The sequence below is a fragment of the Esox lucius genome, chromosome 7, assembly GCF_011004845.1.
Source record: "Esox lucius isolate fEsoLuc1 chromosome 7, fEsoLuc1.pri, whole genome shotgun sequence".
NCBI lineage: Eukaryota > Metazoa > Chordata > Actinopteri > Esociformes > Esocidae > Esox > Esox lucius.
The window spans coordinates 48,011,639-48,126,635 of NC_047575.1; the positions used below are offsets into that span (position 1 = coordinate 48,011,639).

Genomic DNA, 114,997 nt, shown 5'->3' on the forward strand with positions numbered 1-114,997 from the left:
GAAGGAGCCGTGTTCCAGGGAGGCATCCTTCCCGAGTCAATAATGCATGTGACCAGCTTGGCTCACTGCAGAGATTGACATGCCAACAGGCTGGGCTTCCCCGTGCAGGAAGCAGCTTTGGGGATACGAGATGCATCTGGGACTATCTCAGTGTGTGTGTGTGTGTGTGTGTGTGTGTGTGTTTGTGTGTGTGTGTGGGTGGGTGGGTATATGTGTGGATGGGTGTGTGTGGATGGGTGTGTGTGGACGGGTGTGTGTGTTGTGTGTTAATGAGCAAAGGTTTGGGTGTGTGAGTGTGTGAGTCACACTGTGTGTGTGGTAATAGTTTTTGCGTTAAGGGGACATTGCCTTTATCAAAAAGAGCTCCCCTGAGCCCCAATCACCAAAATCCCCCTATTTTACCTCAGGAGATCTAAAAATACACCTCAAATGCGCTGGAGACAGAAGGACTCAGCAAGCCACTTACTTATTGAAGCACTGTTGGAGGCACTGAAATGTAGGGAGATCAGTTTAGCGGTAACTTTTCACAGAAGCTTTTACGCTTCCTTGGCGTGTGTTTATGGTTACATATCCATTACATAAACCCACAGAATATGGAGTACAGATTATGACACAAGTCAGTGGGGAGACTAAGCAGCAATGGATTTCTATTTTGAAATGGGTGCGTGATATAGGCCTACTTCTTCAAAACATTTGTGGCCTGATGTCTGAGAGTTTGCCTGGAAAAACGTGCAGGTCCGTTAGACCAGGCGATATACATTGATTTTATTTTTTTTTATCCCCTGCTGCTTTTGTACGTTTGCCCCCTGACAAAGAAATGATCAGTCTATAATTTTAATGATAGGTTTATTTGACAGAATAACAACAAAAAAATCCAGAAAAACTCACGTCAAAAATGTTATAAATAGATTTGCATTTTAATGAGTGATATAAGTATTTCATCCCCTCTCAATCAAAAAGATTTCTGGCTCCCAGGTGTCTTTTATACAAGTAACGAGCTGAGATTAGGAACACACTCTTAAAACGATTGCTCCTAATCTCAGCTTGTTACCAGTATAAAAGACACCTGTCCACAGAAGCAATCTATCAATCAGATTCCAAACTCCCTACTATGGCCAAGACCAAAGAGCCATCCAAGGATGTCAGGGACAAGACTGAAGACCTACACAAGGCTGAAATGGACTACAATACCATCGCCAAGCTGCTCAAGAAAGCACATGTACAGTTTGCCAATGAACATCTGAATGATTCAGAGGAGAACTTGGTGAAAGTGTTGTGGTCAGATGAGACCAAAATCGAGCACTTTGGCGGAAGAGGTGGAAACATTATGCTTTGGGGGTGTTTTTCTCCTAATGGGACAGGACAACTTAATCGCATCAAAGGGACGATGGACGAGGCCATGTACTGTCAAACCTTCCCTCAGCCAGGGCATTGAAAATGGGTTGTGGATGGGTATTCCAGCATGACAATGACCCAAAACACCACGGCCAAGGCAACAAAGGAGTGGCTCATGAAGAAGCACATTAAGGTCCTGGAGTGGCCTAGCCAGTCTCCAGACCTTAATCACATAGAAAATCTCTGGAGGGAAAACCTTAATGACTTGGAGAAGTTCTGCAAAGAGGAGTTGGACAAATCCCTCCTGAAATGTGTGCAAACCAGGTGGCCAACTACAAGAAACGTCTGACCTCTGTGATTACCAACAAGGGTTTTTCCACCAAGTACTAAGTCATGTTTTGCAGAAGGCTCGAAAACGTATTTCACTCATTAAAATGCAAATCAATTTATAAAATGTTTTACCTGTATTTTTCTGGATTTTGTTGTTGTTATTCTGTCTCTCACTGTTCAAATAAACCTACCATTAAAATTCTAGACTGATAATTACTTTCCCTCACTGTAGATGACAATTTTGCACAGTATCAAATGGTTTCAGATTTGGTGTCACATTGATATCATTGTCTCAACCCCTTTTCAACCACTTTTCTAAAGCCCTCGTACCTAAACAGACTGACAGCAGGTCTGAAACAGCATTGGATCTCTGCATGTTTCAGTCAGGTGGGCTGTCTGAATTTACCTGCATGGGTTGTAAGCCAATGACGGCAGCGACCTGTGGAGTGGAACTTATCGCACCCCTTGCTATAAGCTGCAGAAATGTCATCAAAGGTTATGAGGACCACGGGGGCCTCTGGGGTTTCTGTCCCATTCCGTTCAGGAGGAACACTGGTGATTGACTGCCTGCCCATGGAATCATATAACACTGGTGATTGACTGCCTGCCCATGGAATCACATAACACTGGTGATTGACTGCCCGCCCATGGAATCATATAACACTGGTGATTGACTGCCCGCCCATGGAATCATATAACACTGGTGATTGACTGCCTGCCCATGGAATCATATAACACATGTGATTGACAACCTGCCCATGGAATCACATAACACTGGTCATTGACTGCCTGCCCATGGAATCATATAACACTGGTGACTGACTGCCCGCCCATGGAATCATATAACACATGTGATTGACTGCCCGCCCATGGAATCACATAACACTGGTCATTGACTGCCTGCCCATGGAATCACATAGCACTGGTGATTAACTGCCCGCCAATGGACTCACATAACACTGGTCATTGACTGCCTGCCCATGGAATCACATAACACTGGTGATTGACTGCCCGCCCATGGAATCCCATAGCACTGGTGATTAACTGCCCGCCAATGGAATCACATAACACAGGTGATTGAACGCCCGCCAATGGAATCAATATTAATTTGTTAATGACAGACGTTCAATCAACTGAAAAGCAGACGTTGCTGATATACCACAGAATGTCTCTTTATTCTACTCTGTTAGTGAGACAAGCACCCTTTTAACCTCTTCATCCCTGACCTGTTGGTCAAACGTGGTTAGAGAAAACTCCTGGCCAGGGTGGAGGGTCAGGTCATGGCTGTGGTGCCTCTTGGCATCTCTGCTTATATTTCATTATCCCCAATCAGAGGCAGCTGCTCCCAATTGCCTCTGATTCAGGATCCTTTTAAAGTTGCTTTGGTTCTGCATTCATTTGTTGGTCACTGTTTGTTGTTAGTGTTGTGTTTTGCTTCTCTTCAGTTCCCGTTCATACGCTCCTTTTGTTGTTTTCCTCGTTGTGTTGGCAAGAAGGACATTGAAAGGATGTTCCCTAACTCTGCGCCTCGTGTCCTGCCTACCCAACACCGAGACATGGGGGAACGGGTCTTGTGTTCCCTAGAGAAGTGCCTCCTTCCCAAAGGACCACAGCTGAGTAAATAAATGATTGAGCTGACTCCCTGTTGCGCTACAAATTCCTTCAAGCACTGTATTTTCTTTTAATGGTTTTTCACAGTGCAGATCACTTGTGTTGAATTTTACTGTAGAGGCTGACTGTGTGTACGGGATGCTTCTTTAAATTGGACATGACAAACAATTGAAAATCACGCATTCATCCTTAAATGTCCAAAGAGAAAGAAAAGACCACTATTTGACCAAAAATGTACAGAAAGGAAAACATAGTGTATTTATAGGAGTGGAGACCCAGGTAGCGTAACCTCAGTTAGCTTTTAGCTAGGCCAGAGGAGGTGGGCCATATTCCAATATACCACAGTGAAGGGAAGAACTTCGGCAGGATGCATCTCACCTGAGGTACCTTATTGCTGTCATCAAGTGGATCCCAACATAATTTGTCATAAAAATGTGCACACAGTAAGTTTTATTACAGACACTCTAATCCACAGCAACTTACAGTAGTTTGTGGATATATTTTCAGACTTCTTTTGTCCATGCTCACCGTGGGAATCAAACCCACAACCCTGGTATTATAAGTACCATCCTCTCACTGACTGAGCTATGTGGAGAACCCCAGCATTCAACTAATCAACACTTAGGGCTCGAACCACCCAGCTTCTCAGCATGCATAAAACACCTCAACAAGCCTGTGGGTGGCAATGTGGAAGCCCCGCCCATTGGAAGATCTGTCCTTTTCAGGCATCTGTTTTCTCAATGGAATACATTGGCTTCAAACTCAATAGAATACATTGACTTCAACCTCAATAGAATACATTGACTTCAAACTCAATAGAATACATTAGCTTTAAACTCGATAGAATACATTGCTTTCCTCTGCACTCTAAACTATAGGCAACTGATCTACAATGAACCTTGCAACATGAATGACCACCACAATTTACCAAGGCCACATAGCAGTGGGAGTTTTCTTAACACCCTAGTGAAGCCAACATAATTTCTAAAGGACCTCCTCGTATAAAAATACCAAACAATTGTCAACATTTGTTTTGAGCTATATTGAAAAAAAAATCTTTAAAGAATATGAAAATGTTACAATATTTGAGAAGCAGTGGGGATTTCTTTAAGACTGCAAGGGAAGCTCTGCGTCCCCTATAATGTCAACAAAAATAATATGGTCAAATATGTACTATTGTGTAAAGATTTTATTGACAAAAAATGCGTTAAAACGCGTTAATCGGTCTTCCGCGGTGATTGGAGGATCTGACGATCTGTCAAACTGCATCTGCTTTTGACTGACAGCGGTCTGTACTATAAGAAGTCACTGAAGCTATTTCGCGCTCAGTCCCATCGCGGATTTCTTAAGTGTTTTTGAAAGACAAACTGCTGTAATATTTCTTGATATTTGTTTGGCGAAATTGCTAGCCGATTTGCATCATACATTTCACACAATTATAGGCTACACCACAATCCTTGTTTCAGTTTTACCAAGTAAATTTTATTTTATTTTAGATAGTTCATTCATTCATATACAGTAGTAGGCTAGGCTAGCGTCGTACGTGGATGAAACTGCGCACAATGGCAGACAGTGATTCGACCTGATTTTAGCGAAGCCATTCATTCATTCATCTTCTTCCGCTTATCCGGGGCCGGGTCGCGGGGGCAGCAGTCTAAGCAGAGATGCCCAGACTTCCCTCTCCCTAGACACTTCCTCTAGCTCTTCCGGGGGGACACCAAGGCGTTCCCAGGCCAGCCGGGAGACATAGTCCCTCCAGCGTGTCCTAGGTCTTCCCCGGAGTCTCCTCCCGGTGGGACGGGACCGGAACACCTTCCCGGGAAGGCGTCCAGGAGGCATCCGGAACAGATGCCCAAGCCACCTCAGCTGACCCCTCTCGATGTGGAGGAGCAGCGGCTCTACTCTGAGCTCCTCCCGGGTGACCGAGCTTCTCACCCTATCTCTAAGGGATCGCCCAGCCACCCTGCGGAGAAAGCTCATTTCGGCCGCCTGTATCCGGGATCTTGTCCTTTCGGTCATGACCCAAAGCTCATGACCTCAGGTGAGAGTAGGAACGTAGATTGACTGGTAAATCGAGTGCTTTGCCTTGCGGCTCAGCTCTTTCTTCACCACGACAGACCGATACATCGACCGCATTACTGCAGTCGCTGCACTTTAATAAACCATTAATAAACAGAGTCAAATTATATTTGTAAAAAAATATATATATATTGTTCTGTTACAAAATTAAATGTTATTGTCTGGGGTGCAAAAGACCCCGAGTGTCACTACAAATGAAGACCATCAGAGGGTTATAATGTAGATCGAAATGAGCTTCCCCTCTTTGAAAGACCAGCAACCGCCACTGTTGAGGAGATATTTGCTACCTAATTTTAATTATGGTTATATTTTTAACCTGAAGGCAAGATAAAAATATCTGATGAGACATATATTTTTTGCAGTGTAGCCTAGTTGCTTGTGAAATGTGGACTAACAATTTTCGGTTGTAAAACCATAAAACCAGACAAAGCCTGCCAACTGTCTTCTTTTATTGAATGTGTTCGAGTAAAGCAATACATGATATGTAGAATTGCAGCTTGTGAAATTTGGACTAAGAATTTCAGGTTGTACTTGAAACAGTAAACCAGGTTAAGCCTGATAATCACCTTCCTTACTGAACATGTTTGGTTCAAACAATATATAATTTATTTGAAATAAAAAAATTAGTAGTATATTTCAGTGTACTAGGAAGTATACTTCATTTTTGCCCAAACAGGTGAAAGATCAAACATAAAGGGGTGGGACATGTTGCCCTAAACATACTAACTAACATGTTACTTTTTACTCAAAAAACATCAATATTTATTTCTCTAAACAAGCGGATGAATTATCTGAAGGCATCCCTACATCTACAGTTAGGTCCAGAAATAATTGGACACTGACCCAAGTTTTGTTATTTTGGCTGTTTACCAAAATATATTCCAGTTACAGTTAAATAATGAATATGGGCTTTTAAAGTGCAGTCTCTCAGCCTTAATGTGAGGGTATTCACATCCAAATTGGAGGAAGGGTTTAGGAATTACAGCTCTTTAATATGTAGACCCCTCTTTTTCAAGGAACTAAAAGTAATTGGACAATTGACCCAAAAGCTGTTTCCATGGACAGGTGTGGGCTATTCCTTCGTTATGTCTCCATCAGTGATTCCAGGTGTGGCATTCACATTTGGAAGCTGTTGCTGTGAACCCAATCAAAGGCCGCTCTCAATGCAAGTGGAACAGGCCATCCTTAAGCTGCAAAATAAATCCATCAGGGAGGTTGCGGTTGGTGGGTGTCCCTTTGGTTGATGCCTGGCAATGTGGGTGGATTGATTTCCTGCCTGTTGGGCCCTGTCCGGGGCCTCCCCCGGGTAGGGCCACAGTGTCACCGGACCCCCCCCCCGTCTCAGTTCCAAGGTGTTACGCTGCTATATTATTGTGCTGGGGGACATGAGGGATGTACTACTAACTTTTCTCAGTTTACTCCAGTTTTACATTTTAGAAGGAGATGAGGTCCTGGTCCACACCTGCGGATTACCTGGTTTGGGGGGCCCGTTGCTGTCCCTGTCCTTGTCCACCTGGTCATACTTCTGACCTAGTCTAAATTCAAATAGACTCTGGATTTAGCCCAGAGAAATGTATTTATTATTCCATTTGGACTCTTAATATCTCACCCGGCACAGCCAGAAGAGGACTGGTCACCCCTCTGAGCCGGGGTCCTCTCTAGGTTTCTTCCTAAAATTCGACCTTAGGGAGTTTTTCCTAGCCACTGAAATTCAACACTACTGTTGTTTGCTCCTTGGGGTTTAAGGCCGGGTGTCTCTGTAAAGCACTTTGTGACAACTGCTGTTGTAAAAAGGGCTTTATAAATAAATTTGATTTGATTTGAGATCGCAGGAACATTAGGAGTGGCCAAATCAACAGTTTGATACATTCAGAGAAAAAAAGAACACACTGGTGAGCTCTGCAACACAAATAGAACTGGACGTTTATGGAAGACAACTGGGGTGCATGATTGTAGGATCCTTTCCATGGTAAAGAAAAAACGCTTCACAACATTCAGCCAAGTGAAGAACACTCTCCAGGCGGTAGGCATATCATTATCCGAGACAACTCCGCCCTCTATTTCAGATTCAGCACATGCCCCTCGGAAGGTCTGTGCACGGTACTGATACTACACCATCTGTAAAACACGGTGGAGGCAGTGTGATGGCATGGGCATGCCTGGCTTTCAATGGCACTGGGTCACTAGTGTTTATTGATGATTTGACAGAAGACAGAAGCAGCCGGATGAATTCTGAAGTGTATAGGGATATACTGTCTGCTCAGGTTCAGACAAATTCAGCTAAGTTGATTGGACAGCGCTTCACTTTACAGATGGACAATGACCCAAAACATACTGTGAAAGCAACCCAGGATTTTCTTTGAGACAAAGAAGTGGAATATTCTGCAAGGGCCGATTCAATCACCTGAAATCAACCTGATCGAGCATGTATTTCACTTGCTGAAGACAATATTGAAGGCAGAAAGACCCATGAACAAACAGCAACTGAAGACAGCTGTAGTAAATGCCTGACAGAGCATCACAAAGGAGGAAAACCAGCCTTTGGTGATGTCCATGCGTTCTAGACTTCAAGCAGTCATTGCCTGCAAAGGATTCTCGACCAAGTATTAAAAATGAACATTTTATTTATGACTGTGTTAATTTGTCCAATTACATTTGAGCCCCTGAAATAAGTGGACTGTGTATATAAATGGTTGCAATTCCTACATTTTTCATATAATATTTTTGTTCAACCACTTGAATTAAAGCTGAATGTCTGCACTTCAGTAGCATCTTGGTTGTTTCATTTCAAATCCATTGTGGTGGCGTACAGAGCCAGAATTATGAAAATAGTGTCTGCGTCCAAATAGTTCCCAACCTAATTGTATAAATAGAAAACATATTTAACTAACTTAATTCAATAATTTTCTAAATAACAGAAAAATAGATTAACTCAAGATGAATTACATGAAAATGTCAAAGAAACAAAGGATCATTTCAGTTTCTACAGTCTAGTGGCACCCAGAGAAAATATTTCAAAAAACAACAGCTCCTAATTTTTCTTAAATCAGCATCTCTACATGTATGACAGCCATTCCATTCCAGTGTCTGTTAAATTCCAACACAGCACACCTCATTTTACTTAACGAGGTACTGATTAGGTGATTACCTGAACCAAATTTAATTTAATGAGGGAAAGTATAAAAACCACTGCTGTGGTCATCACTATCCTCTTGCAATAGGACCAGCTGGATGGCAAAAACAGTGCAAGTAGTACCTCAAAGGTAATTTGAATTAAAAAAAATAACTATTCAGCATAACAAAAGAGTTGAAAAGAAAAGCTTTGTCCTTTGTGAAGGACGCATGAATCTAGCCAAGTACAAGGTTATCCTGGAAGAACACCTGCTTCCTTCTGCTCTGACAATGTTCCCCAACTCTGAGAATAGTTTTTTCCAGCAGGAAAATGCTCCATGCCACACAGCCAGGTCGATCAAGGTGAGGATGGAGGACCACCAGATCAAGACCCTGTCATGGCCAGCCCAATCTCCAGACCTAAACCCCATTGAAAACCTCTGGAATTTGATTTAAGAGGAAGATGGATGGTCACAAGCCATCAAACAAAGCCGAGCTACTTGAATATTTGTGCCAGGAGTGGCATAAAGTCATCCAACAGCAATGTGACAGACTGGTGGAGAGCATGCCAAGACACTAGAAAGCTGTGATTAAAATTCAGGGTTATTCAACCAAATATTGAAACATTAGAATTTTGTTGTTGAAAAATGAATATTCATTTGTTTTCTTTGCATTATTTTAGGTCTGCATATTTTTTTTGTTATTTTGACCAGCTGTTATATTCTACAAATAAATACTCTAAATGCCAATTTTTTTATTTGGGATTAATGTTGTCAGTAGTTTATAGAATAAAACTGTTCATTTTACCCAAACACAAACTTATGAATAGTAAAACCAGAGATAATTTTGCAGTGGTCTATTAATTTTTCCCAGAGCACAATCATCACAAAACTCCTACATGACAGATTGGCAAAACTACAAGTATCCTGAGCTATCTGTCAGTGGATCACTGATATCCTGACCCCAGGACTCAACACAACACCCATCGGCACTGGTGAACCGCAAGGATGCGTGCTCTTACCCCTCCTCAGCTGACTCTACACCAGGATTCCCCAAACCTAAAACTGATCCCACGCCCCCCCCAACCACTCCCCGGTAAGATTGGAGGGTGCAGGGCCACCTTAACCTGGCTCTACAAAAACAGTTAGAGGGCAAGAAAATGAAACTCAATGTAATACTCAGACCAAATCAAAGGTCCACTTCTGAAGGGTGTCACATTGTTACAAACCAGAACTGCAGAGTCAGGGAAGATAAGATCGTATCATTCAAACTGGTGCTGACAGACAGATTCTGTGCATATGGCAAAGGCTGTGAATGTTGAAATGTATTTCACTGTGTCCTGGACCCAGGTGGAACAAAGTCGACCGCCCTTTGAACTGCACCATGGTAGACCAGTGGGTGGGCATATCATTTCACATGGTAGGACAGTGGATGGGCACATCATTTCACATGGTAGGACAGTGGATGGGCACATCATTTCACATGGTAGACCAGTGGGTGGGCACATCATTTCACATGGTAGGACAGTGGATGGGCACATCATTTCACATGGTAGACCAGTGGGTGGGCACATCATTTCACGTGGTAGACCAGTGGGTGGGCATATCATTTCACATGGTAGGACAGTGGATGGGCACATCATTTCACATGGTAGACCAGTGGGTGGGCACATCATTTCACGTGGTAGACCAGTGGGTGGGCACATCATTTCACATAGTAGATCATTGTTTACACATTTGGACACCTGGGTATCTTAGTCAAATTCTGACCACATGCAACTTGATAAAGTGCAAAGAGCCCGTACCCCCTTACCTTTTTGGTCACATGACAGTTTAAATTCATCAGGTGCCCCAAAACAGGTGCATGTTATTCAAAAAGAATAAGAGTCAGTTTGGAGTGTCTAGCCTTCCATAAAGATATGAAACTTGGACTGGTTTGGTCTAGACAAGTGGTTCCCAAACCTCACTGGGGCCCCCCCCAGCCATTCCATCTATTAGATGTATCCCAGAACTAGCTCAACTAATTCAACAGGTAAGGGTTTGTTAATTAGTTAATAAGTTGATTCAGGTGTGGGCCCCAGGAGAAGTTTGGGAGAAGCTTCCAAATGACTTGCAATCTGCATAGGCTGCACGGGTGCTGGCTCACAGAAAGATATCACAAATGAGACTGTTCCTGGCTTTACCCCCTCCTAATAAATGTGTTTCATTCAGAAACAAAACATGTTTATACAATGAATAACAATAAGCAGGAAAAAGACTTTGACACGAACAGGAAATGAACTCATTAATAACAGAAACATGTTTTGCCCGAATCCAGAGTGAATGGATACAATTTTAGAATTTTTTATTCTACCGCCCCACCCAACCACCCACCAAATAAGTCATACGCGAGTCAGTAATTTTCATTATGTATTACATGATTCTACAGAGACAACACTATGACAACATTATGATCTCGTTGGCAACATTATTGTGTAGGCGGTGACCTCATATCCCGATGAATGGATCCTCTCTGTCATTGGCCATTGGCTAGCGACATAACAACCTCCATTGCCCTGCTGGGTTGCCTCTGTGCTGCTGCGTCTCTGGATGGGTAACCAGATGCTGCTGAAACGGGTGTTGGAGGGCCAGCAGGGGATCGTTTCCCTGGCATCCAAAACTTAAATCCTAATTCCCCCGAGGCAGTGAAGGGTGTCATATCACAGGTGGATGATTAAATGGATGTCCTGAATCAGTGCTCACGGAAAAGTCCATGGCACTTATTGTAAGAATGGGAGTCCTGGCTTCATTTTCCATTCTGGCCCTTTACCCTCGTATCATCAACAATGTAAGTAAACCTAGATAGGAGTGTTAAGTACTTAAATGTAAAAAAAAAAAAAGGTTCTGGATTTGAGGATCTTCTCTCAATAGATATCAGACAGATCATCTCTGTCATTGGATATGAGGCAGACAGTTTCACTCTGTCATAGGGGGACACCCAATCTCATACTATTATACACACAATGAGCGTATTTCCACTTCTGTCCCACACTACACACCCAGGGTTTTCATTTTGTTATCTCATTATGGGCTCTGACCTGAAGGCTCGATTTCTGAATGAAAGGTATTGAGCGGGCTCCTGTTTTTCTTGGACACTGGCGCCATCTAGGCGTTGACTAAAGGACGCGTTGCTCTACGCAGTTCAGGAAGGGCAAACAGACTTTGTCTTGCATTATTAATGTAGCAGCCTTAATGAGGCCGCTACCCACCCCTCCAAATGGGATGTCCCTATTTGGAGCAGTGAGTAGTGTGCACAGTTGGGGAACCAAAGGTCACAGGTTCAAAACACTGCCTGCCAAATGCCACATTGTTGTCAGAAGTGGGATTGGCTCAAATGGCCATTGGAGTGACATGTCTCTGTGAAGAACATGGTATAGTGAAGCGTGAGGACATGCTCTCCTCTTTGGTGGGGGTAGAAACACTCTCTTGTGGGAGTACTATAGTGCCCTTTGTGAAGTCACTACCCACCCCTCCAAATGTGCACATATAGTTAACACGGCTGGGGAGCTGAAAGTCGCAGGTTTGAAACACAGCCTGCCAGACACTAAATTACTTTTTAGACCAACCAGAACTGTTTATGGATAGGCCACAGTTCAATTTCACAATGTAGGAGCTAACACCCAAAACAAATATAGATTTTTAGGTAATATTCTACTGATTCTGCAGTAATAATTTTAAGAATTTTTCAAAAAACAAATGTCACAAATGAAATGTTAATTACTGTTTCAGAACGTTTGCATGTTTTTTTTGCTGTTTTGCAGTTTAACTACTAAATGACCACGTCATCACGTGACATACATCAAGAGTTTGTCATGTGACTATCTTCCGCATGCAGCAGCCAAAGCAGTTTTTTGGAGTGCTGCAATGGAGCTACCAGGAAGGCTAGTAAATCTTTTTTTATTCCTGTCTACTTTATGGAATGTCGGTTGTTTGCAGGACAGTGGTATGCTCTTTCCTCAAGAGTCGTCGTCGCGAGAAATTAAAGAGTTGAACGGTCTTTGGAACTTCCGAGCAGACATGTCGCCTAGCAGGAACGTGGGCTTCGAACAGGAGTGGTACAAAAGTCGCCTTGCAGAGGTAAATGGACTATGTTAAAAAAACACAAATACCGATGTAGAGTATGAATCAGCCCATATTCTTCCGTTTGTGTTGTCGGTATATGGTACTTTGTATAATCGTCTTGTTTTTTTAGTCTGTGTTTGCAAAAATAAGTTATGATTAACTTTCATACCACCAACTTGACATCCCGTTCATCCTGCCAAGAATGATCATGCATATTAACAAATGCGTAATACTTTGTGTTTAATTGTCTGCAAGATAATTCAAGTAAACATGATTGTAAAGTAAACACTTGTTGCCATTCATTCCTGCCTCCTCTTTTCGCTCACTTTTTTTGTCTGTGTGGGTTTGTCTAGACTGGTCCTGTGATTGACATGCCAGTACCCGCCAGCTACAATGACATCACACAGGACCCACGACTGCGGGACTTCATTGGCTGGGTCTGGTATGAGAGGGAGGTGTTGGTTCCGTCACGTTGGGTGTCTGACGCGAGGACCAGAATCGTGCTGAGGGTTGGGAGTGCCCACTACTACTCAGTGGTGGTTAGTGTCTTGCACGTCCTTTATGACTTTGTTTTCATTTTCCATTAGGCCCGATGTAAAAAACTCACCACATCCTCGTCATTGCGAGTTAATCTGCAGTGTACACTCCCCCCATTGCCTGTTGTTCTGTCTGGCCACACGTTGTATATTCCGGTGATTTCTCTACCTGTCAGTGGGTGAATGGGGTCAAAGTGACGGAGCACAACGGCGGCCATCTTCCCTTCGAGGCCGAGATAGGCGAGGTCCTCCGTAAGGGGCCAGACGCGGCCTGCCGGATCACCGTAGCGGTAAACAACACTTTGACCCTCCAGACTCTCCCCCCGGGGACGATCCAACACATCGACGACCCCTCCAGGTGATGGGACCACAAAAGTATTTGGACAGTCAGGGGGAAAAATTGCTTTTTGGCTCTGTTTTCCAGAACCTTGCATTTGAAATAATGCAAAGACCACAGGTTTGAAGGTCAGACTTAAAGAGCTACTACAGTCACAGTAAAATTCATTTCTAGGTAAAGATTCCCACCTTGTAAGCCACTGTTTGGTTTAGAAGACAAGATTGACAACCAACTCTAGCCAATAAAAACAGAGAAAGCAATGAATAGCCTCCTAAACACCTGGACCTATTTTTGAATGCTGATGACACATCCAGACAGGTTGAACGCACATCCAGACAGGTTGAACGCACATCCAGACAGGTTGAACGCACATCCAGACAGGTTGAACGCACATCCAGACAGGTTGAACGCACATCCAGACAGGTTGAACGCACATCCAGACAGGTTGAACGCACATCCAGACAGGTTGAACGCACATCCAGACAGGTTGAACGCACATCCAGACAGGGTGAGGGGGGTGATCGTGTGACTGACTGGAGTACAGCTTTAATTTCAGGATATTTGGATACATTTCAAATGAAATGTAAAATCTAAAAAGCTAATTTGCCCACAGTCCACCCCCCAATTTAAGATACTGTGAATACTTGGACAATTGGGCAATAAGGCATCTTTGGGGTTTGTGATATATTGCCATATATTGGCACTCTGCAACACATTGTGCCTAAAACCTTGTAGCCATGGTAGATTGGCTATATACCACACCCCCTAATGCCTTCGTGTTTAAATACAAAGTGCCGGAATACAGAGCGGGAACAATATAGAATGTGTGCCACCTTCATAATACTTTTGGTGTTTCCAATATATTTATTGTATTTTTAATACATATGTTTTGTCTGTACCGTAGATATCCTGCTGGCTATGTTGTGCAAAACACCAACTTTGACTTCTTCAACTATGCTGGTTTGCATCGTCCAGTGCTGTTGTACACCACTCCTAAGGTGTATGTGGACGACATCACAGTCATGACAACCTTCGCTGACAACGTTGGTGAGTGCAGCAAAAATGATGCACTCCTATTCACGTGCTGAGGGTGATAACTTGGATGTGTTTATTCCCAAGTTCATCCATGTCCCTTGTCCTGGTCCATTTCTGCATTGCTCCAGCCTCTGTGGAACAGTGCAGAAGTGACACTAGTCTCCTCTGAGGTGTTTTCTCCCATCTGCCATCTAGGTCTAGTCTCCTATGAAGTGTCAGCGCTGGGCAGTCCCACCCCCATGATGCTGGTCACACTCTCGGACAAAGATGGCCGCTGTGTGGCTTCCTCCACTGGACCCTCTGGGGTCCTCAAAGTGACCGACGTCAACCTGTGGTGGCCCTATCTAATGCATGAGAACCCAGGTTATCTTTATTCATTGGAGGTCAGTTGGGCTTTGTCCATAGTTGTATTCTGTGGTGGTATTTTGGGCTTTGTCCCTAGTTGTATTCTATGGTGGTATTTTGGGCTTTATCCCTAGTTGTATTCTACTGTGGTATTTTGGGCTTTGTCCCTAGTTGTATTCTATGGTGGTATTTTGGGCTTTGTCTGTAGTTGTATTCTTTGGTGGTATTTTGGGCTTTTTCCCTAGTTGTATTCTTTGGTGGTATTTTGGGCTTTTTCCCTAGATGTATTCTATGGTGGTAATTTGGGCTTTGTCCCTAGTTGTATTCTATGGTGGGATTTTGGGCTTTGTCCCTAGTTGTATTCTATGGTGGTATTTTGCCACCATAGAATACAAGGATGACTATCTTAACGGATACTGTACATTGTGTAATTCGTTGAAAACAAAATGACAGATTTTGAGGTCTGGATTCAAACTTTTTATGTGTCTCAGTGGTGTGTATGGACCCCCGACAACTTTTGGGCATGCTCCTGATGAAACGGTGGATGGTGTCCTGGGGGATCTCCTCCCAGACCTGGATCAGGGCATCAGTGAGCTCCTGGACAGTCTGTGGTGCTACTTGGCAGCATCAGATGCACCGATGCATAATGTCCTGGAGGTTCTCAATTTGATTCAGGTCTGGGGAATGCGAGGGCTAGTCAATGGCATCAATGCCTTCATAATCCAGGAACTGCCTACACACTCTGGCCACATGAAACTGGGCATTGGCCTGTACCAGGAGGAACCCACTGCATCAGCGTAAGGCTTGACGATGGGTCAGAGGATTTAATCCCGGTACCTAACAGCAGTCCGGGTACCGTTGGCTAGCATGTGTAGGTCTGTGCGACCCTCTAAGGATATGCCACCCCAGACCATCACTGACCCACCGCCAAACTGGTCATGCTGGATGATGTTGCAGGCAGCATAACGTTCACAACGGGCATCTCCAGACTCTTTTACGTCTGTCACATGTGCTCATTGTGAATCGGCTCTCATCTGTGAAGAGAATGATGCGCCAGTGGCGGACCTGCCAATTCTGGTGTTCTCTGGCGAATGCAAATCCAGCTGCATGGTGCTGGGCTGTGAGCACAGGTCCCAGTAGAGGACATCAAGCCCTCATGCCACCCTCGTGGAGTTTGTTTCTGACAGTATGGTCACAAACATGCGCACTAGTAGCTCGCTGGACATCATTCTGTAGGGCTCTGGCAGGCTCCTCCTGTTCCTCCTCGCACAAAGGAGCAGATACCGGTCCTGCTGCTGGGTTGATGCCCTTCTACGGTCCTGTCCTGCTCTTCTCGTGTAACGGCTTGTCTCCTGGTATCTCCTCCATGCTCTTACTGGTCATGGCCCTTGGAACCCTTAGGATACATACCTTCTTGTGATGGCACGTATGGATGTGCCATCCTGGAGGAGATGGACTACCTGTGCAACCTGAATGGGCTGCAGGTACCGCCTAATGCTACCAGTTGTGACAAGAACACTAACAAAATGCAAAACTAGACAAGAATCAGTCAGGAAGGATAAGGAGAGAGCAAATGTCTGTGGCCACCACCTGTAAAACTGTTCCCTTTTTTGGGGTTGTCTTGCTGTTGTCTCTCCAGTGCACCTGTTGTCACTTTCATTTGCACCAAAACAGATGAAATTGATTCACAATCGCTTATGCTTCCTAACTGGACAGATTGATCTTCCTGACGTTTCATTGTCTTGGTGTTATAGTGTGATAATTACATGTTCCCTTAATGTTTTTGATCAGCATGCAGCTCCGGAAAAAATTAAGCTGCACCTTTTTCTTTTCTTTCCTTTCCAAAAAAGTCAAAAAGGAAGGTTTTGAGTGAGGAACAGAAGGGTTAAAATGAAGAGATCACTGCTAATTGAACGCTTCTGTTCCTCACTCACAACTTTCCTATTCAACTTTTTTGGAAATGAATGATAAAGGTGCAGTGGTCTCTTAATTTTTTCCATAATTGTGAAATGGATGAAGTTTGGAACCATCAATACTCTTCCTATAGCTGGCCGTCTGGCAAAACTAAGCAACCAGGCAAGAAGGGCCTTGGTCAGGGAGGTTACCAGAAGCCCAACTACCACTCTAACAGAGCTTTAGAGTTTCTCTGCGTAGATAAGAAAACATGCCAGAAGGACAGCCATCTCTGCAGCACCACATTAATCAAGCCTTTATGGTAACCTTCAGGAGTGGCTATACAGAAGTCACGCCTGAGTAAAAGACATGAAATGCCGTCTGAAGGACTCAGAGAGCATTGGAACAAAGATTCTCTGGTGTGGTGAGACCAAATACAAAATATTAAATATGAAATGCAAAGATTGTATTAAATACCAAATACAAAGATTGCCAAGCACTACAACTGACAAAAATAAGGTGCCATTCATCACCTGGCAAATATCATCCCTACAGTGAAGCATGGTGGTGGGAGCATCATGCTGTGGGGATGCTTCTCAGCAACAGGGACTGGGAGACTGGTCAGGATTGAGGTAAGGATGGACGGCGCAAAATGCTGAGAGGTCGTTGAAAGATCCTGATCCAGAGCGCACAGAAGCTCAGCCAATGTTTATTTTTGAGCACGACAACGACCCGCGGCACACAGCCAAGACAGTCAGGGTTGGATTCAGGACCAGTCTGTGAGTGTCTCTGAGTGGCCCTGCCAAAGCCCAGACTTGAACCCAAATGTACATCAGTGGGGAAACCTGGAGACCAGTTCTCCGACACTCCACGTCCAGTCAAACAGAGCTTTAGATGATCTGCTGGGAACAATGGGAGAAACTGCCCAAATCCCGGTGTTGAAAGCTGATCAGGCCATATGGTGAGCATGCTGTGACTGCTGAGAAAGGGAGGGTCTAAATGTTTTTTTTTACATTTCTGTTTTTTATTTCCATTGAATTGGCACAATCTATTTAATTTGTTTAAAGTGCTAAGTTGGGCTCAGTTCCTTGATGCATTTTCCAAGACCTAGGTGATCCACTGAATGTGAAATAAGATTTAATTTTGTTAGGTTACTCAGGGAATTTATAGCACATTTTCTATTACTTGGTTTGTTTTCGTGTTAGTTGTGAATGGTGGGCTTGTACTACAAAAGCCTCCATGCTGGAGTTTTTTCCAGAAAGTTCAGATTTAAGTAAATGGCCTGGAACAGATATTATCTGCTGTGCAGGATTGGGAATCCTGTCAGTCGCTGTCACTGTATTTCTGTCTGAATCCCAAACATTCGGAAGGAATCTTTACCTCCCCGAATGAATTGCGTCTCTCGACTCGTGTGCTTCCAGGTTCGCATGACGTCGGGTAGTGAGGGTTCCGTCTACGAGGATGTTTACTCTCTGGCCGTTGGCATCCGTACCGTACAGGTCACCAGCACACAGTTCCTCATCAACAACAAGCCCTTCTATTTCCATGGAGTCAACAAACACGAGGACGCTGACGTGAGTACTGAGTCGTCCTGCCAGGGGGCAGCAAAACCCTCTGTGAAATGTGCCGTACGCTCACAGCTGATGCGCACCGGCTCCCTTGTTACATGCTGTAATTGCAGAGTTTTAGTAATGGGTGTCGGAGCTGAATCCTCTCTTTTTCCAGTAGTTCGCAGTCAGGCACGTGGAATAATCTTTGAAAGGGAGCGTGTGGACATTTTCCCCCGTTCACCGTTCTATTTTCCCTGCTGTCTGTGTGCACCAGATACGAGGCAAGGGCCTGGACTGGCCCCTGATTGTGAAGGACTTCAACCTGCTGAAGTGGCTGGGGGCCAACTCGTTCCGGACCAGCCACTACCCCTACGCTGAGGAGATCTTGCAGATGGCCGACCGTCACGGCATTGTGGTCATCGACGAGTGTCCCGGCGTGGGCATCAAAGACATGTAAGCCATCGGCATGGGGACGGTTCCTCTTTCTGTGTTCCCCTCCAAAGGGACCGGCTTTCTTGGTGGAGTGCATGTAAGTCACGTTGCCAAGGCTCCTAACCACAGCAATGTCAAGTAGTGACGGGACAGGTTTTTATACTTAAAGTGGGAAGCAAACAAATGATGGGCAGTTTCGCTACGTTGTGCACCTATTGGATAAACCTCCGGTGTTCTTCCTGCATGTCAGACATTTTTAAAGATACACTTTCTTCAGTTCTTTGTTTTACTGCTTTGATTTGCTTGCATGTATATAAAACATTGATTAGTCGGTTTTCATATTAAGTTTATTCCGTCTTTTATCCTGTCACACCTACATCAGACTACTGACAGTAATATTGTCGCCTGCAGTAAAAACATCAGCTTGATCAAAACAGACTGAGTTGCTGTCAACATCTTTATTGCTCTGCAACCTAAATTACCATGGTTTTAGGCTGTAAGTATATCTAGTCTTAATTACCATGGCTTAATGCTGTAAGTATATCTAGTTTTAAGATCTTAAAAAATACTCAGTGTTCGTAAAACCAATTGGTGTATACAGGCAAAAAAACAAGCATGCGAGTTTGCTGCATCCAATGCCCTGCCCATCTATTTAAAACAATACTGAATGGAACTCCTTGCCAATTAATATTTCCCAAGTGAAAAGAGAATTCACATCCAAGAAGGGAAAGGTGCCCCTGAGTGGTGCAGTGGTATGGGCTCGCCTTATTGAGCTCTAGCGACTCCTTGTGACGGATTGGGTATCTGTAAGCTTAATTGAGGTACAAGGCTGGAGAGTGCATTCTTTCGGTCTGAGTAAGGATTTTGGTGTAGATTTCCTGGTATATTTTTAGGTATTTCTGTATGTTATTTCCCCTCGTGTTGGACCCCTGGGAGGCTAGCTGTCATCACTGGATCCACCATAACATCAGGGACTTCCACAAACACACTCCTATCTCTCGTCCCCACAGACGTAGTTTTGGGAACGCCTCTCTGACGCATCACCTGGCAGTCATGGACGAACTGGTCAGGAGGGACAAGAACCACCCCTCTGTGGTCATGTGGTCTGTAGCCAATGAGCCGGCAGCTGAGATGCCCCCTGCTGAATTCTATTTCAAGTAAGAAAACATTTGAATCCCTGTGCCTTTTTCCTTAAAATGTACATTCACCTCACGATATAAGGGGTAAAATGATAAAAGAACAGGTGCACAATTGATGTAGGCTACTCATTCTTACCAGAAATCACAACTTACAATTACTGAATGCCTCTTTCAGTAATGAGAGAACCACGAAAGACTGTGAAGGCCACAGTTTTTCCTGGGAGCAGTGGTGTCGATAGTTCATTGAGGAAACCCCCCCCCCATTTGACCCTTTAGACAGTGGAGATGGGTGTATGGGTGAGTTGCAGCATGGTAGAATGGCTGGCTGGCGTGGGGAATGCAGCAGGCATTCTGCGACTGACCCCTCCCATTTAAAGAGCTGCCGCTGGGTGGGGCTGAGCCACTTGGGGTCAGGGAGTGACTGGGTCAAACAGCAGGGTTTTCCACATACCATTCCTTGCCATTACAATGATTAACTTTATTGTAGTTAACAAAGAGATCAATCCATCAAATGTATTCATAAAGCCCTTTTTACAACAGCAGTTGTCACAAAGTACCCGGCCTTAAACCCCAAGGAGCAAACAACAGTATGGTTGTTGTTAGTGTTGGATTTCAGACATTTCCTGATATTAAGTGGTGATGGTGTTACGGCTTGACTTTTTACAGGTCATGGACCTTTGAACCCTAACCTCTGACCCCCTGGATTTAACTGTAAACTCCGCTGTGAAACAGGCGACAGTGTGAATGTTTTTTGTTTGTGGTTTCAGGACACTTATAGGTCATACCAAATCTCTGGATGCCACTCGTCCCGTCACCTTCATCACTGACAGTAACTTCAACAGGGACAAAGGGGTAATACTTCCCTGTCTACAGATGAATCACTGTACTGTGGCTTTCAGTCTTTGTTTTCCCTCAGGGAGTCACATTTTAGGTCTATGGGCTTTTGACTGTGCTTGATTCTAAAGCTGTTGTTTTCAAAATGTAGAGCTATTTTGAAGGCATACCTGGGCCCTAATTCAATCATCCTGGTTTAATAAGCAGGTCTGACTCTACAACCACAGTGGCTTCCTGCTAATGATAAGCTACTGATAAGCTAGTCTGAGTAGAAATTTGACTTGAGACTAATCAAACAGTTGACGATGTCAGGCACGCCAGTTATGTCAATAAAGTTCAATTCAATACAAAGTGAGTTAAAAACAAATGAGGCAGGTAACTCTATCTTTACCTGTTCAAACGTTTCATACTCATATATTCTGTCCGTTTTGAAGAGGTCATCATTTCAGACGTTATAATTGGAATTCAATACCAATACAAAACAATCTGAACCCTGTCGACTTGCTGACCTGGTATTTCCGCGGTCAGCTGACCTCGTGAACCCCATCTCTCCCTAGGCTCCCTACGTGGATGTTATCTGTGTGAACAGTTACTTCTCCTGGTACCATGACCCGGGTCACCTGGAGGTCATCCCCTTCCAGCTCAACACCCAGTTTGAGAACTGGTACGGGAAGTACAAGAAACCCATCATCCAGAGTGAATATGGAGCCGACGTGGTTCCTGGGCTTCACACTGCAAGTACCTTTTACCTCTCCGTTGTTCTAGAAAGCGTTCCAATGCAACAATTCTTACAGGTTGGAAACAGTTTAAAGAATGTGCAGTATTGGCATTTAGTCTAAAGCAAACAGATATGCGACCAACTGAGATTTCAAGGTCTTTTTGAGGCCAACAATGGTTTGAATGCCAGTCTGTCACATTTGCTTAGAACACAGGTTGAAAACCACTAATTGAAAGCTAAGTGGTAGCTCTTGAATTGTCAACCCACTTCTATCCTGTCAAATATACTTAAATGGGTGAGAATAAAGTGAACTTATGAAGGCTGAATAGAAAGCTACATTTTCTTTTCTCTTCCCCATAGGATCCTCCCATGATGTTCACCGAGGAGTACCAGAAGATCGTCTTACAGAACTACCATGATGTTTTTGACCAGAAGAGGAAGGAATATGTCATTGGAGAGCTCATCTGGAACTTTGCTGATTTCATGACAGCACAAAGTAAGGATGAATAAAATGAAACCTGTAGTACTGGAATAGATTTAAATGGCTGACATAGCGAACATTCATGTCACGCCTACCAATTACGTAGAACGGCCCACCTTTGCTTTCTTAGCTGAGCTAATATTTAACAGAAATGTGTCTAGGCGTAGACAAAGGATTAGTATCTGATTGCTAGCCCAGTAAAATGTTGAAACTATACCAGTACTTTGCATGGACCTGCTGGTCTTTATGTGAAATGTACACACATTCCCCAGTGTGAGATAAACCTAGTGACTGGGAATGGCTGCAGTACGCCCTGTGGCATGTTTTTAACATTTAAACAAATCATGTCAGAGACTCCTTCACTGGCGGATGAGTATTTTGAATACAACACAGTGGAAGCAGAGCTGCCTGTTTAAATGTGTGGCAACGTCAGCGTTGACCTACTGTATGTGAAGCAACACATCACCGTTTCAACAGTCTCCGACCAAGGGTCAAGGATTCCCCATGTGGTTTAGGGGCATAGTGCCGCGGATGCTGTTCTGGGTACCAACCTTTTCTGTGTTCCTCTTTCGGCAGCGGTGACCCGTGTGGTCGGAAACAAGAAAGGCATCTTCAGCCGGCAGAGGCAGCCCAAAGCTGGGGCCTTCCTCTTGAGGGAGAGGTACTGGAGGTTGGCCAATGAGACAGGCCTGCTTCCAAGCTGGGCCAGATACCCGTGCTATCTGCCCAAGTACCCATGATGCACCATGGCGGTCGTATTCTTTAGCCCACAAAACTACGATTTGGACCACAGCACATTATCAACCTCAACGGTCTAACTCTTTAATTTAGGGATCAACCCATTTTTATACATGAATATGAATAGAATGCGGTTCCATGTCAGTGTAAATGAATAGGAAGTTGATTTGATTAAAGTACTGTATCCAATGTGTGTTATGGCTCTGCGTATATATATTATTTTACTTCCTGGCTCAATATTAAGAATATCAAAATAACACTTTTCAACCATGTGGTATACTGTGCCCTGACTTGACAGTTTATGCACGGTTGTGTAATTAAACATCCTGTCACCAGCATGTGTATGGACAGTGGATAACTGCGGGTAGTGCTGGTCATCCACACTGTTGCGTCATAGAAATTGTAACGTAATTTCCAACTGAGCCAACATATGCAGGATTAACAATCCCTGAATATTTACTTACTTTACACATCTATAGCTTTCTAGGTCTCCAGCGCTACGTTAAACACTGTTTTAGACCACAGGTGTCAAAGCGGTTCCACGGAGGGCTGAGTGTTTAAAGGATTTCAGTCCCACCTTGTACTTGATTAATTAGGTTACTAACTGGTTAATTTCTACCTTAACCTGGTTTAGGTCGGAACTGGGAACCAATTTAAAGGAAAAACCTGCAGCCTCTAGGCCCTCAGTGGAATCGGTTTGATACCTGTGTTTAAGACCATAGCAAGCCAGATATTGTGATATTTAATCAACAACCAGGTCAAGTCTGTACTTGTTTTCAGAGCATTTCAAACATTCCGACTGGTGTCATTTATCTCCTACATTCCTAGAAGAGAATCCCTTAAACTGGTTTGTTTGGATTCCAAATGTATACTGTTGTAGTTACACTGCTAAGCTAATATTCAGAGATTATTTTTTCCATACCACAGAATATTTGGTAAAAATAGGTAATTCAACAGAAATGTTTAAAAAAAAAAAAAAAAGCTCAGAAAACTTGCTTCAGAGGGAATGTTTTAATGGTTCACCATTTCCACACAACAACAGTTTAAAATGTCCACTGTAGTGCTAACTTTCGCAACAGCTTCTCACAAGGTAAGCAAATAGTGGATTTCATTCGATCTTTTCTCTGTACGCATTCAATCTACCATTCATGTAACACTTTTTCCATGTAAGAAAATACAGATTTTCAACTTAATATTTGGCAAATACAGAAGCAACCCTATTCTTTACTCCCACAAAGAAAAAATAGATTACGAATGAATAAGAAAGCTACCACATGGATTCCCATAACCTATAAGAAAATGTTCCAGGAGGATCTTTTTAGGGCAGGGCTATTCATCTCCATTCCTGGAGAGCCTAAGCATGTCTGATTTATCCTAATCTAATTGGGTACTGATCCAGACCTGAGACACCAGGTGAGTTTAACTACCAAGTAAAAGCAAAAATAAATTGTTTCTGCCCTTCATGATTGGAGTTGAATAGCCCTGCATCAGGGATTCTTCATTGTAACTGGGGAACCCCTGTCAGCTAAAGTAATACATTAAAATGGTAATTTCAAAGACCTCCAGAAGGAGCCACAATTAAGATTTTGAAGAACCTACGCCATCAAAATTACATTCCAAAAGGTTAGTCAAGGAACCATTCAAAATGGATTCTTTGAAAAGCTCTTTGCCTGGATTAATCAAAAATGAGTGTTTTTCCTCCAATTTCAGCTTAAAGAACCCCTCCAAGGATCCTCCAACCTTTTCTTTTTAGAGTGTACAGCCTTCCAGAATAAAATAAACAAAAACAGGTGAAATAACCCATAACGCTGAGTCTATATCGCTAATGGGCAATATTACCAATGGAGAGTCTATTAATATGACATAAGGGGAAAAAAACATTATTTCACTAGGTCAGTCAGGAAGAAATACATTTAAAATTCTGACAGAAAGTGTTTTATAGCACAAGTATTCTAATGCTAACAGATAAATTAATAAAATAACTGTAAATTTAAAAATGTACTCAAAATAAAGCTAAGAAAAAAAAGTTGAAGAAAATACAATTTATTAAAAATGAAATAACCGTTTAAATACAAGACAGGGCTTTTTTTGTGAGTCATTCTACCCAACAGGGGAGAGGGAGTAGCCTGTTCTCAGATGCTCATGCCGTTCACACTGCCAAACAAAACAAACCCTGACCATTCCACACCTAGTTAGCGAGAGATCCCAAACACACTGGCAACCAGACTAACAACAGAGAACTGTACTGTGGATGTCGCCGTCTTTGATCAGAAAAACATGTTTAGGAAGGTAAGCAGAAGTTCCCATCACTGTCATCATTCTTCTCTTCACAAGCATTTATTTTCCTGTAACTGAGATCCAACAGAAGGCACTATCAACGGCATTCTTTGATGAAGCAAAAAAAAAAAGGCCATCACGGTTCTAAGTCTTCAGACCTTTTAGAATTCCTCTAATACTATGGACACAGGACAGTGGGATTAGATTAACCGGTTGATAAGATGTTTCACTATGTTTGTGTTCCTTTGATCGTTTAAATGTTGTCTCTGTTCAACAGGTCGAGAATTCTCCAAAACCTTTTAGGGACTTTGTGGGACAGAATAAGCGAAATAGACTCTGCCCACCCCTCTGGATTCCTAGTAATCACCAACGCTGTGTATCTACACAGAACGGCATATCGATTTTCCTTGATTTCACACCTTAGTGGAAATATGTCAAAAACTGTAAGATGTGATGAGCTGGTGCACCTGAAGAGTGCCTCTGAAGTGTTGAGCTTCTGTTTAGCTTTTCATGTTGTGTACAGTCTTCATTTCAGGTATCGTCGATGACAGACAGTCTCAAAGTGTCTCCCTGTCAAAGGTTTGTCTAATGTTAGGACCTACAGTGTATTCAATTATACCCCCCTGGACATGTTCACATTTTGTTGCTTCATGAAGTATTTATTTTAATCAACTATTTCCACAAAACCCTCGACCGTGAAATCGAGATAAATGTACATGAGCATGCCTCGGACTCAACACACCTTTGGTTGCAACTACATCTGCAAATTGTAGTTCCTAAAAGCTTTGTGCAATAACCTATTGTTCTAATCAAAACCCTTCAGACTGTCCAGGATGGTAACCATGGCTACATGACAATTTAATTATTGCAAACAAGCTTGAAACAGACATGAGCCAACACGAACTTAGCAGAGATGGTAACTGTCCTGCTGGAGGGTCAATTCTGCTTCCAGTGTCAGGTTTAAAGCAGTGTTCTTTCAAGGATTTTTTTTCATGCTTATCTTAAAAAAAAAAGAGAGAGAAATATTCCCCCAGCCTTTTCCATTGTCAGGCATAACTCCATGATGCAACCACCATGATTTCTTAAGATAAGGAGGTAGTGTAGCGTTGGATTTTTCCCATTTAGACCGAGTGCATTCCTTTGACATGCATTTTTGCAGTATTACTCAGTAAGAATAATAGATTTTAACAGTTAGGGTAATTATCGTTGGAGTCACAACACGGTTCCATACTTCCATACTCGACAGCTTTATTATCACAGCAATTAAACCGTTTCTGATTTTAAAATAGCCAACAGCAGGCCTCCCAAACAAGATGGCAGCTTACCCAACGGCCAATCACTGGCCTTCTTTATGAGATCGTCAAATGGGCTCCCTGGTCTTTGTAGTTGAATCCTGTGCTCGAAATTCAACACTGAGGGACCTCACAGATGTATTGGGGATAGTCGTTTAAAAACGCATGCAAATCCCAATTCTTTTACATAGTTCGTTCATGTCAGTTGTTAAGCGTATTGGTCTTCCCTAAAAGCAGGTGAACAGTAATATTAGCTAATTTCTTGTAATAAAAGTGTATTTTTACTTTGACAGCAGATAATACTGTGTATCAATTACTATCAAATTCACTTTAACCCTACTCGATAAGCAGTGCCGGCTCAGGACTTCTGAGGGCCCCAAGCAAAATTTCACTTGGGGGCCCCCTCACCCACATCAGTCAGAGGCTCCCTAGCAGTTGGGGGTCCTAAGCGACCGCTTATCCCTGTCTGTAAGGCTAAACCCAGACTTACTCCATCTCGTCTGCGGCTGCCAGCGTGGTCACAGTGAGTAATCCCTCGGCAAGTCGATGCCGTACAACATGCTTACGTTACTTAACTCGTGGGAGTCAGCCTTCAGGCGAAAGCACACAGGCTCATTCCCTAGTCATCATCCACAAACGGTGTCTTGTCCCAATGACACTTCATTTAAAGTCACTTTACCAAAATTGCAACGGACAATAACCTACGACCGTTGCTGTCGTTACAACGTGTTAGACACCATGTTACAATGTAAACCATTATGTTTGCCATGATCAGAGAAGTTACAACCTGCCATCAAAAACATAACCTGACATGGTTTAATTCCACATACAAGACAATCTCTGATGTCGGAAATGTCATGATAACAGGTAACACCGCGGAGGGGAACAAGCTCAGCCGGGGAAGTTCCCACTAATGTGAAAGCACGTCATTTGCATACGATACTGCCCAAATTTAAACCGCTGTGTTTACCGAGGTACAGACGCTTTTCTGTCTTGAACCCTCCCAGCGTATACAGCATTTCAGGATCAGGGACAGAGACACAGCAGACCACAACCGTCTAATACAAAGGACCAAAAAACCATCGTGAACCAAATGATCAGCCGTAACACGCGGCCATGTTGAGTGTCCGTCTGAGACGGCGTGTAGGAACAGTTAGCCGGCGTGCTCCGGGGTCACGCGTCCGGATAGTAACGCTACAAATCAGTCAACATCCATTTGGTTTAAACGGCTTTGAGATCGATCTATCGGCTACTCCACCTCCCACAGCGCCGGTTGTGAAGCGATCGAACCGACGTGAGAACAGACAGCCAGCGGGGGCCGACAGCGGGGTTGCACCGCACAGAGGGTCTGTGAACTGTATTAAAAACCAACCTCCATAACCTGGAAAAATTACTTCAGTAAATGTTTTTGCTTTCCTTTATGTTTGCTCTAACTGAATGCCTAATCATTAGACCATAAAGGACAGAGGGCTGAGAGAGAAGCTAAGATGGCATTTTTAAGAACACAATTTAGGTAATGTCAACAATGGAAAAGGTTTGTAAAAATTAGACAATATAGTGACAGATTAAATGTATCCCCCACATTCCAAAATAAATTCCCTCCTCTTAGGCACATTTTCATAGATCCCATTCCCACTGTAGCATCTAAGGAATGTTGTTTGTTTTTTCACACGTGACAAAGACAAAACACTGAAGGTGCCATCATGGAGACTAAGAAAGTCTTGGGAGAGAAGAAATTAACTAGGGTCATGTTCATTAGGCACCAAATGGAGGAAAACTGAAAAGGGGAGGGGGAGGCGCTACCTGGACTTTTCCCAATAAGAAATGCTTATTTTCTAGTGCAAAATGTTTTTTAAAAACCTTGTTGCCTAATAAACACAACCCTGCTCTAAAGACATTTCGGTGAGGGCCTTGGGACCTTCAATGAGACTTCTGCAAAAGAGATGAACAAAACTGACCAGTGAGCACTTCCATTGAATCCACACAACAGAGAAGCATGCCTCATTTGGGACTGCAGGAAATTAAGATGTCACACACTGGCTGCAAAACAACTTCGGACAGAATTAATTCACCCAGATGACGACTTCAGTAACTTCTTTTGTTTGTCATTTAGTGAATTTCTTTTTTTGTTTTGATGTCTTTTTTCCTTTATCTATTTCAACACTAAATCACAATCTAGTCTGTAATATTGCTCAGCAGCTATTTACAGAATTGCAACAAAAAAAAAAAAGAACCAAGAAGTGACTGATTCACAAACAATTTCTCACATTCCCCCATATTCCATATTAGTGGTCCTTTTCAAAGACAAAACTTGCTGTAAAGTGTAAACATAAAAAACCCTATTCGGTATGGTGTTTGTTGATCCGTTTCTCTCGTCACACGGAATCCTTGCGGCTGGGAACTGTACAGTTGTAAACCCCATGATCACAAGACCATGCGTTGGTTACCTGACCCATTTCTCGGCGCAGGTTGTCGTAACGATACAGCTAACCTCTGGAAGTGGTCGGGCGTGCCGCCAGAACGGGCCCTTCCTATCTATTTCAAGTATGCACCTTTAAAAAGTCCCCGTTTCCTTCCACATTTCCGGTCCATTTTTGTTCAAGAGAGGAGTGTCCTGGCTTCTCTCCTTCCACAGTCAGGACTGGCATTCTGCTTTTGCTTTGCTGTCAGAACTGAATGGGTTATTTTTTTTTACCTCCAAAACCACATTCATCTCTTACGTGAGGGGAGCATAAATAAAAACGAAACAATAATAAAATGAAATAGAAGGAATCATTTAGTTTTTTTTCCAAATCCTTCCATGATGTATGGACTTGAGAGATGTCTGGCCCCAACTTTTTTTTTCCTCTTTTTTACAGTCATCTATTTCTTGTTTCTTTTTTTATAACACACAGCAGAATAAACATTGTTTTGGAAGCAAGGTCTCCTGATGGCAAGTTCGGTTCGAGAGGTCACATTTCATTTTTTCTTATATTTTTCACTTGCCTACGGTACTTTGAGCCCCCCCCCCCCGCCCCTTCTCAGTCCTGCTTGGCAGTCAGCTGCTGTTTCCAGGCCTCATTCAAGTAAACCAGCCGTTTGTAGTTGAGCATCAGGAGGATGAAGTTCAGTGCATATGTGGTGACGCAGAGGATGCAGAAGTCCTTGAGGACAAAGTAGAGGATGTAGCCCAGGTACAGAGAGCCCATCACCGACAAGATGGAGGTCGTCATCAGGATCAGGGCCGCCATGGCACTCACCGTGATACCTGCAGGGGACCACACAGAAGACGGCAAGAGCTTACTGACGGGACACCCCCGCACCCACCGACCGGACCGACTGGCCGGCCGGCCATCTGAGAATGTCAGCCCGTGGGCACTTCATTAGGCTACGAGACTGAACGGGCCATGCCGGGGCCCAAAGTTAAAATTCCAGCAACGCAAAAGCGCAGGGGTTGCCGTTCAGGGACTCTCCAATTGGACCATTAAGCGGGGGAAAGCTAAATAGAGCACAGGATATTTGACATTAATTCGAATAGTGTTTGAGACCCAGTCTGCTTAAGGCAGTGTACCACTTGGTCGCCGGACGCTTGGCCCGACACCGGACCCTTTGGATGGAGGAGAAAGGAAAGGTGTTCTGGTTCTGGCACAGGCTTCTATTCCCAGTTCTGAGATGACAGAGGTAAAGAGACAGATCCTTTGTAAGGAAATGCAGCAGGAGTGGGAGCTACAGGATACGGTTCAAGCTAGAGTTGGGAGGGGAAAGAAAATCGATACAGCAACATTTCAGAATTTATAGACATTTTTAACTATCATAGACAAAATAAATTGTAGTAAAAGCAATCTAACGTTAGCTAGCACTAGTAGGTTGTAGCTGCACCTACTAGTTGTTTTACATCCTGTATTTTGTTCCAAATCTTATTAGCCATTAAGCCAGTAAAGTTTTCTGCCCATTTATTAGAATGACTGATCAAAACCAATTTTGTCACCCACTCTTGTGAGGAAAATGATTGGAACCTGAAGGGTTCCAGACTAACAACTTGCATCAGTGCCAATGTGGCACCAGCACAATATGTCCTCATCCCCTAAAAAAAAAGTATTTTCCCCAAAAAAACTCACATCACTAAGGTCATTGGCAGGTTCCCCATACCTTATTGATGCTCAAGTCTCACATTCATTCGGGCAGGATGTCGGTGTCGGTAAATAGGAGGACGGGGCAACTTCATCCTCTATGACGGCAGTGAACCAAGCGCCTACAGTCTGCAGTGAACCAAGCGCCTACAGTCTGCAGTGAACCAAGCGCCTACAGTCTGCAGTGAACCAAGCGCCTACAGTGAACCAAGCGCCTACAGTGAACCAAGCGCCTACAGTGAACCAAGCGCCTACAGTGAACCAAGCGCCTACAGTGAACCAAGCGCCTACAGTGAACCAAGCGCCTACAGTGAACCAAGCGCCTACAGTGAACCAAGCGCCTACAGTGAACCAAGCGCCTACAGTGAACCAAGCGCCTACAGTCTGCAGTGAACCAAGCCTGCAGTGAACAGTGAAGTCTGCAGTGAACCAAGCACATACAGTCTGCAGTGAACCAAGCCTGCAGTGAACAGTGAAGTCTGCAGTGAACCAAGCGCATACTGTCTGCAGTGCACCACGTGGTACTGAGATGGAGCTCGGTCTTTGCAGAACCACCTCTGGATTTGAACCTGCTCTGTCTTTCTGCCTCATCGAGAAAAGTGATTTTCAAAAGACTGATTCACACTTCCGTTTGAGCGAATCGCTGGGGGGGCTTGATACTGGGGGGGCGGAATATATATCTTCAGGAATTCTCAGCTAACTGCTAACCAGTCCCTTTATGAAGTGGCCTTCAGTCTAAGTGCCATAACTTGTATGGAAATGTTCAGTCACCTAACCACCGTCGACACAGTGAGTTACACTTGCTGTCCCACTGTTGTGTTAGTCAAAACAGCCTCTGTGGTAATACGATACGGGTCAAAGGGTCTCTGGTTCAGAGGCAGCACCAGGTGACTAGGCAGGCCCTGGTCCCGCAGGAAAGTCAGTAGGAGAACAGATCTAAACCTGCAGGACTGAGTCAGCAAAAACCTCAAAGCTGCCACAAGAACAGGCAGACAGGCAGTGGAGCATTTAGCGTGCCGTATGAACCAAGGTTTTAAACTGGGGTTTGGGGTTTCAAAAGCCAACAGGAAAACTGAATGACAATGGTAGTCGTAAAAACAAATTTTTCAGATTTTTTTCAATGACTTAAAACTGCCCCTACGACAGCCATGTGACAGCTTGGCATGTTTTAATTGGACATGGGAGATGCCAACTGGGCAGCATTGCGTAGGTTAGAAAACTCCCTCAGGCAGCCCGGCCATCTGCAAAGACCACTAACGTTGTCAAACGAGTCAACACACCTATTCGCCTTTATGCCCATGTGACTTCCTGGTTTGTCAATGTAGCATAGTAGGAAAAACCAGAATGGCTTGCAGCGCATGCCTATAAGGAAAGGTTACTACGTCAATCTCAGACTCTCCCAAACCTGTTGAAATTTGTTTGGATAAAACAAGGCAGCAAACAACTGGATATGGTGAAATGAGGAAAGGGGGGGGGGGGGATACAGTGATAGCTTTATACCAAAAAGGGAAACAACTGAATTTCAGCCTGGTGGAATGTATATGCTGGCCTAGTTTGTGACAAGGTATATGAAAAAGTGTATATGAAAAAGTATATCAAAAATGTTTTTTTCTTTTCTTTTTTGGTCAGTAGAGCATTGTGGATTTGATGAACACCCACTCTGATAGATATAGCTTAACTGTATGTTAAGGACAGTTGTGTCCTATCCACTATGATCTGTATTCCACTGAGGTCTTTCTTTACATCTATATTGCCCCAATGATGGACAAGCCAGTCTGAAACATTCGTGCACAGCCTTCTTCCCCTGGGGACAGCGAACGTTTACTTGATGAAGGCATCGCAGAGGTGACCAGGGCTCAGGTAGAGGGCGGTGCAAATGTACCCATCACTGTCCAATGTGAGAGGTATGTATATCGGACAGGGTTGTCTTATACCACACTCTAGTGACCCCTCATGGTGGGTCAGGCTTCTGCAAGCTCACTTGTGGTCACAGGCCAAAGAATAAATGGTCCTCCAAGCATGTAGATTTTGGCCTTCCTATCTGAGCAAGCAGTGTGATAAAAGAACCTCTTGGCAAGATGTGCTTAGACAAACGAGTCCTAATCCACTCCCCTGAGCCCGCTGGGAGGTGCTGCAGGAAGGCACAGACATAATCACGTAATTGATGCCCTAATAGTAAAGAAAATAATAACTGTGAATAAAAAGCTGTCTTTCCCAAAAGCGTGCCATTGTTCTTTAATTAAAAACAAAAGTAGTACCTCTAATCTGATGGAAAGGACAGGAGAGCTCTAAGTATCCCTCTTCTAATACATTTCTCCACAGTCCTGCTGACTCGTGTTCAGCCTTATCATCTGAGCCAGGAAGCAGTCAAATATAGTAAAGAGGGAGCGAGGGCCTGGGAGGTGTGTGTCAGCACAAATAGCCCAAAGTGACTATCAAGGTGGCTGGTCACCCCCAAAATATTTCCACTTGAAAAGCTCTAGCGTGCAGAAACAAACCTCTTACCTAGTAACAGCTGAAAGACATAAAATAAAATTCCGTAGACACTGTTTGGCTGGTTCATCGCACTGTCGTTTCCGAAGATCGAGCCCAACAGTCCAAATCCTCGACCCCATCTACACATGGAGATGAATTCAGAATTAGAACTGTGACATTGACAAACTGCAGGGGAAAACTGACCAATGCATTTAAATGAAGATGATAAAGGGCAAAGTACACAAAAAACATTGTCCAATGAGGTCACTTTTATTCATTTCTTATAATAATGACTTTGCTGATTGCTTCTTTGAGTAGGTTTTAGTACTACTGGGTTGTGGTTGTTCCACCTAGCTATCTCAAGATGAACGCACCCAACAGTAAATAGTCCTGGATAAGAACAACTGCTAATGACTACCATGTAAAACGTTTATTGGGCTAGATCCTGATTGGGCAATGTTGTAATCAGGCTTTGTTATAGAACAATAAAGATAAGAAGAGAGTCTTCAATAAGACATGCAGCCCAAGCATCCTGATACAGTAGCTCAACAGGTGGGCTCAGCAATGCAATTTACAAGTCACAAACACAAAAGGTAAAAGCAGGCTTTCACAGAACCACCACTTGCCTCCGTGCATACCAAAAGGTTCTGTCATCAGTAATGAAACAAGCCATCCTAGTCAGTGCAATTAACAATTATCATTGGGTTAATTAATGTAAAACGGAATGGAAAGAAGGATAAACAGTAAACTGTTGAACGACTCATGAGACAGCCAACTTCAGTGAGGTAGAACAACACAAATGTTTCAATACAAAAGACGACACCACAGGGCAATAGGGCAATTAAAACGCATTCAATTCACAAGAAGGTAATCAACAATCTTTACTGGATGTTTTGTAAATGTCCAAGAAAACATCCCTGTAAACAAGGAACTGTAACATCTTTAATACCAGATATTATGTAGCAGAATCACAAACATACAGAATGTCAACAACAATGAATAGAAGAATGTGAATGTTTACCTGAGCAACTGATGCTTTAAGAAGTTACTACAATAAACAGACCAAGGGCCAAATTCCTGCAGTTGGATGATTTACTGTTCTTGCCCAGCAGTTACGTTACATGGTAAAGCCCTAGGTACTTCCCAATACAGCTCTCGTATACACCTTACACGCATTAACCAATAGCATCCTATTTCAGTTCTCTGCCATGAAAAGCCCTCATTGTTGAATCAATACACTAAAGCAATAAAGACCAAGTGAGGCGGCGCATGGACACAAACTTTAGCTGTGGTATACTGGCAGTATATTGCTTCATTGGTGACCAATACATACAGTATGACAGCATTAATACAGTTTCAAGTTCTGGTTTGGTTATTTACTTGGGTGTTAGTCAAGGCCTCACATGATGGCCTTCAGCAGGCAGGGTGGTTGACAAACAACTACTCTCTCAGCAGTGTTGTTTTCATTACTTCACAATCATGTTTGAGGGGAAAAAAACTCTGTCCCTCAGAGATCTGACTGTCAGCATTTGTACACCAAACCAGAGTGTGAATGTGCTAACACGCTAATCTACAGAGATAGAGCTATTTTGAGAACACATATGAATGAGCAAACATCCTTCAGACTAGTGCACATGATAAGAGAACTAAGAATGACTAACAATCAAAGGATGAAAGGAAACATCTCATGACACCGTTTTGCTTCAGGACTACAATAACAGAAGACTATTCAACAGTTTCAGATCTACTCATAGATATGTGCCTTCAGCTTTGTCAATATAAATACTTGCATTTTACGATCTAAAGATCAGGTTGTTTCCTTTTTGTCATTAAAATACTACAACCCTCAACTAATCTCTCAATAGCACAAGAAGCAGAAATGCAAGGACCATGGTTCACATTTGAGATAGTTACGCTGGGCAATTGCTATGACATGTCAGCTGCCTAACGTTATCTACATGAATTAACTACATGGGTTTAGGATATTGGAAAATGTGATTTAGCTACTTGTCCCCAGCGAATTCACTGTGTAAATTAAGCCACTGATTCACATGCTAGGTACACTCAAGCTGCAAAACTAGCTTATTGGTAAAGCCTATCAAATCTCGCAAGTTAGCCTAACTGAGCTAGGTAGCAAATGTTAGCTCACCAGTGCAGTGGCTCCCTATATGCTAACTAGTTAATTTACCAACAAAACGAAAACAATATAGCTATCTGTGTTGAGAAGGTTGGAAACAAAATGTGCAGATACTGCATCCACTCAAATGAATAAAACATTTAACTGGCATCTACACAAGAACAGTCAGTTAGTTAGATAGTTGCTAGCCTATATTGATGCTGGCTGGTGAATAAGTAGCGTAGCACGTTAGCATTCTTTTTAAAGAGAACTAGCCCCAAGTTTGTTATAAATAGTAAGCAACTTATTACTAACAATTTTTTGTTATCTGGTGAAAACCAAAGACAAGCAATCTAAACTTAATCAAGAAGAGGGCATGCTAAAATATTTTTTGACAGTTCAGCCCGCGCAGCCGTGCCAACAATGATGCCACAAAACCGCCCAGTCTCATTCAGAGCGCCACACTGGTAACGTTACTCGGCGCCGCTGTTGAATTCAAATTACCTGGAGGTGAAGACTTTCGAACAACTGATAGAATTGCTGATGTCGCACAAGGCCCGATAATTCGAGTCTCTAGACTTTTCCGTTTCCACGTGAAAGGCGTACACGGACAATAATATGCCCAATACGCAAACAAGGAGCCTAGCTATTCTTTCCCATCGAGGGGTGGACACTCTCAGGACGGGCGCCGCCATCTTTCTCCGGCCTAGCTCGACTCGAGTCGTACACGCAACCGCTTACCATTGGGGACAACGAGAACTGCGACGTGGAAAAGCGTCAGAGCGTACCACCGCTCTAGCAGGGGCGTGTCAGTGTCACTCATCTGGCCTTCTGTTTTTTTTTTTACAGTCTGTGCGCGCCACCCATTGTCTTTAGTGTCTAGAATACAATGGCCTGTAAGATGCCAATGTGTAACATGAGATTTGTGTAAATATTAACATGTGCATTAAAATGTTGATAAAATGCTGATAAAACAAAATTGTTTCTGTTGTTTTTATACTCCAAGAAAAAAATCGATAGATCTTCCATTCCTACTGCATTGCATGGTAATGTAACTGAGTCTGTATCTATGTAAAAATACTTTGGGATTTTAATTTATGACACTCTCTCCTTTAAGACGTATTTTACACTTGGCAAAAAAAACTGAGGTTAAAGTTGGATTTTTATTTCAGAAATAGGTCCTGCTTTTTGTGTGAGGCAAGAAAGCGCCTTGTGTAAGCTACCTTTCTACCTGTATTAAATTATGGTGATGTCTTGTACATGCATGCCTCTATGTCCTCATTATGTAAGCTTGATACTGTACACCATGGGGCTTTGAGGTTTGTTACAAACTAAATCTCTCACCCATCACTGTACCCTATATGCTGGTCATCACTAGCTCTATTCAGATTATCCCATTGGTACATTTTTATTTACAAGGCCAATCTTGGAAAGCTCCCAGTTTATTTATGCTCTTACATTGCCCAACAGCCTACTGAGAAATATTGCTGCGCTCTCATAACTGGTTGACAGTTCCTAGGACACATAATGTGTTCCAGTACTGTGCACCTTCCCCCTGGAATGAGCTACAGAATATTTTAAAACTGAATTGACTATGATTGATTTTAAGTCCAAAATCAAAACCATCATAGATATTGAAATGGGTTGCTGTAAATGTTTTGAATCTTGATCCTAATTGGAATGATGTTAATTCAAATTAATGTTATGATTTTATGTTCTGTTTTAAGGCATGTACTGTTTGCTGCTGATCTTGACCAGGTTCCTCTTGAAACAGAGAGGGTTATTCTCAGTGTTGCTAACGTGGTTAAATAAAGGTTACATTGAAAATGTAACGATAAAAAAAAAGCTACATTTTCACTCTGGCTGAATTGTACCTTTACAGTCACTGAATACTTCCAGTTCATTATTTTCTCTCCTTTCCCAGTAAGTAACATTAATTGTGCAGTGCTTCATGGTAGATTTGCTAATAAATGCATCAGCTAAATTAGTAAAATGTTATTTATAAAAGTACATATACAGTTGAATTTTAGAGTTTGAGAAAATTTCATAGGAAACACATAGAGGAATGAGTTGAAGGCTTAATTAGTCAAAAAAAGAAAGAAGAAAAGACCATGCGGGGCAAAGGAAGCATCTCACTACTTGCTCTGACTAGAGAAATCATTTTTGCTATTTAAAAATGCCTATTGCTGCTAGTAGTCAGGATGTCCAATTGAAGAAGAGGAAATCAAAACCAAACAAAAAGACCTTGAAGAAACAATGTGTGTATAGAGTGGAGAATATGTGTGTGTTGTGTGTAGAGATACGAGACATGGTGTTTGTGGGGGGATGATTGTGGTTTCTTGGATGAAGAGAAGGATTTGTCTGTATTCTGAGTGACAGGAGAATGTGTGTGTAAAGAGGGACGAGAGAAAGTTTATTTGGAGGGAGGGAGTAGAGCAAGGAGAGTGAGTCTTAGCGAGGAGTGTGGGGAGAAGAAGTGTGGATCGTGTGTGGAGGGAGAATATAATGTGTGTGATAGTGTGGAGGGTTAATATAATGTGTGTGATAGTGTGGAGGGTTAATATAATGTGTGTGATAGTGTGGAGGGAGAATATAATGTGTGTGATAGTGTGGAGGGTTAATATAATGTGTGTGATAGTGTGGAGGGTGAATATAATGTGTGTGATAGTGTGGAGGGTGAATATAATGTGTGTGATAGTGTGGAGGGTTAATATAATGTGTGTGATAGTGTGGAGGGAGAATATAATGTGTGTGATAGTGTGGAGGGTTAATATAATGTGTGTGATAGTGTGGAGGGTGAATATAATGTGTGTGATAGTGTGGAGGGTGAATATAATGTGTGTGATAGTGTGGAGGGTTAATATAATGTGTGTGATAGTGTGGAGGGAGAATATAATGTGTGTGATAGTGTGGAGGGTTAATATAATGTGTGTGATAGTGTGGAGGGTGAATATAATGTGTGTGATAGTGTGGAGGGTTAATATAATGTGTGTGATAGTGTGGAGGGTTAATATAATGTGTGTGATAGTGTGGAGGGTTAATATAATGTGTGTGATAGTGTGGAGGGTGAATATAATGTGTGTGATAGTGTGGAGGGTTAATATAATGTGTGTGATAGTGTGGAGGGTGAATATAATGTGTGTGATAGTGTGGAGGGTGAATATAATGTGTGTGATAGTGTGGAGGGTTAATATAATGTGTGTGATAGTGTGGAGGGTGAATATAATGTGTGTGATAGTGTGGAGGGTTAATATAATGTGTGTGATAGTGTGGAGGGTTAATATAATGTGTGTGATAGTGTGGAGGGTTAATATAATGTGTGTGATAGTGTGGAGGGTTAATATAATGTGTGTGATAGTGTGGAGGGTGAATATAATGTGTGTGATAGTGTGGAGGGTTAATATAATGTGTGTGATAGTGTGGAGGGTTAATATAATGTGTGTGATAGTGTGGAGGGTTAATATAATGTGTGTGATAGTGTGGAGGGTTAATATAATGTGTGTGATAGTGTGGAGGGTTAATATAATGTGTGTGATAGTGTGGAGGGTTAATATAATGTGTGTGATAGTGTGGAGGGTGAATATAATGTGTGTGATAGTGTGGAGGGTGAATATAATGTGTGTGATAGTGTGGAGGGTTAATATAATGTGTGTGATAGTGTGGAGGGTTAATATAATGTGTGTGATAGTGTGGAGGGTTAATATAATGTGTGTGATAGTGTGGAGGGTGAATATAATGTGTGTGATAGTGTGGAGGGTTAATATAATGTGTGTGATAGTGTGGAGGGTGAATATAATGTGTGTGATAGTGTGGAGGGTGAATATAATGTGTGTGATAGTGTGGAGGGTTAATATAATGTGTGTGATAGTGTGGAGGGTGAATATAATGTGTGTGATAGTGTGGAGGGTTAATATAATGTGTGTGATAGTGTGGAGGGTTAATATAATGTGTGTGATAGTGTGGAGGGTTAATATAATGTGTGTGATAGTGTGGAGGGTTAATATAATGTGTGTGATAGTGTGGAGGGTTAATATAATGTGTGTGATAGTGTGGAGGGTGAATATAATGTGTGTGATAGTGTGGAGGGTTAATATAATGTGTGTGATAGTGTGGAGGGTGAATATAATGTGTGTGATAGTGTGGAGGGTTAATATAATGTGTGTGATAGTGTGGAGGGTTAATATAATGTGTGTGATAGTGTGGAGGGTGAATATAATGTGTGTGATAGTGTGGAGGGTTAATATAATGTGTGTGATAGTGTGGAGGGTTAATATAATGTGTGTGATAGTGTGGAGGGTTAATATAATGTGTGTGATAGTGTGGAGGGTTAATATAATGTGTGTGATAGTGTGGAGGGTTAATATAATGTGTGTGATAGTGTGGAGGGTTAATATAATGTGTGTGATAGTGTGGAGGGTTAATATAATGTGTGTGATAGTGTGGAGGGTTAATATAATGTGTGTGATAGTGTGGAGGGTTAATATAATGTGTGTGATAGTGTGGAGGGTTAATATAATGTGTGTGATAGTGTGGAGGGTTAATATAATGTGTGTGATAGTGTGGAGGGTTAATATAATGTGTGTGATAGTGTGGAGGGTTAATATAATGTGTGTGATAGTGTGGAGGGAGGAGAGCAAATGGGGGTAAATGAGAATGTGTTTGGGAGGTTGTGGAGACAGACGATGGAAATCAAGTGTCTAAGACAAACCGTGACGTTTTTGTATGTTGAAAGAAAAATGATGTGTGGGGGCTGTACGGGCTGGGGGGTCGAGAAAGTGGAGATGGTTTACATTAAAGATCAAAGATACATGATGTACTGATTAAGTTCCACAGAAAATGTTATGTGTCAAATTGTATTGGAGAATTTCAGTCAATATCTTAACATCTGTGACATTTTTAGCGGCTGTAGCACCTGCGGTAGGCACCTAGCGTTAGCCACCCAGTTAGCCACCTAGTACCATGTGCAGCCACCTTGCCCACCTAGCGTTAGCCACCTTGCGTTAGCCCCTTATCATTAGCCACCTATTGTTAGACATCTAGTGTTAGCTACCTATTGTTAGCCACCCTGCATTAGCCGCCTTGCGTTAGCCACCTAACATTAGCCACCTAGCATTAGCTGCATTGCATTAGCCACCTAACCCTGAGCTTCCTAGCCACCTCAGTGACAGCTAAAATCCTCTTCCTTACAGATTCATCAGATGGGAAATTGGAAGTAGCGTCACACGCCCATGCAGTGGCCCGAAATGAATTGACACCTGGTTTGGATTCCTAATACCACTCACTTTGAATGGGAAAGTGTTTAGCTGAAGAATCCTTGGCTCCATCAAACAATGAGCGTCTCAGTTACCTAGTTCAGAAAGTTTCATGTCTCTGACTGATTTGGCTGATTTTTGGTGAATTTCTAAAAATCTGTGACATTTATAGCGCCACCATGAGAGCTAGTGGATCATAACCCCCTGGAGGGGGGTTAGAGAATTGTAACGATCTGACTGTTTTCTAAAAAAAAGTCGAAAAGGAAGGTTTTGAGTGAGGAACAGAGGGGTTAAAATTAAGAGACCACTGCAAATTGAACACTTTGGTTCCTCACTCAAAACTTTCCTTTTCAACTTTTTCAGAAAGGAAAGAAAAAGGTGCAGTGTTCTCTTAATTTTTTCCGGAGCTGTATTTCTTTTCCTTGTAAAGCACATTGAATTGCTTCTATGTATGAATTGTGCTATATAAATAAACTCGCTTGCTTGAAAAGGTACCTCATTACCCCCTTCCCAGCCTCTGGTCCACCTCTCTCCCTCTGGTCCCCCTCTCTCCCTCTGGTCCCCCTCTCTCCCTCTGGTCCCCCTCTCTCCCTCTGGTCCCCCTCTCCCAGCCTGTGGTCCCCCTCTCCCAGCCTGTGGTCCCCCTCTCTCCCTCTGGTCCCCCTCTCTCCCTCTGGTCCCCCTCTCTCCCTCTGGTCACCCTCCATCCCTCTGGTCCCCCTCTCTCCCTCTGGTCCCCCTCTCTCTCCCTCTGGTCCCCCTCCATCCCTCTGGTCCCCCTCTCTCCCTCTGGTCCCCCTCTCTCCCTCTGGTCCCCCTCTCTCCCTCTGGTCCCCCTCTCCCTTGCTCTGGTCCCCCTCCCAGCCTGTGGTCCCCCTCTCTCCCTCTGGTCCCCCTCTCTCCCTCTGGTCACCCTCCATCCCTCTGGTCCCCCTCTCTCCCTCTGGTCCCCCTTTCTCTCCCTCTGGTCCCCCTCAATCCTTCTGGTCCCCCTCTCTCCCTCTGGTCACCCTCCATCCCTCTGGTCCCCCTCTCTCCCTCTGGTCCCCCTCTCTCCCTCTGGTCCCCCTCTCTCTCCCTCTGGTCCCCCTCAATCCCTCTGGTCCCCCTCTCTCCCTCTGGTCCCCCTCTCCCAGCCTCTGGTCCCCCTCTCTCCCTCTGGTCCCCCTCTCTCCCTCTGGTCCCCCTCTCTCCCTCTGGTCCCACTCTCCCTGGCTCTGGTCCCCCTCTCTCCCAGCCAGACATGAACAGCCTCTCTCTCCCACCCAGACTTCCTACACACCAACACAATAGACTGTCCATTTTTTTGCGCTCTCTAAATATAATGTTTGCCAATCCATTGAGCCACAGTTTAGCTAGCCGATGGGACATCCCTCTTGTACTAAAACATTAACATTAATTTGTACAATGAAATGAGACTGTAAGAAATTAGTTGTTTCTGGTGCTTGGGTTTAGGGCCTCTGGGACTCCCAGCCTAATGAATAGCAGATCTAGGTCAAGCAGAGTCTCAAGGACATCTGACAAGATTATGATTCCAGAACACAAGCTGCATAGGTTGGATTACAGAGAAAAACAGCAGGGAGATTCAGTTTCAAATTGTTTGATCAATACACTTAGGTGGTTACTATTAATTTGCTAAGCTGTTTAAGTCAAATTGTGTCCACTGCTTTTTGCACATGCTGAGAGTCTATTTTACTAATGTACAAAATTGGAAAAGCCAAATAAGGGTTGAATTTACATCAGATTAAAAAGTTGGTTGGTATACAAACCAACAAGCAGAAGTGGTTCCATGTGAGGTGTACAACCATCTGTGTAATATGCCAATTTCCAAATAATATCTTAATTTTAATCATTTAGCATTCTTACAGTAAGTGCATGTATTTTAAGAAAGCTAGGTAAAAGAATCACACAGGTACAAAACAGTTTGGAACTGGCTAATTAACATGGCCCTTACATTAAATAAGTGAACTTCGGATCAGGAAGTCAGTGCTCTAGAATAATCCTGAAGTTTCTAAGTAGGAATTCAAGCTGAATGAAAGTTTATTTTTCTCAGTCAGAGCTTATTGTTTTCAAGGGGCCCAGCTGTCTTCAAAGCACTGGTATCATAGGTCAGAGATTTCCAAGTTCCCAGTTCCCTATGAGTTGTTTTAAACAGGGCATGATGTCAGATTAGACATTTCCATGTACCGAGTTCCCATGATTTTGAACGTTGCAAAACCACCACCTACCACATAATCTGTTGATAAATGTTTCTTGGTGAGGCTATGGTTTTTCTTGGGTAATTTTGCATACACCATTCTCATAAAATTCTGGGAATGGTGCCTGAACAATTTCAGAATATTACGTTACATTTGTGTCCAGATGTATTGAGTGTAATTTTAAATATTTTTTTTTGATGTGTACATAGTGTTTATTTGTTAATTTTGCCATTTGTTTAATTATACTGCTCATAAGGCTTAAGGGAACACATTATCATAGTATAACACCAAGTCAATTAAACTTCAGGGATATCAATCTGTCCAGTTAAGAAGCATAAGCGATTGTGAATCAATGTCACCTGTTTTGGTGCAAATGAAAGTGACAACAGGCGCACTGGAGAGGCAACAGCAAGACAACCCCCAAAAAGGGAATTGTTTTGCAGGTGGTGGCCACAGACAATTGCTCTCTCCCTATCGTTCACATCTATACATGCCATCGCAAGAAGGTTTGCTGCGTCTCCCTGTCCAGTCTCCAGAGCATGGAGGAGATACCAGGAGATGAGCCGCCGTTACACGAGGAGAGCTGGACTGGGCCGTAGAAGGGCATCCACCCAGCAGCAGGACCGGTTTCTGCTCCTTTGTGCGAGGGGAAACAGGAGGAGCACTGCCAGAGCTCTACAAATTGACTCCCAAACTGTCAGAAACAGACTCCATGAAGGTGGCATGAGGGCTTGACATCCTCTAGTGCGACCTGTACTCACAGCCCAACACCATGATTGGCATTTGCCAGAGAACACCAGAATTGGCAGGTCCGTCATTGGCGCCACGTTCTCTTCAGAGATGAGAGCCGATTCACACTGAGCACATGTGACAGACGTAAAAGAGTCTGGAGATGCCGTGGTGAATGTTATGCTGCCTGCAACATCATCCAGCTTGACCGGTTTGGCGGTGAGTCAGTGATGGACTGAGGAGGCATATCCTTGGAGGGTCGCACAGATCTACACATGCCAGCCAACGGTACCCTGACTGCTGTTAGGTACCGGGATGAAATCCTCAGACCCATCGTCAGACCTTACGCTGGTGCATTGAGCCCTGGGTTCCTCCTGGTGCAGAACAATGCCTGGCCTCATGTGACCAGTGTGTAGGGAATTCCTGGATGACGAAGGCATTTCGTTCATGGAGACTCGATGTGTGATTTAGGTTTTGCCTTAATTTTTTGGAGCTGTGTATCTAAAAATATACAGCTCCGGAAAAAATTAAGAGACCACTGCACCTTTTTCTTTCCTTTCCAAAAAAGTCGAAAAGGAAGGTTTTGAGTGAGGAACAGAAGGATTAAAATTAAGAGACCACTGCAAATTGAACACTTCTGTTCCTCACTCAAAACTTTCCTTTTTGACTTTTTTGGAAAGGAAATAAAAAGTACAGCTGTCTCTTAATTCTTTCCGGAGCTGTATATTTTACAATATTTCTGTTCTCTTTTACTGTCTTGTAATTGAATACCTGTAGCCAGGTAATCATTTAAAATAAGAATAAACCCACCTGGTTAAATAAGTTACACAAAACATGTAATGAGGAAACTGTAAAGGGAAAGTTGTAATTTATTAAAAAAATCTTCAAATCCTGATACCTGATTACTCCATTTTATTACTCCACAGCTTTGCCCTATCCTCTTTTCATCTGTAACAAATGTCATGATGCACAATTCATCAGTTCAAACTAGTTGAATAATGAGTTGACACCTGGCTGGGCCATCTTGAGATGCAGCGAGTTAGACCTATATTATACGCCACTTAGGTGGCTGGCCTTTAATGTATTTTTTACCATTTTCAATTACCGTGACTAAACATTTGTTTCTGTAAAATCCTTCTTTGACAGTAATATTCTGTAGAACTGCTACACCCTTCTGTAATTGTAGTTTTCTGCAGATGCCTAAGAGATCAAACAATATAGCTATGAATAGTTTTTCCTGTTCAACATTGCCACCGTATGGACAAACGGAACCACACTTTACAAATAGGTGTTCTGGATGCTGATAGGCTGAAAGCCCTGCTTTAATGACACTGGTGACCAGATTATAATAGCAATACAGAACCTTATGGGTTTGTGGTATTTGGCTAACATTCCAAAGGTTAGGGTTGTATCAATGCCTTCTGCGCATGCAACTTGCTATATTGGCCACATACTACACCCCCTTGTGCCTTGTTTAATTACAGCGCCACCTATAGTCAGTTAACATGGCATGGAAGTGGGTGGCCTGTTTTTCCCTCTCAGGCAAGTCCGCCACCAAGACCAAGGTTTTTCTGCTTTTATATATATATATATATATATACATTCACCTAAAGGATTATTAGGAACACCATACCAATACTGTGTATGACCCCCTTTCGCCTTCAGAACTGCCTTAATTCTACGTGGCATTGATTCAACAAGGTGCTGAAAGCATTCTTTAGAAATGTTGGCCCATATTGATAGGATAGCATCTTGCAGTTGATGGTGATTTGTGGGAAGCTCCCGTTCCACCACATCCCAAAGATGCTCTATTGGGTTGAGATCTGGTTACTGTGGGGGCCATTTCAGGACAGTGAATTCATTTTCATGTTCAAGAAACCAATTTGAAATGATTCGAGCTTTGTGACATGGTGCATTATCCTGCTGGAAGTAGCCATCAGAGGATGGGTACATGGTGGTCATAAAGGGATGGACATGGTCAGAAACAATGCTCAGGTAGGCCATGGCATTTAAACAATGCCTAATGCACAGTGGTAACAAGGCATGATGGATCCATGTTCTCATTCTGTTTACGCCAAATTCTGACTCTACCATCTGAATGTCTCAACAGAAATCGAGACTCATCAGACCAGGCAACATTCTTCCAGTCTTCAACTGTCCAATTTTGGTGAGCTCGTGCAAATTGTAGCCTCTTTTTCCTATTTGTAGTGGAGATGGGTGGTACCCAGTGGGGTCTTCTGCTGTTGTAGCCCATCCGCCTCAACGTTGTGCGTGTTGTGGCTTCACAAATGCTTTGCTGCATACCTCGGTTGTAACGAATGGTTATTTCAGTCAAAGTTGCTCTTCTATCAGCTTGAATCAGCCGGCCCATTCTCCTCTGACCTCCAGCATCAACAAGGCATTTTTGCGTACAGGACTGCCGCATACTGGATGTTTTTCCCTTTTCACACCATTCTTTGGAAACCCTAGAAATGGTTGTGAGTGAAAATCCCAGTAACTGAGCAGATTGTGAAATACTCAGACCGGCCCATCTGGCACCAACAACCATGCCACGCTCAAAATTGCTTAAATCACCTTTCTTTCCCATTCTGACATTCAGTTTGGAGTTCAGGAGATTGTCTTGACCAGGACCACACCCCTAAATGCATTGAAGCAACTGCCATGTGATTGGTTGATTAGATAAATGCATTCATGAGAAATTGAACAGGTGTTCCTAATAATCCTTTAGGTGAGTGTATATATGTATATGAAAGCAGAAAAAATAAGCATTAAACCAAACCTAACTATACAGGTACTGGTCATAAAATTAGAATATCATCAAAAAGTGTATTTATTTCAGTAATTCCATTCAAAAAGTGAAACTTGTATATTATATTCATTCATTACACACAGACTGATATATTTCAAATGTTTATTTCATTTTATGATTATTCATTATTATAACTGACAACTAATGAAAATCCCAAATTCAATATCTCAGAAAATTAGAATATTACTTAAGACCAATACACATTTTTTTTTTTATGTTGGCCAACTGAAAAGTATGAACATGAAAAGTATGAACATGTACAGCACTCAATACTTAGTTGGGGCTCCTTTTGCCTGAATTACTGCAGCAATGCGGCGTGGCATGGAGTCAATCAGTCTGTGGCACTGCTCAGGTGTTATGAGAGCCCAGGTTGCTCTGATAGTGGCCTTCAGCTCTTCTGCATTGTTGGGTCTGGCATATCACATCTTCCTCTTCACAATACCCCATAGATTTTCTATAGGGTTAAGGTTAGGCGAGTTTGCTGGCCAATTAAGAACAGGGATGCCATGGTCTTTAAACCAGGTACTGGTTGCTTTGGCACTGTGTGCAGGTGCCAAGTCCTGTTGGAAAATGAAATCTGCATCTCCATAAAGTTGGTCAGCAGCAGGAAACATGAAGTGCTCGAAAACTTCCTGGTAGACGGCTGCATTGACCTTGGACCTCAGAAAACACAGTGGACCAACACCAGCAGATGACATGGCACCCCAAACCATCACTGACTGTGGAAACTTTACACTGGACTTCAAGCAACGTGGATTCTGTGCCTCTCCTCTCTTCCTCCATACTCTGGGACCTTGATTTCCAAAGGAAATGCTAAATTTACTTTCACCAGAGAACATAACTCAGCAGCAGTCCAGTCCTTTTTGTCTTTAGCCCAGGCGAGACGCTTCTGACACTGTGTCTTGTTCAAGAGTGGCTTGACACAAGGAATGCGACAACTGAAACACATGTCTTGCACACGTCTGTGCGTGGTGGTTCTTGAAGCACTGACTCCAGCTGCAGTCCACTCTTTGAGAATCTCCCCCACATTTTTGAATGGGTTTTGTTTCACAATCCTCTCCAAGGTGCGGTTATCCCCATTGCTTGTACACTTTTTTCTGCCACATCTTTTCCTTCCCTTCGCCTCTCTATTAATGTGCTTGCACACAGAGCTCTGTGAACAGCCAGCCTCTTTAGCTATGACCTTTTGTGTCTTGCATTCCTTGTGCAAGGTGTCAATGGTTGTCTTTTGGACAGCTGTCAAGTCAGCAGTCTTCTCCATGATTCTGTTGCCTACAGAACTAGACTGAAGGCCTTTGCAGGTGTTTTGTGTTAATTAGCTGATTAGAGTGTGGCACCAGGTGATACTAAATTTGGGGTTTTCATTAGTTGTCAGTTATAATAATCAAAATTAAAAGAAATAAAAACTTGAAATATATCAGTCTGTGTGGAATGAATGTATAAATTATACAAGTTTCACTTTTTGAATGGAATTACTGAAATAAATCGACTTTTTGATGATATTCTAATTTTATGACCAGCACATGTATGACACCATACTTCAAACACTTATAAGAAGTTCCTCAACATGATCCAATCCGATTCGTCTCTTGATCATGTGACTTCATGTATATAAACAGTGAGTGACATCATCTGTTTACTTCAGCTTTTGCACCGCTGGTAGATTTTGCAGGAGTTCTGTTGCAACATTTCCCTCTATCAAAATGACGACAACTGACATCGAAATATTTTCTTTTTTTGAACAAGCCCATTACGACCAATACGATTATTACAATCTATCAGAATATCCATGTCACGCCGGTGGAAAGGGTAGAACCAAGAGGGAAATCGAGCTGAACACCAACCGACATATTCCTGCCGGGCACGAGAGGAAAATTGCGGAAAAATATCATAATAGTGAACTCAAACGCAGGAGAACCAAAAGTACATCTTGATTGACTTGTCAGGTAATGCTGTGGAAGAAAGAAAAGCAAGGGGAAAAAATAACAAATTATAATTGAAAGCAGTGTAAACAGTTATGTTCATGTCCTTCTACTTCCCTGTTTTACTTGTCTGGCTGCCATTTTTTAGACAATGGAGCCGTGTGCATTCCTTTCTGTGGATTTAAAAAAAGATTTTTTTTACATGATTCTGGTCTGGATTAAACACTTATATTCCGAATTATACTTGCGTAGAAGTTTAGGGACAGCATAAACAAAATCTAGTTTCATGCTAATCTAGACATACAGCTGTATACGGTGGATAGTGAACCAAAAAAATGCGATATGAGCTATGCACACTTTCAGTTTAGCAGTCTATATTTATTCTGTGTACTCATGTATTTTTCTGTTTCCCCTCTATACAGATATGAACCCCAGCTGAAAACTTGAAAATGTCCGTTTGCTTTCCTGGCCCTTCTGATCCAGTGTTTGGAGTAGATGGTGACTGGCCTGCTATGCTGGTCGGCCTGATAGAACACCTTGGCATGTTGTTTCAAGAGTGGACTCCTACACACGTTGCACCCCTGTAACCAGACCTGACTGGCTTCCAGTTACAGCAGTGTGCAATAATAGTTAGTTTTAAATGGTTGCAGACCCGTTTGGGAATCTAATGCTATGATAGTTGTTGTTTGGTTAAAAATCCTATATTGTGAATTAAATTGATTTCTTAAATAAAAATATATCTTAATGAGAGATGTCTGTTGTCGATCATATTTAGTTTCCAATTAATACTGTATGATTTAAAAAATCAGACTAATTTGATATGCGCTGCTTGAAGTAATAATTATTCTTGCCCACTGTAAGGCCAAAACTGTAAAATGTACTTCTACTGATAATAGTAATACTTGTGACACTACAGCAGGAGTTGACAAACTAAGGCGGGTAGGTAATACATAGTTATAAAATAATAGTTATATAGTTATAATGGAACCTACTGTATGAATGTCTCAGTTATTACCCATTTCTGGCCTGCAAATCAGTTATTATTAACACATTACAAAACGAATGTGTCCCTCCATTTAATTTCAAAATCCTGAAAATGTTGCCCTCTTATGCTCTATATCCACATATGTTTTCAAGCAAAAAATCTTTAAAAAAAACATTTACATTTTGAAATCTTACGTGTCATTTTACGTGTCTCTTTTTTCTCTTCTCTAATGATGCAAACCCATTACCGGAACAAAGTCTTTCTTGGCAAGTTTTTGTTTGTATTTTCCATGGTAGTGTGGTTGGTTATTCCTGCTTTCTCTACTTTCAACATTCAGATGGTTTGCCCTTTACTCACCCTGGCCTGTAGGCGTAACTAAAGTGTTTCAACTGGTATAAATAGGGCCCGGTAAGAGAATCATCCAGCTGAAGACCTGCAGACTCGGCTGTCTAAAACTTTTCCGTTTCGTCACTTCTGTTTCGTCATTTAATTTTCTTATGCAGAAATCTCGCAGATGACACCGGTAAGAAAATTATTAAACTTGACATAATTCATAGATAAAGTCAGCATTCAAATACATAGATATTTTCTCTGTCGAAATCGATAGCTAGGTAGCAGGACTGTTTGTTTTCAAGGTACAGTACTGTGTCAGGTCACTTGTAAAACTGGCCATTGTTTCAAGTTTGCTGCTGTAGCTACCTGTAGTACTGTAGCTACACGTTTATAACGAAAGTTATGTAGGTAGTTACAGGTTTACGTTAGCTTAGAGCAAAATTATTGCAGTAGTGATTTTACACTTAACATTGATTATCCAAAAAATACTCTGTACAGAATACAGTCTTAATGGGATTGTCACTAGGGAACTGTTAATGGAATCTTGACTTATTTGAGGCCTTACAATTATTCTGAAAAAAAAAATCAGGATGTTTATGATTTACACTGTCAGGTGTTTTTAGTGTTTCTATAAATATATAAACATATTTAAAGTCTCCATGGACAACTCCAGTGTGCTCATAGTGTATATACTCTAAATGAGTTACTACAGATATTAACCAGTTTATTATATACAAACATGATAGGTAGTGCATAACTGATTTTTACTAAATTTGATTCTTATTATGCTCAGTTCACCACCTGGTAACTTGCACATCCTTGAGGGATGTGAGCACTCAGGAGTTTAGAAAGCTGGCCCACTTTGGCTGGCTTGAGAGTAAGTATTTTCAAAATAGTTAGAATAGTAATTCAACTTTAAGGTACCAATCAACACTTTTATTATTACCAATCAACACTTTTATTATTTTATGTTTTTGACATTTTAAATGTAAGTTAGGAATAAAAGGTATATTCACTTATCAAACTTGTGTTCAGGGTGCAGATGTACAGCATTATAATGTTATATCACAGTTGATTGATATACAACAGTAAACTCTCTGTGTTTCACCTGTTTTGTGTATTATGCTGTGTTCGGCAGTATTGTAAATATAAGCATGCTCATTCTAATCCTTTGTTCTTGATTTAGGTGTGGTGAACCTCAACAAGATGCCCTGGCCTGTAAGGGAAGAAATGTGTCCCATTTGCTGAGTTATTTTTTTAAAGACTGTGGGATACTCCAGTACCGGGAAGCGTGGAGCTCCCCAGGGAAATTCTATGGACACCTGATTTCCTAGACAGTGCCCAGAAAGTCAATTTTAAGGCAGTAGAATGGACTGTGTATTAGGCTTTTTTACCGTTTATTTATACTAGTTATCTTACTGAGAATAAATCTTTTGTTAATGGACATTAAAACATAGTTAAGAGTTGATTTGGTGTTGAGCTTGACTGCTTGGGAAATTGTTTGTTTGATCATTTTGGCATATCTATGCACATGTAGGAGGAGGAGCAAACGGATCATTCCAGGTCCACACCTGCGGATTACCTGGTTTGGGGGGCCCGTTGCTGTCCCTGTCCTTGTCCACCTGGTCATACTTCAGACCTAGTCTAAAATCAAATAGACTCTAGATTTAGCCCAGAGAAATGCATTTATTATTCCAATTGGACTCTTAATATCTAACCCGGCACAGCCAGAAGAGGACTGGTCACCCCTCTGAGCCTGGGTCCTCTCTAGGTTTCTTCCTAAAATTCGACCTTCTTAGTTTTTCCTAGCCACCGCAATTCAACACTACTGTTGTTTGCTCCTTGGGGTTTAAGGCCGGGTGTCTCTGTAAAGCACTTTGTGACAACTGCTGTTGTAAAAAGGGCTTTATAAATACATTTGATTGATTGATCCCAGCCACCCATGCCACGGACTGTTTACCAACCTGCCATCAGGCAGAAGATACAGGAGCATTCAGTCCAAAACTAACAGGCTACAGGACAGCTTTTTCCACAGGCTGTAAGGCTGCTCAACTCAGGGACCCCTCTTCCCTTCCATCCATAGCCCATTCACACCTGTCACTTATATCATGCACACCTGTAACTTCTGCATTACACTATGGTTGTATAGTTGTATTGTTATTATTATTTTTGTATAGTGTTTTTACTGATTGATTGTGTTATCTTCTTATTTTTTTTTAATTATAATTACTGTCACTTTTCAACTTAACTGCACATTCGGGAGTAGGAAAATCAAGCATTTCATTGCTGTAACTTGTTACTGCAAATGACAAATAAACCTTTTGACTTTGGACATAATATAATCATTGTTGATGTACAGCTAGAAATTGGTATGGCCTTTTAAGAGTTTTGAGGTAGGATGGTATAAACATGTGAACAATGTTGTTTTGGTGTCTAGCTTAAACAACATAGATACTGTTGGTAAGCTAATACTAGTAATGTAGATGTAATATTCATAGTCAATAACATTAAAGAATGTTTAGTTGGGATAGCTGTAACCTAGGAAACAGTTTGTTTTATGTCTATCTGAAGTGATTCTATAGATATTGTTAGCGGGTTGAAAAATACTATTTAGCTATGCTAATGAGCTATGCTAAATCATATTGTTACAATTTAGATGTAGGTTTTACATCTACCGTTTTTAATTGTATTATGTGTAAGTAGGGCTGCACGATTTGGATAAAAGGTTGAATAGCGTTTTCTTTGACAAATATTGCATTTGCGGTTGATTTGATATTTTCAAACATGGGTGTAAACAGTATAGATAATCTCACTTATAATAGAGGTAATAGCCTACATAGAATAACCACGCGTAAATAGGTGATTTGAAAATTGAACGTAAGTATCGTGATTTCAAGCGACAACATTTTGAAATTGCGAGGAGTGGGTCAGGAAGAATGAGTCATAGAAATAAAGCTGTTCTGTTAATAGATTATTGCTTTATATCTATGGCTCTATTATCTGATATGAGTTTAATTTGCTTAAACGATTAGCCAGCCGAGTCTGCGGGTCTGCAGCTGGATGCTATTGGCTCGGTAGGTTCAGAAAGGAGGTGGGGCTAGGGTACTGAGCGGTTCTTTCACCCTTCACCTCTTATTACGTAACAAGTTTAACCAACGTGTGTTTGCTAGCTAGCTAGCTATCAACATACTGGAAAATTGTTCTAAGTGAATTTAGTACAATTTAGATAAAGAATGCAGATATGCAATGTGTGCAGTGGAGACACACCCAAATATCGATGCCCGGCCTGTAGAATCAGATAGTGAGTATTTCTTCTTATTTCTACTGTAAAAACAAAACTGTTAGCCAGCTAGCTCCACGCTGTAATGCTATAAGTGAGATAAAAACAATCGTTACTGCTGCCAGCAAGAATGGTTATAAAACGAGTAGTTTACACTAGCAAACCAACTTTATCTGTCCTGCGCTGTTTCCAATTGTTTACCTTGTGTTTTTCAGTTGTTCCCTCAGTTGCTACAAAACACACAAGGCCAATGGTAATTTTATTTGGACTTTCTTCCCACTGTTAAAAAGTAGCTCAAGTAATGAATTGAGTACACATTTATTAAGGACATCTTAGGCATAAATAGCTAATAACATGTCTACCATGTGTCTTTTCCCCAGATACCTGCCAACCCCTAAAACAATCAGTGCCTCCTGCTCAAGAACTAAATGCACCTTACAGCAATGGTAGGTTGTGATGATCAGCGTCACTTTGTTCATCTTGTATCTAGTATCAACGAAACTGGTACCTTTTCATAAATTCCCATTGGGAGTTGGTGTTCCATAATCAAAGAGCAATTTGTAGATCTCATCAATGTATTAGACATTTATTTTTATTTTTTTTAATATGGAGGGAATTGTAGAAACAATATATATCGAGTTTGTATTTGCCTCAGTAGGAAATACAGCAGTTCTACAATCTATATTCAACATGTAGTATCTGATTATTTCAGCAGCGGAACCCTGGACTGTTGAGGATCTTCTTGATGAAGATGACCACACAGATAAAGTTCCTCTTCAGAGGCTCCAGCAATTAGGTACCAGATACCTTTGTTTCCAGTTAAACTGTCAATGTTAAAACGTGTGTAAAGTGGCATGCCATGTTCACCTGGGTGCCATATTGTCTGGATGGGTTGCACGATATTTATTTGTACTGTGTTTTTTGCACTTTTATTAAAACTAGTAATCGAGGGAGATCAGTGAGATGGACACAGGTGTTGGATGGAGAGGAGCGCTAAACACTGGTCCCTGGCGTTGGGCCATGTGCCCACGTAGTCCCGCTTGACCACGGCTCCTCAATCATATGAAATCTTTATCTGACAGTGTGCTGTAATACCGTTTATGTTTCCGTACAGGCAAGTCAGAGGAGCTGAGGCAGCTGCTCGGGAACCCCCATCTCCGTCAGCTGATAAGCAGTGTGGATGCTGCGGAAGACAAGGCAGACGCCATGAAAAATGCCATGCAGGAGCCTTTGTTTGTTGAGCTGTCAGATCGATGCCTGCAGGTTGTCGAGAACAACAAGTGAACTGTAACAAATTGTCCACATCCGAGCTGAGCGAAAGCAGATTAATGACCCACATTGAGTCAATGTTTTTTTTTACATAATAAAATTCAGAAACTACATTATAGTACAGCAATGTTTTTCTTTCAACTTTATTTCATCTTGTTAAATATTTTTGACATGGAACAACAACAGTATTGCAAAGACAATTTGTGCAAAGCCATAGGTGTTTTTAGCTATATATAACCCACCCAAAATATCACTCATCAAAACATTTGGTCTGAGTTTGTCTCTGAATGCCCTTATACAAAAATGATAGTTTACAATACAAACAATTCAAGGAAGGATTACAGGACCAGAGGGTTGCAAAATATACGTTAATATAGTAACATCTCAGACAAGGCAAAGGTAATTACTGTATTGGTAGCAAACTACTGAACAAAGTATACAGACCTTTTTACTGTATTGTCTCGGGCACTTAATGTGGCACATCAACATTTTAATAAGTAGTTTTGTTCCATATAACTAACACTGAAGTAATCTGTGAGAATGTGGTCAACGTTGATTTTAAAGATGTACTGCCAAAGTCCCATAGTGTTTTTGTCTCATGAAGACACTGTAGTGTTGCCCTTCTAATGAACATCTCATGAGTGCTGTGAAATAGACAGGCGGGAACACTCTGCTTGCCCATTATTTGGACAACACACAAATTCCACCTACATGTGTACTGATACGATTGATTTGGATAGATCACTCAATGTACAGAACATTTATCCCTGATCAAAGTAACATTGTATAGACAAATTCCCTCCAACAATCCTGTCAATAACTTAAAATGAAAATAAAATAAAAATGTAGAAATATAAAGAAGTCGTACAAAAAATATCCCAAAGCAATGCTTTCCCTCAGCACATAGATACAAATTTGCCAACAGTACATTCTTGAGTTTAACTCCACAGATTCTGAGAAAGGCACAGAAGTGTCATACACCCGAGTCATTCAACAATTCAACAAATATGGCAGCTATAAGACTACAAGTTCATTACTCTGGGTGCATTAGCAGGATCTACAGTACTCATTAAAAAGTGCTATTATAACTCTGAGGCAGCACAGTTCTAGTGTTGAATATGAAGCTACAGTCAGTCATACATGTAATGTACTGATGAACCTAGCTAGAAGGATCACAGAAATAAAATAAATAGATTAGATCATCTCAGATGCCTTCCAGAAGTATCTGGTTTAATCCTGTCACTCCGTCACGCTTGTGGTCTGGACGCCTGTCAGCGTAGAGCAGTGGGGATCTCTGGTAGTGGAGCTTAATGGATCCCTTTTTAATTGGAAATGAACAAAAATGATCAAAATCAGAATACAGTATTAAACATGAATACAGTTGACAATTGTCAGTGGACAAGTAAAAGTCCACGGTCAAATTCATATTTAAAAATAAAATATTGCATTCTTATTATTTGAAACATTTTTGCTGGAGGGTTGAGTCTGTGGGTCTTACCCGAGGCTGAGCTCTGATGGAGGCGACCCCCTGTTTGAACTGGTTGGTCTCCACCTTGTACTCCCCACTCCTGAAGCAGTGAGCACTGAGGCAGGCCATGGCGGACATCATCTTGTGGAAGCCCGTGGCGGTCATGGACACAGTGATCGTGGGAGCAGAGGCCAGGGCCAGGCCCATGGGCCAACCTCGTACCATGACGGGCTCCGGGAGGCTGGAGAGCTGCACGGAGCCTCTGGCCCGGAGAACGGGGTCCAACTCTGGTGGCGCGGCCTCTTCCTCCCGGAGGTCCTCGGCATCGTCCAGCTCTGCCTCAGCCAGGGTGTCCATCAGAGCCTGCAAAAACAGGGATAACCCCATGTATGGACTCTTATAGCCCTGATTAACTTCAGGACTTCAGGAATTTTCCTCACCCTCCACTTCCTCCAGGATCTTTGCAGGACCGCGGCTGCCTGATTCCACCTCTGAACCTCCCTTCGGACCAGCCATGAGCGCACCCCTGCAGGCAGAAGAAGCCACCCGAGGACAGAATCAAAAATAAACCCATTACATCGAAGTAGATTCTAGAGAGACAACCAAACAGGAACTGCCAGAAAAAAGACCGGTGAGGTGGAGAAACACAGCCCCCTTTAAAATGCTGCCCCCCTGTATCCACCAACGCTAATCTGAATAAATAATTGACACCCGATCTCCATGGGCACATCTACAGCGATTGTTACCATCAATGTGGCTCAGCGGAAACATGTTGTCACAGAAGATGTGGTTCCTTTTTCAGACAGGACGGCAGCTCTAGGTGTTAAAAAGCTGGAGCAGCAGTGTTTTTGGGAAGTTTTTCCTAGCCACTGTGCTCCAACACTGTTGTTGTTTGCTCCTTGGGGTTCAGCCTGGGTGTTTTGTAAAATAACTTTGTGACATCTGCTGATGTATAAAGGGCTTTATAAATACATTTGATTGATTGGAAATCCTGACTCTACTAGCTCGTGCCCACAGGCCAAACAGACAGCCATGTATGGCCGTGCCGAGGCAGATGGTTACTGGACATACTGAACAGTGAACCATATGATGAGGAAACTCATGTGTTATCATGCAATGACCTATGTTGTCTTAATGGAAGTAACTCTGAGTAAAATCACAATTTGTTATATATAATATATATCACAAGCAGTTCATACATTCATGCATACAGTCTCTGAAAAAATTAACACTGCACCTTTTGCTTTTTGAGAGAGGAACAAAAGGGTTAAAATTAGGAGACCACTGCAAAATGAACACTTCTGTTCCTCACTTAAAACTTTCCCTTTCAACTTTTTTGGAAAGGAAAAGGGGCAGTGGTCTCTTAATGTTTTCCAGAGAGTATGTATGTATGCATGTATACATCTCATCCCAAATGATACTGTAGCCTGTATTTTTATTTGGATTGTGTAAATCCTGTATAAATTGTTTCTGCACCATTTCACAGTCCTGTACATGCCAATGTATTCTGAGAATAAAGGGGACTCTTATTGGTCTGTAACCTCTGTGTGGCGGGCCGGCAGGGATTCATGTCATGACCTTACCGGCTTGGATCAGGATTGCGGCCCGTCTCCTGGCGTGACGCCTGCGCCGCTGGTACCGGTGCCAGCAGCACTGAATGGCGAAGGCTCTCTGGGAGCGTGCCCTAATCCTGCTCTCCTCCAGCAGCTCTAGCTGTAGATTAGGCCAGAAGGTTAGTAGGCTCATCCCAGGCTCACCTCACAACCCTGCCAGCCTGCTGTCGGACACACTGCCTGGAGGACATCTAAGCTGCTGTCGAAGGCTTGGCTGTGTCAGACGCTTTAGGTGTTACGACTGCTACAGTGGAGCGATAAGGGGCCTACTTAACATTCAGGCCACTCTTAACAACGTAATGCAGAAGGTGCCTCAAAATGGAGAGACCCGTGTGCTTGACCACAGAGACCCGTGTGCTTGACCACAGAGACCCGTGTGCTTGACCACAGAGACCCGTGTGCTTGACCACAGAGACCCGTGTGCTTGACCACAGAGACCCGTGTGCTTGACCACAGAGACCCTTTGGCTCTAGCTAAAGCGATGACATCACACCTGAATTCCTCAATCTAGTTTTTCACCTCAGGCACCTTCGTTCAAGTCGGTTCCTACTAGCGGATGAATTGATCCCAACTAAAAAGACCGGCCGACACTGACCATGGAGTTGGTCAGGAACACCTTGGTCCTGCCGCAGTGCACCAGGGCGCTTCGCGTCTCGTTCCTGGTGTGTCGTCTTAACGCCGCGCTGAGAACCTCTTCCACGGCGGGGCCCAGAGCGTCCATGCCATCAGCCTCCAATCCTGAGGGGGAAAAAAAAAGGTGTGGTTGAGTGTGGGCAGTGTGGTGGCGGTGTTAGAGGCCAACCAGCAGACAGATCTGGGTGGAGTGTACATGCATAAATACACACGATGTCATGCAATGGCATTACAGTCTGCACGCAGAAACACTCCACACTTCTTCACCACGGCTGATATTTTAAATCAAGGAAGCACCGCCGACGGTTTGTTTCCAACCCCTGAACCGCACAGCGAATGTCCTTTATGTACCAATAGCAAACTGTGGTTCAAGGTATCAGTGGGGCGATTTAAAAAGCATCACACAGTTACGGGTCATTTTACGGTCCGGACTGGACGGAAATAGCACAGCATGCAAGAAAGAGAAGGCTTAAGAATGAGTTTACCTGGAACGCCAGAAAATAGTCCAAAACATATTTGAGAAAAGTGAACAATGAGAATCCCCTGGTTATGTAGGGGGAGGGAAGTACAGGGTCAAATCTAGCGACAGAGGAGCTAGCAGAGGGGAAAAAAGAGAGACATCAGGAAGATTCCACCTTGAAAAGCTGTAGCGACATCTGAAGAAAGCATTGGCCACCATTAGACCAATATTTAAGTGCCAGGACAAACTAGCACAGCACTTAGCATGTCTGAGTGATTACCTACCATTACCATCCGCTCCCTGAGCAACGGCTGTCAAGCTGGAAAGCAGTCCGTAACGCTGAAGGAAACTCCGGTAGGGAATTCTGGCGGAGAAACCAGTGGTCAGTGTAAATCAAGAGGAGGCACAACATGGAAAAGCCCTTAGTGTGTAGATGTTGACTGTTACAATTGTGTATTTGGTTATAGGTTCAAACCCCACCCTTTCTATTGCCCTACCTTATTGGAAACAGACACAAACCCCCACCCCTTTTATTGCCTTACCTTATTGGAAACAGACACAAACCCCCACCCCTTTTATTGCCTTACCTTATTGGAAAGAGACACAAACCCCACCCTTTCTATTGCCCTACCTTATTGGAAACAGACACAAACCCCACCCCTTTTATTGCCTTACCTTATTGGAAACAGACACAAACCCCACCCCTTTTATTGCCTTACCTTATTGGAAAGAGACACAAACCCCACCCCTTTTATTGCCTTACCTTATTGGAAACAGACACAAACCCCGCCCCTTTTATTGCCTTACCTTATTGGAAACAGACAAACCCCGCCCCTTTTATTGCCTTACCTTATTGGAAACAGACACAAACCCCACCCCTTTTATTGCCTTACCTTATTGGAAAGCCCGCTGCACTGATGTGTATGGTCTCCACAATGCCACAGGCCTCCAGTTGGAGAATAACCTAACAACAAGTAACGCGAAAACACCTTTAACATAATCAGAAATATTACGACAATAAGCTTAGTGACCTATATGAGCCATCATGTTTAAAACTCTCCAGAATTAGGAGTCTGGACACGATTGGGTTTCCAAGACACCAGATTCATGCATGTGTTCCTAGTGTGTCAGTCCTTTCATCTACCTCCTCCTTTCTGAAGGTCAGGGGTCGGCACTCCGGATTGGGTTTGATGCAGCGGGTGTAATGGGGAGTTGTGCTGTGGAGGATCTTCATCAGACTTTCCAGAGAGTTCTACGGGAAGACAAAAGGCAATCAAGTACCACGAAGGCAGATGTACAACACAACAGGAGGATCCGTAAACATCCAGGACACAACGGAGCGGTCCCTGTGTCTCACCTTGAACCTGGACACCACTGTGACAACCTGTCTGAGTCCTCTGGCGCCTTGGTCCTCCGCCTGTCGGTCAGCAAACAGCTGGTGAAGCAGAGGGTTCTGAGACTTCTGGACCAGGTGGATGAGCTCCGGGGGCACAGGGTCCTATAAAAGGGAGAGAAAGGGGAACAGAGTTGGTTTTAGACACACTAAATATTTTAGGGCTTTTACTGCTTCGCTGACCGAGAATAAGTGGTGAAGAAAGGACAGCGCACACCTAAATAGCAGGTGTGAAATAAATCAAACCTATGCCTCAGCAGTACATGTGGAGTGTAGTATATCTCTGCTGGTGGGTCTCCTATTCAGAACATTTGGTTCTGCTATCAACTACAGTTGGTCTGCAGCACAGTTCAGAGCGGTTCCACACTACCTTGTTCTTCTCCATCATGCCTTCTATCTGGTAGGAGACTTTGCCAGCGTAGTGAGCCACCGTGAAGTGGGGCAGCTTGCTGAACTTGTCCCTGCTCATGCTGCTGTTGCCGGACAGCTCCTTCTCCAGACGACCCTGGAACTGCTTGGCGTCGGAGGCGCGGTTGAGACGACATTCCTGGACGAATGGAGGGCGTCGCAGTGAGTCACAACAACCAAAAGCACGAAGGGCTTCCCTTGAAAAGGTCAATACAGTATTCTACAGGAGGTCCCGATAAGACACCAACCTCATTGAGGAGGGAGAAGACCCCGGTCGGGATGCCTTCGAGCAGATCCAGGCAGCCCTGGTTGTCCTGGTATTTAACAAAGGACCACTCCAGACCCTCTGAGACATACTCCTCCTAGGGGCCACATTCAGAACCGATGAGCACCAGATGGCAATACTAGTCCAGATATAGGATGGACTATCCCGGCAGCAACCAGGGATTGTATCTTTAATTGAACTTAAGAGCGACCTGTTGGGCTTTGAGATAGTGGGCTACAAAGTGCTGCTGCAGTTTCTCATTGGCGTAGTTGATGCACAGCTGCTCTAGACTGTTGACCTGGAAGCACTCAAAGCCATAGACATCCAGCAGACCTTGAGAGCAATCAAGGGGACAACATCAGCTTAGAGAAATAGGTTACCATCAAGGACACAATAGAACTGCATTATTTTTAACTGAAATTATTTTATTTACCGTTACAAAACAAACAAAGAATTGCAACTGTACCTATAAAATTGCACCAGGTGGACTTTTTGGCACACACGCTGTCATTGATGAACATAACCAGCCATTCAAACAACCTGTTTGGACAGGTGTTAAAAAAAAAGAAACATTCAGTACATGCAGTCACGTCACACAATGGGCAGGTCATTGATAACTTGCCTTTGTTCTTATCAGAGACATTCAGTCTGATATCTTAAGTATGAAGGTGAACACTGAAGTACAGATAATCTTCCATTACACAAGAAAAGGGCCCGTTACAGGTTGAAACTGAGGCTTTTTGGCCAATAAATAGTGATATTCACCTGATTTTTGGCCAATAAATAGTGATATTCACCTGATTTGAAGACAAACATCCACCCACCGCCGTTCCAACCCGCCCTCCCACCGCCGTTCCAACCCGCCCTCCCACCGCCGTTCCAAATCCCACCCACCGCCGTTCCAAATCCCACCCACCGCCGTTCCAAATCCCACCCACCGCCGTTCCAAATCCCACCCACCGCCGTTCCAAATCCCACCCACCATGTCTATCTGAAAGAAATAGGAGATTCCCTTCTGACTTACTGTGCGTAGATGACCTTGGCAAGGCAGTCCCTCCTGACCCAGCAGTCTGCCAGAGAGCAGGGTCTGAAGAGAACGCTCTGGTTGCCTGCCCTCAAGGTCTGTACCCTCAGGTATGTCTGCAGCTCCTCTACTGGGATGTCCAACAATCCTGCACAATCCTGCACACAGTCTACAGGGTACAGAAGGAAAAGTAAGACATGAGCACAGAAGGTTGGAGGAGGCTGACCACAATTGCAATTTAATTTAACTGAAGTCTGAAAACCTTAATGCAATGTTATTCTAGAGGCAATGTAATATCAGATGAATTATCAATGGAATGGAAATACCTTTGGAATGCTCCTTAATGTCACAGGGTTGCGATTCATCTGCTACAGTACAGAAAGTAATGTTCCCCAAATGAAGAAGACCTGCTAAAATCTATTTTTAAAAAAACAAGTGGTGGTAGAAATATACTCACTTATTAGTTATTATGTAAGATAAATTGCAGAATATTTTTTGGGAATAAAATTTAGGTGATTGTGATGATGTCACTCTACCCTAAATATATGTCCTTGCTTCTCTGTGTCGATGCCAAGGTGTAGCATTGCCTCAACAGTCTCATTAAAACAATCCTCTGCAAAACAAGAAGAAGCCGAGGTAGCAACAGAAGAAGCAGCGGCGGCAGAAGCAGTTATTGTGAACCATAAACCACAGAATTGAAAAACACCCAACTGATTAGAATCTATAGTTTCAATCAGCTTGCTGGGGGACATAAGGAAGCAGCTGACATACTACCTTCCAGTGCCTTTTCAGCATTTGGAAGCCAGGCAAAACTTTGGTCATATGGAATCTTCCAATCTTTCCTTTGGTCAACACTGGCTCCTTTAGTCATCTGAAAATAATATAATTTCTGTAAATCACACTAAATATATTATACAGCCGAGGACATACATAAGATATTACTTTAGATACAACTAAAGCTGACTAAAAAGTTTTGTCAAGGATTTGTCTGACACAATATGGTCTGTCTAACTTGCCTGGTAGAATATGTGAAAGTTTCTTTCGTTCGCTGGTTGCGCAGCCACCCTGGTCTTCTCCAGTAGGTAGGTTTGCACGGATGCTCCCACCAGCAGCTGAGATCTGAATAGATGACAAAAACATTTGTTTGAACAAAGTAAAAAAAATACAAAAATAAAGATATGTTTAAAGATGCCGGTTGCTAGGACAACAGCCCTTCAGTTAGTTCATTGGGAGGGTACTACACCTCAACAAGAACATATTAGTTAGGTTTCGGGTAGCAGACTAGTCTGGTCCCATATTGGTTTGGTCTTGTCAACTCCCATGGTCAAAGTCGTGGTGACAATATTCACTTAGCTAGCTTATACAGCTCTCATCTGTTGTAAAACAAAAGGATCCTTGAAACAAGGAGCAGCATTCGCTCCTGTACTGGACAAGTTACGATTTTGCAAGAGTCGATTTCTAAGAGCTAAGTCCCTTATACAGATGAGCATAGAAAAACTGTTAAGTTTCTGTTATTATGTAAATTGTTCCGGAAATCTTGTGCTCTAAACTAGATGTTGATTAAACTAAATTAAGACCTGAGGAACCACAAGAATTAAGCAATCCTGAGATGGGTTGGGCAACTCAGATTTCTTCGGAATACTTCAACAGCAAAAGTAGGTAAGTAGGAAGCTAATGTATCAGGGCTTTGTAAACAAAACAGTACGAATGTTGCAATCTACGCATCTTCAAACAAGGGCCAGATTGTTATGGTTCAAAAAAATTTAAACGAGTAGGTGTTTTCACCTGAATTTTCCAGAATGTAGCTGGGTTACCCTTTCAGCTAGAAAGAGTGGTCAAATAACCACATTCATACTTGGTGATGAATCTCACAGGTGAAAGTCACCAAAAATACTGCCAGTTTATATCCAAGCCTGATTTTATGGCCTTGACTCATGCAACACATTGGGTTGGTTTTGTGAACACACATGAAGCCTAATCCTAGTATAAAAATAGCTCAAAGTTAAATCAGGTTCAGGAAACTGCAGAGAGGGGGGCGGAGCTCTTGGTTCTGATCATCAGTCCATCTAGGTTCTTAAAAGATGTGGACTCATTGCTTAATCAAGCATCTGACCAATTATGCATGACTTTGGTTATGCGAGTCAAAACCATTGTAAATGGATCCAGAACCACGACCAGACATACCTGTCAAGCTGGAGCTGGATATACTTCCCAAAGCGGCTGCTGTTGCTGTTTCGCAAGGTACAGGCGTTGCCTAGAAATCATAGAGTGAAAGTAAATAGATAAAACAGGCATAAACGATTGAATTCATCTTGTGTCGCTATACCAACAACAACAAGCGGCTCATTAACTCAACACGTCCAGTCAGCAGCCTCACCAAAGGCCTCCATGATGGGGTTGGAGTCCAGGACCCTCCTCTCGATCATCTCCACGGTGTCCTGACTCTTCATCTGAGAGGAGGACGCTGCCACGGTGGCGTAGTACTTCATCAGGCACCGAGAGGTCCATGTCTACAAAATAATAAACTATAATTTTGGGGAACCTATAACTATAATTTTGGGGTACCTATAATTATAATATATATATAAAATAATGTTGAATCTAATCTAAATGCCTGTAAAAAATATATATCTTTAAACATTTATTATTCATTAACAATATACAGAAATAATAATACTGGTAATTAAATAAAAGACCTAAACAAATTACAAAACAAAATAAATAGCAGACTGTGTTGGCTTCGGTAATACCGGAGTACAGTATTCCAACTTCCCATCCACCATTGTTGATGATCAAGTTTGAATGGAGCAAAATGGTTTACCTTTCCTGCTCCGCTTTCACCACTGACGACCAGAGACTGGTTAACAGGGTCCACTTGCCCCTGAACGTTCCGGTAGGCCTCCTCTGCCACAATGAAGATGTGGGGTTTGGACTCCTAGAGACAATCGTTCTGGATTGTTGTTGAATGCACGCATTTGACTCCTTGCAATTTAGCCTGATCTTTGCCTTTTTTCCCCCCCAAACCATTAAGAATGAATATATCTGACCAAACGTGTTCAGAGTTTAATAGCAACACCACAGGAAGTTGGCACTGCTAAAAATATTCTGTGTTTGTAGACAACACAGAAACCTACAGATTGTATGAAGATGCTATAAAGGCCATGACATTGAATGAAGGCGTTTAATGGGTGTTCAGTACCTGAGGCTGAGGGGCACAGTGGTACTGCTTCATCACCTCCAAGGTGTAGAGGCCAGGGATGGGCTGGAAAGGGTTTAGGGCCACCAGAGTGCAGCCAGCATGGGTGTAGAACACCTGTGCTCTGTACCTGGCCTGCAGGCATTTCAACACTGGGAGGAGAGAGACCAGGACGATGTGTCGATAAATAAAGTCTGAACCAAACGGTAGTGAAAGAATATATACACTTCCTGGGAAGTTGTCTTTTTTTTGTGTGTGAATTTGGACACAGTGATAAGTAATGTTCAGCACTATTGACAGATAAAGGTGACCTAACAATGAACCCTGAATCCTATACTTTGCAATTATTCATAAAAGAAGAAAGAAAATTGACAGAAATGCAATTTCATATAAAGTACACCCTCAGCTTCAATAGCCAGCGTTGCTCAGTGTGGCTGAAATAACTTCATGTAGCCATTTTTGGCCATCAGTCTCTTACACCAACTGGGAGGAGTGTTTGCCCACTCATCTTTACAGTACTGCTTCAACGGTGTCATGTTTAAGGGCTTTCTTGCATGCACAGCCCAGTTCAAGTGCCCCATCGAATATTTCCATAGGAAATATTGAAATCTGAGCTTGGTTTGGCCATTCCATAACTACTGTCTAAGTCTTTTGACATAGGCATAGTGTGTTATCAAACACCCAAGCTAGACCAAGTTTCTAATATTTAGGGAAGGCTGGACCCGCCCAAGTTACTTTTTAATGATTTTCTAATCATTTGCAACCTGTTTTGGTGCACCTAATTTTAGTTACGTTTGTTTCGTTTAATTCCATAGATGTTTTGTTAAATTGGGTTATTTTATAAATTAATGTGGTTGGTATTTAGCGCAGATATTCACGTGCCCAGAACTATCCCGGGGGTGTTCTTAGCAAAACCATCTTGACAGCTGGAGAGCCAAGGCCGCCCCTCACCAATAGGTGTCCTCAGCTTCAGCCTACCTGTCGTTGGGGTCACAGGGTTGACTTTGGTGAGGTCATCATAGGTGTGCAGCTGCCCCTCGTCTATGAGGAACCCCTTGAGCTCTCCATCAAGGGAGTCATTCAGGGACTTCCTGTGGGCGTGTCCAGACTTCTTCAGGACTCCTTTCACCTGCAAGGAGATCATGGGATTAGGAAGGGCCAGGACATGGTTAAAGCCGACCCTTGGCCTGTATGACTGGATCATAACATAAGGTATTAATGAGGGCATTGCCCCGAGAGTAACCTAATACCAGGGTCTTAAACATATTCTACGGAAGGCAGAATATCTTCCCAGGTTTTGGTTTCTCCTTTCAACGTGTGTCCAATTTAGACCTGTAGCTACAACCAGATAAGAGGGAGTACCTAACTAATCTGTGACCTTCATTTATCCAGACGCTGCAGATACTCGGCCCTCCAATGAACTGAGTTTGACAAGTGAACTAATGAGCATTCAGGTGTTCAGCCCACGGGGATAAGCGAACCAGCAAGTCAAACTGCAACACCAAATTAGCAAGTTATGTTAACCTGAGCAAATTGGCTCATCAACTTACACCAAATCCCATCTGTCTCGCTTACATCACCTGACTGCACAGGAAGATAGCAGGGAAACCGCGCAAGCAGCCAAAAAGATACAGGTCGACTTTGCTAAATATGCTATATTGGCTGTAATCCAACTGACTGCACACGTCTACTCCACTGCTTATTCATGACTCATTATCCTCCTCGGTCACGGCGGTGGACTCACTTAATCAAGTCATGACCGGAGGGAGGATAACAGATCTGTTTATGTGCTGCATAAAACCTAGCCAACTCATACACGCCATTATGCATTTTCAACAGTTTACAATTTATTTTTGACCATTCATTTTTTTTTGCTGAACCTGTCTACTGGCAATTTTGAGGTTGATTTCAAAGCACCAGCTCGTGAAATAGCGCGATCCGTGAGAACAGATGCTTTTAAAATGCACATCTTAAACACAATTCGTGTGTAATAGCTTCTCTTTGTCTTTTATATCAACATTATTTTACGCTATAATGATGATAACACAACCTTGCCTGTTCTAGTCACATGAGACTTTGCAAACAAATGTGTAGCTCCAAATAATGCCTTAAAAGCAATGTTTCTCTCATGAAATGTTATGACTCTTCCATAAGAATCACCCCCACAACTTGATAGCGAGCTTACTTCATTGAGTAACTTGTCCCTACTATTATTGAGTTGAGTGGATGTCCCACCTAGTTATGTTAAGATCCAAATCACTTACTCTAAATAGGGAATCTGTTAGATTTCTGAAACGTTAAATGTAAGAAATGATATATATTAAATATAAGAAATTCTATATTGGAGCGCATTCTTCAGGATTGTCTACATTATGTCTTGAAATTGCTCAGTGTAACACGCGATTATTGCAGAAAAACATTTCAGTGACGTGGAAAAAAACCTGTGTTTGGAGAGCTTACTAAAAATAATCATTAAAACATGGTATGTAACACCGGAGACACGGTCCATATTTTAATGATATGCTATTATCAATCATTAGGCCATACAATACGTCTGCTACACAGGCGTGAAAACAGATGTTCGCTACAGTCTAGGCAATCGCTTTTTCCTAAATTGGTGTAAGGTTAGCTATTCCGCTGAACAGGCGCCTGGCCTTCATAGAGTATAACAAATACAAGATCACTCAAACAGCCTTAAAATACATCATTTTAAAAGTCGTTAATATCGAAACATTTTTAATCCTTCAAAACACGTGTATGTAGAGCTAACTAACGTCCAAAGTGCTCTAAAAAGGTCAAATGTTTTGCCTACTTTTTCCTCCTGTCCATTTCCTATGCGCTGACACTTCTCAGAATTCATGGATTTGGAACTTGTCCCGCCGCTCTTAGCGAATAAGAAAACAAATGATGCTGCGGTCAATGAGTATGGAGTTGACACAAGCCAAGAAAGCTATAAAGAACAGTAAATCCGACTTCTATAAAGTTCAAACTTCAGAGGAGTAGGGTCCATGGTGTCATTGCTTCGCATTTGACACGGAATGTAAAGCTTTCCTCTGTCTGTCATAAAATTCCAGTATGAAGGACAAATCCTCTGCCTGGACTCGTTTTACTTCAAACTCACACACAAGTGACGCCATGGCGTATTGAGACATAACGTAAACGCGATTGGCCACAAATTAGTACACGCCTACATGACATAAAATACAGGAACGCCTAACTGCAGAACGCGGAAATAGAAATAAACATTTGTGGTAGCTTTTGTTGAATGCGTGAATGATTTCCTCAAACATGTGGGATGATTAATACAATATTAAATATATGTTCTGAGCCACGCTACCTAAATAAATAAAGTGCGGTAGGTGATACATAATCTTGTCTGTCTATGATCTTAGCGCCATATGCGGTGGCTTGATTCTAAATTGAACTGGGATACTGAAGTTCCTCCGCTTGTCTTTGAGGCGCCAATGATCTTCAGTCATGTAATTAAAATATATATTAAAATAAGTCGGTTAGTTGTCAAACTTATACCTTTTTCTGAAATTCAGTCGTGTCTGCTGTTTAATTCGCTATCGACCCAGGCTGCTCTCCAATACTGTATTTCGAGGGTTTAAAATTAAGTTTATTTTCCCTCATTTTCAGGAAATGTCAAGCCATAGGGAATTGAAGGAGGCGTTTGTCAGTAATCTGAATGGGACCAGTCTCGGGGAAGTTGCCCTGGGCTCATTTCTGGCCCCATTGTGCCTGATTGGCAGAGGACAGTTTCTGATCCTGTATCATTTGGGCAAGGGGGTGCTCCCTCTTCCCTGGATACCCCAGCTCGTCCTGGACTTCTCCATGATCGTACTCCCTCTGGTCTTATCGTGTACGGTCTTGAGCGACTTACTCCACCTGGTCATCCTTGGCCTGGCTGTTCTGGCAGGGGCTGTGCTATTCTGTATCTGCCATGCAAGAAAGTCAAATGCTGTTGTGCACTCGCAAGATACTGTTGCCAAGTGCTTCCTCCAGAGCCATGTTCATTACAGTCAGGTCCCCTTTGTGACTATTTTTCGAGTTCTGGTCAACGTGAAAACCGCTATAAGCATTCTAGCCGTTGACTTCAGCGTGTTCCCGAGACGCTATGCCAAAACCGAAACGTACGGGACCGGGGTCATGGACTTTGGCGTAGGGGCCTATGTCCTTGCCAACGCCCTCGTCTGTCCAGAGGCTCGCAGGAAGGAAGTCTCTGGGTCCAAGTTGAACCATGTGGTTAAACAGCTCGTGTCTGTCTGGCCCTTGGTCGCGCTAGGCCTGGTCAGGCTGGCGAGCATCAAAATGTCTGACTACCACGAGCATGTGACAGAGTACGGTGTACACTGGAATTTCTTCTTCACCCTAGCCATAGTCAGAGTAGTGGCATCTGTTCTCCTGGCCCTCTTCCCTGTCCACAGATCATGGCTCCTGGCCCTTCTGATTGGAGGGCTTTACCAGGTGATGCTGGAGACATCTGGGCTGAAGCATTCCATCATCCACAACCGTGACAGGACAGGGGGCTTTTTGCAGGCTAACAAGGAGGGGGTTTCATCGGTCGTGGGCTACGTGGCCATCTACATGGCAGGGGTCCAGATCGGTCTCTACTTGATGCGACCCAGGACACAGGTCAAGGAATGGATCAGAGTGATTTTAAATCTTTTGTTGGGAAGTGTTGTGTTATATACTGCCCTGGCTGTATGTCAAGCATATGTGGAGCCGGTGTCTCGCCGAATTGCAAATCTACCATTTTGTCTCTGGACAATTGCTCAGTCTTTGTTTTTCTTGACCTGTTTGTCAACTGCTGATATGGTGTTGCTTTTTATAAAAAATGTGTCAGGTTGTTCATGGGTGTCCTCTTCCTGGAATCCCATTAGACGGGATGCATCTGCGACAGAGGAAAAAATTAAGGAGAAGATAGAGGGACTTTGTCTCATTCAAGCGGTGAACCGTAACCAATTGTTGTTTTTCATGCTTGCAAATTTACTGACTGGAATGACAAATGTGCTAGTAGACACATTCAACTGTAGTGATTCCATGTCTGTCTGTGTTTTGCTGTTGTACATGTTCACTAATAGTTTTGCTATGTACATTTTACATCTAATGAAAATCACAGTAAAATTCTGGTAAACCCTGTACCATTCTTTACAATCCCTGCATGTTCTGTTTTGCTGACACTTTGTCAATATTAAAAAGGTCATGAGCACTCATTAAAGAAACCCGGAGTGTTTCAGTCAATCAAATGTATTTATAAAGCTCTTTTTACATCAGCAGTTTTCACAAAGTGCTTTTACAAAACACCCGGCCTGAAACCCCAAAGAGCAAACAACAGTAGTTGTTGAATTTCAGTGGCTAGGAAAAACTCCCTAAGAAGGCCGAAATTTAGGAAGAAACCTAGAGAGGACCCAGGCTCAGAGGGGTGACCAGTCCTCTTCTGGCTGTGCCGGGTGAACATATTAAGAGTACAAATTGTAATGATTAATAAATGCATGTGAACTGAGTCCAGAGTCTATTTAAACGTAGTCCAGGTCAGAAGCATGACCAGATGGACAAGGACAGGGACAACACATGACAGGTGTCAGCACAGTGGAAGCTGAAATTGTCAGGTATCGTCCTGATCTGCAACACAACCAGAAGGACTTTGGACAGGGACAGCAACGGGTTTTCAAGCCAGGTACTCCTCAGGTGTGGGCCAGGACCTCATGTCCTCCTAAGTTTAAAACAGCAGGAGACAGGGAAAATTTAGAAAATGCATTCCTTATATCTACAAGGATTTATAGTGGAGAAGGAGAACTGACCCTACTCCCCCAGCACAATGATATAGCAGCGTAACACCTTGGGGCTGAGATAGGAGGGTCTGGTGACACTGTGGCCCTATCTGGTGGAGGCCCTGGACAGGGCCCAACAGGCAGGAAATCAATAAATCCACCCACATTGCCAGGCATCAACCAAAGGGACACCCACCAACCGCAACCACTCTGAATGAGGTCTGAGTATTGCCAGCAGAGTACAGCCCAATTGCACAAGTGTGCAACAGAGAGACAACAACAAGCCAGCCCCCAAATGGCATTGGAGGGAGGGCATCCCAGTGGCGATGAGAGCCCAGCTGGCAAGACAGCAAAGGTGGACAGTATCAAGCCTTTCTGGTCACCTTCACGCTCCCTGGGCCAGACTACACTTAATCATAAACCATGCTGTAGAGATGAGCCTTTATTAGACACTTGAAAGTTTGCACTGTTTGCTTTTCTAACCTTAATTGGCAAATCATTCCACAGTAGTGGAGCTCTATGAGAGAAGGCTCTGCCTCCGGCTGTTTGTTTAGAAATTCTAGGTACAATAAAAAGGCCTGCATCTTGCGATCGTAGGTTACGTGTAGGTATGTATGGCTGCAACATTTCAGCGTGGTAAGTAGGTGCAAATCCATGTATTGATTTATAGGTTAACCATAAAACCTTAAAATCAAACCTAATCCTAACAGGCAGCCAGTGTAAGGACGCTAGGACAGGAGTAATGTGTTCAAAATGTTTTGTTCTAGTTAGGATTCTAGCAGCCGTGTGCAGCAGTAATTGAAGTTTATGCATTGATATGTCAGGGTAACCTGAGAGAGAGCATTGCAGTAATCTAATCTAGAAGTAACAAAAGCATGGATTCGTTTTTCTGCATCAGTTTTTGATAGAGTTTCTGATTTTTGCAATGTTTCGAAGATGAAAATAAGCAACTCTTGAAACATATTTTATATGTTCTTCAAATGAGAACTCAGGGTCAAGGGAAACGCGGAGGTTTCTTACAGTTTTTTGGGATACGACCATGCAGCCGTCGAGGTTCACAGTGAGATCTGCTAAAAACACTCTTCGTTTCTTGGGTCCTAAAATTAGCATTTCTGTTTTTCTTGAGTTTAAAAGCATGAAGTTCACTGTAATCCACTTCCCAATATCTGAAACGCATACTTCCAAAGTAGCTAATTTTGGGTCTTCTCCATGCTTCATTGAAATTTATAACTGTATGTCATCAACATAACAGTGAAAATTGACATTGTGATTCCGGATGACATCTCCCAGAGGCAGCATATATAACAATAATGGGCCCAGAACCGAGCCTTGAGGAACACCAAAACATACATTTGATTTGTCAGAGGATATGCCATCCACACATACAAACTGATATCTTTCAGATAAATAAGATTTAAACCAGGCTAGAACATGTCCACGGAGCCCAATATGGGTTTCCAGTCTCTCTAAGAGAAGGGAGTGATCAATAGTGTCAAAAGCAGCACTAAGATCAAGAAGCAACAGGATGGATGCGGAACCTTTGTCTGAGGCCATTAGAAGGTCATTTGTTATCTTCACCAGTGCAGTCTCAGAACTATGATGGGATCTGAAACCGGAATGGAGCATACATTTGTCTGCAGGAAGGCATTCAGTTGTTGGGAAACACATTTTTCTAAGATATTTGAGAGGAACGGGAGGTTCGATGTTGGCCTATAATTGTTTAATATCTCAGGATCCAGATTATAATTTTTTTTCGCAGTGTTAAGTTTAGATCCTCGATTTGATTGTTTACAGATTTATTTACTCTGTTGTTGATGAGCGAGTTTGTAAGAATATCAAGGAATCTATTTGTAGTCCGATAATTTATAGTAGGGTTTTTGAAACTAATTGTTTGCGGAGCAAGTGGATTTCTTGTTTTAAGGCTAAATGTAATAAGACAGTGATTCGATATTCCACGATTTTGGGGAGAAATTATTAGATCTACAATATCTATTTCTCATGACAGGACTAAATCTAAGGTGTGATTGTGGCAGTGCTTTGGACCTGAGACATGTTGGATAAAACCCATTGAGTCAATTATGGCTTCAAAGGCTTTTTGAAGAGGATCATTGGACTTTTCCATATGAATATTTAAATTGCCAAAAATGTTTATACCATCTGCCATGACTACAAGGTCAGACATGAATTCTGGAAACTCATTTAGGAACAATGTGTATGGCCCGGGGGGGCCTGTAAATAGTAGCTATGTAAAACAATTTATCAGCCTGGTTAACTTTCATGAGTAAAACTTCAAAAGAATGAAAGCAAGTGATATGTTTAAGAGTACATTTATATTTACTGTCATAAATATTAGTAATACCCCCTCCTTTTCGGGATGCACGAGGGATATGATAACTAGTATAACCAGGAGGAGAGGCCTCATTTAGGGCAGTAAAGTCATCAAGCTTTAGCCATATTTCATACAGGCCAATAACATCTAGTTTATTATCAGAGATTAATTCATTTACTGCAACTGCCTTTGGAGCAAGGGATCTAACATTTAGGAGTCCCGTTTTGAGATGCGAGGTGATACAGTCATTTTTATTTGTGACCGAGGTGGAGGAAGGCTTTATCTTAATAAGGTTGTTTTTGTTAGCACTACCTTGTTTAACTTTTCTCAGCCTAGAACGAATCACAGGGGCAATGTGTAAAACTGTACTAACTACTCTGGCTATGCTATTGACAGACTCCACTATGCTAGCAGACTGGCTAACAGCCTGCAGCCTGACCTGCACCCTATCTCATGTTAAGGCTATAGGAGTGAGACTCCTGTCAATGTTCCTAGATAAAAGAAGAGCACCACTCCAGCTAGGATGGAGTCCGTCGCTCCTCAGCAGATCAGGCCTGGCCCTATTACTGGGAGAGTCCCAAAAAGAGAGACAGTTTTCTACAAACTCTACCTCCTGCGACGGGCAGAACTTTATTTTCTTTAGATGTTTGTAGTTTACCTCAATCGGAAAAGGGTGGCTTGCCCACTTCAGGTTGATGGAGAGTGCCTGCCTCAAGTGGAGGAGTTTAAGTATCTAGGGGTCTTGTTCACGAGTGAGGGAAGGATGGAACGGGAGATTGACAGACGGATCGGTGCAGCTTCTGCAGTAATGCAGTCGATGTATCGGTCTGTCGTGGTGAAGAAAGAGCTGAGCCGCAAGGCAAAGCTCTCGATTTACCGGTCAATCTACGTTCCTACTCTCACCTATGGTCATCAGCTTTGGGTCATGACCGAAAGGACAAGATCCCGGATACAGGCGGCCGAAATGAGCTTTCTCCGCAGGGTGGCCAGGCGATCCCTTAGAGATAGGGTGAGAAGCTCGGTCATCCGGGAGGAGCTCAGAGTAGAGCCGCTGCTCCTCCACATCGAGAGGGGTCAGCTGAGGTGGCTTGGGCATCTGTTTCGGATGCCTCCGGAACGCCTTCCTGGGAAGGTGTTCTGGGCCCATCCCACCGGGAGGAGACCCCGGGGAAGACCTAGGACATGCTGGAAGGACTATGTCTCCCGGCTGGCCTGGGAACGCCTCGGTGTCCCCCCGGAAGAGCTGGAGGACGTGTCTAGGGAGAGGGAAGTCTGGGCATCTCTGCTTAGACTGCTGCCCCCAAGACCCGGCCCCGGATAAGCGGAAGATGATAATGATGTTTGTAGTTGGTGTGAAAGCAAAAGTTCCCTTTGTAAATGCAAAGCATATACAGTATATATTGCAGAAATATGTCATCTACTCTTGATAACAAAACTGGTGACAAAAAAGCAATCAAAGTTAAGTTGATCACACTTTTATTTTCTCGCAGTAATCACAATCCTAGGAAAAAATACTAATTAAGTTCTTAGGTTCACCAGAAATAGCATTCCCGTCAACTTCAAGGGTTTTTTTTGGTGTGGAAAACACTTGTTAACATTGCCAAAGCAATAGGAAAAAATAAATGTATAGCAAAAAAGAGCTGTGAATAGAAAAGTCAAATTCAAACATACTATGTATTTGGAAATACTAAGTAAACCTTATGTTATAAGCTTCGTCCTTGGTAGTAAAAATGCTAATACTATAGTAGTGAGCATACAAACGGAAAACATGAGTAATGTTTGGGTTCACATTGTTTATGCTCCACTGGTTGCCCTTTCTTCATGTCAACGGGGCACAAATTACTGTATTAACAGATATGGGAGTTTGGCGGTGCTTTATTTGATTACAACATACTTGCTGGTCTGTTTGACCTGAGGGAAATGTGTCTCTAAAATCGTTATACATTTGGCACTCCGTCGACCTCTAGTGCTCGAATGTCATCTCCAGCCTACTACTGGAACCGGCTGGAACTTATTTCTTGTTGCTACGTCTTGAGGGCAAAGGTTACATCAAGATTTCGCCGCCACCTCTGACTGTCTCACTTGTTTGTTTTTGTATTAAAAAGGCTATTTTCAAAAGCGGGTAAGTAAGACACAATTATTGTTTGTGTTTACAAAATGATGTTATGTTACACGTATGGCTGCGTTAAGTGTCAGTTTTTGAGAACATTGTCAAATCTGTTAGCGTAATGTGCTGTTTGGTTGTGCTGCTGGTGAAGAGTCAACCTTAGCTACAGTAAGCTAGACCTGTGGCGTTCTGTCGCTTTAATTTGATTCGAATTTCGTCAGGTTTGAATGACGTTGGGTAGCTGTTAGTTTGCTAGATAATCAAAAAGTTAAGTTGAATACATAACTAAAGTGTACTAATAAATGGACAATGAAATAATCTAACAAATTCTGACTAGCTCGTCAGGTATTTTCTGGACGATTGCGCTTCAACAACCAACTGAAGTTCATTCACAGGCTATCGTCGTTAGCTCTTGCTACGGTGCTGTAGTTAATGTTAGCTCTACTAAGCTAATATTAGCACTATGCTAGCCACCCAACTTAGACAGTATTTATTAGCATCCACTACACCGCAAGTTAGCCATGATAAATAGGTCATAGAGACTTGCTGTTGATCTATCAATCACAGAATTGAAACGTTTTAAGAACAAGTGTTATCATTTCATATAACATTACAACATCGATTTCCAAATTATAAGGAATAACATATATGTTGATATTAAGGTAACGTTAACATGGCAGGCAAGGCTTAACGTTGGAACTTGAAGTCACCCGGGGTGGACACGTTAGTTCTAGCTCTTATTAGTGCGACTGTTGAATTTGCGCAATCTGTCCCCACTGTCTATACAGCAGGAGGTACTGCTAGCTACCACCACCACCAGACCTGGAAGACATGGCGCGCCTGGTTGCGGTTTGCAGGGACGGGGAAGAGGACTTCCCTTTCCTCGCAAGGCAGATTCCCCTGTACATTGATGACTCTCTTACGGTAAGGGAGTGCAGTGTCTCAGTGTCAGTAACGGTACTCTAGTTAGGTGTATCGAGGCTTTACAGTCACTCTTCTGAAAGTGGCTAGCTAAGGTTTGCTAGCTTTGTATACCTGGAAACCCCTTGTTCTATGTGTCCCGGTCAAATGTTCTAAAGGATAGGTTGCGAGCGAGCGGACTTACTTAGCTAGCGAGGCCCATACACTAGCATTAACCAGCAAGCTAGCATGCCGGCTTTTCAGTCAGCAATAATGTTTACTTGATACTTAGGTAGTTATGTTGGTTGAAAAAGCTAGCATTAGCTGTCACAAATTTCCAATGACGTCCTGGTGTATGTTATGCAATGCTTTTTGGCATTAAACGGTTATTCCTTAGTGACCAGCAAGTTAATCATGACAGTGAACTGATAATTGTATGCTGTTGCTAGATCTAACTAGCTATGTTGGTGCTTGTGTAGACTGAATGGTTGTCATTTGAGCAGTGGTAGGATATTGGATGTTGAGCTTGGACATAATCTGGCTATCCAGACACGGAAAATGATTTAATTATCTGGCAGCTTTACTTGTTCTACTTTACGCCTTCTTGTGTTGTAGAAATATTGTGCAGATGACAGTAGCATTAATTATGTCTATTACAGATGGTAATGGAGTTTACTGACTGTGTCATGAACCTAAACAGTCACCAGATCAACAGCTCTCAGATGAAGCAGTTTGTTGAGGTGAGTGATGTGGGGCACGTCTCAATGAGCCAGAAAAGCATGTTTTGACCTAGTCGGGACAACTTGTGTGATAATATTTACCTTAACCAAGTACTTGTGTAGGTTACGGTCAGGTGGTGTTAATGTGTGTGTGTGTGTGTGTGTGTGTGTGTGTGTGTGTGTGTGTGTGTGTGTGTGTGTGTGTGTGTGTGTGTGTGTGTGTGTGTGCGCCCCCCCAGCATCACAGCATGCTGAAGCAGCAGGACCTGAACATTGCTATGATGGTGACGTCCAGGGAGGTGTTCAGTGCCCTTTCCCAACTGGTGCCGTGCGTCGGCTGCAGGAGGAGCGCGGAGCGCCTCTTCTCACAGCTGGTGGAGTCAGGGAACCCGGGCTTGGAGCCCCTCACCGTAAAGCCCAGCGGCGTGCTCTCCATCACCAAGGCTTGCGTGGCCGATGCCAAGAAGCTGTACACCCTGTTCTACGTCCACGGGTGAGAGAGCGACTGACTGGTCTCTATTTAAACTATACTGGCCCACGGGTGAGAGAGCGACTGACTGGTCTCTATTTAAACTATACTGGCCCGTCAGACTGCTTCTCCTGCAGCTCGCCATTTTATTGGCGTGTCATAAGAAGTCATACTCTCGTTTTGGCATGTATTTTATGTCTACTTTATTGGCCCAGTTGCCTTATACCTCTTTTCCACTGGTGCCAAATACTGGTGTTTAACCCTAAAGTCCAGAGATGTTTCTGTTTCTATTGACACGGGCCAGCGCCAGTCGGCCACTAGGCTGTAGCTGAGTAGCCCGGCTCTCACTTGATGCCAAGCCCCGGACTTTAGGACTTAGGGAGGGTTTGCGGGTTGACGTGTTCCGTGCTGTAAAAACACGGCATGTTGTGCTGTTCGAATAGCGATGTGAATCTGTTCTAACAAACAGATTCCTGATAAAATGAAGAAAAGTAAAGCAACAGTAAAGGGAAGCAAAGACTCAGAATGGAAAGAGTTGGAACGATAGAAGGTGAAACGATGCCGTTGACTCAATGGAGAAACAGAGCGCTGAGACTGAGATGTAGCCTACAGAACCTATAACAACACATTACCTCAGAATTCTCCTGAATCCTTCTATTAATGGTTGATAGTTTTGACAAAATGCTTATTAAACTAAATAATGAATAGCGTACGCTGGCTTACAGTTGCAGAATCACAAGTGTAGGTGGAGAAGGTGCCGGTCGCAGTGTAAATCACCAGTGTAGCCCTGGTACTGGGGGAAATACGGCATTAGACACAATCTCTGAACTCTGCAGAAATATCACATGGCATTTCTCATTGCCCTATAAAAATGTGTTATTTGAGTGCTTGATGGTAGTTTTTACATATAAAACAAAGACAACGAAAATACTATGACTTATTAAATGAAACCTATAGTGTTCCTTTGCAAGAAGGAATGTTGAAATGTGTATCAAAAAGCAAGAAAGATTTTAATTGTTGGTGAATTTATATTTTAATATTCATAAAATAATGTAGGAAAAGTAAGTTTTTTTAAAAATCAGGATTCTACACATTACAGAGCAAACAGTACATGTTCATGTCACGTCAATGTTATCTTTGTAGCGCCTATAAATTAAACATTTAATTTTAAAGGACATCTGGGTTATGTCAGTCTCATAAAAGTCAAATCCTCCCCCTGACTGTTTTTCTTTTTTTTGGTTTGTTTCAACTGGAATAATGCTTTTATTAAAATGGTAAATGAATTACCATTTCGAGACGGTAACATTTTTGTTTTATTCCATTTCTTCCAGGTCAAAGTTGAATGACATGATCGATGGCATTCCAAAAAGCAAAAAGAATAAACGCTGTCAGTTGCACTCTTTAGACATGCACAAGCCCAAGCCCCTGGGGTGAGTTCCTTTACTCCAACTGTTTCTCATTGGTGGAAATGCTGTGTCCATCTAACTGTGTCACCTTGTCGTCGTAGTGGGACACGTGGCAAGACTTCAGAAGTCTGTCTTCTCTGTCCTTCCAGCAGTATGTCTGTCATTTGCTGTGTGTCCACCCGGGGCAGACTAGGCACGTTAAAGCTGCAGTGTGGGTTGTTCCTGGCATTCTGTGTTGTAGTGTCTTTTGAGGTTGTTTCTGTGAGTCTTTAGAGAAGGGAGTGCAGACAAAGGGCTAGATTTATTCAAAGAAAAGGACGGAGGAGCCCAGACAGGCAGCAGGTGTAGCGTCACTTTTTACTTTGGACCTTTCTGGCCCCACGGCAGGTAGGCAGCACAGCCAACGCAGCTTGTTCATTCCTGGAGTTTCTATAAGTGCTAGTTAGTTAGCGCCAGACTGGGGGGGGTGGCCATCTTTTGAAAAGGTTTGTGGATTGTTGTGACGTACTCTGGTCTGATGCAGGGGGAGCTGGATGGACGTGTGGGAGCTACTGTCTCAGGAGTGCCGGGATGAGGTGGTCCTGATTGACAGCGCCTGCCTACTGGAGACCCTGGAAACATACTTGCGAAAACACAGGTAATGAACTGGTGCGAGTGGTTGAATGATGTCTGTGTCCAATTTGTGTTTTTCACTGTAGCTGCTGAGGAAATTGTACTAATACCACCATAACAAATGCTTGTCTGTTATTATGTTTTACTTGATGGTATTTCCAAGTGCACTGCATGGTTTTAATATTCCCTGCTTCCCTGGCAGGTTCTGTACGGACTGTAAGAACAAGGTGCTGAGAGCGTACAACATCCTGGTGGGGGAGCTGGACGGAACCACAGAGAAGGGTTACTGTGCTGCCCTGTATGAGGGGCTCCGCTGCTGTCCCCACGAGCGCCACATCCACGTCTGCTGCCAAACGGACTTCATGGCACATCTCCTGGGCCGCGCCGAGCCCGAGTTCGCCGGAGGTTACGAGTACGCTAACGGCTACCTCTTCTTTCCTTCTCTGAATTCCCGTAGCGACTGATGAGTAGAAGTGTGATCTAGGTTGGGCCGATAATTCAGTAAATATTGTTGTTGATTTTTATTTTTTTATCATTGACATTGCAATATTGCAAATTTTGCTAATTATATTTCATTTGTGGTTAGGATGCTGCACAAGTGTTATTTTACTAGCACTACTCTTTATAGTTTTTGCTAGACCGCGTAAGTGGAGCCGGCCAAGAGGGGCAAATGTCACTGACTGACTGACTAGCCCTTTTTAATAAATGCGTAGTGGGTAGAGACGGGGACCGGGAACCAATAGGTCCCGCGTTCAAATCTCGTCACAGGCTTTGACTGTGTTACGTTCATGTTCAGTCTCGCATGAAATTGCTCAAATCTTATGACTCTTCCAAGTAGTAAGTCTATTACTGGCTATAAACAGTATGTTAAAAAAAAAAAATATATATATATATATATATATATATATATATATATAATAAAAAAAAAAGGTTGTGTATATTTTTTTAAATATATATTCTAAGATTATAATGACAACATAGATGTTATCTTATGGCAACACTTCAATGTATTAATAAGTTGTCAGCCAATCCCACTGCTTGTTTGAAACCATATTGCCAACTATCATGGCCAAAGTCCTGTCCTCTCTGTTCAGACGTAGAGAACGACACGCCAAGACAATCGACGTCGCTCAGGAGGAGGTGCTGACCTGCCTGGGCATCCACCTGTACGAACGGCTCCACCGCATCTGGCAGAAGCTGAGGGCGGAGGAGCAGACCTGGCGGATGCTCTTCTACCTTGGCATCGATGCTCTGCGCAAAAGCTTTGAGGTTTGTTGGCACTGATAGCGTTAGCCTCCTAGTTGCCATGGTAGCGCATGTCTGTGATGGCTGGTTGGTATCGACTCATCTCTTGTGGCCTGGCTGTTGGCCTGGCTGTTGGCCTGGCTGTTGGCCTGGCTGTTGGCCTGGCTGTTGGCCTGGCTGTTGTTTCATGACGATGATTTCCCCAGATGGCGGTGGAGAAGGTGCAGGGCATCAGTCGCCTGGAACAGCTGTGCGAGGAGCTGTCCGAAGAGGAGAAGGCCAAGGAGCTGAAGCAAGAGAAGAAGAGGCAGAAGAAGAAGAACAGGCGCAAAAACAAGTGTGGCTTCGACATGTCCGAGCAGGAGGCGGAGAGCAAGGACAAGAGCCTGGATGAGGTAATCACCGCAGAGCAGGTCGTCATAGTAACACTATATATATATATGCCATTCTGTTGGTGACCTTTTAATTACTCCCACAGTCTGTGGTGGTCACCTTTTGGATGCATAACGAAATGTGTTAACAACTCCCACTCATGCCTTCCCTCTGCGTGTCCCCCGCCCCATGCAGGGTTCATTAGAGTCCGTGGAGAGCGGTGGCTGCAAGGCCTGTGGGAGCTCAGGGGAGGAGGGTCACATGGGCTGTGTGGAGGTCATCGTCACGGGCAACGAGAGCACCACCGCCTGCAGCTGCCCGGACAGCACCGTGCCTATCCTGGACTCGCCCAAAGTCAAGAAAGGTAATGCTGCCTCTGCCATCATCGTCACCACCCAACCACCACCCAAGACCAGACACCTGACCCTGGGTAAGAGGAGTCTTACCGAATGACCGGCTATCTCTCTGACGTTCACATGGTTTCATTTAGAGCAACTAATATTGTCATTATTGTTGTTGTTGTTGTTGTTATTTAAGGTGCAAGTGTTTTCCCTTCATTCAGATTGGGGAGGTGATGAGTTAGAGTAGTGATGGGGCTGGACCCACACAGCGGGTGGGGGGGGCGCGTGCAACGATGCCCACTAGACTAGCCTCCGGTGCAGACCATGATCTCACTGCGCCCTCCCATGTCTTTTCTCCAGGTCTGTCACCACACAGCAATGGAAGTGACTGTGGCTACTCTTCCAGCATGGAGGGCAGTGAGCCAGGGTCACGGGAGGGCTCTGACGTCGCCTGCACCGAGGGAATCTGCAACCACGATGAAGCAGGTCGGTCTCTTCTTAGTCCCTTTCTTTAGTCACATTTCTTTCCTCTTTCCATTTATTTATTTTTTTATGCCTTGTGCTGCTGTCTTCTTGCGTGCGTTTCGGGATGTTTTAGTGATCTCTTAGCGATTCTCCCCTGTCTCCTCCCGTCATCCTCAACGCCACCTTGTCCTGTGGTCGTCTGAAGGAGATCACTTGTGCGTTCACCACCACTGTGCTGAGGAGGATGGGCTTGACAGCTGTGTGGAGTGCTGGGCCAACTCTGAAGACAACACCAAGGCCAGGAAAAATAAGAAGAAAAGGAAGAACAAGAGCTTGTTGTGTTTTGACCAGGTGAGATTAAGTGTGATTATGTTGGGGCGGTTGTCCCGATGAATTGGGGATTCCTGCCTGTGACGTGTGTTATCTATAGCTTTTCACAGGAATCGGTCATTTGCTACGTTTTTGCCAAACCACGTAAGCAGAGCCGGCCAAGAAGAGCGAATGTCTGTTACTGGGTGACAGACTGACTGACTGGGTGGGTGACTGAGTGGGTATGTGGTTGATGGGTGAGTGAGTGAGTGACTGGGTGAGTGAGTGAGTGACTGGGTGAGTGAGTGAGTGAGTGACTGGGTGGGTGGGTGGGTGAGTGAGTGAGTGAGTGAGTGACTGGGTGGGTGGGTGAGTGAGTGAGTGACTGGGTGGGTGGGTGAGTGAGTGAGTGAGTGACTGGGTGGGTGGGTGAGTGAGTGAGTGAGTGACTGGGTGGGTGGGTGAGTGAGTGACTGGGTGGGTGAGTGAGTGAGTGACTGGGTGGGTGAGTGAGTGAGTGACTGGGTGGGTGAGTGAGTGAGTGACTGGGTGGGTGAGTGAGTGACTGGGTGGGTGAGTGAGTGACTGGGTGGGTGAGTGAGTGACTGGGTGGGTGAGTGAGTGACTGGGTGGGTGAGTGAGTGACTGGGTGGGTGAGTGAGTGACTGGGTGGGTGGGTGGGTGGGTGGGTGAGTGGGTGAGTGACTGGGTGGGTGGGTGACTGGGTGGGTGAGTGACTGGGTGGGTGGGTGACTGGGTGGGTGGGTGACTGGGTGGGTGGGTGACTGACTGACTGACTGACTGGGTGAGTGAGTGACTGGGTGAGTGAGTGACTGGGTGGGTGGGTGACTGGGTGGGTGGGTGACTGGGTGGGTGGGTGGGTGACTGACTGACTGACTGGGTGAGTGAGTGAGTGACTGGGTGGGTGGGTGACTGGGTGGGTGACTGACTGGGTGGGTGACTGACTGGGTGGGTGGGTGGGTGAATGACTGGGTGGGTGACTGGCTGGGTGGGTGACAGGGTGGGTGGGTGATTGGGTGGGTGAGTGACTACCCCTTGTTAAATAGTATAGTGGTTAGAGACATGGACTACCAAACCAGAGGTTCTGCGTTTGAGTAAAAAACAAATTATGCGTTAGGGTTTGTTCCGGATAGACAAAAACATTGCTGTCTTCGTTATAGTAAGCCTAAAATAAATCTGTTTTTGGTTATATTGCAAATATTTCTGGTGAATTTTCGAAGTATGCATCCGTGCATGCTCTTTGAGTCCGGATAGACAAAAACTTTGCTGACTACAACCTTCAGTAGCTATGTTATATTAAGCCTAAACTAAAACTGTTTACACTTATACAGCATTGCAACTATTTCTAGTGGATATTTGAAGTATGCATCCGTGCATGCTTTTTGGGGCAATATAGGCTAGATCTGGGCAGTAAAAGAGTAGGAGTTTCCACAATTCTCTCATCTTTTCACTTGACGAAAAAGTCAGTTAGCCTCACCTATATTGATAGTTATTGAATCAATGTCATTCACTAATGAAAAATAACGCTTTTAAATTAGTAAGTTCGTAGATAATAGTAAGCCTATTACTGGCTAATAAGCTGTTAAAACAGCCAGTGGCAAAAACCATACAGTTCATAGATGCTATTTGTGGTGGATGTAAACTAATAAGAAAAGTTAGTCATGTTTAAAACAATGTTTAATGGTGTCTAGTGAAATATTAAAACTTTGCATGATGTTAATGCGTGACAAAATGATCTAATGTCAAGATGCTACACCGACACTCAGCAAACGTATAGGACCGTGGTGTAGTGGTTAAAGACAACCACTTACGTGGAAGACCTGGATTTAAATCCAGTGAGGGCAACAAACATTCTTTTAATTGTGGGCCAGCAGAACTAGGCTTGCCTGGTTCCTTTTTTGGTTGTTACATTTAATATATTGGTCATTTTGCAGATGCTCTATCCAGAGTTATCATCAATAATCTGCCGGACAGTTTTCTTGATTGTATATCTTTTTCTCATCACATTTCTGAACAATGTATTCATGAATACTGTTTTTTTTTCTCCATAGGGTCCAAAGGCAGAACGTTGTTGTGTAATGGAGGGGAACCGGAGGGGGCGGACCAGTGGAACGTCACAAGTACACAGAACCAATGAGACGTGCGCCAAGTTGTGTTACGACTCCGTTTCTAGCGTGGCACTGCAGTTACCGTGGGCGGAACATCGAAAGGCCATGAGCCATTATCTGGAGGGGGACGCCAGTGCCAAGAGCCTCATGGAACTGCTGGTCAGTGGCATTTGGAAAAACCTGTGATTTCTTGTTGTTTTTATTGGTCCCTGTAGCGTCAGGATGTGAAATATCTAGTCAGGGACACAGTGCAAGCGTTTTACTGGCATTTTAATAGATATATAGTTCAAGAGATAATAGCTTTCATAGCAAAAATACAATGAATTGTGCTCCTATTGGAAGATGCATCACAAAAGGTTGGAAAATAACCCAAAAGTAATGGGTTATTGTCCAAACTTTTGACTGGTACAGTATATTATTTTCTCTGTGCTTTCTTTGCCTTCACATTGTCTTGACCAAAAGGAAAAGGCTTGTGGGATCCACTGATAACTGCATTTTCTACTGAAAACAGGACGACTCTGAAGTGACTTCAGACGAAGAGAACTGTCTCACACAAGATGAGATCCGGTCTTTTGTGGAGAGCAACAAGTCCTTCTACAACAACCGCGACCAATACCGACAGCACCTGAAAGATAAATTCACCAAGTTCTGCCGTGGCGGGGGCGAGTGGTTCGCTGCAGCCACTACCAGTGTCAATTAAGGAATTTGGGCTAGCACTAATCTTCTGTCATGAAATGTTTTTACTGGGAAAACACTTGTAATGATTACCACTGCTCTGCGCTCATGCCGCCTTCAAGAAAAGCAAACAAATTCAGAAATACATTTTGCTGTCTTGGTGAATGGATTCAAAGTAAATCGGAGTCTTATTTTCCCCCTTTAGTTTCTGGTTGTCCATCTCGCTTGGTTTTTCTCCTATCCTGTCCTCTTTCTGTTAACCTTGTCACACCATACTTGTTCCTGCACTCACCCACACACACACACACATTGACCAAATCCAGCAGTTTCTGTCTGGTCTCATTTCGTAGTGCTTTTGGTTAAGCGCACAGTGGATCTGATAGTCAAGCGTGCAAGCTGTGACGTTTAGGATTTAGATGTTGGTAGTCCGTCTTCTGTTTTGCTTCTTTTTTCCCCCCTTCATTTTACATTTCGTCTCTTGTCACCTCCTCTGTGACACTTCATTTTAGTGGAAAAAAGTTGTACCAATAAATGTGTACAGAAATAAAGATTTTACAGTAAAACATCCATTTATAATGAGATTTGGATGTAATGTTAAGAGCGCAATGTGTACAATTTACTAAATAAAGAATATTTATTGATATGCATTACTAAGTTGTTTGTGCTGTTTATCTTTTGACCTTGGCTACCACATTTATTATTTGCGATCAACGCTATGTTTACAAAGGAAAAGAGTACAGTAAATGGTGTGATATGTCTGAGCTAAAAGACATGAGTGCTGCACTTTCACTGGGCTAATAATATTTATATCTGCAACTTGTATTTTGCAATTTTTCACGAGGATTTTGAATCGGTACCATTAATTTAACGGCCGGTTCAGAATGTTCTAGTCTAGCTGTTTAAAAGATTGAATCCACGAGCCGAAAACGCTAAAAATAGACCGTTTTGACCAGAAGAAAAAAACAAATCGAATTGCATCTATAAATCTGTTTTAAGCGCGTCGGTTGCTAAAACGTTAACCGTGGCACCCTTTGGTGGCAAAATGAAATGCAACATCTATTTGAATGTGAAAGTTACGACTGCTCTTACTGTCGCTAAATTAAATCAAATGTATTTTATAAAAGCTAGGGCTTCTTATATGAGTAGTTATTGCAAGCATGCATCATATATATAATCACCTGACTATTGTTTGTTAAATAATGCTAAAATGCGTCTTCCAAATATTTTCAAATTTTTAAGCATTGGGTCTTGATCCAGTCATTTGATCTCTATAACTACCATGTAATTTACAGCTGTATTGTAGTGGAGTGTTCGTTTCTTTCTCCGACTCCGTCCGTTTTAAAACTAATAACAGTAATTCCCAAAATGTGCCGTTCTTAACAGTAACCTGACACTTAAGGTTAAAGATTAGCGCTGTATTTTCCTGTCCAGGACTGTGTTAGTGGGGTTTTTTTAAGCCGATGAAAAACCCACTTTCTGGCGACCGGCCGATTGACTTGTGTGCTGCGGTCTGCCGCCGTTCAAATGAATGCACTGTGAAATCATATTGAATATTGTATTACAACAATACTGTTAGAAGACCTAAGTGAAATAGACAACGATGTATTGATATATATTTTATAGTATGCATATTACAGTTGGTGTCAGTCTCGTTTTCATCGGTTTTCATACAAAACAAATACGCATCGTGATTCAGGAAGCAACCACTGAATAATTTACATATGTTTTAGCCAACCGAAAAGCAATACAATAATTTTAATCCCGCCTCTATTTAAAAATGACCAATAGTGGTCCAGGAAGAAAACTTCCGCTGCAGGAGCAGGACATGTTCATTGTACAAGCTCTTCTGAAAGAATACCGCGGCTGCTGAGGTGAAGTCTTAGAAATACGTGATTTCTTCAAAGTTGTTTTATTAGTGAAAGACGATTGATGTGTTTCGATGTAGTTGTATGTGCGTTACTGGGTTATAGACGCATGTACCAGTGATAGAAAAGTAATCGTTGTGCGCGTTGTGTTGTCAGCTCTGGAATTTGTTCGGCAATAGCACAGCTAGCTAGCCAACGTTAGCAAGCCACCTTGCGGTCCTATAGATTCCTAGCTAGCTTGACGACGAACCTCAGTAAAGTGTAAATTAATTAGCTAGACACGTACTAGTTTTTCGGTTTCGTTTAATTGAATAAACTTGTTTCCAGTTACTGTACTGCAACACGTTAAATTAAGTGAGACGTCTAACGATAGTGTAAAGAAAAAAGCGGATATTTGTGGGAGGAGAAGAACGTTGGGTTTTTTACAAGATCCTCAAACCAACTAGCTATCATGAACGGGTTCAGCACAGAAGAAGACAGCCACGACGGCCCCCCAGCGCCGCCGTTTTACGGTCAGACTTGTTGTTTGATTGAGGACGGCGAGCGCTGCGGACGATCGGCTGGAAATGCGTCCTTCAGCAAGCGGATCCAGAAAAGCATATCACAGAAAAAACTAAAGCTGGACATCGACAAGAGCGTAAGTGTTTATTGCTAACTTCACTAGCTAGTTGTCCCAACAATTTGAGACAGGGTAAGTCGCTTCCCCTCGGCGCTAGACATTTCCTTTGACAGTTTGTCAATGTGTAAGATGGCTAGGGAACCGTGTTGGCACATTCAACCAAACTTATCTTCGTGCGCCTCCCATAATCATGTTCCACTGAAAATGGTGGACTTCTCTCTCACTGCTTGGTTTCATTTGGATTAACAGTGGGACAGCTACGAGGGCTGCTTCCCCACCTCCAATCCGAGCGGTAGCTGGCTGTTTCACTGCGTAGCCAGCTTTTTCCACGCCTACACTCCCTAAAATGGCTGTTGCTAAGGAAGCTACGCGTTGTCCGGAGGAGAAAACACCCAAGTTCTTTTTGTATTCAAGCAAAGTCTGCAGAAAGATAAATATGCGTAGTTTATAGCTGCATGTAAGCTCTAGGGGGGCAGAATATATTAAATGTATAGCAACATTAAACTCCGCTATAACTGTGGGTGCTGTGCTGGAAAATCCACGTGCTCCCTCCCTCCTTGGGAGCGTGTCTTCATGCAGCACATCGCAAAAATAAAACTAAGTGGTCACCTACAGTCAATCATAGGAGCATATTATTTTTGCACAGTATGCACTGATCTTTAATTTCTTCCAACACATTGCCTTTTTCTTCACTACCTAACCAACTCACAGGGCGTTAAGTTAGCTTAAGTCTTCACTTTGCTTATGAAAAAACAGCAAAACATGTTTTTGAATTGTGCATCCTGATTGTGTCCCATTTATGTTAGGTTAGACACCTCTACATATGTGACTTCCACAAAAACTTCATCCAGAGTGTCCGTAACAAGAGGAAGAGGAAGACCAGTGATGATGGAGGAGAGTCTCCAGACCATGATGTGGAAGTGCCAGAGGTAACCGACAGAAAACCGACCCACTCTGTCCCGAATGTGATCGTGTGTCTCTGAAGCAGTGATGGAACAAGCTTCCTGCTAAGTCTCTGATAAATTGCTTTAAGGGCGAGTGTATAACAGTGATATGCTGTTGTCTTACCTACCTATCTATCTAAATATGAATTATTCGATGTTGCTCAAGACAAAAACTATCAGCTAAATTACTAGTGTCAACATTTTATTTAAAGATCTTAATGGGTAAGATCACCATTCTTTCCTCACAATTTCACTGTTTCTTGTGATAATCTTTTTCCAGGTAGACCTGTTCCAGCTTCAGGTGAATACGCTAAGACGCTACAAGAGACACTACAAGCTCCAGACCAGACCTGGCTTGAACAAGGCCCAACTGGCTGAGGTAGGCCAATATTTAAATTGTTGTCAGTCACTTAAGGGGTGTGGTTTTCTGGGTGTGAATTAAGGGGCAGGTTTATTGAGTGACTTAAGGGGCGGGCTTATCCGGATGTGACCTAGGGGGCGGGGTCTGCCATTCCATAGAGCATGGGTATTCAAATCTGACCTCTCGAAGCCAGTTCCACTCCATTTTTCATTGCAACCCTCTAATCAGGGACTAATTCAGACTTAAGACACCAGGTGGGTCCAGTTAATGATGAGGTAGAACAGAAAACCAGCTGGCTCTCGTAGGGTAAGATTTGAATACTCCTGCTGTAGAGCATCATGTCTGCATCTGCACCCACATCATGGTGAATAATCGTGACATTAATTACAAGTGATACTGCAACTACTACTGGGAAAAATATGTACATGTTAAATTAAGTGACATGCAGTAACAAGTATGCTTGTTTGATGTGTAATTGTGTTATTTGAAATGGCTTTTTAGATGCACAGACATGCTTTCATGTGCTCCAGCCTAGAAGGCAATGAATACTAATATTCATTGCAACTTGGGGTTGTAAGGAGTGAAATTGTCATTGTCACGGCAAAGAGGTCCAGTGGGCTGACCACAGTAATACAAAACAGAGGGACGTCAATCTACCTTCCCCCGCTGAAGGGCCCAGTATTTCACCTTCATGTCTCTGCTGACTCGTCCCTTTGTGACTAGTAACCTTTTTGCCTTCTTTGTTTTCATCGTGTGTACAGTGTGTACTGCTACAGAACTGGATTTCTGAATTACAGCGGTCAGTCTAGTTTACCCGCGGCAGCAGAAAACCAACTGTAGCTTGTGAAAAACAGCCCTGTGGCAATCGAAGTAGGGCTGATCGGTAGAATCTGAGGCCTGATTGGATATGATCGCGTTAACCCCTCCCCCCGTACCTTGTCGTAGTAAGCTTGTTACTGCCTCATTTGGATTTATTAATGCAAAATGAGAAATAGTAAATTTTCTTGCCAGTAGATTTGAGTGTAATGGCATAGACACGTACGTTGGTGGTGTTGTAGTGCTTGTTAGTATTGTGGCAATTAAACAGAACTTAAATATATTTTTTAAATATCACAGCTAATTTTGCAATAAGGCATCATTGCCCATTTAAGTGTTTTACAAGCACAACATTTTAAAGCTCTTTTTATTTTTCTTGCTGTGGAAGGACCGAAGACCTGGTCCTTTCTGGTGACAGCAATACCAGCATCGTCAGCCCACCTCAGCTCAAACAGAAATAACTTTTCCTTTTCTCTACTAACTCCAGTTGGTATCCTAATAGCTGGTGTCCTTGGGGGGCTGGCCCAGTCTCTCCAGTACAACCCAGGCTCACATTATTATTTTAATACATTTCCCGTGATGAATGTGGTGTGACTGACCCATTACACAGTAATTGGTCATAGACTGATTGTCAGGAGAGTTTGTAAAATCGACAGGTGAACTCTGTGTAATCTAGCAGCTGGCCCTAGCCATGTCCTTACAAATACCCCTCTGTGGTGTTTTTCAGCACAACTTGGTGTGTATGTGTGGGGGGGGGGGGGGGTGCTGTTGGAAATAAATGAAGCTGCCCTATAAGTTGAATGTTTCCCTGGGCTGTGCAGAGGCCCTCGCCTCCCTTAATGAGCCCGTCACGTCATTAATAAAGCCTTAGTCAACGGGTCCAGCCAATTACAGCACGCCGCCAGACACCCCACGGAGTTCAACTGTCAGCCCTGAACGGAGCTGGCTCGGGGGACGTTGGCGATGTTCAGCTCCCCTCACGCTCATTGATTTAAATCAAACAATCCCTGAGTTTTTGGGGGGGGGGGGTGTATGATTGGATGTCTCCCGATAATTCACGTCTTGTGAATTTATATGTCAAGTTTCAATCCTTGACACCAACCTACTTTTTCTTGTATGTAATCTCTTGCTTGCCTCTTTGGATGGAATGTTCTCCTGTGTTCTGTCTGGATTATGAGGTCATAAACGCAGTTCTGTTTGGCTTTCAGACCGTGAGTCGTCACTTCCGCAACATCCCGGTGAACGAGAAGGACACCCTGACCTACTTTATATACATGGTGAAGAACAGCAAAAGCCGGCTGGACCAGAAGTCAGACGGCAGCAAACAGCTGGAATAAAGCCCCCCCCCCCCCCATTAAGTCGCCGCACCAATAAGACTTGGACATGGACACGAGATGCATAACAAGGTGTTTCTGCCAGGCAGCCAATCCTGATTTAAGACTGTTGTTGAGTTAATGTGAATATGCCGATATGTACAAGACACGCAGAGGACGAGAAGATATCAGCAACACTGTAGAAAGCATTGTATGATAACTGCCTTAAAAGATGGTTGGGTATTTACTTTTTTTTGGGGGGGGGGGGGGGGCTTTTGTGTTCTGTCTTGACTGTTAACAACTTTAAGAGATGCTTGTGCCAAACCAGAGAGTGCAAAGTTATGATTTCAAGTGAACTGGGAGGAGCATTGTTGAGTCCGGCTAGATTACTCTATGTATCGACGTGCATGTGAAGATTGAAGTTAATTTATGTAGCATTTGGCCCTGCCCCCCCCTTTTTTTCACATTTTTATTCAGACCTGTCCCTTTTCCTTCTTATACACTAAAACACACAAGTACTACAACCTGGAGTGGCAGTGAATGACAAGCTCTTTTCAAGGATTTGTGAATTTTGTCTGACCTGTTTCCTTTACGCAATTTTCTACCTACTATTCTACATAATAGTACTTAAGTTAGTCTATTTGGAGTTTTGTCTGCTAGAAAATACTATTTAAACCCTGGTTTTCATTGTGTCATTGTCATGGTTTCACTTTATGGGACTTGTTATGAGCAGTGAAAATGTTGTGTTCATTAGGGGGTGGAGTGTCCTTTGTTACTGCTTCTTTATAAGTTTTATTCCTATTAACGCAGGCGTGATGTCAAACGTCTCCATCATGGGAGCAATACCCCAACACGTAAGCCGATCTAGCGCTTATTTGCACTGGCAGGTTTTTTTCTCTCGCTTTAGCGGTACTTCGTTCAGTTCTTTTGGAATGTATATCCGAGGAATCATGTCACCCTCGGTTGTCTGGCCCGTTTCCTCTCTTGGCACGGTGTTGAAATCATGGGTGTGTTTCTTGGACACACAGCCACATGATAACAATGCCAATTACAGTTGTTGCGGGAAGACACTTGTCTTAGTGTCTCTCTAATTGGGGATTTCTCCTTCACTTCAACATTGCTCTATGCTCAAGTATTATTTTTTTGACTGGTCTCTCAACACATGGTATTATGCCTTATGTAATTTCCAGTCTCTCTGCTGTCTCTCATCCCTAGACCTTATTTAATTCCCACAGAAGAAGTAATGTCTGCTGTTTTCCGTCTTACGCCGTAGTGTTAGCCCAATCAAGTGTGTCACTGTTAAAGTATCTATGGCATTTTATTTGTTTCATAAGTTTCTTTTTTTGGGGGGTGGGCTTGTAGCTCTGTTAGTGCCAGATACTGTAGATTCCTCTCATTCTCCCCCTTGGTAACATATTGGCTGTGCTGCATTAAACTAATTGTTGTGATAGATGATACTCATGTATTTAAATATGGCTGCTTATTGCTTTTAATAAACGTATTGTACATAGATAATGTCTAGTCTTTATTTCCCGTGGGACAGCCACATTGCCTTAAGACTACAAATACTACTACAAACGACTGCTTTCAAGTTTTTCTAACCAGCCGTATGTAGCCCTGACGCAGAAAAACTGCTACCTCTGCGCTAACTTGCCCTCGAGTTTCACCACTAGGTGTCAGTAGCGTCCTTCTAGGGTCTGGTGGTCCCGCATTCACAACGCCAGGCTTAACTGGACTTAAGTGACTAAGGCTGGCTCCTGCTACTATAATACTGTATTATATTGTTAATTTAAGCTCTTGTTCTTTGTTTTAATCAAATGAGTATAATGTAGGCTACGGTTGTCTGTAACTGATCAACAGTCCCACGCTACTTTTTACGTTCTGACGATTAGGCAGAAAATAAGAAATTCATCAGTAGTCTGTATTTTGAATAGTCCTTCACACACACTGACCTACAGTTACATTCCAAAACAAGTCATTTTGTATGCTTTCCTGTTTTCCTTTCAACCGTATTCTACTCAAACTACTTAACCTACCACACATTCTAGTTTCAGTTACTTTTTGATATTGATGTTGGGCATTCAGATCTTAAAATGAAATGTGTATTTCTCCAAATACATATTGCCTTGGCATGATTTGTGGATAAACAATGACCTGATAATGACATGCGCACGCTGACGTTTCAGTCTCTTCATTTATAGCCTAATAGGACAAATTATTGAGCCTAGTCTTATGTTTTATTATGGTCGCAGCGAGCGAGGCGAATCTGTTTTGTTATGTGGAGTGAGGTTGCTTCTGGGGTGAGGTTGACCCTAAACAACCTTACCCCCTAAGTTAACTTTCCACGTTAATTCACCCAACCTGCCACATTAATTCACCTAACAAGCCACGTTAATTAACTTAGTCATGCTAATTCACCTAAACAGCCACGTTAATTCACCTAACCCGTTAATTCTGCAATTCAACGCGTACAAACAATAGCAATGTGGCCACAAACCAGTAGGATAAAAAAAAAGAAATAAGCATGTTTGGTTTCTGTTTTCAGGCAAAGTTGATAGCTTTTTGTATAAACTTTCCTTCCCAATGTAAACTATTCGCAAGATAAAAAAAGGATATATTTGTATTTTGACAATGCACAATTCTTCCTCGTCAACAACATCAGACTGCAGCCCAAAATAGGCCATTTGACGAAGGCCCTTCTCCGGTTTTCGCCTGATCACGGCCATAGCCCGGTGGTTGGTATATCATGGGGAAACATAAAAGGACTGTCTAAAACTCTGATTATTTTTTAATTTATGATTTTGATTTATTATATCAGATCGTTTCCATCAAACCTTTCAGAGACAATTCGTGCGGAGAAAAAACATTAGTTGAGCTATCGAGGCCGTTTATTTTTTCTCCTGAGGTGAAACCAACAATAAGCTATCCTTATATATTGCTTATCTGTGAGTTAATCTTTGTAGAACGCTTGGCCTATATTGTTGGTTCATTAAAATAATACCTCATATCTCTTAATTAGACTATTTTATCCTATGCTTTGAAACTGATTGATTGATGGGACGAGTTAATCTTGTGGGCTGTTCAGTCAGTCGCAAGACAGTTTTATTAGTTAAGGTGAAACAGCGTGCATCTGTCGTAGGCCAAAATGGAATAACCACAAATGGAACGTAACTAAATATTAGTTTTCATTTACTTTTTTAACAGAATTTGTATCGAACTATATTTGATCTGTTCAATTCATTTCTGAATATGTTCCCTATTGGCCTACAGCCAATCAATTTATGTTGATCATATCCATCATGAAGGATCCACCTGTAAATACCCCTTGTCTAATTATAGTTAGAAATGTGCCACTAATTATTTATTTAGCATCACGCTAAAGCATGCTTACATGTGTGTTACACAACTCCACCTAAAACCCGGATTTTATCTACAGAAACCAACAGAAAAACAATGAAGGACATAGCCTATTCGTTATGCATAACAATGGTCTTCATGGGCCTAACGAACATTATTTTAAATCACTGAATTACTTGAAAACATATTGTGATGAATTAAGTAATTCATTTATTAACTCATCTGGGGATATAATTTCACATCGAATTCACACAAAGAAAACAATTTCATCAGAATCAAATGTACCCTATCAATAGTCAAATAATTAGCCATCTGTGTCATTTGGAAATAAACTATACCTGTGCATTCCATCGATCTTTACAGATATTTGTCCTGAACTGCTAAATGTTTAAATTTCAAGCGGATAGTTATAAATTTGAGGTAGATTCAACATTTTTTCTTTCAATACATAGCACGACAATATTGACTCAATTACAACAAGCTCTATGTATATATAGCGAAGAAAACAGTGCTGAACAGCATTGTCCCACAAAGAGGCGTAAAAAATAAAGAAACACCCCATAAATCCCAGTCTCTCCGTTCGTTACTGTGGCCAGTCCACAACCGAACTTGTTTTGCTTCTAAACAATATAACTTTAAATTCTCTCACAGAATACAAATGACAAATAAACTTTACCAGTAGGCTGTTAAATCATTTGCATAATATTGCATTTCAACAAGTCCCCCTTTTGAATTTAAACATTGCACATAGGTAGGTTATAGATGTGTATAAGTGGTTGTATTCCTTGCAGCGAAGTGCTTGGATACGGAGTCTTTGAGTGGGTTGCTGCGGCTCTGCTCAGAGAGGTCAGGGGCCGGTTTTAAAAATATGATCTACTTTTAACTAGACTTGGTCTATATGGTGGAATTAAATGCATAAAAAGAATTAATTAAAACGGAATAACCATTGACTTGAACTGAGGCTGCAGTTCAAAATAAATTATATTTCTTTATATATAATCCTAATTTCCAAAATCCAGGTATACATTTAAACCGGCCTCCAAACATTCACTGGTTCAGTTCCAAAGCCCAAACTTGCTGTGGCCAACCTGTCCGTCCTTTGAACTTTTTCTCTTTTCCTAATGACTCTTGCAGTCCATCGTTCTGTAAAATAGAATACACATTCTGTTAGAATATCGATATGCATAACATATCATGTTATTGTAATGTTGACTGTTGTAGAATAATAATGTCCCTTTCAGGCTTTTTCAATTTAACAAAATAGAACTCTGAAATTCATAGTTGGTTTTACAAATTATATGAACATTAATTTGGAAAGCCTATTGAAGTATAGCCTTAATATAGGCTATACAACCACAATGAAGAGGGTATTTCATGAATACAACTTAAATATACTAAATAATAATAGCGATTAATTATTAATAAATGACTGAATATTTGTGAACATAAATTCCAGTACTTTCTCAATGCAACTAGTTTGCAGAATATTCATTTTTAATTTGAGCACCGTACATTATTCACACATATACATGATCTATTTTGGGCAAAAATAAATAGGCTTCTTATTAAAATAACACAACCAACCATTTCCCTTTTCCTTTTTAAATCTCTGTTGTCATATTTCTTGATTTCGGCCTTGAATCCCTCAGTCTCACCAGTGTCTTTAGCCAACACGTCCATTAGATAGGCAATGTAACTTGTCGCGAGTCGTAACGTTTTAATTTTGGACAATTTCGTGTCAGCGGGTACATTTGGTATACATTCTCTCAGTTCGGCGAACGCAGTGTTGATGCTCTCGGTTCTCCTTCGCTCCTTCTTCGGCCCGGAGGCTCTCCTCTTCCCCATGCGCGCGGAGAGAGCTTCTAGCTGGCTGTCGTGCACCGGACCCGGAGCCCCGAACTCCGTGGAGTACGGCGTCTGGATCTGGAAGTCCGGAGGGACTTCACCGTGGTTCACCACCCAGCTTTGAAAGTAAGGGTTATCTTGATGACACCTCTGGACGAATGGAAACGTGTCGTGCATCAGATGATGATGCTGGTAGCTCCCAATAAGGTTCATTTTAATTAAATATTAAGAAAAACTCCTCTGTTCCCTGGAGGTTTTCGGGTTTCTGAAGGTTGGTAACACTCACTGACCAATGGTTTAGCGATCAGGCGAAAGGGACCTTCACAAATGATGCTCGAATCAACATATGATCGCCGTAACACACACGCATTGGGCAAGTAACACACGTTTATTAACGTTTCTCCTGAAAAAATGTGTCAAGTTTTTTGGGAAACCGCCGTTGTCATTCTGATAGACGAGAAAATAAATGAAGTCTGAAAGTAGTATAATCCAAGCAGGTTTGGGAAACCTGCAGTACACTTATTTTTTTGTGGGATTGTTCTCATTTGCGCAATAAATTTGACCGGACGGAAGGTGCAGCGGATCGCGTTTATATGGTTGCGAAAGCAACAGAATGACCAGTCAGCCAATGAGGTAAGATGGCCACATGCGGGGTGGGGAGTGTAGGAGCGCAGAGCAGTCAGCTAGGTTTATAATAACATGCGCGATAGTGCCACATACAAAACCGATAGTAAATGGGTGTGCGAGTATATGCAAACAACGGTGTTTTACCCTTTCAACGTAACGAAGAGCATAACTCCGTCTTATAACTCCGTTTTACCGTGTTTAATTGGAATAATTAGAATATTTGTGGTGAAAATAGATATTACGTAATTTTAATACACATTTATGCTCAGAATGACATATTCTGGTTTTATACTTTGGTTGTTAAATATTGTTTTCGTTTGGTTCTTTATTGAAAACAACCTGAGCTCCATAAGTTCATACGTGCTTTGAGGAAATGCTACATTTTCTTAATACATATAAATATAAAATAGCCAACTATATAAACCAAACAATTAGCCTGGAGAAAATGTTTGAAAGTAATTACTTGTGAAATGATTTGATAAACATTCTAAATTAACATGTTGTCCAATACTGTATGACGCACTTACGAAAAAAACATGAACACAGATTTTTTTATAGGCCCATTTTGAAGTTTTGATTTTGCGTTATTGATGTTGTGTTGTGCTAGTCGATTATTGCTCACTTTGAGGCCTGTGCTAGTGTTGGCAACATGTTGCATGATAACATTTGGAAACAGTTTAAGGTATCAGGATTTTGTTGTTGTTGATTAAATACCATTAAAATACGTCAATGTCATCTCATATTAAAATCTACATTGAAATCTTCCATGATTTAAATTTTTTGTTGTTGTTGAATTAAATCAAAACATCACTGTAGCATCAACGTTTATCATAATTGTAGAGTGGAAATTCATATAAAAACATAGAAACTGAATATATTAAGATAATTTAAATAATGACCTCACGATTGAGAAGCTTTATTTCCATCGTGCAAAACGATGTAATATGTGTCATTTTATCAAATAAATTATAATAACAGTGTGCATCTTTAGGAAAAAAAATTCTCCAGTTTTTTGAAGATTACTACAAATTGGTCTACGTATTTACAAAGTAGGTTTCTAACAGACGTATTATCTATTATTAGAGGTTATTCATTAAATATTAATCAATAGCAGATGTGGTTCGCTGAATATAGAGGAATTTATGTCAAGTATAAATACAATGGTACAAACAGTGATTGCATTTAGTCGAACAATTGCCACCAACACGTCAATGTTAACAATTTAAACATTTTAATAATCTAACCTAAATGTTATTAATTGAAGCTAATTACAAACAGTTTAAATTAAGGTTTACGTGGTCTTGGGGTTAAATTATTGAAGTTTCAGGGGGTGAATAGACGAGGCCTACTTTACGTGTACTGTAGGCCTACGTGCGTACAAAAACACATGCGCGTAGACACTATTGTGACATTACTTACTTCAATGTTCTAAGGTTAGGATCCCACTCCAAAGGGAGGCAGCTGAGAGAAAAGAGCGGGTTATCTCTCTAGTGCACGGTATTGTTAATTCTCTGTACTGTAGACAGCATTCCGCGTCGCTGCGGTTTGAGCACCATATACTGAACACCATCTTATCTCTGCAGCCTAAAACATTATCCCATTACATTGCATGACCTTGACGCTATTTAGAAACCATTTACTGCTACTCTTATCTAAATACATTAATAAATCATAGGTGTCACGTTCCAGTTTAGAACGCATATTCCATAAAAGCCCTCCTTGGAAGACATTGTTTATATTAAGGCAGTTTGCTACATATTTTAACGTCTCCCATGTTAATGCCAACGGCCAGGAGAAATAATCGGTCACAACAATGTGCTCAAAATGAGCGGCTGTGCTGTCAGGTAGGTGGGCATGCAGACAGGAATAACTGCATTACCAAGTCAAGTATGTGGGACCGTATCATTTTTGTTAAATTGTTTAATTGCGACAACAATGTAATAGTGTCACTATTTTTCAGACACTGTGTTTAGGAGCTCGTGATAATTGTTATGCTTTTAAAATGTTATTGGATGAAGGATAGATAGATTGCTATCAATATTTTAGCGTGATTGCGTGCGTCTTCAAACCGTCTTTTAAATGCCTGTAGGCCACTGCTCATCTGTCTTTAAAGGGATAGTGACTGGGAACGTTATGCTTTGTCATCATCAATGAACAATTTCTGGCACACTTCTCATTGTTCCCCTACATGTCATCAGAAGGATTCCTTTTACTCCTTATCGTCAATTTGAATGCACTGAATATATTTGCAACTCTAAAGTTGGTAGGCTGCGTTTGGACGCTCAGACAAATTCTGATCTTTGTTCTGACCAGTCACTTAAGAAATGTTCACTTCGGATCATTTTCAGAGCTTATATGATTGGTCATAATACTACTTATTGAAGGGAAAGAATAACAGAATTGGGCTGCCTGTGTAAATGCAGGCACAGTTCCCTGTCAGTTTGAAACATCCAATGCAGACACTGCCTCTTGAAAAGAAAACCTGACACTTTTGATTATGATGTCCACTACACAGATATGAAATACAATACAAGTCCCATTTTCCTTAGCTGTCTCTGTCACTTTTCAAGCCTAAAAAGGCTTCAGGACCCTGGGAGGATTGGAAGGCCTTCACGTGGCACCAGAAGCAATACTTGTCCCTGGCACTAACAGTGACCCACCAACGTTTCCTCAAAACAGGGAACGTTCTGAGAACATTTGGGGGACATTCCCATTTGGTCCCTTAAAGGACCTTTTTGCAATGTCATCCAGGGGACCTTTCTTTATGGTCACTTTGACATTGCATGGTAACATTCTTTGTGTAGCAGCGTTTAGGAATACAGGTGGAAGGCGTTATGATGTGCACTGGCCAGCATTGTGGGGAGCTTGGTCTGCACGTGTCTGCTGTTGCCATCCCACTCTAGCAGCTCTCTGGTGCTGCTTGGGCACCGACAACGGTAACTCAGGTGAATAAGAATCCTCCTCACACGGCCAGATGGAAGCCACGGCCGAGGAACGGACACACGACAGCAAGCCTGGAGTTTGCAAAGAGGCATGTGAAAGATTCTAGGTAATACAAAAGGTTTTGTGGTCCGATGAGATGAAGTTGTAGCTCTGTGACCTGCGAAATGCGAAGATGCTAAATCTGACCAAAAGCCGACACAACTCATCACCCATTTAACCCCCATACCTACCCTAAAGCATGGGGGCGGCAGCATTATGCTAAGGGGCTTCTTCTCCCGCAGGGATTGAGGGACTTGTAAGAATAGAAACAACAATGAATGATGCCGTGGACTGGTTTGAAGATGAGTGGCCTTGAGTGGCCCAGCCAAAACCCAGACTAGAATCCCATTAAGAAGCTGTGGAAAGACTTGAAGATTGCTGTTCACCGACCCACCACATCCATATTGACAGAGCTTGAGGGAATCTGCAAGGAAGAATGGGAGAAACTCCCCAAATCCAGATGTGCAAAGCTAATACAGGATATATACAGTAAGACTCAAAGGTGTAATAGGTTATTTGTTCAAATCCCAGGTGAGGATATACAGTCCCAGTCAAAAGTTTGGACACACCTACTCATTCCAGGATATTTCTTCAGTTTTAGAATTTACATCCCACCTCCTCCATGCTTCACTGTGGGAACCATGCCTGCAGAGATCATCCATTCACCTGCTCTGTCTCACAAAGACATGGCGGTCGGAACCAAACATCTCAGATTTAGACTCATCAGACCAAAGGACAGATTTGCGGGTCTAATGTCCATTTCTTGTGTTTCTTGGCCCACACAAGTCTCTTCTTATTATTGGTCTTCAGTAATGCATCAGTTGCACCACAGAGGCCACATTCACACAGTCTCCTCTGAACAGTTGATGTTGAGGTGTGTCTGTGACTTGAACTCTGTGAATATTCTTTTTTGGGCTGCAACCTGAGGTGCAGGTAATCGCTGATTTCTGAGGCTGGCAACGCTAATTCGTTTTTTTCAGCAGCAGAGGGAACTCGTTTTTTTCTGGATTGACCTTCATGTGTTAAAAGTAATGAGGCACTATTGTTTCTATTTGTTTACTTGAGCTGTCTTTGCCATAGTATGGACTACACTAAAATACAGACATAAGGATGGTCTTCTGTAAAGCAACCCTATCTTGTCACAGCAAAACTGTTTGGCTCAAATGCATTTAGAAGGAACAACATTTTGTGAATTAACTTTTTAATAGGCACACCTCTTAATTGAAATGCATTCCAGATGACTACCTCATGAAGATGGTTGACAGAATGTAAAGAGTGTGTGAAGAAAAGTGTCTACTTTGAAGAATCTACAATATTAAATGTATTTTGATCACTTCTTTGGATTGCTACATGATTCCCAATGTGTTATTTCATAGTTTTAATGTCTTCGCTATTATTCTACAGTGTGTGGAAAGTTGTAAAACTAAAGAAATACCCTTGAATGAGTCGGTGTGTCCAAACCTTTGACTGGTACTATATACAGTAATATTTGCAATAATAAACATACAATTAAACATACATACATAATGTAGTTGACATACAGGTCAAACACTGTAGGCAAAAAACACTTGTGGTGTACCCAATCTTGTCAACAGGCAAAGAGACACGAAAGGGTCAGTTGTTCAATAGTACGTAAAATGAAACGGGCAGAGAGGACAAACTTTTGAGGGAACCGTGGCAAAATGGGCAAAATGTCTTTTGAGGTGTAGGGGATGTCCTAGGGACATCCTAGCAATTTCTTTGTTTTCTGGGTTATGCTTCTGTCCCTCTACTCCCATCTCTCCTCCTCTTTTTTCCCTTTCTCTTATTCTCCCCTCTTTCTCTCCCTCTCTCTCCCCTGTCTCGTCCCGTCTCTCTCATTCGGTCTCCCTCTCACTCACTCTCATGGCTGCGCCTGGGGAAACATCCAAAATAGGTCATAGGAGCCATCTTGGCCATGTTAAGAATTCTCCTCATAATTGTTTGTGTCATCATGTAGGTTTTTCAATGGTGCTGTTTCCCCCCTCTTCAGAGTGCTTACTCTGGACTTCAGGTTTTAAACAAATATCCCCAGAATGATTCAAAGCTAACATGCTCAACATGGCATAATAACTGCTCTTGGAAACTATTCTAGGCAGAGTGTCGTCGCCTCCCTGCCTGCTGGGCTGTGTTTCCCGTATGCGCGTGGATCCACATCTAACATGCAAAGTCGGAACGCTGACCGATTAAACATTATGCTCCACGGCTTCTCATTAGGGGGAGATATGCAGTTGGGCCTCATCCTCCTCCCTGTCTGTCATCATGTTTGTCTCTCAGTTTCCCTGCCTGTCTTCCTGTCTGTCATCCCTTCTGTCATCCTGACTGTCTCCCTGTCTGTCTGCCTGACTGTCTCCCTGTCTGTCTCCCTGTCTGTCTCCCTGCCTGTCTTCCTGTCTGTCTCCCTGTCTGTCTCCCTGTCTGTCTGCCTGACTGTCTCCATGTCTGTCTTCCTGTCTGTCTCCCTGTCTGTCTCCCTGCCTCTCTTCCTGTCTGTCATCCTGTCTGCCAGTCACCCTGTCTGTCTCCCTGTCCATCATCCCTTCTGTCATCCTGTCTGTCTGTCTGACTGTCTGTCATCCTGTCTGTCTGCCTGTCTGTCTCCCTGTCTGTCTCCCTGCCTGTCTCCCTGTCTGTCTCCCTGCCTCTCTTTCTGTCTGTCATCCCTTCTGTCATCCTGTCTGTCTTCCTGTCTGTCTTCCTGTCTGTCTCCCTGTCTATCTCCCTGCCTCTCTTCCTGTCTGTCATCCCTTCTGTCATCCTGTCTGCCAGTCTCCCTGTCTGTCTCCCTGTCCATCATCCCTTCTGTCATCCTGTCTGTCTGTCTGTCTGACTGTCTGTCATCCTGTCTGTCTCCCTGTCTTTTTCTATGCTTCCCTGTTTGTCTCCCTGTCTTACATCCTGGCTGTCTGATTGTCTCCCTGTCTGTCTAGCCCAGTCAGTCCCCAGCAGAATATCTCTCATGCATCACCCTCATGATTGTCGGTCACCCCCCCCCACCCCCCCCAAAACCCTCGGCCAATAAAGATAAGGCCTCCTGGCTGGAATGTGTTGAAGGTGGCTCTGCGAGGTACCTTCGGGGCAGATGCCTATGTTTGTTTACATCAGTGATGTCATGGTAGAGGCGGGTGAGCCCCTGGTGCCCCTGGTGCTGATTTATGCCGTGTGTACGGCCAGGGAGAGAGGCCAGGGGGTCTGGACAGAAGCCTGGCCTGACCAGCACGCTACCACCACCACCGCCAGCACCATCTCCGCCCAGACCACTGGCGAGACTGGCACTAATGGTTTCACTTCTCAAAAGTGCACGGCTGCATTTTGTCAAAGAAGACCATCGATACGTGAGACGTCACATTGTATATTTAACATTAATCGCTAAATGGCTTTATTGATATCGGAGGTGAAATATACAAACAAAATCATATTGCATTCTGTTATTCTGTGCAATACACAATGCCATGTGTCTGTGTGTGACATTGGTGTTGTGCTCAGTGTGTTTCCAGGACTAATTGCCCCACAGTCTTGTAATGATAGAAGCAGGTAGCTGCTCAAGCCAATGTCTGTTCATTCATGCCGGAGCCTCTGGGCTCATTAAAATCAATGAATGAACTACAGATGTGAGATGTGCCATTAACCCACCTGGAAGGAGTGGTTGTGAAAGTTCAGGTTTAACGAAGTCACACACACACACACACACACACACAATCACAGGCGGAGGGGGGAGACACAGGATTGACAGGCTTGTTGGATCACAGAGAGCACAGTGAATCTGCTACTGTTAGCATCAGGGGAAACCTGATTGCTCCAGGGCAAAACAGGAGGACAGTAGAGCTGGTGCAGCGTAGCGGTCTGGAAGGCGCGGCGTGAACATGTTACCTCAACGCTGTCAAAACTGTCCCGGAGTTACAATAGCCTGATTGCCCCTGGGTTTCTGCTCTCTGCATTCCAACCCCTCTCGCCGACTCCTCATGGGATTGTTACGACAAACATGATGACGATGTTTTCCGTGACACCGAGCGATAAGGGCTGGCATGAGCCTGACCAGGCCCGGGACTGGGCTAGCATTACAAGGCCTGAGGGGGAATTTTGCTCCTCTGCTCCTCTGCTGGTCTGAATCTGTTAGGTTGGCCTGGCCGACCTGGTATCATGCCCACGGCAGGCAGTCTCCGGCCCGGTCCACCTTCTGGTGCATCCACAGTATCTGAATAGACCCAGAAATAAACCCAGGAGGTCTCTCAGCATCAAGCTGCATGATAGTGTTAGATCTGCCCCTGGAATGCGGTGACAAGCTCCACAGGCCAGCTGTTGACTGGATGCTTATCACAGCCACGCTGGTCCTGGTTGAATGGCTTATCATAACCATGGCTGGCTATGTGCTAATGGAATGACATTCAGGCTGCGTGCCAAATGACAATGTATTCTTTATATAGGGCAGTGCTTTTGTACTTAGACACCTAAACTCTTAGAAAAAGGGGTTCCGATAGGTTTCTTTGGCTCTCACCCTGGGACAACCCTGTACCCTATTTTGGATTTCGAGTAGAACCCTTTTTGGTTCCATTCTCACAGTCCTCAGTGGAAAGGAACCAAAAAAGTCTCTAACAAACCTATAACCAAAAAGCGTTCTTCAAAGAGATCGCCTATTGGGACAGATGAATAATCCTTTTAAGTTCTACACAGGACTTTTCTTCAAAGAGTGTACCAGTCTAGGTCAAATATTCGTATTGCCGTTCAGGGAATATGGGGGCAGTTGGTTTGGTGTTTTGAGCAGTGTAAGTCCTGGATAACGCATTGCAAACTGTGAGACGGAGTGGCACACCAACTGATTTAATTGTTTTCATGTGAATTACGCTGATTCTGTCTGGACTGTGGCAATTTGTGGTCTGAGGGGAAGTGATTTCACTTACGAAAGGAAAGAGGATCCTGTTTAACTTTCTACAATACGGACAAACTGTGATTGAAGGGAGGCAATATTTGAAGAAACCCGCCCATTCAAAAATATACAAAGCTAGCCTACGTACCTAAATGTATTTCCTTTGTTGTATGAGAAGAGTAACAATCTTATATAAAAAAGGATACTGTTATTTATCCCTCAACGTGTGTCAAGGAATATGTTATTTTCAGTTGTTTTTAGGCTATTATAATTCACCGGTTGATAAAATGGCGTAAATTGGAAGGCAGTGTAAAATTCTGTGGCTAGAAACATAAATCAGTCCCAAGTGTTTGAACCTCTGGGAAGAGAGCATAGAGGGTCAATCTGGGCCGAGCTCCAGCGGTACCAGTGGACCACCTTGCTTGTCTGGGCCCAGCATGGGTCGCCACAGCCGGGCCGCAGCTCGGGACGTGGTCTGCGTGCCGTCCCGGCGTGGTGGCCTGGGGGGGAGTTTGGAGCCATGCTTTGGGCTGGAGGTTCTGCCCCGCTCGCACTGCTTTCCCATTCTCTGGCTTTTCCACGTCGGCCTTGCTCTGCAGCCTCGCTCCTGAGGAAAAGCAGACACCTCTACCGCCACGCCCCCCCCCCCCGCCCCCCCCAGCCCCCCACCCCCCCCCCCGCTTTCTTCTCTTTCCTCTTTTCCTCTCAGGCTTTTTTATGGCAGCTCCTCTGACATATGACCTCCGCTGGGCTTTAGACAGCATGTGCGCTATCATACATTATCATACATTATCATACACTATCAACAACAGGAATACAGAGTATGTGATTATGTTTCCGTGTCCGTGGAGTTGTTCAATAGGAAGCAATACTTTCTGATCTCTGTCCATGTCTGATTTATACACCATGAAACGTGTATGATTTAATCCAATCACCTTACTTTCATTTGGACTTTCAGTGGGTTTGGCCATTTAGAAGGGCAAGAAATCATCTCTGTGTAGCATAGACCTCATTGGGCTCATAAAAAACTCTACTTTGTCTGAGTGCATGTTTCTGTGGACTCTCTGCTTTTCTGTTGACTTATGCAGTATGACATGTTATAATTGTAAGTATACATTACCCTCATTTGCATGAAAACTAGTTGTGCTGAATGCCCCCAACATGAATGATTAAACCCTATGATTTACTTTTCCAAAGAAAAGTGAACTGCAGAGGTGGTTCTCAAACCTCTGGTGGGGACCCCCAAAGTTAGCACAGCTGTGAATGAACTTGTCTACTAATTATTAAGTCCCTTGATTAGTCGATTCCAGTGAGCTTGTTCAGAATTATAAATTGTGAAAGGTTCCCCAGGGGAGGTTTGAGAACCACTGGGCTATTGTTCTGTGCAAAAATCTAGAACACCTGAGAAAGAACTGCGGCTAAGTAATCATTATTGCAATCCTGATTGTCTGTAAACTACATTAGAGCCCAAATGGCCATTTCTTTTAAGACTTATCACGGTCCTTTCCTGTCAGACCTTTCCTGGGCTTTCCTTCGAACCCTCAAAGAAGTGACATTTAAGTTCTGTTCATCAGATACAGACAGATTTTCCGTCTTCCAATGCATTTTCTGTCTTCAGCTTGCCCAATTCATTCAAGTAAAAAAATTCTTATTGTTTCATTGTTTTTATTCTAATGTTTTAGGACAAAATAAACACATATTGCCCAGATGAATAGGGGGGAACAAATCTCTCAGGTGGCTTTTGCAAGGCACTGCACATTTTGTTTGAGTTGCACGTCAGAATGTTGTTTTTTGACTCTGTCAAGGTTTGGGTTTCTTGCCACTGAACGCACATCCCAGGGGCGGTTGCCAAGACACTGCCTGTCACTGCTTTCCCAAGGAGGTCCTCTCCCAGCAGCTCGGTTTGTCCTGGATCAGGCATTTAATTGAATCCTGCCCGGAAGGCGGAGACATTACAGGCACTGAGTGCAGAACCAGCGCCCTCAAGTCTGTAGCTCACAGAACCCTGTACAGCTTCTACCCCCAAGCCGTGCGGGGATCATGAAAGAAGACTGCAAAATGGCTATAGAAAGGCTACCCATCTGCATTATTCCTTCAGTATTGAAAACACAGCCTCCACACACACTGACTGGGACAAAATGCAAAAGACTTCAGAAATAATCAGCAAGCTGCGGTCAGTGCACCTGCTGAATCCCATGAACCTACAGTACAGGCATGCGTCGTGCTGTTTATAGTCTCATGGGATTTCATCTAGCTGGTTAAATAACAGTTATATAAATGAATACATCTCCCTTCTGAGCTACACGTCTTGTTAATGAAGCGTGCGAACAAACATAACTGGATTTTATCAAAAGAAATGAACTACTATCTTGAATTTGTCTCATTGTTCTTTGTTGCTTTAATGTTGACTCGTGCCCCATTTTACGTGGCGACGGCTGATGAAAATTTACTCTCAATCAACTGTATCTGTGCATTTCTCAGGCCTGTAATAATCCACTGGAAATGGAGAGCCAGTCAGGGTGAGACAACACTGTGGTGGGGTCATAGTTCAGGGTTCTCCTGTGAACTGCCGTCATGAAACCCATCAAGCACTTCTTCATGTGGTCCTGTTAGACGCTGTGCATCCTTTCAGTTCAAGCTGATAACAGGCGCACAGAGTCACGTTTTTGATTGGTTGAATTTAGTGACTGCCGAGCAGGCTAAGCTCAAGGCCCAAGGTATTTTCATCCCCACTTTTTAAGTACACCTCGTAAGCATTGTTTTTTGTTTATTTGTGGGCAGGACAAGCTTCTCCAAAACACGCCTCCCCACTTTTCAAATCTATGGTATGTCCCAGGTTGAACTTTGAACCCGTGGGCTCCCCTTTGCCGGTGAGAATCGTGGTTGGCCGGCCACGCTGGAGATGGGGCGCATTGTTTTATGACGTGATCTGTCTTCCGTGTCTTGGCCCAAATCCTATTTTTATGGCTTGCTTATACATTCCTGCTGCAAATGGTTTACATACCAGGGCAGGGAGCCCTCCTAAATCAGCTGGCAGGTTCAGGCAGCTGGGACAAGGTGGAAACCCTGTCATCGGCCCGCTCCGCACGGGAATAATGAACCCCAAATCCTGATAATAACATCTCCCCCTGACCTGGAGCACTGGATTACATCACTTTCTCCAAGATTTAATTTAATCCCATGTCTTTCTGGTTCTGTCAGATTTTCTTGCCAGGAAAACAGCACCCATTCATGAATAAAATGGGTGTTTTTTTTTCTTCATCCAAGGGTTGTCAAACACTATTTATTGTTTAGTGACAGTGGGGCAAGGCTGTGGTGCTTGTTTGCATCGCAAACGGACCCTTGTTCTCACAGGGCCCCGGTCAAACGTACCCTTGTTCTCACAGGGCCCCGGTCAAACGTACCCTTGTTCTCCCAGGGCCCCGGTCAAACGTACCCTTGTTCTCACAGGGCCCCGGTCAAACGTACCCTTGTTCTCACAGGGCCCCGGTCAAACGTACCCTTGTTCTCACAGGGCCCCGGTCAAACGTACCCTTGTTCTCACAGGGCCCCGGTCAAACGTACCCTTGTTCTCACAGGGCCCCGGTCAAATGTACCCTTGTTCTCCCAGGGCCCCGGTCAAAACGGACCCTTGTTCTCCCAGGGCCCCGGTCAAACGTACCCTTGTTCTCCCAGGGCCCCGGTCAAAACGGACCCTTGTTCTCCCAGGGCCCCGGTCAAACGGACCCTTGTTCTCCCAGGGCCCCGGTCAAACGGACCCTTGTTCTCCCAGGGCCCCGGTCAAACGGACCCTTGTTCTCCCAGGGACCCTGGGCAGGGAATAGGGTGCAGTGTGGGATCCACCTGGGTACCCTGGTGAGTCGGAGGGTGCTGACTCAACCGTTCAGGAAGGTGCAACAATCCGATCTAGTGTTCATGGAGGCCCTGGAGTGCGGCCACAGAAATCCTCTACTACCTACTCTGTCTTAAAGCCTTGTTTCATTCATGTTAGCAGCTCGTAAAGGGCCGCCCACTGCCTTGGCAAACACAGTGAAGGACCTTTGGGTTTACGCAGCGCACCTCTGCGGGGCCCAATCACTGTTTGGCTTCTCTTATTATATTCTTAGTTGGCCAGATAAGAGATTGTGTAGAAGTTGCGAATGGTTAGAAGGTCCCCATGACATTGCTGTCAGAGTAATCCCTCTTACAGTGAATAACGAGAGACCCCCTTCGTTTGTCCAAGTTCGTTTTGTTTGTGTTGACGTAGCAAATCTGATAATAGGTTACCTCTGGTCCCTCCCTCCGCCTCGGAAAGGAGGCTGCTTCCTCGCATGTGGCAGAAAGCTTTTTCTTAAAAGTTGTATGAGTGAAAAGGATGTTACCTCATTAAAGAAACCGGCCATAAATCTGTCTCTCCACTCAGCCACGCCGCACCACATCTGGCTCCCTGTGCTCGTTCTCTCCGACCGCTTGTCGTTCTGCGTCCTCGCCGAGCCCGCTCACCGTGCTCACCCGCCAGATTTATCGACCGCCGCGTTCACACGGTCACGTGCGTTGTTTGGCATCCCTCCACTCGCTTGACCATCTGCGGTGTCGGTTTGCGTGTGGCCCGGTTGCGTCACTGTGTCGCGTTTGTGACGTCACAGTGACAGGGGCGTTGTGTGGAGTGTTATCAAACACGCACACTGAATGTGTCCCAAACGGCAGGCTTTTCCCAATGTAGTACACTCCTTTGAACAGGAACGCGCTGGAATCTGAGCTATTGGGAAAAAGTAAGGCATTTTTATAGGGAACAGGCTGCTGATTGGAACACACCCGTTGTGTTAGTCAGTGAGGCTACTCCTTTCTCCTATGAGAGAGAGAGCAGGAGCTTTCATGTCTCTGGGTTAAGGAGAAATCCTCTAAATTCAAGGGGTTCAACTTCCCTGTGTTGTTTGATTGAAGGCTTGTGTCTCGAGGCTGACGCTCTGTCTCTTCCTGGTTATTTACGACCCAGAGTGCACTGGTGTTTCAGGGATGCTCCTAGACTTTCCTCTCCCATGGTAACGATGTATCTCACAGCCAATAGATCACTGTAAAACGTCTGTTGTGTTCGGTCGTGATATACCGGCGCTCACCAACAACTGTGTGTACAGCTTGGACTCCGTCTGTACGTGTGGACAGAAGCACTAAGGCCGTAGCCTGACACGCCACCCCAGACGCTTTCAATTACATCCCCATGTCTGGGTCCCAAGCCTTTTCCCAAACCTTTTGAACCGGCGTCCAGAGGCTTCTGATCAAAAATAGGGCACTACACAGCGAAAGCATGCCATTGTGACCACGTTCTGTCTGCCCGGGACCTTAATGTAGGGTCTTTAAGGAAACAAAGGCCTGTGGGAAAGCACTTGCGTCGACAGATGTAAGAGTTCCACTTGAATGTAGAAATGTGCAAACAGGAGTATTTCTTTTTACCACAGAAAAGCAATGAGTAGTTTGAGCATCCCTCTTCTGTTCAATATGTTTCTATGGGCTTCAATATGCAGAATTTGTTTTTGTTTTTGTACTTTTACCCCAGTTTGGAGATTTCCCCTTCATGATTAAGGCCCAGCTTCATGGCAGCAACTCCCAGTGGACCTGAGACAATTGCTGTCAACACGCGTGTCTCCTGAAGCACATATGATGCTGTTCTGGTTATTATTACACTGTTCACTGAACCAGGAAGTCCCTAATGGAATTCCCTCACCGGCCTTGAGCGCCCAGGTGCCCAAGCCGCCATGAGGAGTCACTGGCGTGTGCTCTGCTGCTGGTCCAGTGGCAGGATCGCTGCCGCTCCGTTCAGAGGAGTGGCAGAGATCGAATATGATCTTTCTGACTGTGTTTTACAGGACTGTGAATAGTCTTGAAAGGGTCTCTTCATAGTGGTTCTAACTGACCTAGATTTGTGCCCCCCCTCTCCCAGGCCACTCCAATTCAAAGGCCCCCGGCCTCAGTTGCCCCTCCACACACACTGATCCAACAGCCTCTGATAAGTAGCACTGGCTACAGAGTGTGGCTTTAAAGTGGCCTTCTCGTCTGGTTCATGCCAGAGACAATTAAAATGGCGCTAAGCAGATTGCAGCCGCACAAAGGAAGCTTTCCTTTAATGTTATCAGAAAGTGATGTATGTTGCTACAGTAACGATGCTCCCCCCTACCCCCCCGACCCCCCCCCCCCCCCCCCCCCCAGGCCTGACAGTGGCCGTATGGTTTTTATAACCAGCCTTAACGCAACTATGACCCATTATGAAGGGGTTTTATTACATTTCCAACCAGGGAAAACCTTCATCCTCAGTGAGATGGATTGCTCTTGTTTTCCAGGACTCATCAAGATAGATGTGCCGTCAGGATGTTGTTTCATGTCTGCTAGTGCATCTCCTTTGGAAAATCAATGGCAGAGAAGACTTACAATATGATAATGTCTGTTTTTTATTTGATCCCCACTGTTGTAATGGCGAGGTGGGCAGGGCTGGCGATGCCCGGCTGGCCGAGAGAGACATGCACTGACCTTCCCCAATGCACGGACCAATCACCACACGTGTCTAACATCTCACCCCTTCATTCATTTCAGTTTGGATCCGTTGCAGGTAAAAAAGTGTTCTTGCCTTCTGTCCTTCCGACATGCAGACTAGCTTGCCAAATGAGGAACGCCAGACAGATATGCCGGTTTTCGACAAGCCAACCGGCTACTCCCTATTTTTGTTTTTAAACTGTTTTGTTTATTTAACAATACGTTGTAACAAGATGCAGGTCAATCTGTTGTACCGGCTTTGATGAACGCCCCCTGCCCCCCCACACTCCCAACCCCCCCCAGTCCCAATCTAAATGGAGGGGTCTTTCATGTTCACGGAGGCCTGTGGTTTTTGTTTGTACCGGGGCTTATCACTGCAGAGCTGCATCTCTCCCTCCCCTCCCCTCTCTCTGTCTGTCTGCTGGCCGGCCGCGAAGGGAGGGTCTTGGGCCCCGGCAGCCCCGCCGGCCTCCGCTCTCCTCCGGAGCAGGCCTTGCTGGTCCTGCTTCAGCCTGGGACTCCAGTCCCGCCAGACTCCCCCTGATAAGGATGATGGATGGGCAGAACTCTGGCTCCACTAAAGCCCGGCAGCTTCCTGGGAGCTGGAGATTGGCCTGCAGTGGCAGGGGGCCACAACAACTTTATTTTGTATTTGACCCCACGACCCCCGACCTCACACAGCCATCGCCAGGCTCTGTGCATATTTCCATTAAGGATTTGTTTTAGTTCACAGAATCTCTGAAGACTGTTAGTCTATTCAAATTATCTAATTACATCTAACTTTACTGGTAGTTGGACCGTTTGTTTCACCAACTCCTGAGTAGTATAATTTACATTACAGTCATTGTGTAAATACATTAGATTTAGTGATTGTACACAAAAACATTTTATTTTGCTGAAAGTATTTGCTAAACATATAAATTAATGTATGTACACTGTAGGTAGAATATGGGCCTACTCTACATGACACAGCAGCTTGGATTGTGTGTGGCAACAAATCTCCAAGGTTTGATCCAAGAATGCTGTGATCTGGAGTTATTTGCAGCCAGTTGTAACTAGCTACTATATTTAGGTAAAATCCCGTTTTCACCAGTGTTATCTGCGAGGACCCAAACAATGTTCTCCTAAGTGCTACAGTATCCTTGTAAAATCACAAATCTTGACAGAGACGGCAAGAGCCGCAGATTTCAACCAAATCTGTCCCGGGTGACTTTCCTTTGCGTTTTGAAATAAATCACCCAGACTGTTCGTCCGTCGCTCTTCAAATACACACAGGGAGACAGCTAAGAGATGGCTTCGCTGCTCATCGTTCCTCCTGGCTTGCCTAAGGTGCGTGTTCGAACAGTGCCGGCCCGAAAATGATTTACAAGTGTTTACCACGGCTCACTAAAACATTTACTTTTGTGCTCAAGGTGAAACAGAGAGCCTGGGATGTCTTCAAGTCTCGTTCCGTTGTTGAGCTTTGTGACCCCTGGAAGTCCAACACGGGCTCTGGTTTCTCAGAACGGGTCACAAATGGTCCCCTAATCCATCTGTGGTGCACTAGTTCTGCCCGGAGCCCAAAGGGCAGAGCGTTCTGAAGTGGACAGGGTACTGTTTGGGACTGGGCCTCGGTTCCCCCCTGGATGACATCGCTCTCCGGGTTTACCAGACGTTTACTAGACAGCGGGGGCTTCATGGGGCTGGGGAAGACATGTTAGTGTGTCTGTGGTCCGCTTACTGCTCTACCTTCTCAACTACACACACACACACACATCACAGAACACGCGCACACATTTAATCTCTTCTCATCAGTCTAGGAATCGTCTCGATTTCTCATCCCAACACATTGTTTTAAACCAGTTCCTTTTCTTTAATGACTCCTAATCCATTAATGCAAAACGCTTGGACAGGATTTCAAAGGGGTCCCGCTGTTTGACATATTATCAGTTTATGCTGGTTGGGTGGAAAGTAAATACGCAAATGTTTGACAGTGTGCTCAGAATTATACTCGGTTTTGGAGTTACTTCAATGGTCTTGGCCAGGCCGCAGGTTACAGCTGAATTGATTTGTTCTTTTCAAATGGTCCTTTTCTCCGCTCCCCCTGTTAAGCCTTCATAATAATGCAACACCCTGGGCTTTAATAGGCGCAATTAAAAAGAGTTAGTAGAGAGCATATCCCTACACAACTCTGTTTAAATGAAGGGGATTGGAGAGAGAGTGTGTGTGTGTGTGTATGTATATTACTACACTTGTGAGGACCAGATATATTTAAACCCCTGGTACATCATGACCAGTGAGAAAATGTTGCCGTCTTCACAATTAAAAATAGTTTTTTTCAGCTTGGTGTAAAGGTCATGGTTCAAATGGTTTCGGATTAGTATTTTAATAATTAAGGGATTAAGAAATGTGGTGGCCATGACATGCAGCCCAACCAGGTTTGTCTCGGAGGTGTGGCTTAATCTGGGTGTCCCTCGGCGTGGCATGGACACGCCCATATGTAAATACCTTGAAATCTTGCTCACAACCAGCTGTTTCCACACCAATCATAAAAACATGTGGATAGTTGTATTATTAGCAAGGGCAAAAAATCTAAGCTTTTGCTATTAATAGAAGTTCTGAGGTTGAGATTCCACTGATTACTTTCATTTGCCCAAATTTTAAGATGAAACAGAAAGGTCACTATTGTCTAAATCCTATTGTAGCTAGGTTCATTGAGGTCAGTGTCAGGTGGAGTTTGGTCCATACTGAGGAGCTGCCATCCCATATATGGGCAAACTAGGGCGGGACTTTTTGACCTAATTGTGACGTGGTAATGCAGCACATGGAGGATTTCTAGTTTTCAACGAGTGTGAGGAGTTGATTCTCACTGCAGTTGCTCTTAGAGGGGTTATTGAAAATAGCACTTTTAATGGAAATACATTTTGGTCCCAAAAAACTCTTCACAAGTGTGTGTGTGTGTGTGTGTGTGTGTGTGTGTGCAGTGCATGAGGGGCTTCTCTAATAGGTTCTGAAGTGTGATTAGTCTCTGCCTTAGAGGCACAATGAGGGCTCTATTATTGGCCCTGAAACCTGCATTTCAGTGTGTGAAATTGTGTTTTTCTGGGGGAATTGTGTGTGTGTTTAAACATGTATCTTTGGTTGTTAATTTGTTTGTGTTTAAGTGTCTCTATGTGTGTATGTGCTCTGCTATATGGTTATATCATGTTGGCAGATGTGTGTGTGTGGAATCCTAGTTGCTGATCTCTGTGGTAACGCAGTGCGTCTCCGAGGGCAGCTGTTCCCAGTGACAGGCAGGGTGTCTGTGGTAACGCACTGCGTCTCCGAGGGAAGCTGTGACCAGTGACAGGCAGGGTGTCTGTGGTAACGCACTGCGTCTCCGAGGGAAGCTGTGACCAGTGACAGGCAGGGTGTCTGTGGTAACGCACTGCGTCTCCGAGGGAAGCTGTGACCAGTGATAGACAGGGTGTCTGTGGTAACACACTGCGTCTCCGAGGGCAGCTGTGCCCAGTGACAGGCAGGGTGTCTGTGGTAACGCACTGCGTCTCCGAGGGAAGCTGTGACCAGTGACAGGCAGGGTGTCTGTGGTAACGCAGTGCGTCTCCGAGGGCAGCTGTGCCCAGTGACAGGCAGGGTGTCTGTGGTAACGCACTGCGTCTCCGAGGGAAGCTGTGACCAGTGACAGGCAGGGTGTCTGTGGTAACGCACTGCATCTCCGAGGGCAGCTGTGACCAGTGACAGGCAGGGTGTCTGTGGTAACGCACTGCGTCTCCGAGGGCAGCTGTGACCAGTGACAGGCAGGGTGTCTGTGGTAACGCACTGCGTCTCCGAGGGAAGCTGTGACCAGTGACAGGCAGGGTGCTGACGGGGCAGCTTGGCCTTATCCCCAGCCTGGAGTGAGTCAGAACACCCAGCCGAGTCTGGAGAGGGACATGACAGGGGAGGGAGATGGGTGAGAGAGGGGAGGGAGAGGGGTGAGGTGGGGGCAGTGCTCAGACACTCAACCAGCAGCACTCCTGTTAGATGGCCTTTACACTCTCCTTTTACCAAAGGTAACTAAAGTTTCAAGCCAGGGAATCCAGGTTCATTCTTGTGGGTTATTTTAAAAGGTCATAATAAGTGGGAGATAACAAGTGGAGATAAGATTGATAAGATTGGAGAGGCTGTGGTGGCTTGCCTGCAACCAATAGAAACGTCTGCAAGCTCATTGGAGGGCGGGTTGGGCACGTTGGAGGGCAAGTTTGGGTCCTTTGGAGGGGAGGTTTGGGCTCATTGGAGGCTGGGGTTGGGCTCATTGGACGGGAGGGTTGGGCTCATTGGAGGGGAGGTTTGGGCTCATCGGAGGCCGGGTTTGGGCTCTTTGGAGGCGAGGGTTGGGCTCATTGGAGGGGAGGGTTGGGCTCATTGGAGGCCAGTTGAGTAGTTGGTTGAGTGTTGATCCAATGTTGGAAAACCCAGAGGGGAGATCTGTTTGAGATGCACTGTTGCTGTTCTCTTGTCCTTCCTTCCTTCCTCTCTGACTGGGGGGAACATGGAAGCTGAGGTGCTGTGTGATTTATCAGGAGGTTTCAGCCAGGGGGCTGGTATGTTGGCGCGGCCCCACAGCCCCCACAGCCCCCACAGCCCCCACAGCCCCCACGCAGGCTATTAGGCCCCCACCACCTCCCCACAGAGAGGCTCAGATAAGAGAAATTGAATGAGGAGAAAGACGTCCCTCCATCTGCAGACTTGATTCACTTCTCCGCTATCTCCTCTTTGGGTTGATTAGCCGCGAGGCTCAAGGGAAATTGTTATCAACTTTGGAGACGATAGAAGTTCATTGGCCACAACGTTGGGGCGGTGTGAATTCCACGGCATAAACAAAAACCTAGAACGAATTAAAAACAAGAAAAACATGGAGGGCCTTGTGAACTGGACACCAGATTCTCTATATAGTGCACA

The 114,997-nt window shown here is 43.4% G+C and overlaps 9 protein-coding genes across 15 annotated transcripts; 6 read left to right on the forward strand and 3 right to left on the reverse strand.

The window, feature by feature from the left end:
• Window positions 1-12,312: 12,312 nt before the first annotated feature.
• Window positions 12,313-22,797, forward strand: gusb (glucuronidase, beta). Its single transcript, XM_010867563.3, has 12 exons — window positions 12,313-12,581; window positions 12,920-13,105; window positions 13,279-13,460; window positions 14,344-14,486; window positions 14,670-14,857; window positions 18,134-18,286; window positions 18,537-18,715; window positions 19,705-19,851; window positions 20,601-20,685; window positions 21,225-21,401; window positions 21,746-21,881; window positions 22,443-22,797. The coding sequence occupies exons 1-12, from the start codon at window positions 12,369-12,371 to the stop codon at window positions 22,604-22,606; spliced, it is 1,953 nt and encodes a 650-aa protein (XP_010865865.2). The 5' UTR covers window positions 12,313-12,368; the 3' UTR covers window positions 22,607-22,797.
• Window positions 22,798-23,600: 803 nt separating this feature from the next.
• vkorc1l1 (vitamin K epoxide reductase complex, subunit 1-like 1) lies at window positions 23,601-35,746 on the reverse strand. The gene is made up of 3 exons (XM_010867562.4): window positions 35,378-35,746; window positions 32,788-32,897; window positions 23,601-29,420 (listed from the first exon to the last, which is right to left on the reverse strand). The coding sequence occupies exons 1-3, from the start codon at window positions 35,566-35,568 to the stop codon at window positions 29,194-29,196; spliced, it is 528 nt and encodes a 175-aa protein (XP_010865864.1). The 5' UTR covers window positions 35,569-35,746; the 3' UTR covers window positions 23,601-29,193.
• Window positions 35,747-47,489: 11,743 nt separating this feature from the next.
• On the forward strand, window positions 47,490-48,533 carry LOC105008281 (nuclear protein 1). The gene is made up of 2 exons (XM_010867560.5): window positions 47,490-47,807; window positions 48,206-48,533. The coding sequence occupies exon 1, from the start codon at window positions 47,565-47,567 to the stop codon at window positions 47,793-47,795; it is 231 nt and encodes a 76-aa protein (XP_010865862.1). The 5' UTR covers window positions 47,490-47,564; the 3' UTR covers window positions 47,796-47,807; window positions 48,206-48,533.
• Window positions 48,534-52,173: 3,640 nt separating this feature from the next.
• znhit3 (zinc finger, HIT-type containing 3) lies at window positions 52,174-53,761 on the forward strand. Its single transcript, XM_010867559.5, has 5 exons — window positions 52,174-52,402; window positions 52,597-52,634; window positions 52,762-52,827; window positions 53,094-53,177; window positions 53,496-53,761. Exons 1-5 carry the CDS (start codon window positions 52,335-52,337, stop codon window positions 53,663-53,665), a joined length of 426 nt encoding a protein of 141 aa, XP_010865861.1. The 5' UTR covers window positions 52,174-52,334; the 3' UTR covers window positions 53,666-53,761.
• Window positions 53,762-53,777: 16 nt separating this feature from the next.
• Window positions 53,778-67,221, reverse strand: LOC105008279 (unconventional myosin-XIX). 2 transcript variants are annotated; one of them, XM_010867558.4, is made up of 24 exons: window positions 66,923-67,221; window positions 65,089-65,239; window positions 64,114-64,262; window positions 63,736-63,849; window positions 63,292-63,424; window positions 63,099-63,168; window positions 61,931-62,033; window positions 61,689-61,785; window positions 61,451-61,527; window positions 61,241-61,331; window positions 60,915-61,083; window positions 60,357-60,430; window positions 60,102-60,223; window positions 59,874-59,987; window positions 59,588-59,764; window positions 59,182-59,322; window positions 58,969-59,076; window positions 58,718-58,788; window positions 58,109-58,188; window positions 57,327-57,469; window positions 56,702-56,831; window positions 55,559-55,644; window positions 55,149-55,481; window positions 53,778-54,968 (listed from the first exon to the last, which is right to left on the reverse strand). In XM_010867558.4, the coding sequence occupies exons 1-24, from the start codon at window positions 66,968-66,970 to the stop codon at window positions 54,855-54,857; spliced, it is 2,895 nt and encodes a 964-aa protein (XP_010865860.1). In that variant the 5' UTR covers window positions 66,971-67,221; the 3' UTR covers window positions 53,778-54,854. The 2 variants fall into 2 exon arrangements, with proteins under 2 accessions (XP_010865860.1, XP_034149324.1); XM_034293433.1 differs by lacking the exon at window positions 66,923-67,221 and adding an exon at window positions 65,661-65,844.
• pigw (phosphatidylinositol glycan anchor biosynthesis, class W) lies at window positions 65,243-69,416 on the forward strand. Of its 5 annotated transcripts, none has more exons than XR_002197028.2 (2): window positions 65,243-65,322; window positions 65,503-65,639. XR_002197028.2 is itself a non-coding variant. In XM_020048610.3 (2 exons), the coding sequence occupies exon 2, from the start codon at window positions 67,753-67,755 to the stop codon at window positions 69,244-69,246; it is 1,494 nt and encodes a 497-aa protein (XP_019904169.1). In that variant the 5' UTR covers window positions 65,303-65,322; window positions 67,750-67,752; the 3' UTR covers window positions 69,247-69,416. The 5 variants fall into 5 exon arrangements, 4 of the variants coding, with proteins under 4 accessions (XP_019904169.1, XP_010865859.1, XP_010865858.1 ...); XM_020048610.3 differs by lacking the exon at window positions 65,503-65,639 and adding an exon at window positions 67,750-69,416 and having other exon boundaries at window positions 65,303-65,322; XM_010867557.3 differs by lacking the exons at window positions 65,243-65,322; window positions 65,503-65,639 and adding exons at window positions 67,330-67,465; window positions 67,750-69,416.
• A 4,769-nt stretch (window positions 69,417-74,185) lies between these two features.
• ggnbp2 (gametogenetin binding protein 2) lies at window positions 74,186-84,596 on the forward strand. Of its 2 annotated transcripts, none has more exons than XM_034293555.1 (14): window positions 74,186-74,335; window positions 75,109-75,244; window positions 75,880-75,960; window positions 76,179-76,432; window positions 77,740-77,838; window positions 78,338-78,451; window positions 78,629-78,838; window positions 79,521-79,695; window positions 79,878-80,066; window positions 80,239-80,473; window positions 80,745-80,870; window positions 81,055-81,200; window positions 83,231-83,446; window positions 83,799-84,596. In XM_034293555.1, the coding sequence occupies exons 2-14, from the start codon at window positions 75,152-75,154 to the stop codon at window positions 83,985-83,987; spliced, it is 2,127 nt and encodes a 708-aa protein (XP_034149446.1). In that variant the 5' UTR covers window positions 74,186-74,335; window positions 75,109-75,151; the 3' UTR covers window positions 83,988-84,596. The 2 variants fall into 2 exon arrangements, with proteins under 2 accessions (XP_034149446.1, XP_034149447.1); XM_034293556.1 differs by having other exon boundaries at window positions 74,187-74,335; window positions 80,239-80,407.
• Window positions 84,597-85,775: 1,179 nt separating this feature from the next.
• On the forward strand, window positions 85,776-91,395 carry sap30l (sap30-like). Its single transcript, XM_010871034.5, has 4 exons — window positions 85,776-86,464; window positions 87,253-87,375; window positions 87,671-87,769; window positions 89,776-91,395. The coding sequence occupies exons 1-4, from the start codon at window positions 86,279-86,281 to the stop codon at window positions 89,902-89,904; spliced, it is 537 nt and encodes a 178-aa protein (XP_010869336.1). The 5' UTR covers window positions 85,776-86,278; the 3' UTR covers window positions 89,905-91,395.
• Window positions 91,396-93,429: 2,034 nt separating this feature from the next.
• On the reverse strand, window positions 93,430-95,689 carry LOC105011190 (heart- and neural crest derivatives-expressed protein 1). The gene is made up of 2 exons (XM_010871035.4): window positions 94,822-95,689; window positions 93,430-94,380 (listed from the first exon to the last, which is right to left on the reverse strand). Exons 1-2 carry the CDS (start codon window positions 95,293-95,295, stop codon window positions 94,285-94,287), a joined length of 570 nt encoding a protein of 189 aa, XP_010869337.1. The 5' UTR covers window positions 95,296-95,689; the 3' UTR covers window positions 93,430-94,284.
• Window positions 95,690-114,997: the final 19,308 nt, after the last annotated feature.

Excerpts from the sequence above, each read along its gene's own strand:
- LOC105008279 (XM_010867558.4), bottom strand. The coding sequence starts at position 66,970 with ATGAATTCTGAGAAGTGTCAGCGCATAGGAAATGGACAGGAGGAAAAA. Across the intron at positions 61,528-61,688 it reads TGCTGAAAAGGCACTGGAAG|AGGATTGTTTTAATGAGACT; the intron begins GTAGTATGTCAG and ends CTTGTTTTGCAG. Across the intron at positions 59,323-59,587 it reads GCATGATGGAGAAGAACAAG|GACCCTGTGCCCCCGGAGCT; the intron begins GTAGTGTGGAAC and ends TCCCTTTTATAG.
- gusb (XM_010867563.3), top strand. The coding sequence starts at position 12,369 with ATGGAGCTACCAGGAAGGCTAGTAAATCTTTTTTTATTCCTGTCTACT. Across the intron at positions 14,858-18,133 it reads GTTATCTTTATTCATTGGAG|GTTCGCATGACGTCGGGTAG; the intron begins GTCAGTTGGGCT and ends GTGTGCTTCCAG. Across the intron at positions 21,402-21,745 it reads TGGTTCCTGGGCTTCACACT|GATCCTCCCATGATGTTCAC; the intron begins GCAAGTACCTTT and ends TCTTCCCCATAG.
- znhit3 (XM_010867559.5), top strand. The coding sequence starts at position 52,335 with ATGCAGATATGCAATGTGTGCAGTGGAGACACACCCAAATATCGATGC. Across the intron at positions 52,828-53,093 it reads AAATGCACCTTACAGCAATG|CAGCGGAACCCTGGACTGTT; the intron begins GTAGGTTGTGAT and ends TGATTATTTCAG. Across the intron at positions 53,178-53,495 it reads TCAGAGGCTCCAGCAATTAG|GCAAGTCAGAGGAGCTGAGG; the intron begins GTACCAGATACC and ends GTTTCCGTACAG.
- sap30l (XM_010871034.5), top strand. The coding sequence starts at position 86,279 with ATGAACGGGTTCAGCACAGAAGAAGACAGCCACGACGGCCCCCCAGCG. Across the intron at positions 87,376-87,670 it reads ATGATGTGGAAGTGCCAGAG|GTAGACCTGTTCCAGCTTCA; the intron begins GTAACCGACAGA and ends ATCTTTTTCCAG. Across the intron at positions 87,770-89,775 it reads ACAAGGCCCAACTGGCTGAG|ACCGTGAGTCGTCACTTCCG; the intron begins GTAGGCCAATAT and ends TTTGGCTTTCAG.
- pigw (XM_010867555.3), top strand. The coding sequence starts at position 67,509 with ATGCGGTGGCTTGATTCTAAATTGAACTGGGATACTGAAGTTCCTCCG. Across the intron at positions 67,590-67,749 it reads CGCCAATGATCTTCAGTCAT|GAAATGTCAAGCCATAGGGA; the intron begins GTAATTAAAATA and ends CCTCATTTTCAG.
- LOC105011190 (XM_010871035.4), bottom strand. The coding sequence starts at position 95,295 with ATGAACCTTATTGGGAGCTACCAGCATCATCATCTGATGCACGACACG. Across the intron at positions 94,381-94,821 it reads TAAAAAGGAAAAGGGAAATG|AACGATGGACTGCAAGAGTC; the intron begins GTTGGTTGTGTT and ends TCTATTTTACAG.
- vkorc1l1 (XM_010867562.4), bottom strand. The coding sequence starts at position 35,568 with ATGGCGGCGCCCGTCCTGAGAGTGTCCACCCCTCGATGGGAAAGAATA. Across the intron at positions 32,898-35,377 it reads TCGAAAGTCTTCACCTCCAG|ATGGGGTCGAGGATTTGGAC; the intron begins GTAATTTGAATT and ends CTCCATGTGTAG. Across the intron at positions 29,421-32,787 it reads TGTCTTTCAGCTGTTACTAG|GTATCACGGTGAGTGCCATG; the intron begins GTAAGAGGTTTG and ends GGTCCCCTGCAG.
- ggnbp2 (XM_034293555.1), top strand. The coding sequence starts at position 75,152 with ATGGCGCGCCTGGTTGCGGTTTGCAGGGACGGGGAAGAGGACTTCCCT. Across the intron at positions 76,433-77,739 it reads ACCCTGTTCTACGTCCACGG|GTCAAAGTTGAATGACATGA; the intron begins GTGAGAGAGCGA and ends CATTTCTTCCAG. Across the intron at positions 80,067-80,238 it reads AGGACAAGAGCCTGGATGAG|GGTTCATTAGAGTCCGTGGA; the intron begins GTAATCACCGCA and ends CGCCCCATGCAG.
- LOC105008281 (XM_010867560.5), top strand. The coding sequence starts at position 47,565 with ATGACGACAACTGACATCGAAATATTTTCTTTTTTTGAACAAGCCCAT.